At 41.0% G+C, this 124,817-nt stretch overlaps 5 protein-coding genes across 14 annotated transcripts; 1 reads left to right on the plus strand and 4 right to left on the minus strand.

Moving 5' to 3' along the window:
• Positions 1-50,455: 50,455 nt before the first annotated feature.
• On the minus strand, positions 50,456-52,631 carry LOC148653784 (heat shock transcription factor, Y-linked-like). The gene is made up of 2 exons (XM_088649164.1): positions 51,437-52,631; positions 50,456-51,243 (listed from the first exon to the last, which is right to left on the minus strand). The coding sequence occupies exons 1-2, from the start codon at positions 52,007-52,009 to the stop codon at positions 50,524-50,526; spliced, it is 1,293 nt and encodes a 430-aa protein (XP_088505290.1). The 5' UTR covers positions 52,010-52,631; the 3' UTR covers positions 50,456-50,523.
• Positions 52,632-52,779: 148 nt separating this feature from the next.
• Positions 52,780-54,283, minus strand: LOC148653785 (protein EOLA1). Its single transcript, XM_088649166.1, has 2 exons — positions 53,654-54,283; positions 52,780-53,503 (listed from the first exon to the last, which is right to left on the minus strand). The coding sequence occupies exons 1-2, from the start codon at positions 53,910-53,912 to the stop codon at positions 53,274-53,276; spliced, it is 489 nt and encodes a 162-aa protein (XP_088505292.1). The 5' UTR covers positions 53,913-54,283; the 3' UTR covers positions 52,780-53,273.
• Positions 54,284-55,689: 1,406 nt separating this feature from the next.
• On the minus strand, positions 55,690-68,737 carry tmem185a (transmembrane protein 185A). 3 transcript variants are annotated; one of them, XM_088649171.1, is made up of 8 exons: positions 68,606-68,737; positions 66,265-66,499; positions 65,135-65,311; positions 62,751-62,958; positions 62,243-62,326; positions 60,820-60,996; positions 60,071-60,194; positions 55,690-59,560 (listed from the first exon to the last, which is right to left on the minus strand). In XM_088649171.1, exons 2-8 carry the CDS (start codon positions 66,300-66,302, stop codon positions 59,316-59,318), a joined length of 1,053 nt encoding a protein of 350 aa, XP_088505297.1. In that variant the 5' UTR covers positions 66,303-66,499; positions 68,606-68,737; the 3' UTR covers positions 55,690-59,315. The 3 variants fall into 3 exon arrangements, with proteins under 3 accessions (XP_088505297.1, XP_088505298.1, XP_088505299.1); XM_088649172.1 differs by having other exon boundaries at positions 66,265-66,536; positions 68,606-68,734; XM_088649173.1 differs by lacking the exon at positions 66,265-66,499 and having other exon boundaries at positions 68,606-68,734.
• A 32-nt stretch (positions 68,738-68,769) lies between these two features.
• Positions 68,770-91,370, plus strand: mtmr1a (myotubularin related protein 1a). 4 transcript variants are annotated; one of them, XM_088649167.1, is made up of 18 exons: positions 68,770-69,074; positions 71,111-71,216; positions 72,772-72,795; positions 73,805-73,828; positions 77,109-77,174; positions 80,818-80,893; positions 81,440-81,534; positions 81,758-81,865; positions 82,189-82,290; positions 83,105-83,188; positions 83,894-84,043; positions 84,951-85,139; positions 85,399-85,584; positions 86,016-86,222; positions 86,663-86,755; positions 87,011-87,124; positions 87,270-87,446; positions 87,799-91,370. In XM_088649167.1, the coding sequence occupies exons 1-18, from the start codon at positions 68,944-68,946 to the stop codon at positions 87,961-87,963; spliced, it is 2,097 nt and encodes a 698-aa protein (XP_088505293.1). In that variant the 5' UTR covers positions 68,770-68,943; the 3' UTR covers positions 87,964-91,370. The 4 variants fall into 4 exon arrangements, with proteins under 4 accessions (XP_088505293.1, XP_088505294.1, XP_088505295.1 ...); XM_088649169.1 differs by lacking the exon at positions 77,109-77,174 and having other exon boundaries at positions 68,771-69,074; XM_088649168.1 differs by lacking the exons at positions 72,772-72,795; positions 73,805-73,828.
• A 1,056-nt stretch (positions 91,371-92,426) lies between these two features.
• On the minus strand, positions 92,427-120,548 carry cd99l2 (CD99 molecule-like 2). 5 transcript variants are annotated; one of them, XR_015941748.1, is made up of 13 exons: positions 120,285-120,548; positions 111,697-111,753; positions 111,102-111,143; positions 110,215-110,322; positions 108,624-108,737; positions 106,957-107,034; positions 104,043-104,102; positions 102,568-102,639; positions 101,695-101,736; positions 101,268-101,387; positions 101,127-101,171; positions 100,258-100,323; positions 99,626-99,699 (listed from the first exon to the last, which is right to left on the minus strand). XR_015941748.1 is itself a non-coding variant. In XM_088649175.1 (12 exons), exons 1-12 carry the CDS (start codon positions 120,340-120,342, stop codon positions 99,635-99,637), a joined length of 882 nt encoding a protein of 293 aa, XP_088505301.1. In that variant the 5' UTR covers positions 120,343-120,548; the 3' UTR covers positions 92,427-99,634. The 5 variants fall into 5 exon arrangements, 4 of the variants coding, with proteins under 4 accessions (XP_088505301.1, XP_088505303.1, XP_088505302.1 ...); XM_088649175.1 differs by lacking the exon at positions 101,127-101,171 and having other exon boundaries at positions 92,427-99,699; XM_088649177.1 differs by lacking the exons at positions 101,127-101,171; positions 108,624-108,737 and having other exon boundaries at positions 92,427-99,699.
• Between the last annotated feature and the right edge of the window lie 4,269 nt (positions 120,549-124,817).

Genomic DNA, 124,817 nt, shown 5'->3' on the forward strand with positions numbered 1-124,817 from the left:
TTTGCTGAAGTTCCCCTAATATGTGATTATCCACATCCCACCAAAGTCACAGAATTCACATTTTTCTTCTGTGTTGCTCATGTGTAGGTCAAAACATCCCTGCATTTGGAACATCCAAGATCAAAGTGACAGAGCTCCTGCGCTCATTCATGTTCGTTAATTCTCAGCGGACAGCAGACAGGAGTAAAATCCTGTGCTCAGCATGTTGGCTTGGTGTTTGATATCCTTGATCCTCTCCTGCCTGTAACAACTAGGAACACCACACAGAAGCACAGAAAACTGAAGCTTCAAAACATGGGAGTGAATTACCAATCCAATTATGAGCAGTTCTCCATTTGGAGAAAACAGAAAACTGAGTAGCTTTTCAAAGATGGAGCAGATGGCAGAATGTCCTTGCAGCACTGATATGCCCTGGCAAACACACAAAAACTCTCCCCAGCCGCTCTGACTCGCAGTCCTGCATGGGTTTGCAAGCAACATTTGTCTGCCATGTATGTGCTTGCATGTGGATCAGTAAAAGGCTGACTTTATAGTTATTTTCTGTGCCGTGGTAGCAGACAGGAATGCTTTTACTTAGCTGGTTCCATTCTTTACCTCTCTGCTTCTACTATACTTAGTACCACCATCCACAGTCTCCTCTGTATATTGTTCTTGTGTTTTATCTTGTGTATACTTCATAATTATTGTTATTGTCATTCTGTAAAGCTCTTTGAATAGCCACCTTTAAAAATGCTATATAAAATAAAGTTTACTATTATTGTTTATTATAATACTGAATATATTTTCGAACCTGGGAAGCTGGTCACACCAGTCGGAGATCTTTGACCCCGGTCTTGGAAATGTGTAATTGAACACCCCAGTCTTTAATCAGTGGTTCAAGACCACGTTCACACCCCTTTGCTAAGGAAAGAGGTTTGCAGAAGGGAACTGGGGCTGCAGAAAGGTGTGCTGTGGCAGGTTCTTGTCTTTTAGATGGAAAGAACGTGCGGATCAGACCCCTGTGAACTAAGTATTACCCCTAAGTTTCACAATGTTGGATCTGAAGCTGAAACAGACAGGTCTATGGCTACAGTAGTAGGACAGGGCCACTGCTTTCTAAGCCTTTTAGCAGTAGGTGGCCTGAGAAGCAGAAGCACTTACTCAGTTGCTGAGGAGCCTTCTTGGTCACCTGTGACCCCATGGAACTTCCTGTGTCGTCCTGTTAGAACGTCTGAGAGCCTCCTACCAGTAGTTCAGCACAGCTGGCTGGAGAGAGTGGCCTGGTATATTTGGAGGGACCTCGAAATATTTAGGCCTGGAACCAGCTGGAACTCTAGCAACAAAGGATTACTCCTAGAAGAGCTTCGTTAAATAAGCACTGCTTGCTTGGGCAAGCAGGGTTCCTAGACCAGGCCCCTAGAGAATGGGAGCAAGAGCAAGGCCATGACCATGGAGTTCATATGCTGTACTGTTACCACCTTCTAGCCTGATCTTGTCAGATCTCAGAAACTAAGCAAGGCAGCACCTGGTCGGTACCTGGATGGTAGATCTCTATGTAATATGACTCACATCCTGGGTAAAGTCAAAATTAACAGTCATAAATGTGCAACCTGAGGTATTAGAAATCTCCAGTTGGTTCTGCACTCTTCAGCAATGTGAAACTACATAATTTAATGAATATTCATGCCCATAATTCTTAGTGACAGCACACTCTTAAAACAAAAAAGGTGTTCCTTGAAAGATTCAACTTATTTGAAATTGATCATTAACAGAATATTAAATCCAAAACTGTATTGGGAAAATGAAACTTGCTTGCTATACTAAAACCCTTTTCTTCTCTACAGAGCTCACTGGGGTTTTTCACCCCTTACATTAAATTTAAAAAATCAGTTCTTTTCAAAAAAGAGTTTTTTTTCCTTCAGACTTGTCCCAAACATAATCAAACGGATTTCTAGGTTGCCCTTCTCAGGGACAGCCTGTTGTTAAATCATTTCAGTTCTTACTCTTATTAGCTGACTTGCACATTTTGTAAAATAACACATTTTTTAAAGATTTGGAAACTGTCAGTTTTAAAAAAACCTATCAAATCTCCCGGACTGTGGCTCTCTGGAAACAGGATGGACATTCTGATACAGGTTCCAATGTATTTTCATGACCAAATTAATCTTACAGTTTGTTATAGAGGCAAGACTTATTGATCTGTAAGTCTGTTCAGTTTGTATGCTCTCCTATGGCATGTGACATTAGATAGACGGTGCATGAATTTAAGAAAACAGCTAGCAGATAATATATCATTCAGCCAGTCTTACTGATTTGCTGGTTAGTTTCTTATTGATCCTAGAACTGTTCCTTGAAACACCCTACAGAATCAGCACTCACAACATATTTAAGCGATTTCTTCCACAATACTTCCCCATGTGGCATGAAGATGTATCTCTCTGCTTTGGTCCTGAAACTCTTTCCACATCTGGATTTATACCCTGGAGTCCTAATTTGACATGCTTGAGGTAGAAACAGAGGTTGGAAAACTCCAGAGACTCCCTCTGGGATTTTAAACACCTCAATATAATCTCCCTAAATCTATTTCCTCAGTCTGGTCCTGGAGACCTCCTGCATGTTTGGGTCTCATTCCAACCGGATTGCTGGTGGCTAATCAAACCCTTTCTTTGAACCAGTTGCTTGTTTAGATCCTTTTTTCTGTCCTCAGTATTACCCTTACAGCAGTGTGTGAGGTCCAGATCTTCTCATTTGTAGGTATATTGTTTCAAAGAACAGGTGTCTGGGGTTCATTGTTTAGCAGAGCAGTGTCTGACCACAGAGTGAGTCTCATGCATGTCTGCACATCATTATGTGCTCACCTCTTCTGTCTTGCACTACATCTTCTGATGGCTGTAGTGCATCAACATTTACATCAAGATGAAACCAGACTGAAGAGAGGTCAGTTTGTTAAAGGCATTTCTGAAACAACAGGCTAGTTTCACAGAGTACAAAGGGGCTTCCCAGTGTCTCCAGTGAATGCTAGGTTCTTTTTTTTTCCCCACTGAGCTCTCTGTTATTTAAACCATCTGAAATGTGTTTAATGTAGATAATCATTTTCAGCTCTTAAAGACCTAAGTGGCTTATAATAAAATGCAATAGTTAACTAGAACCTCTGGCAGTTTTAGAAATGAAAACAACAAAACCGCTGTAATTAAGAAAGCTGTCATTTCAATAAAGCACTGAATTAAGTAATGAAGAGCTCAGTTGGGGTGGCACAATGGCACAGTGGTTAATATTGCTCAGTCTCAGAGCAATGAGGGCCCGGGTTCAATTCTGGATGCTATTTATGTGGTGTTTGAGTGTTCTCCCCATGTTCATGTGAGTTTCCTCCCACAGCCCAAAGAGAAAATGGTAGGTTAATTGACTTCTTGGAAAAGTGGCCCTGTGTGTGAGTCTGTGTGACCTGCAATGGACTGGTGTCCCGTCCAGATTTTCCCCTACTTTGTGCCCATTGCTTGCCAGTATGGGCTGTCCTGTGCATTCTCATACAGCCATTTACTGATTGTAACAAACCTGTGTCCTCTCACCGAATCCTTGCACTGGTCAGGTGATGACAAATTTGTACTCTTTTTTTTTAAGCGTGTTTTAAATCTAACCATAACAATTGTTTGTCTTTGGTGCTACAATAGCAAGATCTTCTTGTGTTATGGTGGAGTAAATGTTCAAAGCTTATCCCACTTCCTTCATTTGGAATTACAGTATATACCATTTAAAAGGAGGCTATTATTAAAGGCTAATAAGCCTAATATTAAAGTCTGTTCAAGATAGAGAATTAATAATAATAATAATAATAATAATTGCTTACACTTATATAGCGCTTTTCTGGACACTCCACTCAAAGCGCTTTACAGGTAATGGGGACTCCCCTCCACCACCACCAATGTGCAGCATCCACCTGGATGATGCGACGGCAGCCATAGTGCGCCAGAACGCTCACCACACATCAGCTATCAGTGGGGAGGAGAGCAGAGTAATGTAGCCAATTCATAGAGGGGGATTATTAGGAGGCCATGATTAGTAAGGGCCAATTGGAAATTTTGGCCAGAACACCGGGGTTACACCCCTACTCTTTTCGAGAAGCGCCCTGGGATTTTTAATGACCACAGAGAGTCAGGACCTCGGTTTTACGTCTCATCCGAAGGACGGCGCCTGTTTACAGTATAGTGTCCCCGTCACTATACTGGGGCATTAGGACCCACATGGACTGCAGGGTGAGCGCCCCCCGCTGGCCCCACTAACACCTCTTCCAGCAGCAACCTTAGTTTTTCCCAGGAGGTCTCCCATCCAGGTACTGACCAGGCTCACACCTGCTTAGCTTCAGTGGGTTGCCAGTTGTGAGTTGCAGGGTGATATGGCTGCTGGCATATGTTAAGAGTTTCTTTTTCCAGTATTCAACTGATTGTTTCTTTTCAGATTATGTGCATGGCTAGTCAAAGAAATTATATAATTCATTAATTTTCTTAGGGCTACATGGATGTCTCTTTCCTTTTATAGTGCATTCATCCACTGCTGTTTATGCACATCTACAAACAGAGCAATGGTTCCTTAGCCCAATAACAGCAATGACTGGTATCATATTTATAGTTCTCTCTAAATTAGGGGAACAGTTGACCAGTTAAATAATACCCAACACAGAGATAGTTTCTGTGGTATAACAGGAACTAAACTGTGGTTATTTTAGGATTGCTAAGAATTGATTTAAGAGCAACTTGTGTTCTAATTTAGTGAATATCCAGTGTCACAAAGGTATCTGAACTCCCGAAGTAAACTAATTTAACTGGGTTTTTGGACACCTTCAACTAAAAGTTCCTTTCCTCCTTCTCTTCATCCCTGTTTCTACACTTCTCATCTGAGCCTGGGCTGTTCCTGATAGAATGAAGACTGAATGTGAGACCCAGGCCAATGGAGAATTGCTCTCCTGACATATAATGACATGTAATGTATTCCCTGTTAACTTTTAAGAGACTCCAGCCCACACAGTGCAGTTCAGTCTCCGAGTGGTACAACGTGGAAATGGTCCGATAATGGGAATTTTACAGTTTTCACAGTACTCCTTCCATGCCTTGTTGCAAACCTGAAATGATTCTCCTGCTGTGAAAATGAAGGGATTGTGAGGTACACTGATAAACAGTCTCTCAGGAGTTGATACTCACTTACAACTCCCTAGAAAACTATGACAATCCCCCCACTCCAAAACACAGCAGACGGGATGAAAATTAGGCAGCTTAGTCATAAAGCTTCTTTAGCATTCAGTTTGCTTCTAATAATGGTTTGATCCACTACCCTAAGCTGCAGAACACCAAAACTTTGGGTTTTATTTTCAGTGGGCACAATTGTGTTTTGTGCAATGGGCTTAATTTTGTTTTGTATACAAATTTACAGACATGGATAAAGACAAAGAAAGGTTTTGCCTTTCTTTAAGAACCCAGAAAAATGTTTATGCTATATTTTTATGCATAATTACACAAGCATTTTTAATCACTATATTGTTTTTTTTTTTACTGATACATTCTCCATTGAGAGTTGATAAACATCAAACTTCCCACACTAACCAGATCAGGACCCTGACGCAGGGGGTCTGAACCATCTCTGTTATCCAGGGGAGTGATGTCACAACATTCTTGATCACAGAAATGAGTAAGAGCTTTGAGAAAACACCTCAACTACAGCCAGGGAATGGCAGCTGGTGAAAATCTTCCAAATGGTGGTGGAGCACATCTGGTTTTGGGGAGTTCAAGGATGGTTTTGCATTTTTTTAGGGCTTTTTATTTTGTGTACCCTTCCACCCATTCATCAGAATCCATTTCCTAACCTTTTTGTCCAATACAGAGTCCCAGGGGAGAAGGGGTCTATTCCAATATGCAATGGGTACAAGACAGCATTCACCCCAGACAGGATGCCAGCCCTTCTCAGGGCAGACAAACATGCACACATTCACACCATGGCCAGTTTTCCCAAAAACATATTAACCTATCAGTATGGCCTTGGATTGTGGGGAAGAAACCTATGCAAACATCAAACCCACACAGACAGCAGTCTCTCAGATTCAAAACTGAACCCAGGGCCCCAGCGCTATCAGGTACCAATGCTAACCACCATACCACCCTGTTCCCTTGTGTCCAAACCACTGAATTAAACAAAGCAGCTTTTTGATTGTTTCCTGAATTATCAATACAAGTACAATTCAAGCAGCCAAAATAATGTTGCTTTCTTGTTGAAGACAAAACCTGCCCGATTACCAGACCACATTCTAGACAGTGCATATACAAGCCATGCGGGCAGTTAGTCTGTACCCAGAGCCATGAAACCTTTAAGTACAAATTGGTTTTATTCATAGGATTTCTTAAAATAACAGAGAAAAGTATCTGTCAGTCTCAAATGCAGGGGTGGGTTTAGGCGAGTAGGATGAATATAATCCACTGGGAGTATCTGCAGTTCCTAATCTGTGCTAACGTGGATATCAATCCTGTTTTCTGATCTGGAAAAAGAACTTTAAATTGTTCATTCCGAGCATGGTGAGGGTAGATTTAAAGCAATCTTTGAAGTGGGGAGGTCAGAACAGATGTTTAATTTAACACTCATTGCATATGACAATAAAATCAGAAGATAGCCTCTCTACCTCCCCACCCACACAGAATATCACTTTGTGTCAGTCTTTTTCATGTCTCACTGAAACGCAGCCTGACATTGGGTCAAATGCAAGGTTCATTTTCCTTTAGAAAGCACTACAGACTAGACTTGACGTATTTTACTTCAGGCTGCTTTAATGTTGCAGTTTGACACGGACATCAGCTCCTCATTATGCTCTAACCTCAACAAAGAAAAGTAGATAGTTTTATTTTCACTACAGCCTGCTGTTTAGTCTGAGGACACATTACCCTCTACTACAAAACAACCACTACAAGCAATTAAAAATTGGCACTGATGTCTCAATTACATGTGCTCCCCACGTTAGGGACATAAAAATGTGCTGAAGCATACAAAAGGAGCATCATGTTGAACCCCCAAATTAGAAAACCTTGTGCTCAACCATCTCAAAAGTCAATTGATCAGGAACCCTATTCATTTGTGACTGTCAGTTTACTCATACACAGCAATTACAGTATAACCAAGTGGTCTGGGGCTCCTGGGTGACTCAAAAGGTAAAAACATGTTTCAAGCACAGTTTGAGCTCTAGGATTAAGACATTACACCTGAGCCTGGGCCATGTGTGTGCATGTGGGGGGGGTCACCATCATGAGCACAAATTACACCAAAGCAACATCAGCAACAGTCCAGCAGATTACTTTCACAGCTGAAAGCTAGAGTAAGCTGCCCAATCATGTTCTGGTAAATTCCTCTCAAATGGCTGTAAGATCCACACATTAATAGGCTACTACCAACCAAGTGTTCAACAAGACACCCTCATTTGTGAATTTATAAAAGAACAAACCAGTGGGATTTAGTCCCACTGCCTTTAAAGAAATCAGGGGAAAGGCTAAAATGAGAACTACTTCCTAAAACATTTTAAGCAGCACAGGACCATAGTTTATCACAATACAATGTAGCTTACTGCACTTATGACATACTATAATCACCATATTACACTAAAAGGAAGTATTAGTAGGTTTTCTCCTAGGACAGAAATAAGGTAGAAGTGACTCTTAGCTCTCACCTATGAAAAGTGAGTATTGCTGCCTTGTCAAGTAACACCTCCCATTAGTTATGGATGAGCAGTCTCATCCCATTCCTCGGCAGCACAACTCATCCCCAAATCCAGGAAACAATTTACTAAACTCATCTACCCAGCACCTCTAAATCCCCTTGCTAAAAAAAACAGTTCTCCAGGCTCTCAGACCCGGAGTCAGTTCAGACCATTACTACTGAGCCCACACTACAGCATACAGTAACTAATACTCAACCCCTCTCCTTAGAACCTAGCTACAAGGACCAAGAAAGGCTTTTTCATCTGTGCTGGTTTTATAAACTTCTTAATTAGTCCAGAGGTGTGGCTAGTTCCAAAAAGAGCCTATCACATCAGTTTCTTTCCCTCATGTGGAATTTCACTTCTTTTCAGAATTAATTACTCATTCAGAGCAGCTGATTCTGTTTGGGCGGCTACCTCCTGCTGCTCTGTAATCAACACTTGACTGTCTCAGCTGTGTCTCATTTTGTAGTTTCTCTCAATTAGCAGCCGGTGAGCCTGACACGCGGGCTGTTTATAATCTTTAAAAGAAAGAAGAAATGCAGGAACAAAGTTATAGAGTAATAACAGTCTTGTGTGGCTCTACAGCCTAGCCAAAGTTAACTTTGTTACAGTCTTGCAGTATTGAATCAGTCGGTGGTTTGGGAAGCTCGCCTCACACTGACACCTCTTTTTTTAAAAACAACAAAAACAAATGAAACCCCACCTTCAGTTTTAACAAATCTTTCTCGTGGTGACTAGTCTAGTTCTTCCATTTGAGGCCTGTCTCGTTGTTAATCACCAGTGACTTCAAGTTTGATAAAGGTTGAAAAAATATTGAAAACTTCTTCTGTATCAAATATTAAACACTGAAGATCATTTTGGATTTTGCCTCATGCCTTTTTGATGTATCCCATAGGTGTTGTCTGGCCTTGTGCATGATATTAAACAGGCCTGACCTTGGCTGGAATGATACCACTGGAATCTTAACCCTCAGTCATCACTGCAAACACTTCAGTCCTGCTTAAATATTTGCACTCTCAGCCGGTGCAGCTCAGAATTCATTTCTTAAACTGTTCTGACGGCTGGTCTGTTCTTGTGGCTTTGGGAATATTTACGTTAAGGTAGAACTGATTTTTACATTTCCAATAAACAGTTTCAAGCACTGTGGGCTGGGACCTGTGAGGGGATCATGTAGGTTTACTCAGGAGTGTTACTGCGATTTAGCCACTGTGAAAGCATAAATCTGAAACAATTACCATCGTTATTCAACAAACATTTTTGGCTGCCTTGCACAAGGTGTACCTCCAACTGTTTTAAAGGAATGATTTTGTTTTTGTTTGAAGGAAAGTTAACTTTATTTTCACATAGGAAAAAGAAAAACTGTCAAGTAATAAATGAATAATAATGTTTCTAACAGTTCTACTGTAGTGACCCCAGTGAAATCTCTGGTGACAATCAAGTGTACAGAAAGGACAAGCCCTGCTCACATCATACAACACTGCTACAGTGTGGTCACCATCCAGCTTCAGGGAGAGTAGGAAACGGTACATTTACCCGCAGATAAACACAGGAGAGGGAGGTTAATACTGCCATTCCCTTTCCTTGGGATTTTGCTAGGGACAATGGCACTGCCATAATGGAAGATCATTGTCAGCAGGCAATTCTAGGGGGAGGAATCCCTCCGATAGTTCCTGATACAGTGATAAATGCCACATGATTAAAGGTGACCCCGATCAGCAAGGCAAGGGGGAAAAATCTAGCATTAAAAGAAAAAAGGCATTTTTCCGATACCACGAGCTCACTGAATCCAAAGATTTGCTTGGCTTGTTTCAGGAAAATTGAATGGCAGTGGTTATGAAACAATGGAATGTGATGCAGAAAAATACAAAGTTCTTGACTGAACACTTCCAGTGTCAGGATGGAAGAGAAGTGGAGAGAGAGTGCTGACGGGAAGGAGGATGAGCCGAGGTTCATTGTATATGGAAAGTTAGAAAGGAAGAAAACGTGAATTGTTTCAGTCATCTTTGTGTAGAATGTTATCGGTTTTTATTTGGGTTCAATTCAAAACTTTATTGCCATAACAATCAAACCATTTGGTTTGGTAAGCTCATACATGAAGCCCATAATAATCCACCCAGCACATTCACAAACCATCCTAAACACACACCACTAATAAAATAAATAACAGTGGGGCCTGATAGAATATCAATGAGCCATGCATAAATGTCAAAATTAAAGTGCAGAGATCATAAACTTCACACCTCTGGGTAGGTGCTGTTATGATGCCTGGTAGTGCTGGTCTTAATAGATATGGAACTATTTATGTCTTTTATCTTTTCACTTTTAAAACAATGGATTTGAAGGACCTCTTCCTTCTACCTCTGAGAAAGGTAATGGCAGTACCTTATTTGTTCTAAAACTGGACATACACCTGAACACTATGTCCAGTACAGACAGCTCTCCAAATCTAAAGAATAAAACAGTGCAAACATGTGTTGTTTGATTTGCCTCATTATACAAACACCAAAAAGGTCGCAAAGGAAAAAAGCATCAGCCAGACAGAAACCCAGCTGGATCAAGGCCTGGGTCTGTAGAATTCCTGCCGTTTCCCATGCCAAAACAGACCCTGTCATAATTGTATCAAGATCTTGTTGAGTTGGATTGATATCAGCTGAAGCAATGATGCAACTGATGATCTCACTGCTGAAGACTGCAGGTCTGGGCAATTAGTGTGCCTCTGCTGCTTGTGAAAGAGATTCTAACCTGTACTGTTACTGCTCTGCATGTGAATGATCGGGCTGAACTCCAGAACTGAATACCACCAACTGCACAGAATCAGGAAAAGTGACACAGAGAGAGGAAAAACAGGGTGAGTCTGCTTAATGAATATTGTCGGAAATGAGAAATCCCAGACACAAGTGTCTACAAATCACTATCCCCCTGCACTTGACTTCACTGGTTTGGCAGTTAGTGCTCACCATGCCTGCAAATAGTGTTTCCAGATGTGTTCTCACGAAAAGATCTGCTTCATTGGCTGTATGGTGTTTGTGCACCTTGGATCTACAGCCACCCTCGAAGTAGCACGGCTTCCTTTTCTGCACAAATGTCCCTAATCAGAACAGACGTATGATTCCTCCTGTTTAAAAGACAATTGTATTTCAGTCTACTTCCAGGGAAATATTGGAGAGCAAACGCAGACAGACAAGCTCCCTTTAAAAGCATTGATCAAAGTCAAATTATGCAAGCTATAATGTGACCCTTCAGTTGTGTTTTCTGTATTGATTTTTTATTTATTTTCCTAAGCTTTTATTCTGAGAGGCTACAGTATTACACCAGACCAGTCTTTCATTGCAACAGGCAGCTGTGTGCCAGGACTCCACCAGCTGTGATTACAAAGTGCATCTGCTACCCAAAAAGAACTTAATCACTGGCAAACCGGAACTGAGCCTGCTATTAAAATCCTTTGCCCTTTTAATCACCAGCTGTGTACAGTCATAGACAGACGTTGCACACCTTTTCGATAGGAGCTGGAAGAGGAGAATTGTGCAATGTGACTTCATTACAATGCAGCCAGTCAAGAGCTGAGATACTGGCTGAGAGCTCACTTCATTTTGTGATCCTCCTGCTTGTCTTCATCAGCCAGATTTCTGCAACTCTGAAATTAGTTTCTACAGAGACAAAGATGCCTCTTTCCACTTTTATTTTGCTCAGCGAATAATTGTGTTAATTTAAATAGTTTAAATTATGACAGCTTTCTAATAGCTCAATCGGTGGCTCCACTTGCTCAGAGTGCATGTTGAGGCCTGAGGTCTGGATATTGCCAATTGTTAGCCAACTGTAACGCCTGGGCACTAATGGCAGACCGTCTCTGGGGTGGCATGAACATTATTCAGCCAGGATTCTCTGCTCTTTTGACACAACAGCAACAGAGCTGTATGGCATTTGCAAGCTTGAAGAAGTGTCAATGAGAAGCACGCGATGACTAGAATCGCACTAACTCACCTGTGAGGCATTTTGGAGCTTACAGCATGTCTAGAGATGAACAGCTCTGACTGATGGGCCTGTCTGCAGGCCCTCATCCTCCCAGTGAGGCTCAATGGTTGTGGCTGGTGTAAAATTCTGCTCTTTAAACTCTGAAATGTCTTCACTGTTGGGTAAACGTGATTTGACGCTGCACTGATTTTTCGCAGTTGTCTGTGGCCAACTCTGTGGCCGGAGTTCAATATTTACATTTTGTCACTCGTGTCTGTTCAGTTTGTTAGCTGTCTCTTCAGTAATATTTCATTTAAATCTGAATGTAAAAGGGTTAGCAAATGTTTCACCTGACCAAAGGTTTAATTAAGAGACCCACAGAATTTCCACAACTTTAGGAATATTATACAGAAAATAAAAGCCTCACAGAGAGAGTTTTATCCTGAATTTAATTCATACACCCCCAAAATGCAAAAATATAAGAGTTAAATATATGTAATATTTATTTGGGCACATGACTGTGGCAAGTGTGTGAACACATAACCATCTATTATTTTCTCACACCTAAATACTGACTCATCTGAATTAATTCACTGCAGCCTAGTCCCTGAGCAACATATCTCAAGGTCTTGGCTCAAATTTTTGATATAGGCAAAAAAAAAGTTCCGGTAAGGAAAATGCACTAAAGATATTGAGGAGGAAATGTTTACAGGGGGAACTTGTTGTAATACTGATCGAAAAATGTTGGAGACAAAACACCCAAACTGATTAATTGAATCATGGGGTTGAATTGTGAGCGAAAATGAGTGATCTCCGGATAGCCATTGGATAGGCTGGGCCTCTTCGGAATGAAGGAAACCGATTGCCCTGCAGATCATCATAGCAGATCTCACGGGCAAGCAAGGGAATATATTTGCCAGTGTTGTAAGCTGTGACTGATTCAATCCTTATGCCCTTTAAAGAAATGAATGTCTGCTGGCAGAAAAATAAGGCTGGCAAATTAGAGACGTAAAATGAATGACTATTAATAATCCGGAGCTGAAAATGAAGAAAGCTTCCCCTGGTGCTGGAGTGATTTCCATAACCACCTACAGGGTGATGCATGGCACTGTCAGAGACAGCAGATGCCTAGCAGTGCATCTGGGCCTCCCACTCGGGGAGACTGACAGCTCAGGGCTCCTGCCTACTACGATTGAGCTGTGGAGTTCATAAGAAGAAAATATCGCCTGGCCCCTCTTTTCATCTCAGCCCTTATCCCCTCAGTTCTAACTGCTGTCTTCCTGTTGTTGCAACCGTCTTTCCTATGAGGTGTATCATGAAACGGAACTATAACTTCAGTTATAATAGAAATTCAGGAGGAAGGTTAGATGCTAATCTTGAGTACTTCCGCTCCCCTGCGCATGTAAGTCTCGCACTGGGGACTCTCTCGCATTCCCCCACTTCCCCATCTATACCTTCGCAGCTGACTCCCCAGCTCAGTTCTGGCAATAGTGAGGGGAGGTTTGGGCAGCCTATTCAGCCTTAAGCTACCATTCCCTTAACTGGGTGACCCTCGCCAAATACTCCGTTCATGTATACATCACCTTCATTAGGATCTAACCCAACTACTCCAGGTAATCTTTTCATAACTGCAGAAAATATACTCGCAAGACCTTCTGTTAGGTAACTGAGGGTGCTTCTGATTTTAGTTAACCGAATTGTGTGCATGTACTTAATAATCAGGGTGATCATTTTCACCCCCTGGCCTATAAGTGCACCAAGCATCAGTGGAACAGTGTCTGTGTGGGTCCTTGCAAGATGAGAACTCACTAATCAGAGCCATATGACGCTGTCTGCTTTCACTCATCTCTAGCCTCTTACTATATTCCTATGATCCCAACCAACACGTCTGTTTTGATGTCTCTGTGTTTCAGGCTGTATTTGGTGAAGTAGAAAACACATCTGCCTCAGGCACTACAGGGAGTGGAAATGGCTTTGACTAGCTGGGCCTGGGGGCAGTGCCTGGGTTAAATGCTTTCCTTTTCTCGACCAACAGTGCTGACTCCTGCTTCCTTTGAGCCCACCCAATTCTGAGTAATGAAGAGAACAGTCAGGGTGGTCTTGTAATGTTACTGGTCAATATTGGTGTTTGGAGACAGAGCAGATCAGTCGCTATTAAGTGTTTTAAGGGAACTCAGATTTCCTGAGTGAAGAATCCCTTAGTTAAAAATGTCCTCTCCTGGTTATTGGGTGCATGTTAGAATTTGAAGATAGGTTCCCATTTATTTTGTGGCACCTGAGATTTAAACACAGATTCTATTCTATTTAGTTCAGAAGGCACCTTAACTCTTCTCTTGACCTTTTTAAGAATTATTGAAGAGTTGAATACTTGGTAACAGTCTGGGGTTTTTCTGGGTGGACTAGACATAGGTTTCTTAAATGCCTTGTCTGTAAACTTGTAAATAGAGAAACTTGTGTTTTGAATGTTTATGTTGTATGTAGTGTAGTGTATATCACTGTCATTATTAATAAATATTTGTCTAACCAGGTGTGCCTGAATTATTGCTCTTTTCACCAAAGCTGTGCCAGAGAACAAAGAATTCATGTGCCTCTAACTATACCAACCACTCTGATATATTTGTGGTAAAATCATTAACAAGTTGGGGGTTTTGATCATTTATTTTACTTACTGATTTATCCACTCCGTCAATAACCTGCTTATTCTCTAATTCCTTAAGCCCCCAAGTACTTAATTAAATTAAAATCTAATTAATGAATTACTTTAAACCTACTGTACATCCTCTACCACAAGGCAGACAAAGAAACATAAACATACAGTAGTAAAAGCAGATTTAGGAGAAAGAGAATGTTTTTTACAGAAAAATAGGTGGGTGTAACAAGGTAGCAAGGTAACACCCCCCAGATTGTCTTACAGTCATTTAGCTGGATTAGAAAAAACTTTGGTTATAGAACTGCAGGTTCTCTTATAAGAGAGAGCCTAGTTTCTGTGGTTTCTGTTCTTAGTAAATGAAATAGGAATCCTGCTGCAGGATAGCAAAGCAGTAAAGTGAGAGTAGGGGTCCTGACTGTCACCCTCCCAGAAGCAAAAGATGCATAACTAAGGGAACTAATAAAATGTGACAATCAGACACCCTCTCAATGAGAAAGCAAGGTCCTGGTTAGCTTGCAGTCACCCTTGGAGCCTATCAAAGCCAAGGGGTGCAAGTCTTTTAATCATCAGATTGATTATTCCCGTTCCACAAACTGCAAGCTAGATGGCCTGTTCACTTGAGCGTGGCGCCATTCCGCCAAAATAGGGAACTTATTCATTGTCACTTTGTGACTCCAGAAAAGCAACGTTTCAGTTTTTCCAGGTATCAGCAGGAACAGTTTGCAATATTGACTTGGGCCAGCTCAACTTGACCTTCTCCTGCCTCAGCTCCCCCAGCTGTGAAATTGAGTGGAAGCAGAACCTCCTCACAGAACAGTGCATAAAGACAAAAAAACACGTTTTGGCTTATTTATCTAAAAAGGTGAACATCAGAATGATATCGGGGGGGGGGGGGGAGTAAATTTCACTTAACTTGCTCAGAAGTAGGGGATTTTTTGTGGGATGACAATGCTTCCTAATTGATCTCAATGTCCATCTATCCATTTTCTAATTCATCTTCCAATAAGCGTTGTGGCAGATCACATCTCGGCAAGCAATGGGCACAAGGTGGGATACAACCTGGATGAGATGCGAGTCCATCACAAGGCACACTCAAACATACACACTCACACCAGGGCCAATTTTCCCAGAAGCCAGTTTACCTACCCTTATGTCTTTGGACTGTGTGAAGAAACCGGAGCACCCGGATGAAATTCATGCAAACACAGGGAAAACATACAAACATATTTTATTTAAGGATGCTGTCAATAATAAACAGCGTTCTCAATGTAGCACAGTAGCAAGAATAAAATCTATTACTCTCAATATGTTTGTTTTCTTTCCAGGAAAACTGGGGGGCTAGTATACATGTAGGTATCAGGAGAGACAGTGTTAAATAAATAACAGAACTCCTACAAGTGAAGAATTACATGTTGCCTCTCATCAAAAGCATCATGCGTTTCACTTTGCCTGTCCAAAGCTTGTTTTGTGGGAAAACAGGGATTAGGGAAGAAGGTAACTAATCTGCCTCAGAGCTCAATTTCCAGCACGAGCTGCAGAAGGATGATTGTGAAAATGTCCTCCGTATGGTGAGTATGAGGGTGTCCCTGCTGTTCCATGGAGCTGGTAATGAAACACACCGACTGGCTGACCCTATCTGATTGTCTCCTGCGAATCTGGTCTCTAACAGCAGCAGAGCTCATTTTAGGAAAGAAAGCACAAGAATTGGCAAGCTGTGGCTTTGCAAGTTCATTCTGTGCAATCCTGAAGTTTACTGTAAAGATATGATTAGAGGTGGGAGAGGAGTGTAAGAATTTTCTGGGACCTGGCCAGGGGTCATTGTTGAAGTGCTAATCAGCAGGCAGTGAACAGTGATTGCTTGGCGTTGCTGATTAAATGATACCACTGCTCTCCATCACAAGGGCACTCTTCAGACCCAAAGTTACGGTCATTTGCTGTTAAAAGGAGGTCCATTGTTCTACAACAAAGGAGTGCCATTCGGGACCCATCAGGAAGTCTAAAAGGAATTCCAGTGGAAAATCTTTTTTGAACACAACCGTTTCGTTTCTCACAAAAAAACAACTCTTTGGAGTATCATTGCTTTGCTGTTGTGGATAGTGTTGAAAGCTCAATTTTGGAGTAATTGAACTCCATTTCACTTAGCAACTTTATTTTATTTTTGATTATTTAATGCCGGGAAAACATCAAATTACGTGAAACAAAGAAACCTCTTTTGGAACTGCTTTCAAAGGAGGTTGACACATTAAAATTTTGTTTCCTACTTTAAAATAAAAATACCTTAAGCAATACTTATTTGGAATAAGTGCAGAGTGTGAGTCCTGATCAAAGAGTTGACCTGCAAAAGAATAGTTACAAATGGGGGATTACAAAACTGGTAAAAATCAGGAATTGACCGAGCGGTTTAGTCAATCAGTGAAATGATTATTCATAACCCCCAACTTGTAGGTGATTTTCTAGCAATATACCAAAGCGGTTGGTATAATTGGAGGCATGTGAATTATTTGTTCTCTGGCACAGCTTTGTTGAGAGGAGTAACAAATCAGACATACTTGGTTAACAGATATTTATTACAATGACAAAACACACAAACTACACTACACACAACATACAACACACAAGTTACTTTATGTACAGCACTTACAAACAAGCCGTTTCTGAGGCCTAAAATTCTAAGGTCACCCAGAAAACCCCAGACTGCTACTAAGCATTAAACTCTTAATATGCCTACAGAGCCCACACAAGAGATGAGCTGCCTTCTAACTAAATACAAAGCAAACTGCAGTTAAATCTCCCTCTCTGCACCCCGGATGCCACAGAATAAATGGGAGCCTGTATCCCTATCCATAAAAATGTACCCTAAGCAGGAAAGATGTTTCTAACTGAGGTATCTTTTACTCAGGAAACCCAAGTTCCCTAAAAACACAGAAAAGCACGTTCTCTCTAACAAGGTTTAAATACTTAGCTCCAGTCATGTTTGATTTGGATGATCGAGAAGTAGTGGCTCTCACCTGGTGCAAGGTTCAAGTCCCAACTCCTCCAGTCCCTGCACTTTTCTCCCTGCTTCTCCTCATTTCTTCCTCCTCTCTTTTTCCTTCTCTTCATGTGATCTTATATTGTGTGTGTCTGTACTGCTCCTTGCCAATCATTAATCCACAACTTCCTAAGGTATACTAAGGTAGACTTTACAATTATTTCTGTTCAAGGGACCCCCATACCTCAGCAAACATCATCTCTCCTTTGAAGTTAAAAGTGTTTATCCTTCCAAGTGTCAGAAACGTATCTAAAATCTAAGAGACATTTCTCAGTCACCTAAAGCTGTAACAATATATTTTATATTTATTACATTCTAACATATTATTCCATCTAACAGTAGTTCAGAGTCAGTTTCAGAAAGAAAAACAAGTTTCTATTTTATTTAGATATTATTTACATAGAATCTCAACTACAATGCCATGTTAATTTAGATTGACACTGCTTGGAAATCAAAAATGTGATTTTCTTCACTTTCTTTTCTCTGGAGTTCTTCAGAGGAATCAGTGCTTTGTTCACTGTATACCACACTGTGGAAATATTACACACAGAACAGCACAGTAAAATGTTATTATATATTGTATAATATGTTTAAAAATGTTATTAGTAGCAGAATTCCAACATTAACGTGCTGCAGTCTTTGTGGAGTGCTAAGTCTCACCCCAGAGCTGATGGAGTTAACTGTCTGTGTATCCACACGGGTTATAGTTTAATACACATTTCCATTCATTGCCACTGGTGAGCTCATCAAAGTCAGCTGGGGTCAAGAAGAGACTTGAATGTCAGCTGTGGTTTTACTATGAGCTTAGAGAATGTGAGAATGTTAAACAGTGTTTACTGTAAGAGCATGCCTTGTTATCAAAGATTGTTGATTCATGATGACTATCTGCTTTTTTTGAAAGCTGACAGCTCTATGGAAAAAATTCACTCATCTTTTGCTCTGTAGTAACCTTTGTGGGTTGTAGATAAAATTTTACATGTACTGCAATGACAAAAAAGGAGAGGAGGCTGGCTCCCAAAAAGCTCAAGTACTACATATTTCTGGTTAGAGCCTTTGTCCAGGACTGCCTAAATACTGTCACATGACTGGCAGAGCATCACCAATGGAGCATGGGCATCAACTGGACTGTCTTTCTTGACCTCTCTTAAACAACAGCTCTTGGTATGTCTTGTGACTCTAGGCATGCAGTGACATCAGAGAGAGATGTCGCCTTCCTCCAATCAGCGATAACTCTCCAGTCAAGCACAGTAGAGCTCACAGCATGACAAAAGACAAATGGCTCTGAGAGATGGGTGTGGCAGAGGAGCATTGTCTTGTGACTCTAGGCATGCAGTGACATCAGAGAGAGATGTCGCCTTCCTCCAATCAGCGATAACTCTCCAGTCAAGCACAGTAGAGCTCACAGCATGACAAAAGACAAATGGCTCTGAGAGATAAGTGTGGCAGAGGAGCATGTCTGCAGGTCCTCATTCTCTCCCCACACAGTACTTAAGTATTGCTGGAGGTATTGCTGGAAAGCTGTGTCTTACTCAGCTTTCTTGTTAAGCTGAGTTGTTAAGAAAAAATCCTAACAACCCAAAGGGTTGGTTTAGCAATAATGTTGACTTTGACTATGTTTGGACAACAGCTAATCATGACCGCAATGTCTTTGACTGCTCAGGAGAGCAGACATCAAAATGAAACAATGAAAAGGGTCTGTGAGGAGTGAGGGAGATCAAAAGGCTTTGGACAAAGTACTTGGAGGACATACAATACTTAAAACGAGCATCATCGGTGCAGTTGTCATGCCCGACATCCGTCCCTAGAGGGCGCTCCACTGCTCCCATTATTGTCCTTGTGATTAAGTTCTCCAGGTGTACCCTTTTAGCGTTATTATTTAAAGACCAGCTCCTCCAGTCCTCGGGGCTCATCATTAGGGTAAGGATGTCGCGAGGCCCGCCTGGCACCAGGAAACCCTACGTCCGTCTCCTGAGGGCATAGGCCTCATCCCCGACACCTCTCGCTTCCTGAGACCGGGGTCTGGAGGATCTCGCCCTGTCACCTTTGGACCTCCATGTTTTGCCTGTCCGTGTGCTCCCCCCTCCCGGGGATTTTAACCTTGTCGCGTCCCAGGGTGGATTATTCTTTGATGGACTCTTGGACTGTGCCCTGACCTGCCTTTGGACCCATTTGGATTTGGATGTCGTTCTTTGTCTTCCCCGTTCACTGTCTCACGGATTGTCACTATTATTTTGTGCACTATTAAACCCCTGTGTGTTTCATTTTACCACGCCTTCTGCTTTCTCCAGCTCTTACCGCATCGCATAGGGTCTACTACAAGACCTGACAAGGATTTCAGTCCGTGTTTGTGACAGCAGTGCAACTGGCTGAAATATACTGAACAGACAACACCTGTTTGACAACAACTCCCCAAAACAAGGACTGCACCAGATAGATAAGAGAATTGGACATTAGTTTCCAAATGATTTCTTGACTAGTTTTGTACGTCATATTTTGAACACCAGCGTTTCACCAGGCAGGAATTTATTTTACTACTGAGGCGGTGTAGAGTAAACAGAATAAAATCAAAACTGCAAACTCCTTCAAGTAATGGCGTTAAATGAAATATGAAAACAAAATTTCTCTCCAGTTTAATAAGTTCAAAATAAACAAGAAAATTAAATTACGCACCAAAAAATAGAGTGATATAAAATGTGCTTTTATTTCAGGTAAACACTTGTGTCACAGCCAATGTTCAGCAAACAATTTGTTCAGAAAACATTGCGATTTACCCTTTCTTTTACAAATATCCTTACCCAATTGATAAATATGTGAATGTCCAAAGGCACAAATAAGCACTGTAATTTACGCCTGATCAGAATTTGTATCATATACATTCTTCAGTGTTATGCTGTTATAACAGTTGATTTCTCATATCATGTAACTCCCATCTCGTCCTGCTCAGCAGATTGAATATATGGTTCCTGCACAACCTTTTAATTATAGCTAATCTCTTTAAACCGCATGTGACACCCAGGCTGTATACTCCTTGCAGTTCATTCACTCAAGTCCAGAAAACCCAGTTGGTCTGCAGGCACAGATGCCTGCAGTGGATAGCATTGGCCTTGTCCAGCACCACATGTTGGTAGGGCAGCAGTAGAATGAATGAAAGTCAGTTATTAAGTCTTATGTGTCGTTCCTGAGCTTCTCATTGCAGCAGTGGGATCAGTCTGTTGGTTCCTTGATGGGTTTCACTGTTCCCTTTCGTTAGGAACTATTATTAATAACATTTATTATTAATTACTATTCATCTACTATGAACGAATAGATTTATGACAAGTCCAAAGACTTAAAGAGTCTTTCTTCAAGAGTGCTTTAAAAGAAGACACACTGGCCTAATGTTGTTTCTTACCTTCCTTCTGATTCTTTCTTTTTGAATGATATCTTTAGAAAGATGGGACTCCTGCACCGCAACTCTACCCAGTACAAGAGGATTTGGACTGGACCTGTATGGATGGCAAAAGTCTTCTATGGCTCATGGCCTGGTATCTCACACATTTCATTAGGTCTGCTTGAAGGTTAATTGCCAAAGGTCCCAAAGGGGAGCAATTTTATAAAGTTTATTTAAAAAAAGTCCCTTACTACTTCCTAATCTGAAGTGTTACTGCATTGTGTATGTTGTTAATTGCAAATTTGATTTCATTGTTTGCAAATAATAACACCCACTAACCTACTAGATGTGCACATTAATCAATGACACAGAGTATATCCATTGTTCTATGTACAGTGTTACCATGCCAGTGTAATGTCATTACTCATTGAATAAAGTTTGCACACTACTTAATAGGTTTTTTATTGGCAGAGAAAATGGTGGAGTGGGAACAGGGAATAACAAGGGGTTGGAAAGGAATGCCAGCATTCTGGCTTTTACACAGTGAAAAAGACAGATGCTCTCATTTACATAATGATTAATATACTGAGTCTTTCACTGTTATCTTAGTGTCCTTAAAGTACCACTTCTTAGTTCAGTTTTTAGATGAGCAAAGAAACTTCAAATCCCAATAGAGGAAGTTCACACTTCTCCCACGGGATGGACAGTGGATGGATAGTGGGACATTCACCAGAATAGTTTCAATAGTTTCTACTGGGCTAAAAGGCATCACCTCTGCATGGCTCGTCGTCTTCTCTTTTTAAAGAGTTCAGGTCCCTCTCCTGCTCAAACAGCCAGAGAGGACACTCAGGATGCACTGGCATCAAAAAGAGGCTCAGAAGGAAATCAAGTTGCAAGAAAGAAAGCACATTTAAGATTTTTGCAGTTCTGCAACACTATATAATAATACTAGCCATTGAACACCAGTGCAAAAGAGTTTTCATGAAACAAGAGCCCACAGACAAAAAGCTATGTTCCAATTTCAGCATAGACCAATCAACATCAAACCCTTACGAACTGACATCAATGCCGCCTTAAACGGTTCTTTTTCACATACTGTACACTACGATGGCCCTCCCATCTGCAAACACCACACACCTCTTCGTTTCTATTGTTATTTCAATAAATTCGCTGTCTCCTAAACTCGTTGAATGATGTTGAATGGAGAAGCACATTCTGAAAAGCAACAAAATGAGATGATAATGAACAAAATGAGCAATTTTAAATAACCACAAATAAGAGTTTGGCGTGACAAATCACAATGTAATAAATAACTAAGACATGCTGACTCTCCTGCAAATTAGGTATTTCAGTGGTTACTTATATTGACCTTGACATTTAATATATCTTCTCTACATTAATTGTGTTTATTATGTGACCCTGTTTGAAATTCTCTTGCAATCCAGAATTTAAACAGAGAACACTGAAGTTGTTTTTGTTTAGAGTGATATATATGTGTGTTATACTGAGACCATGAAGAATTACTGTACTGTGGCTGAATTCTGACATTCATTCTCAGCTGCCCTGTCTGTGACAGTGTTGCACCTATCCATTTGCCAGGTGTGCAACACTGTCTGAACATCCAGAAAAGCAGGGGATACTTTGCATTTAGATTTCAGCGTTGCTGAAAAACGGATTCCTATGACTTTTTCTTTGCACCATGTGGTGGGTCAATCACAGAAGCCTTTTTCAATTTCTGCTTTAGTGACTAATTGTGTGTGATCGAGAATTTCACCGTAAACAGTAATATGCTGCGCTCTTAAGGGATCAGCATTGTTGCCAAGAATACAGAGCTTTTCAGACAGGGCAGGTCTTTGCAGGACCTAAACAGACAGGATGAGTTTTAGTGAATGCTGATGCCTAAAAGGAGGATCTGTGACAAGAGGACCACCTTGGAGCCTTGTGACCTACTTGAAAATTATACAGCTTTCCTTTTGTCACCATGATAGAATGTAAAACATACCTTGCATTTTTCACTGGAATCATTCCCTTACAATAAGAATTGCTGTTGTCCCTCCATGGTGCAGCACAATTTCGTACGAGAACTGTTTCTGAGTGAGAACTCAACAACACCTTATTGTGCAAATTGAGACATTTCGGTTTTTTTGTGTTGTCAGCCTTACAGAGCTTCCCTTGCTTGAGGTTCCAACAGCAACCTATGGACCTGAACCTGTGCAGCCATACATATCAATGTAATACAAATGGTCAGACCTGAATCAGAGGAGCCTTATTCATAATTCTGCTGCAATTGGCTTGACCTGAACCAGTGGGAGGAGAGTTGTGCTTAAATGTGTGTCAGTGTCCTGTGTCAGTGGTTGCACTGTTTAGTTGGAGAACTGTTGGGAGACTTGTAGGAAAATTAGTTTGGTGTATGCTCAGCCATTTGGCACTACCCTTCCAAAAACCATTGGTGATTGGTTCCATCTTATTTGGAGGTTTTTAGTGTTCCATTTTTAAATTCATAATCATTGTAGGCATCCCACCAGTCCTCAGTTGTTAAAGACTCATCTTTAACTGCTGCACTGCGTGGGGAAGATGAAGAATTACAGATATACTCCTCTGACACATCTTTATTGTTTCAGAGAAGTGATTACAGGAGAGCCAGTACCGCTGTCCCAGCTAACCTACACGTAACCTGCCGGCAGCTTGATTTGCTCTTCAGCTGGAAACTGAGAGGGCTCTAACTGATGAACACCCCTCTTACCATGCTGTAGTTGTTTGTTGTCACTTGGAGACTCCTGGTTACAAGAAGGTAGTGAGATAACCATGACCATGCCTATGGTGACATTCGGGTACTAGGGCTCAGCTTGTACTTAGGAGCCCCATCATATATACGGTAATACTTCCAATCAGAATTAAAGCTTTTTATATCTCATTCAACTTCATCATTCAAGGCATTAGCTTGAGCAGATCTCTTGGTAGGAAATAACTTCTTAGAACAATAAAAAATAATGCAGATAAGAGAAGGTCATTTGGCCCATCTTGCTTATTTTGCTAGTTTAGTAGTAACTGAAGCCAAATTTTTTGCTTTCTTAAAAGGTTTCTTAAAAGTGGAAAGAATTCAGGCCTCGACACCTAGCAGAAAAACTTGACCAGGACACCCATAACTCTTTGTGTGTTTACAATTCTCAATGAATTGCATACGTTTTATCATTTTGTGAAAAGAAATGTTTACCTCCGTCAATAGGTTTCTGTTAAGTTCCCAGCCCGGGTTCTGTGTCCTTGATTCACTACTGAGTGTGAAATAGGTCCTTATGCGTCAGATCTTGTGACTGAGACCTTTATCTTAACCAGAAGATCACACAACCCTTTGGGATTGAGTGGGCTCCTGTTTGAAGACGAAATCTCCGAACATGAATGATTGTCATTAAGAAGATAAAAGGAGAGAAATAATGGACTGTTCCAGCTTTTTTTGTAAATTAAATGTCCAATTAAATGGTTTAAGCACTAAGTCCTGTAAATTCCCTAAGTGGACATCTACAGTATTTCCCATTTTAGATAAGCTTTGGAGAATGTGCTGACAGAATCATTACAGACCCATCCCCCCTGCATGTCATTTTAAGGCTGGATATCAGTCTGTTGAGCACAGCTCATGTTTTGAATGCTATCATTTTGTATCCTTGTTTTTAAGTCACAGTCATTAATATTCTGTAATATGTCCTATAGAATAATGCAGATCTTAAACGTTTGGATCTTGCTTTATCTACTGCAGTGAAGCAGTTCACACCCTTGTTAGAAAAACATCTCAAACGAGACAGGATAATTGACATGAGAATTTCTCAGATACAAAAATATCTACAAAGGGCAAGGTTTCATGGTTTCAATTTTTAAAAGCTTATCTTAACATTACTCCAATGAAAAGGAAAAAATAAAACATTACTCTTGTCATAGAGAATAAGAGGTACAGGCATTTTTACAAAAACAACTTAACAGACAAAATCTGAAAAAAAATGAATACATTTTACTCAAAATCCAATTACCAGCACTTTAATGCATCAAAATGTTACAGTAAATTGCAAATAAGGAATATGCATCCCTATGTGTGTATCCCAGAGGGATAATTGTTTATTCAGGAATGGGGCACAACAGTGTAGCTTCTGAGATTATATTACTTTTAGAATGGAAAAAATACCCTCATTCATAGCTACATTTTGTTCTGCTCTGAAGAGAGACAATTACACAGAAAGCTTTCATTTATCTAAGAGAACAAATGCTAGCCCTCACGAAATAACTGCTTTGCTAATCAAATTTCAGAAAAGCTGTAATCACAGGGGATGCTTCCCAATTTAACTGCAAGGCTGAATAAAACAGCAGAGTGTAGCTACACATCTAGCAACCTGCCCCTCTGTTGTAAAGTGTGTGTTAAATAACAGTTATTAGGAAAGGGAAGGAAACTTAGAACTTAGACCCAACACAGAGGTAGCAATTTGCTGATCACTCTATAGTCAGAGTTCCTTTAAAAGAGACTTACATCTTAAAGGACTCTCAGATACTAGTATACTAGAAGTAGATTTCTAGTCATATCTAGTCTTTATTAGATATGTTCTTTTTTGCATTTCTTATCAGCGCTAAAGTAACAATTCTAGCAAAATGGTCCGAAGTGGTGAAGGATTGTATCTTTGCAGTGGCTGCAGTCTGTGATTCTCTTCTAGAGGGATTTGGTATACTGTGGTATGTTAATTGGGGCAATTTAGAGTGAAATACAGCACACCATCCTGTGAGCACCAATCAAACACAGTATCTCCCTTCTGATTTACTCTCATTCATACTGCATCCAACCAATATGCCACTTTCCCATTGATTTAAGGTTCTTTGAATGTGTAAAAAGCATTCTGTGCCTTGCAGCTGTTTTACTCATCTGGGTTTTTCACACCACTAGATAAGTGTTCCTCTAATTACAATTCACCCATCTTCAATTTGATATGGTCTTTAGTGGAGAGAGTGGGCTGGAAAACGCAAATAAAGTATCGGTATTTTCAAACTACCTATAGTGTTGGCTGAAGACTGTATTAACACTTGGCTCCATCTAGAAGACTTCACCTTGCCTGCCTCACCACTGTATGTAGGACAAAATAGAAGTTGTGTAGCACTCCCTTCTCCCAGGTGGCATCAGTATCGGTTTTTAAGCCCAGTTAGTGCTTTGACGTTGGCCTTGTGCCTTAAGGACAGCTCCTGCTTGATGCACCAATGTAAATCAATTAGGCAATGCAATGCAAACCAGGACAAGACAAAGAGTCCAGGGTGCCCTTTATCCTAGAATGCTCCCACCATAATGTGCTTGGCACCCGACTATGTTGATATGTTCCAGTGTCAGCAGTGCCAGGAAATAACTGATCATGTGCAGACAAAAATGTGACAGTGACTTTAAATTGCCATATTACATTGTTATAATCAGCAGGTGGGAACTGATTCATTCGTTATTTTATACTGTATGTAACCGCAACCCTGTGGTCCAGATACGATCTTTGAAAAGACTGGGTAACATGGTAAATGCACATGCAAAGCAATACTGTATTTTCTAGCAAGTCTGTAAACAGGAGAATTCAATTCACCTTTTGACCTCGATATCATTTTGAACACACAACGTTTAAATCCAGTTCCATTTGCAGAAATAATAAAGAAACAAGTGCAAAACCAAGTACTGAGATCAAAATAATTAGCTGGCATTATGCAAACATATATTTTGCTTGCATAATTTGTTTGCAGAACCAGGCTTTGAATAATTCAATTTTCTTCATTTTGCAGTTAAACACCCTACTTTTTTACATAAAGTTTAATTGCACTTGCTGGAGTTAGAATCCTAAAAAGAAATTCCTTTCTCTGACTTAAAGCATGTGCAAAATAGTGCTCATATAGTGAAATTGTGTTCATATAATACTTTTTTTCTAACGGTAAGACGAAAAGACATGATTTGGTGTATAATGATGCATTTAATAGAGTGGCCTTATCTGATTTATTAGTACCTATCACTGCTAAACACAGATAGAAACTAAGCAGCAACCAAGCATTCAGGAGGCTGAGTTAAGGTTAAGAAGAATGAGTCAATACAGAGCACTTAACTGCAGCTCCCTGCTTACTGCGCGCAGAGAGGTTCATCACGTGTGTGATTTCACAACCCCAGCAAGCTCAAAACCCCTGCAGCCTGTCTCCCTCAAGGCTGCGCAAAGTGTAATTGGACTTAACAAAAGGTTTTTTTCAACCGAATAGTCTGGCTCACATTACTTCAAGTTGAAGCCCTAATCCGCAATTTCAGCTTCCACCACTTGCCGTGTGCAGCTGTGTCATCCCCTTTTCAAATAACAAGAAAAATGTGTATTTCCTCTTCTAGCTGGCACCAAAATAGTTGTGGTAAAGTCCATGTGCTGTGGTACCGTAAGCCATATAGCCTCACGGTCCATCAGGAAATTTTGTTTCAAAAGTGATCGATTTTAACAGGCCAAACATTTCTAATCTACAATTAGTGAAGGAAGTGTGGGTGTGATTTGTGATGCCTCTAAATTTTCTGACAAACTATGATCTACCGTACCCCTGCCTTACAATTTATAAATTGTTATGACCAGCTCTGGACACAGCTAGCGCACTTGCACAGTGGAACTCATTGCCCTGTGGCATGCTCGCTTTCAAATGTACCGTTTTGTGATCCTACATCTCTTTTACTCTGGTTGTCCAGAAAGTTTTTGTAAGATGCTGCGTCGATTCTTTTTACTGTACCCCACCCATTATTGTTAGACCATTTTGTGTGAGACTTTCTCACAGTTACACACAATATAATTATCCGTTCTTAGAATTCTGTTTATAATTTTCTGCAATGACATACTGTACAAAGCCATTTCTGTGTGCATTAGAAGCTGCCTTGGATAAAAGTATCAGTCAAAAGTGATAGTAAGATCATTTTAAGTTAGTCACAATCTCTGAAGGTGTCAGCGGGATTTTTTCTTCTTCTAAATGATCGGTAATAAATTCATCAGATCCCACTGATACTGACTTCAAAAAGAATCCTTTAGAAAACTGGCAGGAAGGTGATAGTGGACAGTTTTGCTTTCCTCTTGACTACTAAATATACTGTATATGTCAATTGTGTAGACCAGGCAATGAGTCAGGGAAGTAATGCAGTTACACTTTCTAATGGAACTCAGCACACTATGTGAAGCTACTTGGCTCTTCCTTCACAATCTGATGTAAAGTACAGTCTTGAGCAACAATACACTATCTGCCCCTACTCATTTCCTGTCATTCATCTATGAGTCTATGTAGTTGCTTTTTAAGGATTATTTTAAGGTTATGCACATGCTCAGCATTTTACACTTCTTGGCTCCATCTTGTCTGTCTGATCTGATCATGTACTTCTGCCTGTGTCCTGAATTCACATTTCTATTTACGTTGGACTCTCCCTCCAGCGCTCTTCAGCCCCCTCCTAGATTACTCCTAGAGTCTGCCTGTAAATCCCACACTGACATGAGATGAGATGAACTTTTGTCTGTAGTAAGGGTGAAGAGAGAAGATGTTGGCGCAAATGTTTTGCGGCACAATGTAGTTTAAATGCTCTGAAAGAGCCTACAATGTGTTTCTCACATTATGAAATGCTTGGAGGTTAGCTAGATTACTTGCAAGTGTGGACATTGCATCTGTCATCCCTGCCAGCCGAATTTACTGTTCCTGTCACTTCTTAAATGAAAGTATATATAGAACTCCCTGGAATTCTCCCGCCTTCAAGAAGAACAGTATATTAGTCCTATTCTGTCAGCGTCCTGTTGAGAATAATGATCAATGCCTTTGCTGCAACTGAAAAATGGAATCTTTCACATTTTAATTCTGGGGGACAATTAAGACACACACACACACACACACACACACACACACACACACACACACACACACACACACACACACACACACACACACACACACACGGTCACAGAATCACACACAAAAAAGGCAATTTTCCCTGTGGTTCTGACCGGTATCTGGCACTGATCTGGGTGGGTTTCTACTTAGAGTAATAAGCTGGAGCTTGTGTGTTCTCTCTGCATGTGTGAGTTTCTTCTTGGTGCTCTGGTTTCCTCCCACAGTTCAAATATATGCAGGCAAGTTAAGTGGCTTCTGGGAATGTTTGTGTGTACCCTAGAACAGTGGTATCCCATCCAGGGATTACCTTGCCTTGCTCCCGTTGCTTGCTGGGATAGGCTCTGGCTCCCCTGTTACCCTGAATTGGATAAAGCCGTTAGAAAGTGGATGTCTGGAAGATGGAACTCAATCATACTAATCGAGATCCCTTGTTCAGAATGAAAATCAATGCATACCCAGGCACAAATGGGGTGTCACAGCTGGAAATAGTTTGAGAAACTTTAGCAATGTGAGCAGCTGTGAATGTTTTCAAGCTGTTCGTTTAGGATCAACCGGACTGCAGCAAAGTCAGGCTGTGTCTCAATGCTTATAGCAGAGGAATGAATTCCCTTCATTAGAATAAGGTCTGTGTATTCAAAGACCTTGCACAACTGCCCAACTTTTTCGCACCTCTGTCTGGGTGATGAATTTCTTGCATTAAACTTTGCAAGTCAGTGAAATTCAAAACAGGAGTGTGAGCCCTCTAAAAGCTTCCTGCTTTGAATTTCATTCAAAGAAATAACCTTTTATTTGCAAAACAGGCTTATGAAAAAGCTCTTAGCATTTTTGCTAGAGGGTATTGCAATGACTGATTATATGACCCAAACTGTAGTTTCCAATTTCCCAATTTTCTGTCAGAAGGAATCCTTTGCTAACTCAAACGTTACATGTTGCACTTAATGATTTTCTAAAGAAAGGAGGCGTCCTATGGAATTTTGTGGTTAGTGTAGAGGAAAATGTAACCAAGATTTTGCCACGTACAATTTCATGCCTTTTCTCAAATCCTCCCAACGTCAAAGGCGATCAACCAACTATGTCCCACTGGATGAATAGTGCTGTTCACAGTGGGCTAGAAACACATCCCAACATCAGCTTTATCAGAAAGATTACAGAGCCCAATCTGCCCTGTTCATTAACGTTATACCTTAAGTCTACGATCTGCAAGAAGATATCTTCCAAAATGCAGGAATATTACAAAGTTCATGGATTGCACAAATTGAGTGTTGAAAAATTTAAATGTCTTGGTGGTGGTGGAGGGGAGTCCAGATTACCCATAAAACGCTTTGAGTGGAGTATCCAGAAAAGCGCTATATAAGTGGTAAGCAATTATTATTATTACTGTGTAACTGGAAGGTAAGTACATACTCTTTTTGCCATGAAGTTGGAGTAGGGAGCTCTATTAGCATGTATGGGCTGCGGAGAAACAAGTAGAGGTTATTTCCACGCTGAGCAGTACAAAGGAAGCACACCTTCAGCCAAACACCTGAAGAAGGCTCACCACCCAAGTCGCTGTTTCTTTTTTCAGTTTTTCCACATGGCATTAACCTTCACTTGTTCCTCTTATGGGCGTGCACCGTTTCAACAGGCACACAGAATCGCATTGTGTTTCTTTGCAGCGAGGAGTTAACCCTGATTCAGATTCGCATCAGGAAGTATAAAAAATGCCTCCTGGCCACCTTTTTTAGTAGCAGCGCAGTGTTCTGTGCCAAGCGCGGTTCATAGAATAACGAACAAAAACAGCAAGTGCTGACGGATGGACTTTCTTCTGCCATTTCTCCCCCTTGCGTGTTTTACACAACTGGCACACATCCTACCGACGGGTAATTAATTACTCCATTGTCTCCCCGATGGCCGCTTCTCATTGCACTTCCTGCTTAGATAACACAAAGACTCTTTGACAGCAAAAGCCCATTTCGGTGCCTTTTTTCTTTTCTTACAACAGGGAAAATGAGGGGGAAAAAAACTCACTCAGGAAGCAGGACTTGTACCTCAGGCAACTACTGTATTTTCAATTAGGCAAAGCCAGAGCTGGCTCTTACAGCAACACGAAATGTCATCTCCGAAATTTTTGTGCCGTATTGCAAGCGATCTCACGACCGGTTGCAGGTTACCCAGCCTTCAGTGACAAAGGCTAGATGTCTCGAAAGCAGGATTGTGATTTTTCTATAACCTGATCTGCCACCAAGACATCTTGAATAGTTCCATACACCACGACCCTCACTAATCAAGCACTGCTGTGCACCTGGTGATTCTGACAAGAGTGTGATTAAGAAACGTGGCTCAATATGTTAAATGAATGCAAGGGGAATTAAATGCTGTGCCGTGTAATACTTTACACGGCACAGATCCTTTCAAAGCTTAAGCACCACGTCAATTCAGAAGGACCACTCCCTATTCCCACACTTGAGAGCCACTTGACAAGTCCAAGCATTCTTAATTAGGTTTGCATGTGGAAATACAGCACTTCACTTAAGCAGACATGGGGGAAGGCAACAGATCAGGCCTTGCAACCATACAGTATATATGTGTAAGTCAAACAGAGCACTGAAAATGTTACATAACTTGCGTACTGGTTCTTTTTGACATACATATACACCAGTAGTTTGTAAGCATATGTTAATTATTGAATTATTTTTGAGTTATATTAATTTACTATTGAGTTATATTGAGAGTGAAAAAATATCCAAACCCAAGCACACATACTGTACCACTGTATAAATACACACGGATAACACATACATGGACTATGTATACACATTTAATTTTTTCATGTCTTTTCTTTGTCCTTGTTTAAAGCAGGACATGTTATGGTCTGCTTTTCACTAAAAAGCTTGTTAAGATTTTTTCCCGATTTGACCTTTGCCTTTGAAGTAAAACAATAAACATTTCTATGTTTTGGAATGAACCAAGCTTGGTTTTCACTATGGGATAACCTACGTGGATATCTCTATTGGTTGGATCTCTAGACAGCTAATTTTGTAATCAAGGTGAATATTCATGGAAGTCAACGAGGAGAATAAATAGAACTTTCAAAATAGAAAGTTGAAAACTCTTTTGTTTCAAAAAAGGAAGGCAGAAGTCTGAAAACAAATTCAGTCAGAGTTCCGATTTCTGGGTCTTCAGAGCCACTGGGGGTGCATTACATAGAACCTTTGTTGAAGCAAAACCCAACATTCCAGACCTGGAGCAGTTTCTGGAAATGAGAGATTACTAACTGGAACACTGCCAACCTAGTGCTTGTGTAATATCCAAACTTCTATGCAAAAAAGGAATGCAGTAATTAAATCTAATCTTTCAGGTAGTACTAAAAACAAAGAAATCTAAAAAAATAAATGCAAATTACCCCAAGGGTTTTAAATTAATCTAAGCTGTAACTTGAGTGTTAGGAAAAAAGCTTTGATTTTCCAAGAGAACATTAAAAAAAATTAATTCAGTGCTATTAATGCAAATTTCACATGCATGTTTCAGGACCACGATTTCACTACAGAAAGGTAAGAAAGAGATATTAGAATTTTAAAAAACTGCTGGTCATTGTCAATTTCATAACGTGTACTGATGCACAGTGAAACTGCAAAAATATAAATTTTGCATCAATAGGTCATTGGTCACATCCATCAATTTCCTAATCATTCTGTCAGGTACAGAGTTGCAGGGGAGCTGGAGCAACAGGCACAAGATAGAATACACCTTGAACAGAGTGACAGTCCATCACAGGGCATATTAACTCCTTAACATTCTCTTTTTAACAATGTGTCATATTAAAAGCTGATCATGATTCTCTGGTCTGTACTTTTGTTCCCATTTTCCCTTGTTTTGCAAGTCATGTTTAAAACGTCTGAGTGAATCCATTAGACCTGAGTGTTGTGCTCATTTTGTGCATCAGTATATTCATTTCCTTGAGCATGCTCATCATCAAAACTTTAACATTTGAAGTGCAATCGTTTTTTTTCTCCATTACTATTTTAAACCAAGGCAAAGGCACAATCAGAAAAGCTACAAAAGGCTACCTCTTATACAAAAGAAATCCCTCCAGTGAAAACCTACTTAAAGGGCAAACAATCTTCTTGAAAAGCAGTCTCTTAATTATACCGTGAGCATTAGATATAGTGTCGGTAATGGTTCTCTTCAGTTACTATAACAAACACATAATACTACAAGGACACAGACAGGGTGCACTGCCCAGGAGTACTCTGTGTCCTAACAAATGCTCATCAATCTCATGCACTGTACAATTGTGTGACATGACACAACAGAGAAGGTCATTATTCTCCAGGAGATGCTAGAAGCTCCTGCACAACGTAGATTATAGATAAGGGTTACATGGCTTCCCAGAGCTAAGAGCACAGGTAAGAAACACATTGTGCCACCCACCTGCCCTGAGGAAAGCAATAAATTCTCCTAGTAAATTCTAAAAAAGAGAATACGTATTCAGTGAGGAAAAGAAAATATACTGTACAGTATACTATATGTACTGTGACTGAAAAAGAAAAATAAGTCTACATGTTGTATGCAAGTTTCAAGTGATCAAAAACCATTTTCTATTTCAAGACATTTTTAGAAGAAAGCCCCCACCTTCAGTTGTTTAGAAAGAAACTACAGTCTAGTAAACTTGGTGCTGACTGTATACACTACTAATAAGAAATATGAAAACTACTTATCCTACTCTAAATATTACACTATGTATAGTATATATTGGTCCTCTCTTCAGGCTTAGTGTGGCTAGGCTTTTGAGTGATTCTCAGAGACTTCAGAAAATGAGAATATTAAAGAGACAAGCAGAGATGGGAATGGCTCTCATTCTCTCTCCTTTTAATAATAATAATAATAATAATAATAATAATAATAATAATAATTCCTTACACTTATATAGCACTCTGGACACTCCTCTCAAAGTGCTTTATAGGTAATAGTGACTCCCCTCCACCACCAATGTGTAGCCCCCACCTGGATGATCCAACAGCAGCCATAGTGCACCAGAACGCTCACCACACATCAGCTATCAGTGGCGAGGAGAACAGAGTGATGATGCCAGTTTATATATGGAGATTATTAGGAAGCCATGATTGGTAAGGGCCAATGGGAAATTTGGCCAGGACACCAGGGTTACACCCCTACTCTTTTGGAGAAATGCCCTGGGATTTTTAATGACCACAGAAGTCAGGACCCAGGTTTAACTTCTCATCCGAAGGACGGCATCTTTTTACAGTAAACAGTAGCATCCCTGTCAGTATAAAGGGACATTAGGACCCACACTAGACTGCAGGGTGAATGCCCCCTGCTGGCCCCACTAACACCTCTTCCAGCAGCAACCTTAGTTTTTCCCAGGAGGTCTCCCATCCAGGTACTGACTAGGCTCACACCTGCAGAGCTTCAGTGGATTGCCAGTTGTGAGCTGCAGGGTGATATGGCTGCTGGCCTTTGCCTGATATGGCTTTTGCCTTCGGGTATACCCTATTGGTCTCGAGTACAGCAGTGTGGCCCCAAGTCCAGCAGATTTTGGGTATTGTAGGCCCCTTTAAAATCATGATCCTAATAACGATGCAAGATATGGTTAAAGTTCCGTTGGTCTGATGAGGCCTTAACCTCTGAGATCTTTTCCTCAGATCTGAAGCTGCTGCCGTACTGTGGCCCTCAATAGGCAGGGCTGTGGAGCCAGGCTCCCTCCCTTCTTGTGAGAGTGGAAGAAGTTTCATTTGTATTACAGCAAACATCTGTGTGTGCTTGCAGTCTCCGAAAAGGGGATTGGTGTCTTTCTTCAATTTCATTCTAAAAGCTTAAAAGCCCTCTCCTCCTGCCTGCTGTCACATTTGTCTGACGTCCTCATACCCAGTGACAAGCAGGGGGCCAGACTGGACAATAGCAACAGATCTGTTCACATCTGGTTCCTGTTGAGCAGTTAATTCTGTGATCTTGGTATTTTTCATCATGTTTATTACTTTCATACGACTGAATCAAAGCCAGAACTCGCTGCATACTAAAACCTTTTAATTGGAGTTTTACCCTCTAATATTCCTTGTGTCCAGTTAAGAGTTAGGGTTAGCCATATCATAAAATATCACTTTATTAGCCCCATTATTATTCCTTGCATTAGGAATTCATCTTTTCGCATTCCCCAGCTTGTTCTCCATGAGACACACAGGCACACAGACGGGGAAAGAGAAGCTTGGGGTCAGAGTGCAGGGTCAACCATTTATATGGCACCCCTTGAGTAGTTGGGGTTAAGGGCCTTGCTCAGGGGCCCAACGGAGTAGGATTCCTCTGCCAACTGCGAAATTCAAACCAGCAACCTTCCAGCCACAGGCGCAGATCCTTAGCCACAGAGCCACCGCTCTGCCCGTTATCTGGACCAGTGCAGGTGAGAAGGCCAAAGTGAGTGACCAAAATGATGTATAATTTTTATTACCTTGTTAATAGAATACATATTGCTGTACGAATGTTCAGAGAAAAGCAACACGACACATTCTTGGGCTTAAAGGAATGTCTCCACTCTGACAGCCTTAAAGAACTGAACCTTTTCATTCTCAAACAGAGAAAGCTAAGAGGGCACCTGATCCAGGTTTTCAAAATCCCCCAAGTCACTCAGAAGTCACCGTATTGGACTTTTTCACAATCATCAGCAAAACATGAACCAGTGGGCACAATTGGAAGCTGGTTGGGAGTGTATTTAAAACATGAACAGGAATTCTTTAGCCAAATGGTTGTGGGTGTATGGAACAAACTACCCAACCATGTTGTTGAAGCTAATTCTTTGACTTCCTTCAAGAAACAACTGGATGAGATCATTAGATCAATTAACTACTAACTACTAACTACTAAATGGGTCGAATGGACAGGACTCGTTTGTAACTTTTCCTATGTTCTTATAAGAGAACAAGTGAGAGATAACACTGACACAGGAAAAGTGCAAGAAAGGTTTGCTTTAAAAGTCAAGGTGTGGTGGGAAATGCTGATCATGCCCCTGTCTTTTGTGTTTTTGTTCCAATTTCAGTTTTTAACTTGAATTTGAATAGAGTATTACCACAACTGTTTTAAATACATCTTAATCAATAAAGCAGAGTTGCCTTTGTTGTTACTAGTAGTTTGTTTTTGAACATGATAAAACATCTCATCTAGTTATTTTGCCCAGAGAGTGTTGGTCGCCTGAACTGAAAAAAAATCAGTATAGTTCTCATATTTTCCTCTTTATTTAATGGACAGGATCCAGGCCAGTGTTCTCCTAGACGAATCAATAATAGACAGTCATTCCCTGAGGCTAAACCGAACATTAACAAAACAAGAAGGAGCAAGGCGAGTTAGGGTTTTTTTGGGGGGCTTCCTACAGTTTTTGAACTGCAGCTTTTGTGTCATATTTGAAGTCTGAAAAACAAAGGACGCAAAGTGTTATTGACATCTCAACATAACTACAAGGGTTTACTGGAGAAAATCCCTATTCATCACAGCAATATAATTTGCAGGTTAGGTAGGTTTTCATACCAAAGAGGATCTCTCTGCCTAAAAAGAAAGCCGACAGTTGCTATAAAGTACACACATATAATCCTCCTTCTTCTCAATGATGAGCATTAGGGTTATAAACATGTTTGATTCTCTGTTGCCCACTACAGCTTTCAGTGATCCACCTCTTTACAGTTTGGTCTTATTAGCAGGAGAGTAGATCTCCAAAAGCATCATGTCTGGTGCCTTCTGGATTAAAGCTGAGAGCTACAAATGTTCTGGTGCACTTAGCCCATAATCAATAGGCAGTCTGGAGAGTTACATACACAGGACAAAGGGACTAGTCTGGGTTACTGTGCTCCATTCCCCTCTGGGCTTGGCCTTTATCAGGGCAAGACTGTGCTTTTGTGTTGCCTTTCATCCCCCTTTGGATACCCAGTCAGCATGTTCCGAGAAGCTGATTCCTCAAAGTACGTTCAGTGCTGGAGGCTCACTTTTTAACCATTAAAAGGGCCTGAACTCTAGTTCAGAAAGGTACTGAAGGGGGCATTTCTGCCCTAATGTACAAGCTTGCTCTGCTTTTCAGTAAGTGTAAACATGGCAATCTGGCTAGAGGACATTTAAAGAAGTAATTTAGGGCTTATGGAGGAGTCAAGGTCATTCTGTCACGATTATAGCCCCCCCTCCTTAAGGGTGCTCCAGCCCTTTCACTTTAGACTTAATTCTGTGCACCTGATCCCTTTTCCCAGTCCACCTTAAAAGCCAGGCGCTGACGCTCATCCTGGCTCTGCATCTGGTTTCTGCACCGTGCGAGTCCGGGACCTGGAAGCGCCTGGTCCCGTTAAGGTTTTAACCTCTGTTCCTGTTCCTTGTCCGCCGGTTCCGACCTGGTTTGTGTTTTTAATTCCTTGTTTGGAAGGATCACCTGGCTATGGACTTATTCTTGTGTTTTTGGATTCCCTCTATGGATTACTTTTGGATTGTTTGCCTCGGCCACACCTCCCCCGTGCACCAGCGCACTTTGGACACGCCCCCCTGTTTTCAGCCCCGTATTCCTGCATGACGTTTTCCTAGTGTTTCCCCACTTCTTCGGATTGTGTCGTCCGCATAGAGTCCGGAAAGAACTGTTCGTTACACATTCAAATGTTTCAGGGTTAGGCATGAAAGACCAATTATTCAAAATAGCACTAAAAACATTTAATCAATCTTTGAAAGACAAACTCCATACTTGCAATACTTTTTGTGCTCAATGTATCAGCTTAGACTTCTCAAAGCAATTTCTTTTATATATTTCATGTCAACACTGCCCCTGAAAGTGAGATATGGGGTCCATGAATCATATGCTTTAAAAAGGTAATGAAATGTTCTTTCACAGTGATCTCCTCTATAACTCTTTACTCTCAGTCTTTATTAGCCACCAAGCACTGCATATGCTCTTTATTAATCACCATGTGCTTTACTATTCAATCAGAATCATTTTATTTGTGCAAGGAATTTGATCTGGTATCTCGGTGCAAAAATAAAGAAGCAATGAATAATTCATGGACACTTTACACACTTGCACAGGTCCACAATTATAAACAGTCAGAATTCTGTATTCACGTGTTCTAGTTAAGCAGAGTGACAGCTACGGGGACTAAACGATTCAAACCCATCATCCTGCTTAATTGATCGCTTCACAAATCACCAGCATATTCACTCTGTCTCAATACATGCCACCCTAACACTCAGCTTCAACTCCAGTCTTCATACATCTTTGTAAAGACTGAACCTCTTATCACTATGCCAGCCAATCCTGTTTGGCCAGGGACACCTCCACATCTTCATTCAATCACTTGCACCCCTGACGCAGCAGGAGTCAGTTTGTTGGTCTCTCCCCCTCTCAGATCACCCAACTCCCTGCTGATGTTATGGCTCAGGGAGTATTCAGAACTTAATCAGTTCCTCGGCATCATACTTCAACCCCATTTGATCTAGGCAAGCCCACCAGTCCAGCTTAAGATGTATTTTTTCAAGCATCCCTTACTTACTGAGTCCCACAGGCCTGTTAACTAGTCCAGTCTGATGCTAATAAGACCATTCCTCTAGAGCTCTCACTCTCCCTCCTTCAGCATGAAGTCCTTTACCTCCTAGCTATTCCAATAAGCCTCTTTGTTAGCCCAGAGGACTGGCTAGTTCCACACAGAGCCAGGCTGTCCTGAGAGCTCCTTTTCCTTACATGGAATTTCACACCCTCGGAGTGCTAATTACTCAGTCAGACCAGGTGTCCCTCATTCTACGGGTTTTTCCAATGAATTAACTGGTGGCTCTCCCTCAAAGCCTACTCGTTAGGATTGTTTAAATCCTTCTTTTTTTCCAGCAACATGTTCTTGCGGCACAATGCAAATTTTCTTTTCCGCAACTATTGCTGCTTCAGGAAAACATAATTTATATGGAGTGCATTGACCACTGTTTTAATCATTGGCGATGCACTCTCAGATACACACCTGAACATGCCCAAAAAGGCATTGGACTCTCAAGGGTGCAGATGCCCCTCCATAATTTATTGCAAAATATCTACCACAGCACATTTTTTTCACCAGATATTTTCAATTCTCTTATATGACTTATATGGAAGAACGGCACTTTACAGAAAGTTTACAGAACACATACACTAAAAGTGAGAAAAGTCAGATGTCTGTCAGGTGTTCATTGGAAAAGGCTCTTAAATGCAGGCCCTGCATTTGAGAGCCTTTTCAAAATTAAAAGCAGATGCATCTTGCTCTGAAAGTGAGGTGAAATGTCTCGACAGATATATTAATCCTCCATAACACTGCAGAATGTGCTGCATAAGCTGGAAAGCAAATTATACGGCAATAATGAAGGAGCCGAGGGACCAGTTTTGTAGAACCGTATGTCAGGCAGTTAATAATAAAGCAGGCTGCCAGACATAATCGGGTTTAAACTGACAAAAGCAATATTTGCTTGGTCAGTCGCTGATGGCCTCTTGATTCTTAGATTCTCTTTTTAAAAAGAAGCATTTCAGACCTGTTTTTTTTTTGTTGGCTGTTTTTCATTTTCTGTTCTAGGAGCAGAAAAGGACAAGACCAGTTAGATAAACATGACTGGGATCTCTAGCGCTATGAAGCTTTGTAAATACATATACATATGTAAAATAGTTTGAAGGTCTGGTCCTAAGGCAGAACTACAGTGTCCATGAAATACAGCAGAAATCAATCAGACTGAAGGTGCTGTAATGCTTATTTCTCCTCCCATGGTTCTGTGCGGTAGACATGCAGATGTGATCTTCCCAGAAGCAGTTCTGCCTGTGGGCCATTACAAATGACATACACATTTCTTAAGTGAATATTTTTAATCAAAACTTAATTTATGCTGACATTTAGCATATTTCACCCACAAGAGTGCTCAGTCTGGGCATTCAAGGTTTGATTAAAAAGATTCACATTTGTAATTTAACAAAACGGGACATGACTGGAAGGAAGTGAATAGTTTTGCAAAGCACTTTAAACTACCCATCAAAAAAATGAACCACCACTTAGGTGTCTAAGTCTAAGCAATATGTAATTGGAAATTGGAATGTTAAAAATACTCAAGACGAATACATTTGCTGTATTTTATGTTAGACACTATTATATTATTTTTGTAGCGGTTGTAAATTTTAATGCAGATGGGCCCTTCTTTGCACTGAAATTCTTTAGGTACTGCACTACAGTCCCGTACAGATAGAGTCACTGTCCAGTCCCAAAGGCTAACTTTTGTTTTTTTCTCCACTGCCCTGACTCTGCCCAGCTTGTTTTTCAACTTTGTTTCAACTGAAAAAACAGCTCTGCTAGACAGATGCCATTGTACTCAGGGATACAGTGGTCTCTGACGGCAGAGCCTCAGCTGGTGAGATATGCCAGGCTATCTGGGGCAAGGGCAAGGAATACAAGAGGACAAAACTGAATAGAACTCTTCTGCCCTTAGATGCACTGCCGTTGTCTCCACGCTGTCTTCACAGTTTATTACAGCTTGCTGCAGTGCCAAATGTAAGAGACTTTCAGTATTCATTGAACACTGTATTTGTTAACCTCATTCAAAGTCCCTCTTGTTTCATTACATGATATTTTGTCATCATAATTTGATTTATTTCAGCATAATGTCTGATTAACAATATATTTTTTATGTATTCAAGTTGGCAAATGTATTAGAACATTTCTAGATTTAGTTTTTTATTGACCATTGCAGACATAAATGTATGATGATCATAGGTTGTTTTTTCCATCCAAACTCACAAGAACACAAGAAATTCATTGAAAGATAAAACCACAGCTATGCCATTCAGTCTCTTTAATGGTAATGTTTAGTATTCCAGCTTTTGGCATCAGTAACAGGATCTTTTTTGGCGTTGTGGCTGTGCACTTTCTCAGACACCCTTGCTGAAATCTCATTGTCTTGAAGTTTTAATTAGAAGTCTTTTAGGTTTACCATTTGTGAATATCCGTTCCCTGTCGCTGCATTAAAAAAAGCTATGTGCATGACATATTAAAACCATTATTAAAAACGGAGGAGCTATAATTGGCCTGGTTTGATAATGTCTCAGTAACCTGTAGTTTGGATATGCTCGACATTCCAAGCTGCAGGAAGGATGAGGATGGCAGTGGTAACTGATGAGCGCAGTGCTCTGTGGTGCACACATATACCACAGAATGCATGATTCTCAGCATTGAGTGGGCAGGTGTCTCTTCTTGGGCTCATCTTTGCTGACACAAGGAGTGCCTTTGCCTCTAGCGCTTCAAGCACAAATGCTGCTCACTAATGAAGCTCCTTCACAGGGGGCACACAGAGAGAACTGCAGCCCCCCTGTGGCTAGGGAAGTATGGCACGCTTTGATAAGGAACAGGAAATCATTTGATTCACTAATCCATTCACAGGACCTCAAATCACAAAGAAGAGAAGCATGAGGACCGGTATGCACGTACAGTTGCTTTTCTGCAAATCTCTTTTCTTTTTCCAGATTGTCCTCTCCAGTCCTCTGTTAATATTGTATTTGTGCCCCTGGGTGGACTATAGAAAGGGATTATGGCTGACGGAAAACAGCCTGTCAGACTCACACACAACATGGCTTCAAGCCCAACCATTCAGGTTCATATCATGTTCGGACCCGGAGTTCCCGAAAACCGCTTCCAATCTGCACTGAAACTGGTTATAGGTAATCCAGCACTTGTATTTAGCTGGGTACTTCTCTGGAGCAACGATCAGTGGGCGTGCAGCTGCAGCAGCATGGACCGGTACAGTGACAGTCAGTGGAGGGGGAATCGCCGGGGATGGAGGAGACACAGAGAATTGAGAAACGTGGCCTATGAGTTTTTGCATGGAGGCTTGGAGGTTGGGTGAGCGCCTGTGCACGTTGTTGGAGAATCGAAAAAATAGGTTGGTTGTCCGTGGGATCCATTGTGCAGGCTCGGTATTATGTTATGACTATATGTCGATAAACGAGCTGGACCTTATGTGGCGTGTGTTAGAATCCGGGAAAGCAAACTAGTCCAAGAAGCGTAATTCCGAAAGGGCAGAATCCAAAGGTCGAAGGGAGAGGTCTAAATCTGGGATAATCGTTCAAGGTAAAGCGCGTGGTGAGAGTGAACCAAGCAAGCAGCTAACTGACAAGCCAGGGACTCAAATACTGAGAGAGGAAGTGTGGGAACTAGGAGTTTAAATTGTGGAGGAAAGGGACGTGATTGGAAAATGAGGTAACGAGTGCAATTAATGTGGACAGGTGCGGTACGTGGTCGTACCGGGATCCAGCATCTCAAACTGCAGGGGAAGAATTGTGAACAACTGTTATGTTGTTTATCTGGGAATCTTTAGTGCAGAAAGATGGCGCCACTGTGAGACCTACCCTTGTGTAGTTCACCTACCCTTTTATAACAGCTAGTGTTGAAAAGAAAGGGAGTTGATCGGATGGATGCTTTCAAAACCAAAATGTAATTATTTCTACTTGAAAGGCTTCCTTCCAAGCTGCTGTAGGCTGTCAAAGGTGAGAGACTATTTCTTAGGTAATCAGATTCCTCCTATTTGACAGTATATTTTTTATCCATACCTAGTTGATATTATTTATACTGTACATTCTCAGACGATACATCAGGAAAATAATGGTACTTAGCATATTGGAAACCAGGGTGTGGGGGAGGGATCTTTCAGGCAATATCTTTAGTAAAAGCCAGCTGACTTCTCAATCGAACAGTAGCAGCGTTTTCAAAATGTCTTTTAATTGCTAAGAATTTATCCGATACATTTCAGCAGACAAACCGCCAACAGTCTGCTACATACAGCAGGTTCCCTTTTACTAAATGCTAAATTACTATTACTAAATGTTAAATGCTATTACTGCATTTAAATAGAAAATAAAATATTTCCACAATATGAGAAAGGTACCTTACCCGGAATTCAGCTCCTTCAGGGTCAGCTAGCTGCCTGACAGATTTCTGTTTGTCACTGAACTGTCCACCACTGTCTGTAGTACTGAAACTATTTATTTCGAGTACTCTCACAGCGCAGGTAAGAGAGCCGAGGACAGGCTCCACTAAAAAGGGAGATTTTGGACCATTTTGCAGTCAGACAGACACAGTCATGGAGACTCAGAGGCAAGCAAATATTTACATTCGTGGCTAGAAGACAAGACACAGAAAGTACACAGGGGCAGAAGGAGAGATTAAGACGCCGTGTTAAAATAAGCTTCCTCTAGACAACACAGAACGGTTCAGTATTCCCAGAGCACGGTCTGTGGTCTTCACATCAGACCTCTGAATAAGCAGCAGCTGCTAGTCCAGCTTCACATGCGAGGACCCAGTGTAACCTACATAATACAGTGCCTCCTAATTTTTGTGTATGGTGCTGTGTCATATTCATATCACGTGTATGTCAGAGTGGTTCACTTTAATGTAGCAGGGCTACTGCTGTATGTGTATAACTTTTACAGTGACCACAAGCTTCAGAATCCATGTAATTTGATAGGTTCAGGCTCATGCCTTGCATCGTGTCTGCTCTCCTGTCTCCTCCTCATGACTAGCTTCACATCTTATACCCCAGTTTTCTTATAGTCTCCAGCCCTTTAACTCCAAGACTGAGAATAATAATTTATGATGTCTGTAGTTCACAGTGTCCTCACTCCTGGCATTAACTTTAAAAGTACATCCAGTATAAGTAAGACATCCAAAGCACCTGGGAGATTTTCACACACAGGTAGCTGTTAATTAAAAGCTTTGATTGGCAATGTCGATGATGTCTGTCATGAACAGGAAAGTGCTAATTGCTTGCTAAGGTTTATTTTCCTTATTTTGCTAAATGGAAAAATATAAATCACTGTGATTTACACTTACACTACTAAACTCGCAATTTTGCACTCTAGGAATAGAGCAAATCTAGAGCAAATTAACATGCAGGCCCATTTTGAGTGCATATTGAAGTTCAATTTGCCTGTTAGCACAATTTAATTTGTATAGGGTATTATGTACAGAAGACTAAAATACATTTTGTCGAAAACTTGTTAATGTTTGTACTTAATGAGGCACTGTACTTGGAGCAGCTCTTTACAAAGTCAGCACGCAGGTATATATTGTTAGAAAGTAAAATTGAAGGGGTATAGGGCCGGTATTCAGCGTGTTCCTTAAATGTTTAATAAAGTTTCTTTAAATACTGCAATTGTGTCTGAAGTCCATCACCCAAGCAGCACAGCACATTTCAAAATAATTTCATGGCTATTATTATTATTATTATTATTATTATTATTATTATTATTATTATTATTATTATTATATGATTATGTAGAGCTTAGTAAGTATTTCCTTTTTTTCCAAAAAAACTTTTGAAATAAAATGAATCTGGGATATTTAATATTTTATTCAAAATCACTATGATAGCAGTTACAGGAATCACTGTCCAGCATGATTAATAAACAGCCAGACAACCAGGTTTTCCAAAGCTTTGCTCCAGTCTCCTTTCTCCCCCTCTCAGGGGACGTCAGTATTGTATTAATTAAAGCTGTGCAGGGTACAAGACATTTCCAGAAGTTTCTGTTCTACTTTAGAATTTTGGGATAAGACAGGTTGCAGTTTCTTTTTTCCACACTGCATATTTTCATTAAAAGTTAATTCCAGCTTTTGTATAAAATGTAAACCTGTCTCCCACCATTGTATGAAGTAAAGTATATTAAACATTACATTTCTGGAGTAAGCTCAAGACATATGTCATTTCCCTTTATATCCCCTTATCTGACTCCCTAACACACTGGTTAAGATGAGTTTTTAAAAGGCATGTGTAATACAGTTTTGGGGAAAAAATGTATTTTGTTTTTTCACAAATCTTTAAGGATTACATTATGCAAAAATGGTATCTGAAGAATTAAAGAGGCTTTTGCCAAACAATGCAAGAGGTCCGTGCACTGCGGCTAACCTGTAATAAAATTTAAGATGAATTCTTTTTCATTTTTATTTTGCCATTCTGCACTCTATCAGACCCCTATTCTTATTTCGTTGATTTAATTATTTAAAGCACTGTTGATTTAAAGTGGCATTAACCTGGATCAAGGTACAGAAGAGCAACACTTGGTCATATTAACACTTGAAAGACAGGGGTTTTCTATCATTGTGCATTTCATCTGGGGCTTAGCCAGAACCTGTATTGCTCATGTTCATGTATTGCTCATTGCTCATGTTCGAAAGTGTCCTACAAAAGGAAAATATTTTTAAAATACTTATTAGTATTACAACATAGGTATTAGTATTGTTGTTAAATAGAAACACTCCACAATATAAACCTTTATGTGAAATAAGTGCTTGTCACAACCCCTTTGGTTGTTACCTGACCCCGATCTTAAGGTTGAATAATTGTGGTAGTATCACGAAATATAATAACAATGAAAAGACTAAAAGATTTGCAGTAAGAACAAGTCTTAAGAGACCAGGACAATTCTATTCTGACAGCTGTAATGCCCTTTCTCAAACTGCAAAACCCATTTTCAGGCATGCAATATACTACATATCTGAGCCATCTACAAGCACAACCGCAGCTCTGTTGATTGAAGGTTTAAGCAATAATGTGACTAAGGGATTATTATTAAAGCCTGTGTCTGCACTGTATAATGGATTGCACTGCTATGCCTTGTCCTCAGAGGCCCTGTTCTTGCAAATACAGGCTTGATCCAAAGCAATGTCTTTTTCTACAGAGTAATGTTCAGTCGTTCTTTTCTGACAAAATTCTGATGCTGTTTCTGACAAAATTACAACAGATAAATATAACATTTAATAACTATGAAATATACATTTATGTGTATGTACAGCCTTTAAGATCAAGAATGTTAACACTCAAATTAGCTGTGAGAGTAGACATTCTTTTCTTTCATGTATGACTGTTTATTTTATGAGGCTGAAGACAATTTCAGGTGTGTGTAATCAGGAAGGTAAGGTAAGTTTCCAGGCTGTATAGTATGCTCACTGCAGCCATGCTGCACCAGCAACCCCACTACACAGCAAAACGGGTAAAGCAGTGAGTCATTACTTCACAAATTTACAAAATGATGGTGGAATCTGGTCAGGACACTGGGGTTAAACCTCTACTTTTATGAACAGAGCCCAGGCCCAGCCTTGATCGGGATCTAAGAAGCTAAGAGCAGTAGATAAGTAGATACCTTAGGGATGTCAGTACTATGTAAAAATGGGAAACATCAGTGGCTAAATTCTATTAATTGTTAGTTGTATTTACAATGCATGCAGCAAAAGACTAAATAAACTATATGCATTAAATATTGAACACTGGATAAATTAACTCTGAATTTAATATTCAGAACCAACTGTTTAACATTATGAGAGTTTGCTGCTGCATCATACATGTACAATTAGCACAGAAGAAATGAACATTTAACATTTCCTCCAATACACTGCATATAGCTCCTCCTGGATAAACTACCAACAGCAATATAATCAAGACAGACTGAATATCCTTATCTTCACTGTACCCCCTGCTTCTGTGCTCTTTCCCTTTTGTATTTGTAGGTTTGTGTATCTGGCTCTGTAGGCCTATGAAACTTCTGGTACCGTCTCACTTACGGAGACACACTTACGAAAAGTATCATTCAAATTAACACATATGAAATTATCTAAAAAGTTATTACATTTAATAAAACTAGCACACTTCCAGGATATTGAAAAATATCCATCCAACTATCCATTTTCTAACTGCTACATCTAATTCAGTTTTGCTGGAGCCTATCCAACAACAATGGACACATGGTGAGAGTATTGAAAAACGTATCTCCTTCATTTTCTTAAAGGAATCTAACATAATATACAGTATATGAGATTCCTGAGGCTCTCTCTGTGTGGAGTTTGTATGTTCACATGGGTTTCTGGGTCTCTGGTTTCCTCCCACAGTCTAAAGACATGCTGGTAGGTTTAATGGCCTCTGGGAAAATTGGCCTTAGTGTCAGCATGTGTGTCTGTGGTTGTGTGTGTGCTCTGTGATGGACTGGCATCCCTCCCAGGAGGTGTCCTGCCTTGCTTGCTGGGATAGGCTCTGGCTAACCCATGACCCTGTATTAGAAGTAAAAAAAATGGTGGGATGCATGGAGGACAGAATTCTCCATTATCATTAAGACCCATTATTTTTTAGTACACCTCCCCCCAAAAACTTGACCAGTTATTCTCTTTCTCTGGTTATGATTTTAAGATCAGAGTCACATATCACCCGATTCATATTCTAGATTCCATATTGCTATTCAGAGGCTACACTCTAGCCACCACCTCAGCATTTTAAAATCATGTTTTAGTAAGAAAGCCAGGAATAAAATATTCATGTCACATAACTTTCAATGAGTAACAAAACTAATCTGTGGATTACAACACTTTCCCTCTATGCTGATGAAAGGGATGTGATGTCCTGAAGCTACATGTGATCAGACAGCAAAGAATACAGAATCTGCTGTAAGTATGATTAAAAGAATAACTCCAACAGATATCCGAGTAATGCAAGATAAAACAAGGAAATACATACTTTAGAAACTAATATCTGAGGAAGCAGCAGAAGGAAAATGGAAAGTGGTATAAGGGAGAAATACTTTGATGTGGGCTTACCAGGTAAGTAATTGGTATCGTTCTCCATGTAAAAACATGTCCCGGAATTATCCTTTGTGACCAATGTTGATATACTGTACAAAAGAAACAAAGTCATAGAAGAACTGATGCCAAATAATTCTGCAACGTCTTTCTGGTGACAGATGGCATATGTCAGTAAACAAAAAGACTTAAAAAATGTTAACTTTTAAAACTGTGCTCAAGGTAGGACTTCACTGTTTATGTCTAAATAACACATTTAATTGTTAAACTGTTACAACAGTATTGGTATAGGTGTAATACCATGAAGAAATAATAACAATACACAGATAAAACCAAACAAATCTGGTTAGCAAATGATATTGGTCGAAAAACTTTTTTCTGTTCTAGTGCCTCTCAACATAAAAGATGCACCTTTAAGAAAGCTTTAAAAATGTGCACAGTTCCAGATTCTCTGAAGGATTTGGAACAATACCACACTTAAGGATTCGCACACAAGAAGGCTCTATCACCCCATATGTGTGCAGTCTGGTCTTCAACAGTGTAAAAAGCCCTGAATCAGCCAATCTCAATTTAAGAGATACAGTAGACTATACTCATGCAATATATCCTTCAGGTTACCTGGGGACAGAGCATTCAGTGCTTTATAACTGAACAGGAGAATCCATTGCAAATCCCCTCTGAATGTCACAGGGAGCCACTGCTGTTTACACAGCACAGAAGTAAAATGCTGACACAGAGTACTTGGAGTTTGCACATAAACTGCTCAGTTCTGGAAATACTGAAGCATGTTTCACAGTACTGTAGAAGGGACCCTGGTACAGTACATAAGTCAGGACAGTAGTCTTATCTTGGTGAAATAAAGATATGTACCTTATTTCAGAATGAGGCAGGAAGAAAAACCTTCACTTCTGACTTCACTCAAGTTGATGCTAATTTCTTTTCTTTCATGTTTCCTGCAGTAATCCTACAGCCAAAATACAGTAAGAGGTCTGCATCACCCTTAAAGTATTTGTTTCTAAACACTTGGAAAAATATCGCTAGGATTTGTCAAGTTAAGTTGGACAAATATAAATAGAAAAGTAGTGTAGAAAACACTGGAAGTGAATATACAAACACTATATACTACTCAAGGATCACAACTGTCTGTTCCTGATTGAATTGAGCCAAATAACACACTAATTGATCAAACACGTTCCAAGTCTTTACAAATTGATTATTTTACAGTGTCCTATCGTGGACTCTCCATGACCCCAGTTTTAATTACTCTAAAAAAACAGAAATGTTTTCCTGACATCTTAAATGGAACACGCAACATGACATTACTGATGAGAAACGCAGTCAGGAATGCGCCGTTATTCCGTTTGCAGTGCAGGTCAGCCGATCAATTAAACACTTTTCTTGAAGAGATTCAATCACAGAGATTACCTGGATCTTTTTGTTCATTTACACGTGGCTTCACGTTTCATTTTAAAAAAAGTGGTATCGTTACATTTCGGCAGAAGGTGATTAGCAAAATAAAATGTATCCCCTTATTAGACTATCAAACAGGCAAATCTCGGAAATGTCGTTTGAAAAACGGCAGCCTTGCTGGGTTTTTTTCTGGCTGAGTAAAGCTGGTGTAAAATGTGCTTAATTATATTTCTCCCTTTATTGCAAATTCAATGTTCTCTGATTATTAATGGCATACTTTAACGTAAATTATGCAGTATTGATTGCCCTGTCAAGCACAGCACACTCCAGTAAAGAGCATGAGGCATCATAGTGACCTCTTACCAATAATAATTTGCTTAGGAAAACAGAGGGAGAGTGGAGATCTAAAATAAAACGGAGGGTTGATACTGTACCTTTCATCGAAACGGGCCCATTTATTAGCCAGTTCAGCTGAGTTTTGCACTTTTAAATAAACTCATGAACTAAATAATGTCTGATGCACTGTAGCTCATAATGTAAGTGAAGGAAAAAGGCAAAACCGAATGCGAAATAAAACTTGATCAAATCAATACAACACACTGGGCTGTATTTAAAAAAAAACATTCCCACCAGGCGATGCTATCTTTTTTTCCTGTCTCGATTAAATCGTGGACTCATAATATTTGCAGAATCAGCTCTTAACATTATACCTCAGTATAGGTTTATATCTCAGCAGGCAGTTTTGGTTCTTGAACTGATTTGGAATTTCTAGGAATTGATTATTTTAAATAAAATCTGCGGCAAAGCCCAGCATGCTTGATAATCCTTGGTGAGGTAAGAGCTCCAGGGATCGCTCATGAAACAGAAAGCACCCTTAAGTGTCACCGGCTTCACTCCATTCTTATTTTATTACTCGTTATCCATAGACACCGAGCTTTTATTTCGTGAAACATAAAATATCGAATTACTTTTTTGTTGTCGTCACGCGTTACACCCCAGATTAACATCTTTATTTCCCTAAACGGGAAAGTGTGTGGCAAAATTATTTAAAAGCCTGATTTGTTCAACACAGTTCGCTGCAAGATTTAGGTTCAACGAGTGGATGCATCTGGCACATTTTTTTTTAAATACGTTTCTAAAGCCCACTGTATCGGTGACAAGCCTCCATGTGATTAACAGCGATTGAGGAAGAGATCTACAGTGAGCCACTTGCTGGTCTAATTGGGTTTCACCTCTGCCTTCACCCGATGTTAAATAAGGAAAAAAACCTAAGTTATTGCTCCTGCTACTGGCCCTTCTTTACATAAAGAGTAAGTGAGAAAGTTTCGTCGAAACATTTTAATATTCAAAAATCCATTTTTTTCTAAAGCAGAAATGCATGTTGTAGTTTAATTCTGAAGTTCGGTATAATAATATATGCGATATATGAAAATTGCTACCTGCATTGCATTTAACCATGTTTTAGTTCACGTAATAACATTCACACCTATGAAAAGACATCACACAAACGGGCATCGCAGCATCTAAAGCAATCGTGATTCCCTCGGACAATAAACTTATAATTCCGTTTCTATGGTTACAGCTGTCAAAGCCACGATGCTGCCTATTGTGACTTTTCATATCACTGGGAAAGCCATTTGGAGACAAATTCTAATTTCCAGTGAAGGCCTGGAGACTCATTTATACAGCAGGACATTTACTGACATTACTACTCTGAGCGCAATACCTCACTCAAACATACCATCCCCACTCCAGTCCCAGGTGTGACCCTGCGGTCTTGAATAGTAACAATAAACGCCTCAGTCCCATAACTGAATATACGTAACGTCTATATCGAAAAAAAGCCGTTTTGAATTATTTTAAAGGTGAATTATAAAAGGAAATAATGAAACGGGAATTTAAATGAAGAGCTTTTATTATCAATCTGAATAGGTTTATATAGAGTGAGCATCTCGCTGGGGTCCTTCACTGGGCCTGCCGGGAGGCAGGAGTGCCGTCGGGGTTTCGGGCGCAGTTGCAGCTGGCGCAGTGGTGGTGCGGAGGCGTGGGGGCCCGCGGCGTGCAGGACCGTGCGGACATGGAGAAGGCAGAGGCAGCCGCCATCATGGGCATCGAGAACCACGGGTTGCAAAGGGGCAGCCAGCTGGCCAGGTATGCCTGCGCTATCGCGATATCCGGGTAGGCCGGTGGGAACGAAGGGAAGGGCGTCAGCTGGCCGAAGCCGGAGGCTGGGACTGGGGGCATCCAGTGATAAATGGAGGCGGTCGTGGCTGGTGCGCTGCTGGGCTCTAGGGGCAAACTGTCAGTGCGGACAGGCTGGCCGACCGGCAGGGACGAGGACTGGGGCAGATGAAGGGCTCTGGTACCAACAGCTTTGGCTAATTGCGCATCTGCACTGACCGCCGCTTTGGGGGCGCTGTTGGATCCCTGACTTGCGGAAAGTGCAGGGGGTGGACAGGGCACCCCGACAGTGACCCCTTTGTTTTCCGGTGGCTTTTCGGCGCTTGTGGTCGTCCCCTCTTTCTGGCCTGCCGACGTTGCCCCTGTCGATTGCCCTGCTGCGTTGGCGTCCGCGTCCTCGCCGAAACTAGCCGACAGCGCATTTTTAATTCCGATTCGCCGCTTCATTCTTGCGAGGAGGTCTGGGAACCCTCTTCGGAAATTAGGGTTGTAGTAAAACTGAAACTGAAATAAAAAACAATCCGAATTAAGAAGTGTGCAGGCAAGTGAATACAAGAAATAAAAGACTATAATGGGCAATTAACTTGTTAAGGTTCGCAAGTCTCTACACCAAAAGTTGAACTTCGCAATACTTTTACGCGATTACGTTTGATCATCAAATAGCTGGAGAGCATAACACAGCCTCCAGCTACTTTACCTTCGACAGCATCACTGCCTCCTTCTCCTGAGCCAGGAAATCTGCCAGGGAAGCCGACCTGTGAGGGTCGAGACGAACTTTGGTGAAGCCGTAGAGGTTAAGCTGACGGATAAAACTTTTAACGCAGTCGGTTTCGAAGATCCGTTGGCAGCCTTTCCTTTCCAAAACCTCCGTTTTAAACAGCTCCTCGTCGAGGACCACGTAGTTTCCATCCTGGTCCCACTTGATGGATTTAAATCTGTCGCTGTCGACGATCTGCCACAATTTGCGGGGGAAAGGGAGGGCGGCCAGCTGCCCTCGCTCCTCGCACGGCTCCAGCCGCGGCTTCTTCAGCACGGATTCGTGGGTCAGCAGCTGCAGAGCGTTCTCTTCCAGCACCGACCGCATCAGCTCCAGGTCGCCAGCCCCCGACTGGTCGCAGATGGGCGCCACGCATTGGAAGACCGGTGGCTTAATAGCTTTTCCGTTATTTGAATCTTTCTCGGTCCTAACCGAAGAAGTGCTGGGTGTCAATTTAGATAAGCCCGAATCGACCTCCATTGTGTTATCTTCAAGTTTTATGCTTGCTGCCATGTTACATATAACATCTCCAGAAACAGATGGGGTTCCCGGCCTTAGCCAGACTGAAATGAAGTTAAAAGTTATCCAGATAATATGTTTATTTTTTACCAGACATCACAAAGAAATGATCCAGGCGTAAGGCTAGGTCATAATGCTGACATCACAATAGTAAAAGCGTCATCAGTTGACAAATGCAAACGCATAGTAGTAAAATATGGTATTGTAAGAACATAAATACAAAAAAACAAAATTAAGAAAAAAGCTCACCACACATGCTTAGAAAAGTGAAATTTTATGAAAGCTTTCATAAAAAAGGTTTAATGTGTCACGGTAAATCTGTCAACATGCTGAAAATTGCACATGCAAAGATGAGGAGACATTAGAATACTACTTTATACGGAGACAATATATGTGACCCAAGCACAAGCCCAGATTGGAGCAGGCACAAACACTGGATAAGGCAGTTTAAGCTGGTGTGCCATGCAGGGCCTGACATACACAGTCAGAGAGAAGACTGACAGACACACTCCCAGTGTTTCCACTGGGAGGAAACTGGAAAATGTCCACCATTCTTTGCATGCCCAGTTTGAAAAATAAAACAGGGAAATAGCTATGACTTCCATTACACAGCCTTGCAATTAACCTATTGTTTAATGAACTCCATAAGAGTTTCCTATATAACCAACACCAGACACTAGAGGACTACCGGCCTATTACCTTTTTAATCAGATGCATTAAAATTAAAGACTGAAACATGGTGTTTTTTTTATTTATTCAGTAACATCTGTAGAAGAAACATAAAGCCCGAAAATCTTGAAATTGATGTACTTTACAAGAATTATCATGTTGACTGGCACATTTGTTCCTAAAAAAAACAAAGCACAAACACTCAAAAGATTCCTTTCTGGTTGTCCTGGAAAAAAAAAATATGAACACCTATTTTGTGTATGGTTTTTGTGTGCATGATATGTCGGTAACTGTACCACAGATCTGCAGTGTTCTGTAGTGAATTAAGCCTAGATCCTGCTGCAAAACAAAAAATCCTGAGGTGAAAATTTGGAGTTTATTTTAAACTTGCACTGGCACAAAGAAAAATCAGAGAGACTATGCTGCCAACATCTCACTGACTTTTAAAAAATGGCATAAGTTTGTCCTGACCCTGGCTTCCCCAGGCAAGAACTACATTGAGCCACCACCCAGTTAAACACAAACTCCTGAAAGCAGACTCCGGTGCGTCCTGAAAATATTTTTAAAATGATGTGAGGAAGCAGAGGGTCTAGGGCCCAGGAGTGGGAGGGGCAGGGAGTAGACGGATTGGGATTTCTACTGTCCACAGATCCTTGTGTCCCCGCGAGAACAGCGGCTCCTTCAGCCAGCGAGGGCTGGACAGCACTGTCAGATATTTCCCCTGCAGGCCGGGCAGCACAGCTCTCCTCTGGAGGTCCTGCAGGTTGTCAGTGGCCAGGCTCTCCGGACACTGCCAGGTCTCGCCTACATCCACCAGGCCTTGACAAGAGACAAGAAGTGGACGTTACACACAGACACCACTCATTGGGAAAGGCAAGATTCACTGCAATTTACTGATTTCAGCCTGGTTTTCTTTGGCTTTGATAGGAAAACATTGATGATATATCGTTTTCGGGAGGAAAATCATACCTGCTATAACTCCTCGTCCAAATCTTTCACCAGCGTCAAGAAGTTCCTCCACTTGAGCCGGATTTATGCTCAGAGCGTCCGTTAGTAATTCTCTCCACTCGGACCCTTCCCAATCCCTCTGGGCAATGTGAATACCCAGTGTGCAGTTTTTCAGTTCAGACAGCAGGGGTCTCCATCGTGTCTCAATCGTTTTAATTCCGTTCAGTATGAAGCCTGCGTAGGGCTGTCTAAAAGACAGGCAGTTGACTTGCATCGTCATCTTCAACCGGCTAATTTAAAGCTCTTATGTCGTCATCAAAAACGTACTTTTCCATTTTAGTTCACGCCAGTAATACGATTTGGATTTTTTTAAATTATTTACACATATCTCTCATTAAAAAAAAAAGTTTTAGAGTAAATATTCTTGAACGATAAAGCCTCACAAAAAGAAAAGTTTTAATCCAGCCGCAGATTGTTCCTTTATTATGTCGACAATCGCTTGTTCCAAAAGTTTTGTGGCAAACGGACTTTTAAGTTTTACTTCACAAACCATACGCCCGCAACTCGGAAAGAAAAAGGATAATGCAGCAAAACCAGCACCGTAGAAATCATGAAATTGTGTAAGGTTATCGCTGGCTTAACGCAGAGGATTCAAGATGGTATTCAAGCATAGGTTAAGTATAAACTTGTGCCTGTATCGCCCTCGTGTGGGTGAAAGACAGGTTGATATATTTGTGAATTTTACGATACGTGATGTATTAGAATACCGCTGTTGGATGGCATTTGAAGACGATACTATTATTAGAAGTGAAAGAAATGACGTTTGACATCTTACACTTAAATGCGTATAAAATATTTTATCTTATAAAGAATCGCAGGGGAGTTAATTTGCTCCCAAAGGTAATTGCTTTTATAATACACTCAGCCTATCTTGGCAAGCAATGGGCACAAGGCAGGATACACCCTGGCTGGGATGCCTTTCCCTCACAGGACAAACACACAAATAGAGAATGGCTCAGCCAAGGGTCAATTTTCCCAGATGTCGGATAAGGAAATGAACCTGGAGGAAGTCCACGTAAGCACAGAGAGAACATACAGTACAAACTCCACACAGACAGTGTAGTACCACAGGTCCAGAATTGAACCCAGGGCCCCAATCCTGTGAGGCAGCAATGCTAGACACTGCTCCACCTTGTGACCCGTAATGCACTTTTCATTCTAAAGAAACTTCACATGTAATAGGAGACATCACATCACCCATCACTGCAGTGCAGCCCTGACCTGGGTGAAGGAAACAAAAATGTGAAGCTCGAGATCACGGGAAGGTGCTTTACAATGTTGACAACATATAAAGACATGAAAGTAAGGCAAGAGCTCTTTAACCCATCACCACGTCTGAAGCATCTTCATCTGTGGAAGATTCAGCAACATGGGCTTTCCAACTATGTATTTACATCAAACTCTGCTCCCATTTGACTGCTGGGCATATGGTATTGTATGGGGTGCTGCACTCAGACTACACTTTGGGTCTATGACCCTGGCCTTATGGACCTGTACTCCTGCTGCTTTTTATAGCCTAGAAAGTACGGCAATGCCTCTTAATCAGGCAACCGATTGATCCAATGCCATCTTTCAGAGCTCAGCTGAAAAGAAAACCAGGAAATGTTGGAACTCTGCACGATAGCATTGCAGATGCAGATGAATTAATAATAATAATAATAATAAACTTTATTTTATATAGCGCCTTTAAAGGTGGCTTCTCAAAGCGCTTTACAGAATGACAACAATAAATACAATTACACTAGATAAAACACAATTACAATATATAGAGGAGACCGTGGAAGGTGGTACTAAGAAAAGCAGGGGCGTGAAGAATGGAACCAGTTAAGTAAAGGCTTTTCTAAAGAAGAGGGTTTTGAGTCTGGATTTGAAGGAGTTTAGAGAAGGTGACTCTCTGATATCCTTGGGGAGAGAGTTCCAGAGCTTGGGGACATAAGAGGAGAAGGCCCTGTCACCCTTCGTATGCAGACTAGGTTACAGAATTTATGCAGATTAGGTTAGGAATATGGTATTTTTATTAGTTACAACTTCAAAAAAATGTACAGATTAAGGATGTAATATTTACAATACATACTTTAAAGATTGCCATTAGAACACAGATTTACACTTACAGAGTATACATTAAAGAACCACCAGATCAGTAAAACACAAAAATTGGTCCAACCCAATAAAAGAAACAGTACACACTTTGCACCTCCTCTCAGGCCAGCTGAGAGTCTTCACCATAATATCACATAATATAATAGTCCTCGCCATAATATACATCATTCACAACTGATCCACCATTCTGGGTAACAAAAAATAATCCTATTGTGCTGCTGAACAATCCTTCTGTTGAGAAACATTCTGTCAAGTAGGAAAAGGACTTAACAGCAATCCTACTGGACGGAACAATACAGGTTTTATAAAACTTGGGAACTTTAGACATCAAAAAGCATTGCGGTTAGTTACATTTGTCCCACGGAAGGATTAAAGACATTTTACCAATCTGTGGAAGCAAGGAGTGATTTTGAACAGAAATAAGCTTCAGTGTAACAGAGTTCGACAACCTTCATAAAATTCTGTACTCGTTAAAAAAATACCTGTGTGATACAAGAAACCTCAAAACTTTAAAAAGGACGGCACTAGAAGGAGGCTGCCAGTTTGTGCTTGTATAAGGTTTAGAAGGAGTGGATAGCTGTGACAACTGTACAGCTGGAGAGAGGCTTCAGTGTATCAACAAAGATACAGAATATGGGGACTTGTGAGTAGCTAAGCCATTAAAGAAGCTTCAAGCGCTGGCAGCAGATTCGATCCCAGAAGTCATGTCATTAGATGCCAGGCCAGGGTTCCTTGTGCCCTCCAGAGTGTCTGTAGGTCACTGAAACACCAGAGCTGGACGAATACCTCCTCCTTGATATTAACCCACCTGTGTATTGCAGAGGAGCCCATTACAAGCTAACAGATAAACTACTAGGTGGGTGAGAGGGAGGCTGTCTTCACCTCATCATAACCCTAGTGTGGCAACAGGGGCCGCTGGAAATTAAGACACAATTAGCCAGCCCAAATTGCACGAAGGTATTTGTCTCTTTTTCTCAAAGAATGTTTTGAGGGCTTCACAACCAGTAAAGGTGGACCACAGACAGCACCACCGGAGACAGCTGACAAGTCCAGACTGCAGATGAAAATAAACGTCATTTCCAAATTTGGATGAGACTTACATGATGCCACTATTTAAAATAAAAGGACTGGCTCATATTCAGTAGGGATGTAAAGTTTGGTAAATAATACATTATTTCAGGGAACTTACAATAGAGTTAGTCTGACCTGTAAACCGTAAGGCAGCTGCTTATAGTTCACAGACCTCTTTCTCAAAGATGGACAAATTAATTCTAGATGGTTAAACAAAAAAGCTCTCAGAAAAATAAACATTTGTTTCTGTTTTCGTTATAGATTTTCTCATATGAATGGAATTGCTGCTCATTATACTACACATCTATCGTGTTTCACTGCATCATTACTACCAAGCTAAACTTAAAGAATGGACTGCCATTCTATCTCACTTCCTTTTATTTAAAGAGCAATTTTCATGCTAAGGGATTCTAATGTGCTTTAACAAGACAGGATCCATTTTATTCATCACTGAAGTTCAGCTCCACCTGAACAGCCATTTTGCACCAGAAGCCGGATTACACAGTAGACTAGGTGGAGAAGTGAGAAACTGCTTCATCAGTTGAATTTTGCAGGAGCTTTAGGAAGGTCAGATTGTATAAACAGAGAATTTATGTACCAGCAGCCTCATGGAACACTAGCTTAGGTTAAAGGAAGAAATTGCCTCACCAGTTTTATTTAAGCCTGTATTTAACCAGATAGGTCTAAAGAGAACAAATTCTCTCTGCAGTAATTTACATGGCACACGTTACTCAACATTCCAAGAACAGCACTACACCAGAGACTTAAAAACCACTAGTAGCTGAGCTGCTACTAGCTGAATTAAAGGGGAACTCCTGGGTGTCCAGATTGTGTGATTCCATGGTGGAATTTTGCCATTGCACGAGGGTCAACACATCTAGTCTTACAAACAGTACCATAGCTTTTTGACAGACCACAGTTTAACCTCTCTTCCAAGGGACAGCACCTTCTATAGTACAATGTACCCAACTTAGCACTGGTTTGGAAATTCTGGTGCATAAGGAAGAGTGTGGCCTACCGGTCCACCAACACCACTTGGAGCTGCAACCTGGGTTTCCTGAGAGGTCTCCCATCCCTGACCAGGCATAGTCCTGCTTAGCTTCTGGAATCTGACCAGATAAGGTGGCAATGAATCTGTCCACAGAGTCTCTAGTGAAGCTTTAAGGAACACTTAACAAAAGTTTGGTTTCCTTGAAAAGTGCTACTGTGTATGTGGAAATGGAGATAGTTTTGCTCAACCATGTAACCAAAAACTAGCAAATATTTTTCCAACTTCACATTTCTAAGTTTTCATATTAAACTAATTCAACAATTTATAAGTTCCAAATACAATTATTTTTGTAAATGTTTAGTTTTGGACCTTTTAAACCTTGATATAAAGCAAATGTTAAATAAGCTGTTTATTTACATTTCTGAAAATTGCCCTATTTGTTCTCATGTAGGTCCTCCAGTTTAACAACCTTATTAGTGACGTCTGCACAGGTTGGACTCTTTTACAGCGAGGATTATAGTTACACTATTTTCTGAGGCTACTGACTGATAAAGATTTAACAAGACAAACACAAAAATGTGAAGTAATGTTAACAGAAGGGAGTTAACAAAACCAAACCCAGCTGATTCTCACTTTTTTGAAGCTTAAAACTTCAACACTGTAAAAAAAAGTTGGAAGCTCTAAATCAAGGTCTCCTATTAAAGTTGAAAAGAGTGAATCACTGAATCATGAAACATTAGCTCTTCAATATTTTCACAAAGCAAAAAGGGGAAACAATGAAAACATCTTATCGCACAGAAATGTATACAGATGTCTGTGCAGGCAGATGCCAAACTATGAACATGTGAACTTTACATATGAAAGTTTACTTGTAGAAACTATTTTGGGTGTATAGAACTTGAGGAATAGGTTTTAATTCAAATGCTACACTAACATTTGAGAATTTCCATGTACAACCTATAAAAAATTAGAACAACCTAAAGTGGGCAGTGGGCAGAGGTAATTAAAGAAGCTCTACCACAGTCTCCTCTGATGAGACCTGGAATAACATGACTTCTCCTTTGTTCTTTCATGAGCTCTCCGAAAATTCATCTAGGCTCCATTTGGGATGGAGTCTATCATTTGGGATTTGAAGTTGTCACACACTCTCACAACTGATAACAGACAAGAAGTAAAAATGTTCTTACATAAATATTGGCTAACCAGTGACTTAACACACAGACATGCCACTTTCTTGCTATCCCACTGGCAATTGAGGACTTTCCATCACTTACTGTAGCTGTTAATATAAAAGAGGATTAAAATACCCAAGCTTTACGTCTTCATTTTACGAACACCGAGACCATCAGACTTGTAGGGCTCCAGCAGCTCACAGCTAAGTAAATTTTGAGATGAATAATCCCACAGCCAGGCAGGCTCCATTTGATCATCCCATCACGAGATTCCAAACCCGTGTGCTCATTAGTCCGGCATGTCGATGCAAAGTTTGGGAGGTGGCACAAAATATTTGCCCGGGCTCTGGGTGATAACCACACCAGTCTTTTTGCGGAACATGGGTGCAATTTTGGGAGGTTCTGGTGTTGGAGTCTCCTCTGATTCTTCCGTGTCCTCATGATGGAGGTCGTAGGAGATATTTCCATATTCCCTAAGGAAGGGAAAGATCTCCAGGAGGAACTGGCAAAAATCCTTACGGATCCCAAACCACCCTACGAACAAAATGTCACGGTTAATGAAAATGTTCATCAATAAAAAGCTTACTCACTGAGCAACCAAAAGAACGTTTTTCAGCACATAAAACATACTCATTTATTAAATGTGTTAGCATACATATCACATTTAGACTAATCCAAAAATAAATAATGTACAGTGCATTTATTTTTCACTTCTCAATCAATATGAAACTCTCCAATACCAGGTCACATAAATCAGTCTTTCAAGAATTATTCTAATAGATTTTTAATAAAAAACATTGCTTTTCCTAAATTTAATAAAAATGGATGCTAGCAATGACTGTTGAGCTTACATAAGCAGCAAGTTAAAGACCTGGAAAAAAATCATTAGTAATAAAGAATATCAGTAATGCACTGAGTAATCTAGTTTCTTCCTAGGAATTGTTTCGCCCTACCAAATGCAATTAAAGATAGAAGTATTAAGCGAAGGCAATACATTCATTACTATAAATAACATCAGCCCTTTAATTTCCCTTGGGTACTTACAGTGATTTCCCCCTTTCTGGCCAAATGTTGTAGCCATCAAAGTAATGAGAGACAGCCACAATGGAACAAACACTGGAACATAACTGAAACTGTTGTGGCCATCCAATCTATGAACCAAAAGAATCTGGAAAAAAAAAATTGTTCTGAATACATGCACACTTTGAGAATCAAAACATGTCAACCCTCAAAGTCACACTTTAGGCATACCAGATAGGTTTATTGAAATTTTGACTAAATGAGTTCACCTCTGCTTGGCAAGTTTCTCAGATTATTATATAGAGCTTTCTCTAAATAAATTCTTTATTTAATCAAGAGAGATTGGGGGAATTTCTCTGTTATTTATTAGAGTATTCTGGGAATCCTAGAAATTTCACTATTGCAGGTGTACACGAAAGATTTGTCAAGGTGTGTACAACGTCATTAAGAGAACCATTCAGTGTGTTTTTTTTTTCTACAAACCCCTTTAAATCTGTAGGCACATTAGTATTTCACTGGATTTTTTTACAGCAGTGACAGGATCACGAGTCAATTAAACTATAAGACTGTAGATCCTGAATTTCAAATACGCCGCCTTTATATTGGATGTCCAATATATAAGGGGGGTAGTCTTCATCAGAAGCCGCCATGTTTTCATTATTTAACACAGCAAAGCTCTTACAGCAGCTCTTGTTTTCTATAGACATGAATTTAAGGCTGTCACAATTTTATTTTAATTCACTTGTATGTGTAACAGGATTCCAACGGCCTACCTCAAACGTTAGTAATGGCACAACAATAGTCATCCAACTGATCGCCATGGTAATGTGAGTTCTTCTCTGTTCTGCTATGACATCCATGGAGCGCAGGAACAATACAGACCAAACAATATAGTACAGAACCACAAGACAAAGGAATGACATCAGAATCCAGAGAGGGACACAGACAACCTAGGAACAGACATACAATACAGTTACTTAAGAGTCGTTCTTTGATGCTTTGATGTTGAAAGGACCCTAAAAACACACACAGCCCTTATTTTCATCAGCTGGCTCAGACTTCAGATAAATCTTACTGCAATCACAGTATGACAAGCCAGTATGAGACCTGGTCCTGTCTTTCCACATAAAAAAAAGAATATTAGACCGGTGCATTTTTATTCAGAAAACTGTAAAATGAAAACTAGCTTTTATTTCTCTATTCAGTTTTAGTCCTTAATAAAAAAAAACTAAGATATATTATCACAGTCCTTAGTATTTCTTGGATCCTTTCATGCAGTTTTACCCTAAAGCAAGAATGATATAACATGCAGTTAACAGAGAAACACAACTGTATAGGTTTTATTTTCAGATGTATAGCCTTCAAGAAACAAACGTAATATCAGATTTATACTTCAAAATTTAAAAATATCCCCTTGGTTATGAACAAACCCAATGGCACATAAGTCTGTTTCAGAGACAATACATGAAGTAAGCTCGTGCAGGAGGTTTGATCATTTTAAAACTGTAAACCAAAGAAATATTTACCTGTGGTCAAACAGTGTACCATGCAGTAGACAGTTTAACCTTGAGAAATAAGGGCCAGACTACACAGAAATATTTAATATGTTTTATCCCTTTCCTTCAAATGTAGTGACATTCTATTTAACAGTTAATTGAACTTAATTACCTTTCACTATAGCTGATGTGTAAAACTGACTGCATTCCTTCCTAGAAATACTGTCAGGCAGGAGGCTAATGGCTTAATGGACTGATGGACTCCATCCCTGAAAAGCTGAACATAGGCAGCCCTTCTGTGAAGTGTAATAATGCTTATTCTATATTGTAGAATGGAGACAACACTTTTTGTAGTTGCAATAAAAAAGAATCCAAGTGAAAAGCAAGTCAAATTGCCAAGAGGGAGGAAACTGACTAACTAAATTAATCTTTACACCCAGCAGAGTCAGTAATGGAACTAAAAACAATACTAAACAATACAGCTTAAGTCCCCCAATAAACCTGATTAATAGACAATGTATATCTGTATTATCAATTAATTTCCAGTTCAGGATCTGACAGCATAGTTGGAAGCTAGGAACAAATATAATGGAAATCACTATTCAGTGTTCTTTTAAAATATACCAAGAGGAACACTCATCTCAGCTATAAAAATGTATTTCGTAGCAGGTGAAAGGCACAGCTGCAGGATATCTCTTACCAGCCAAGGCCAATTGATGATCTTGTCCAGCCTCAGTGCGATAAATATAAACTGAAGAATATTAACTGAGCACAGGATTTCCAGCTGAAGGCAGAAACAGAGAGAGAGAAACATTAAAACATAATATTAAATAACGCCTATTAATGTAATATGTTTGTGAGTCAACATCTTAGAACTGCAACAACACTCCAGGCGTCATGTATGGTTTTTTTCTGCCACAGAGCAAGTGATTACTATTGACATTTCGAGGGCATGGCTGTTTTCATTCATTTTCCTTATGCGTCCAAAACTCTCGTTACTTATTTTAGGAAAAGTAATCTGGATTCTCCTCCACACATCCAGATATGCAATCAAGACAATACTGACTGGCCATGGTCATTTTTATAACGGCACATTAAGACACCTGTCCTTCTAGGTCTGTCTGAATCAAGGATCAGATTAAACCAAGCAGTATAGATCTTTTTACAAACACAAAGGAACAGCCCAGACGCTAGTGACCACTACTGACCTCCAGCGAGCGGTCATGCCGGAAGCCCCAGACACAGGCCGCTACCGACACTGGCGACACGAAGAACAGTGGCATGAAGACCAACAGCCAGAAGTGAGTCCCTCTCTCAATGCGGTCGCACACCAGCACCTCGAACATCAGCAGCAGCAGGTGAATGCCCACTGCGATCAGCATGGCCTTGAACTCCACGCAGGTCTCCCCTTCAGCCCTGCCCGCCGGGAGAGAGAAAGGAAAGCGTCACAGGTGACATTCAGGTGAAACGGAGAGGAAGCAAAACCCCAAAAGGAGGCAGAATGAGGCTAATGAACTCCAGTGGGTGGCAGATTATGCTGTTCTTGGTCATCAAGCTCATTCTTACCAACCATTCTTCAAGATCATAAAGCTGATTTTATGTAGCTAATCTTCATTTAAAATCAACCACTGTCAAGGTTTATTCCTGGACTCCTCTCTGGCTATGAAATCCTTTAAATATCCAAGAGACATTCACAGCTCAGCTGTGAGGATATGACGTGGTGCCATTTGTTTGTGAAATAGCTCCTTGAAAAGCATCAGCATTAAAACCCACTATAAAATCTGAGCAAAAGCTTTGCAAAAAGTCCAACTCCCAGACAAGTCTTGGTCATAGTAAAGTAAACGCAAACCCCGGATTCCAAATGAGATCTCTGGACTTCTGAGGTTTTGCAGACAAAATCATGTTACTCAACCTGCTGATGCTGATCATTGCGAGCATGCATGATGAACGCCCCTTGTGACTCATCATGGCCTCAGCTACCACAGCTGAAGTTATGTCTTGGCTACCAAAAGATTGGAGTGCAACAAAACAGATGATCAGAAGCACTGTCCACTGCAGAGAAATCCTGAGCTCAGCAACAACATGGATCCTAGGCCACATTCTCCACCTTCCTGTTAATACGTCTTCATCGTATGCTGAAGCTGTACCGTACAGCTTCTACATAAGTAAATACAAATTGCATTTGGCTTTGAATGTATACTTCTGTTCCCGAGTTCCTAAAACAGGATGTGGAAGGGTAGGACTGAGCAGTCAATACAAGTTCTGCATGAGTACCTTCAGGAATTTTCTACTGTCTTCAATTTTAATACAGAATTGATTCAGCAAACAAAGTGTCTACATTGTTTCCATAGTCAAGCCAAGTTGCCTACCAACTTGCCTGATGATTACTGTAATTTTCAGTACTTGAATTTCATACCTCTGAACAAACATGTACTTATTAGAGAAAAAAAAAGCAAACTCTTACTGCTATTAAGTAAAGCCTAGTTAAGTAGCAACTACACTGTTTGTCAGACTTCCTTGTTTATGGTATTGATCTGCCTTTGCCGTTTCTCAGAAACAGCTGACGTGCAAGGTCTGGTAATTTGCTGCATCCTACAACACAACCTGATATAACCATCTTCTCAAGCCATGACAGGCACATTGGCAACATGAGGTCCAGTGCAGCCAACAAGGTGCAGTCACCTGACCTGTGAGATCACGAGCGCAAGGCTTCACCAGGGCCCAACTTCACTCATTGCAGAGGCTGTAGCTGATACTTTAATCACCTCTAGCCAGGAGCTATAGATCATTCCTGTTGTTCTTTTTCAACATTCTGGAGGCTTGGTTTGATTAAAAAATACATAAATCTAGGAATCACCCACAGCTAGGCAGAGCCTTAGTAATGTTACACACCCTAATCTGTGCTAGAACTCCAGCAGTAACATTCTGATAACATGATGCCCCCCTTCTCCTTGCATTATTTATATATAGTGTTAGACAACTTGTGTTTATTCATTATTTAGGTGATGCTTTTATCCAAGGCACCTTACACCCTAAATCACTGAATAACAACCTTTTACAATCATTAGACAGAGAATTCAACATAAAACACTGTATGCAAAATTAGTGCATTTTCATTACATACAACTCCTTTAAGAACTGCAATGCTATATATTTGCATACTTTTCATTAACACGTCAAAAGGTACTTAAGATTAAGTGCTGCATGTAATTAAACTATTAGGAACAACATGAACACTGCCACCAAAATAATCCACTTCCCTGGCATTTCTGCACATAATAACACCACTGTTGTGTACAGATCAAATAATACTACTATAATAATATTTTCAAAAACTAGGAGGCCAACAGCACAGGCCTATATCTACATTAAACGGGTCTGGGCAACTCTGTTGAAAAAAACCACAAAAACACTTACCACATCTGAAAGAAACTGGACGCAGAACAGCAACATGCTTTCTCAAGACCCCAAAAGGGGCAAAAGCAGAAATGTCCCCTCACTTAATGTCAGTCTGGAAGGTTGATGGTACATTTGTTAACTAAGGCAGCTACAATTCCATTCAGAAAGGCAGAGCATGCAGCTGCTAGCTCACCTGTACTGTGGGTTTCGGGCCCACACTCCTGTGCCCACCGACGCACCAATGATGACCATGAGCTTCCAGAGCCATATGGGTGCAAAGACGGCCCAGTAGCTCCACTGGATGATTCCATCGAGCCGGAGGGAGAGCAACACGGAGAACAGCAGCAGGCAGGAGTAGATGAGGAATTTGCTGAAAAGCACAGGGATAGCTAATTCAGACTTTTGTGCCATGAACAAGTGGCGACAAACCATCACAGCGCCATTTAACAACCGGCATATTCTTAACGTCACTGTTTTTCTGCCACCATTCTGAATTAAATAAGACTACGTGCAAAATTCAAACTGCTTGTGAAACTGGTGAAATGAGGACCACACTAGAAATCACGAGTTTTCGATTCTGTCTGTGGCTTATGAGAAATTCATCTGTGGTAGCGATAATTCTCGCTAAAAATATTGTTGAAAAAAACATTTTCATTCTCTTGTTTTAGCTTGCTACCTAGTACGAAATAAGTGTTATGCGGCGCCAAACGTGTTAAGCGACACAAAATCTGGTTGCATCGGATAAGCAATTGCTTCTGCAAATTTAAAGACCCACTGTAATTTTTAGTAGGCGTTTGTGTTTCCGTGCGGACGGCTTCGAAACAGGAAGAGCACTTCCACAAGTAGCAACCACAATATCCAAAACAATACGATATTCTACCAATCTGTTCAGCAGCATTAACGATCGTCACCGAGGCCCATATACTCAAAAAAAAAAGAACGGTCGCAAACAGAAAAGCAGATAAATTGCTGGATTCACTACAAAATAGTTGGCCTATGTGCTCCATGTTTTGATCTCCACTATTCCCGACTTTGAAGCCGCATTCTTCGGGTTGCAACATCAACTTTAGTCCGGGGCTTTCGGGCATGACTCCTCCGCTGAAGTACTTTATAATCTTTCAATGAAAACAAACTCTCGCTAGATAGCACAATCAACCCGGAAAAACAAAACCACATCATGAATTTACATTTACATGCTTAAAAATACAGGTTAAAACAAGTGAAAGCTGTTTTAGTTTAACACGAGGCCTGTTACCCCATCAGTAACTATAACGCCATGTTTAGAGGTTTGCATGAACAAGAACAGCGTTCAATTCTCTTTACCTGGGATTAAAATCTTGGAAGAGTCCCCTCAGATTCATGGTGGAGACTTTCTTGCTCTAAATCATCGTTTTCTTGTGAGTCTCACCCAGAAGGCTTCCGCCCTGCTCTCTCAGTCCCCTCCCCGGCGCAGCAGAGAGAGAGAGGCGGGCAGGCAACAGCGACACCTGCGCGCCCTGCTGGAGAGGTGCGCTCCGCCCGTCTTCGAACACCCCAAAACACAGGTCGGCACTGTTTTCTGCAAAACGGGGGGACCCCATTTTGATCAACCGCTTCTGATAAAAGGGGGCAGTAGCTCCAGATTAAAGCAAATAAAGATGGCAACTGCAAAAAACTGCCGAATTAATTTATTAAAATGAGACCCGACCCGCCGGCTCAAGGTTCTGTCTACACATTTGTTAATAAAGCCACTGGAGTCAGCGTTAAAAACGACCCCCCTCCCAGACTATAATATTAACCGTAAAATAGTTGGGTAAAGTTCCCGTTACCCATCTTTTACAACTAGAATCCATTCAAGGGGCCCTTTATTCTATACTGAGCACCTAAACAAAATTATTAGTCTATGTACAGTTATAAGAAACAAAAGTGTAAATATATGTATATTTCTAATATGACCATGGTACACTCAGATGACTTTAAATGTTTCAGAAGGACCAGCCTGTTCCTAGTGGGCATTTACTGTAGATCATGAGGCGGTTTAATCTGTTGAAGGTTAATTAGAAAGATGTCAAGATGTCAGAGGTGTCCCTACCATCTGATATCCGAGATCAAATAAAAAACAAACAAACCTTGAAGCACTATCTGGCCCTAAACAGACTGTGACCACAGCCTGGTGTGAGTCTCATACCTGTCTGGTCTGACACACAGAAACCACTTTGCTGAGGAAGGTCAGACACTTAGGTGTAATATACTTCCTACCCGGAATGTGGCTGTCTGTCACAGCCTGAGTGTGCAGGGGCTGAGAGACCGAGAAACCGAGACACCGAGATGAACTGAATTGATATAATGGGTTGATGTTCAGTTCAGTTTTTCTGATTCACCGGTCTCGTTTGTTCCTGTTATTTTTCTCTTTGCGTATTACTTTTAAGATCAATCTATATATATATAATTTTAGTATTTGTATTACGGTTTTGTTATTGCTTTGGCAGCATCTTGACTACTTGACATGACAATAAAACTCCTTTCAATTTGACTTCGGGTACTGTGAGCCGCCGTAAGGTGGAGCTGTTTGATAAGAGAGTTTAACATTGTGGAAAGCACAGTCTATACCTGCACTTTCATACTGGACGCTCGCAGATACCCTTCATGCAAGAGCTACCTCTTCTACTTTGTAGTGGTTTTACTAGAGACACACTTGTAACAAGTGGCTTTTACAAGAACATGCAGCGTTATTTAACACTCCAGTCAAACCCAAAGGAACACAGAGCTCTCGAAGACCATGTCCTAGTTGAACTAATATCTCACACTGAAACGCATTTTGTGACTGTGAGGTTAATACCTTGAACCTTGTCGAAATCACCCTGGGGGGTTCAAGGGAACGTTTCCGCAGGTCTTTCCTCCCGGTGGTTGTCAGGGTGTATAACGCTGCCCTAGGCTAGAGCTGTTAGCCCTTCATTTGCTCGTCTATGGACAGCATGTTGCTCCATTATACTTTTGGGACAATCAATCTGTATAAACCTATGCACATTTTGCACATATTCTATTGTTTTTACAGCGACTATGATCATCATATTTTGCACACACCTATGTATTTATTTTGTATAATGTTTCGTCTATTCTTATCTTATTGCTTGTCTTGGGCTGGGCTGCTGTAACACATCAATTTCCCTTCGGGATCAATAAAGTCTTATCTATCTATGGATCGCATTCTGCTACAGGGAAGCAAAATATGACATGAAGTGTCAGTCAAAAATAAAAAATTAAACAGCGCCAAATACACCACCCCACTCCGGTATGATTATGAAACCTACAGTGACATGGTACTGTACTCATTTGATGGCAAGATACCAGCCTTTCCTTTACGTGTAATGTGTTCTCATAGGAAGTGTGTTACAGAACTTACCGATACAGAATCATGCTATCGTTAAGGGTTTGATTTGATGGTAGTAACGGATTCGTGCAAATCACATGAAAAAGGAATTACATGCTTTCATTTTAAGATCCTCTTCAAATATATTTTCAGTTCTGACACACTCCACAGGGGTCCACGCTATTCCCATATTGTTTACATAGGAATACACCTGATTACTATTCACGCTGTGCAACCTCACCAAGTTGCTTTGGGGATTACACCCGCACTCTCGACCATCTGAGAACAGAATAATTCTTTTCAGCTCCCACCCACCTTTCTCTGACTCGGCGGAAGAGCGCTTTCTTTTTCAACCCAGTCTGGAAGAGAGGAGGACCTGCTGCCCGGCGCCCCTGTCCGGGCGGAGAGGGGCGGCTGTGGCCCTGCGAGCCAGGGACGAGCGCGCAGTTGCATCCTGGGTAATCGCAGTGACATGAGGATATGGCTGCTTCCTGGATTCGGCGCTAGCGGTTCGCTGTCACTGGAACAAAACAAACACAGGAAATCTTTGCGTAGCTTGCCCGGAAAAAAATAAAAGACGCCCATATCCGTCCATTGCACTAGGAAAGCGTAGCCTGCATTAGGAAAATAGGAAGGAAGGAAACTGGCAAAGGATGGAAAAGGTTCCAGGCGGAGGCAGTTACGGAGCGGAGAGCCCTGCTCCCCCGGCACTGCCCTCTAGGAAGCCTGCTCGTCCGCTCGTGGGACCCGGTCCCAGACAGCCCAGCGAGGAGACTCTGGACAGGTAAATACACAGCACTCGGCAGCGCTTTGCTTTATCCTATAAGGGCAGCAAGACGGCCGTTGAGCTTAAAAATTAAGAATTGGATACACAATGGCTTGGAGACCGTGTCTGTTCGGTGCACGGCTGCAGGGTGAGAAATATTTTCTCCGTCTCCTATACCGGGTGTGTCGGGCTCGTCGACTCTGTCTTTTGCAATCAAGGATCGACAGTAAGTGATGCCTTACTGCTCCAGTTGATAATCTGGAACAAGGGAAAGTACGAGTGTCTGCTGTCAGCAGTCCAGCCACTGATAATAGAATATACGGGACTAAAGCGCGATTCATGCCAAGGCTGTATTTCCTAATGAAGCCATCCCAAATCATCATTTTCTTTATTAATTATGTCAATGCGTCGATGTTTTGTGGAAACATGACAAGCACGTAAGGATTTTCGGATCTAAGATCTAGGAGTTAAGGATCGCCCTTTCACAGTGATTTGACTTTTGTGAAGTACTTGATAAGTTCCTGTAATGTTCAAAACCCATGTACTGTATTTCAACTGGGGCTGTAAATAGTTTCTCCTGAATTCATGTTCATATGCAAAAAATGTTTGATACATTTAGACAACTAACAAAAGTGGGTGAAAGTGTGTTAACAGAGAATGTGCTTTGCTGCCTACAGTATGTGTTGAGATCTCAATAGGAGACCTCTGAAACATAAAACAGATTGTTGCTGTAAGTGGTGTTGGTAGACCAGTAGGAGGTGCTGTTCTCTATGTTGTAGAATTTACCATCCAGTGTCCCAGTATGGTGACAGGAGACACTACTTAAGGAAGTGCTATGCTTTAAATGAGACATCGAACTGACAACTTTACTATTTGTTCCTTAGTCTTCGCCTCATTCAATCTGGCATTGGAGTGGGTCCCCTCTTATACGTAAAACTCTTTGGGGTCCTTCAGGATGTTTGTTCTGAAGCTAGTATTTCTTAGAGGGTTAATATTTGCAGCCAATTCTTAGTACTGTAAGTAGAAATCCTTGCTCCATAACATCTGCCCTTTTGATTATTTTTAGTAAAGATCATGTTACATTTACAAGGTAGTGATATTTCTGTGTGGACTTGTGGATAGCAACACTCTAACAACAGATAACACTCTAAATATCAATCTGACTTGTTTGAGTAGCACTTTGGTTCAGATAATTTGTGTTAGGAAGTTGTGAAATGAAGACTCTTGTATGCATTTAGGTCCATAGCAGTGCCAGACTGCAAAGTACTGAATATTGAATATGAGTTAAATGCTTAAAAGAATACAGTACTGGCAGTCATTGAATGTTGCAATACCAGCGTAGGAATCTCTCAACTTCAAATACAACTACACTAAAGTTAAAGAATTGTCATAAGTGGTGTGTTTTGAGGCCAAATGAATAAAATCAACAGAGAAGGAAAAGGCACCTTTGCTTGTTTAAGATGGATGAATAGATGGAATAATTCAGTCTAGGATAGACTGAATACCTGTCACAGTCCTTGCACTCCTGTTTATGCCGAGAGGATACGTCACAAAAAGTACTGGGAAGGGGAGAGAGTTGGGTTGTGATTTCTTCACAGCAGCTACCTGTGGGGCCTGCTAGGTGCCTGCAGGCCAGTGTGGGGGTCAGTAGGCGTCCATTCACTGCCTGGAACCTCTGTTCTGCTCTGTCTGCTTGGGAAAACCACTTGATTGCATCAGGGCCTGGCTGCAGCTGAGAGTCAGCCGGGATGAAAGTCGGTGGTTTGAAGTTGGCCCTTTCACTCTGGCCGAAGATTATTTGCAGGTCAGAGGCCAGGAAAATCAAGACCTCCAGACATCCGTGTGTGCCATTTTCTTACACAATTAGATAATAGGACTGAAACATCTGCAGCTGGCAGCTAGAAACCAACATGAATGATTCTGTTTTAATGGGAGTCTTGTAAGATCCTGGCTCTTTTTACATAGTAAGCTAGAAATGTTTACCATATAATATCTCACCTTATAATCTCTCCCATGACACTTACTGTGATAATAAAAAACATCTCTCATTGCAGCCCCACAGGATCCCATGTGGAATGGTGTAAACAGCTGATCGCTGCCACAATCTCCAGTCAGATCTCCGGTGTCGTGCCCTCTGACCCCGTCTCCCGGGATTACAAGGTATGAGCTGCCCATCAGACCAGTGCACTGGGGTGTGTGACAGCCAGATTCTTAATGTAATTGATGGGACTGATTGGATCTTGCATAGTTCATCGTTTATGGTCACGCCAGGGTATATGCCATATTGGAGAAAACCTGTTTGTAGATTTGATAGACATGTGTTTAATGTTTGTCCCTCATACACTGTCACTCCTTGAATTATGTGAAGTTGAGTATTATATGATTCACTTGCTTAATAAAGTAAAATGTGCTTCCCGATTACGTTACATGTTGTTAATCTCATTATTGTTGTTGATCTGGAAATTTCAGAATTGAATTTGGATAATTAGGGATTTGTAGATTCATAACACCTGTTTCCTTTAACCCTAAATGACTCCTTCTGGAATCTTGAAAGTTAACGGTTTTATTCTGTTCATTCATTCTTTTATTCTTTATTTCCTTTACCCTTTCTTCCTCCAGAGTGGATGCAAGGCATGTCTTACCTGTACCAACAGCTTTGCATGACAGTTTTCTTTTCCATTTTTTATCATTCATTGCTGATGATATCCTAAGATATAAAAATAAGGGAGGTGTGATGGCACAGTAGATACCACTGCAGCCTATGAGCTGCTGTGTTCTGTGTTCGGTTCCAGCCGGGGCTGCCTTCTGTGGGGAGTTTGCATGTTCCACCTGTGTCCCACATGGGTAATCAGTGTCTGTATATTATGTCTTGGTGGGAGTGTGCCGAGTGATGCACTGCAGTTCCATTCAGAGTGTAGCTCTGCCTTCCAGGATAGGCTGACTTTCTGCAATGATTTGTGATGGTGGATAGATGGCTGGAGTAGCAAAGCACTCAAATAAGAAAACAAGCTTTCGTTTTGCGTTTGCAGAGCAAATACAGATGCAAAACAGTGGTTCTCTGGCGTTTAGACTTAATGATGAACATAACCGTGAGAAATATACTACTGTATTTAAAAAAATAGAATTGTATTTTTTAGGAAAATAAACAAACGGTGAAGATGTGTTGGGGTTCAAAGTTTTTCCTCTTTAATCATTAATTTCACATGTGTTTTGGGCATTAAGTAATGAGAAACGCTCAGGTGATGTTTTGAGAGAACTATCTGGCTGACATTTAGTTACTTTGGACTTAACCAGTTTAACTTGCCTCATGCTGAAGAACACTGGGTAATAGATTTAGTACTTTTGGGTTTTAATGGGTAGTAGATTTAGGTTTTTCACTGGACTGATGATGGCTGTATAAAAATCTAAAGAAAATGCAAATGAGCAAGATGATTTGGTGCCCATTTCTTTGGTGTAATTGCTCTTGATCCTCAAAGAACCTGGAAAAATCTGCAACTATAGTATAAATAGCAGACATAATGAGACATATTAAGACGTTTGGGTTTTTTTGCCGAATCAGAAGTGTTGCCTTCAGTGCCCTCTCTAAGCTGTAGCATTGGAAAAAGAGGCTAGGGATGACAGCCTTGCTTGGGATTTAAGATCTCCTCGACTGCTTTGTTCTGGGCTCTGCAGTCTTATCAGGAAGGTTCATAACTGCTGTGTTTCTGACTAACAGGTTGGAAGGATGCCGGACTTGCGGGTAAGACTGACGCAGTGTGTGCAGAGCCTTCCTGTCTCATGCTAGTGCTAAATGAAAGATGCGGTGTCTGTGTGTCTTCTCTTTTCCTGTCGCAGAGCAGCTGTGTGACAGAATGAAACTCATGTACCTCATCTGCAGGCAGAGAAATGTAGGCTTGCGGGCTTGTGCTTCCTTGTCACCGTACGTCAGCACTGCGACACCTTAAAGGGCAGTGAAATTTAGCCAATACACTTCCAAGAATGGTGGCAATCTGGGTGGCAGTGTTCATGGCTGCCACTGGTCACACTGCTTGTGAATTTCTCTCCTACTGTAAGTAGGGGTGATTCTAAATTCATCAGGGCATATCTCTCTGCTTACTGTTACTCTGATTCTGTGCACTTTTGAAACATGTATGCAGTGCCTGGCAAATTCGGCTCATTTAGATTTTGTTTATAAAGGGCTTCTACAAACAGGTCAAATACTATTTAGGGTATTCCTAAACTTTACCGCTACATTTTGGATTTCTTAACCATAGGTTAGAAAAGATAAATACAAAATATAATTGGTCAGATTGCACGCTACAATTATAATATTAAGAAGTGGCTTTTTTGTTAATGATACAAGACCTACTGTTTTAAAACCACATCTCTTTGTTCTTGATTCTTGTAAACACTCTAACTTTGCAAAACCCATCCAAAAGGGAGGCTCCTGCTCCTACTGTTTTAGGGTGTGTCAGTAAAAATAGTATTCTGTTATTGAGAGTTGCTATCCAAGACCCTGGGTTTGGAACAGCAGGTCATGTATTTGTGTCTAAAATTAAAACAGCAAGAAGCATCAGTCTGTCCCATTGCAGCATTTACAAGTCTGCTTTACTTTTCAAAGAAGCTTTTATGTAATTTAGCTGCTGAGCCTTTATTTCTGGCTTTTTCTTTGTCTGAAATATTGTTTTTATTTGAACTGAATCGAATGACAATATAAACTACAGTTTCTCAAGTTTTATTGTGTGCTTTCTTCTGTTTGTAACAAACAGGTTTCCAAGAGGCCTGATCTGAGGGTAAGACTGAGGATTAACTGCATCAGGCTGCTTTCTGTCTGTCTCTCAGGCTGATCTTAAATGTTTTTACTTAATTATTAGGAATTTGGTTGTTTATGTTTTTAGCTCAGGCGGATCCTGAATGGCTGAAGTAAGTTTCTCCAGGCTTTTGTTCCCCCTAAGCTCTTAATGACCTACCTCAACCCATTACTGGCTTAATTGGACCAATTGGCAATTTCCCCAGCTCTACAGCTGCTGGTGTGTGAAAGAACCCTTGAAAACCTGTAGACACACTGGCTCTCCAGGATGAGGTTCAGACACTCCTGCTGTAGTGCATGTATTAGTATTCTTGGGCTTTATTATCACCTTGATTTGCTTTACTTAAATGCCCCTCCACTCAAAATACATTACTGATTCATGCCCCCCCCAAAAATAGCCGTGCACTAGGGTTTGAAATTGATCCTGGCCATCATAGGGCTATTGGTTTTTTCATACTACCTTCTTGAGGTTCTGACCAGTGATGTGGATCGTGGTCATGCAGGAAACCAGAAGCACCTGGCTCAAGCCTTTCTTTCGCTCTTATTCCGGGTTCAGGCCGTTCATGTCTAGACTGTAAGGCTCAGTTGGACTGTGAATGAGTGCCTTCAGTTGTTGAGCCACTAATGATTCGCAGATGGTTATGTTTGTGATGCATGTAATCCTAGTTTGCAGTATTGTTCAGTATCACGACTACAACTAAGGCCAATTCTGTCAAAAGAATAGGGGAAGATTGGGCTGATGAGCTTTTAGAACTCTACATCCTGTTCACACTGTTCTTACTGGTCATCAGAGTTTTTGGACAGGGTTCCTAATATTTTGGACACTGAGTACATGCATGAAGAGCTGGCCCTGCTTTGACAGTATGAGTCTTCACAGATTGCTCTTCCTCCAATGGGTAGTGGAATAGTCCCTTCAGAGTTGTAATGGGAGAGTGGCACAATGCTGTCTTTTCCTGAAAATTGAACATATCTTTTTTCAGAATGCCCACTGGAGAGGTAAGATTGTCATACTATCTATTCCATTTAGTTTTCTCTACTGGAATAGCATGGATACTTTGGAGCTTTTGCTGCATGTTTCGATTTAAGGGTTAATTAGAGTGAGCAGATACAGCAGAGGCTTGGCTGCAGTTTCTGTCTTTCACTACGTGCAGTATTTAACGTCCGACATCTGGCTGTACCAGAGGAAAGGCCCTTGACAGCCTGATACATTGGTCTGCATCAACTGCAAAATGTGTAGCTGGTCAGTCCAGTGAACATTAGAAAGATTGTATGAACCTGAGTCTAATTATTTTTAGCAAGAAAGTGGATCAATTTGGATTTCAAGGTGCTGTCTTTTAAACACAGATAATCATTACCATTAAGTATTGTTTCAGTGTTTTTTGCTCATGTGAATAGAGCTTAGGATTTGAAAACTTCTGTTGCAAAGGGGGCCCTATTGAATTTCTGAACTACATAGTTTATTTCCTTGTTTATTTGAGTTTCACTTATGAACAAGACCCAAGAGTATTGTGATAATCTTGATACCATTTGTGTGAAAGTGGATTTGTTTCACAGTAAAAAACACATTTTTTAAATAGATGTTATTGTGTGTGGGGAGTAGGACTATTTTGGCAGATTTCCCAGGATTTTGCAAATGCTGTTAAGTGCTTTATCATTTTTGTAATTGTATTAAGATGTAGACAGTTATTGTTTGTTGTGATTTACCTCTTTTATTGAAAGTGAAGCAGGGATTAGGGGTAAATTATGTATCACCAAATTCTACAGCACGTTGTTTTGACATCTTATCTAAAGAAAGATACAGACCCTCCATATGACACAGGGTGATAGGAGACTGATAGATCTGGCAGTTATGGAACCCAATACCTTCCATAACTAGGTAAGATTCTTTTGTGGTACTGATTTACTGTCATTCTTCTTTACATAAATGCAGCCAAGAGGTCTGATAATAGTCTGTAATAATTCTGCTTTTCTTCCAGTCAAAACGAGTAATTGCCAACAACCTAGTGAAAACTCACAAACATAACCGGTTTTCCAGACAAAAGCATGGTTTGAAATAATTCTGAAATTATAAGGTTGATCTCGTGGCCAATCTGGTAATTAAAACACTATGTAAACTGACCTCATTGCCTCTGAAAACTCAGTCCCACAAGGAGGGAAATGAAAGGCAGTTTGGTTGGTTCTGAACATCGTGATGGTTTTATAAATCCGAACAGTATCTTGGCACTGTTGCCACTAATCATGTGATTTTGAATACTTTGAACATTTGGTGTTAAATAATTTGTAAATGGACAAACAAAACTTGTAAAGTGCGTACTGCAGTAGATATTGTAGAGAAAGCAGTAATTGTAACATTGAGTGCTGATGAACAGATGGCCGTGTGTTTTTCACAAGGTTTTACATAAAGCTGTTTACAAAAGTTTCATCACAGCATTATGTGGGCTATACACATCATAACATTGCATGCTGTTGTATACACCAAGTACTGCAATATACAGAGTAGTTATAAAAAGTCTCTTAATCATATCCAGATGTCACTGTGTCTCTTCAACTGGGAATATTTGCACTGTCATTCTCTTAGTCCTTAGTCCTATCTGTGTACCATGTCAATATCAGGCAAATTGGATGCATGGTTACAGTGCTTTTCAAAGCTAATTACAATACTTTATTAACCCACTGTCAGTCAAAATACACTCTCTTTGATTTAAGTGTTGAGATTTGGTTTTCAGTATTGAAGCACATTTAACAGATTTCTCTCTTTTTGCATAGGGTGGTTTTCTCCCTGTACGTGTCACTCCCTGTCACCTGCAGTCTCACTTCTGTATAAGTGAGAAAGCACCGGTAGAGATTATTGCTATTTGGACAGCTGCTGATGTCTGGAACCAGTTGTTCTCATCCAGACCATTTGGAATCTGGGCTACTATTGCAGTTACACTGGATATATTTGACTACACATGGAATTGTACTAGGAATATTTTATAGCAGCAGTCATATCAATAAGAATATTTTATCTGAAAGACTACTCTATGTGTCTCAATAATCAGCATTCTTTTTTGCTTCTCAAAGGGAATATTATTAACTCAGCTAACTGCTTTTTCTGATGGGCTTTCAGGCTGCACAGTGATGTCTAACCCTGGCTTCTCTCTTCAGTGCACAGTACGACTCTCCTTGGGTCCGCTGGGTTTCTGGGGTGGTGTCTGACCTTTGAACTCTCTCTTTACCGGCGTTGTCTCTCTCTGTCTCCCCCCTCTGCGCTCCCTGGCCAGGAGCCTGCGGACGGAGCCAACGGCTGTCACTCGGACACAGACTCTGAGTTCGCTCCTCACTCTTCGGCAAGTCTCTGCTTCCTTCTTCACATTTCCTGCACAGCTGCACAAACCGCTTCAGTGGGTTTTACAGTACAGAACAAGATTAAATGTCCTCATTCCAAACCCCTCTATAGCAGTAACACAAATCATCACCACCCTCGTGTTTATCGGTAATTCCAGCCATAAATAGGCTGAAATTCAATTTTGTTTCCCCAGGTGCACCTAATGTAGTCTTCTTAACTCTCAGCACTAAGTTTCCATCTGATTTTAAGCTTTGGATAATCTTCCCCTCTTGCAGCACAGAGCGGTTTCTGGGTTGCAGGTGAAAGGGTTGATTTAGTTCTTCTAATTTAAGAATAGAACTGATTTATACTGTTCCATCTAAGGCTAAGCTGAAATTTAACAGCCTTCTATAATCTTACATTTTAATAGGAGAAATTCATAGTTTTCAGAAAAGCTTAATAAGCTTTAAATTTAGCATTAGTTAAAATTAATGTATCTTCTTAAAAAAACCCGGTACAGACATTGGCTTCTGTAATAAATAAGTAAAACGGAATAAATTTAAGCATTTGGTCGAGACTTTTTGCTAGAATTACCGAGTCCTACACCCTCCTGTCACCCCTCAAAATGACGAGGTAAGAGGTTTGTGCAGGTGGGTTCAAGTTCAGAATCAGGCCAGGCCGACAAAGCTTTTGCTCCAGCTAGCAGTATAATTCAACAACAGCAGTGCCTCCGCTGTTCTTACTGACTTTTTCTTACCTGCACAGCGGCGGCTGTTAAAAATCAACATTTTTAAACTGGCGGCATTTTATTACTTTGGACAACTGATTAAAGATGGACGATTTTGCCCATTTTACCACATATACCAGTATTTAGAAAAGGGAAAGTATGGCACAGGTATGGCAGCATAATGCCAAAATATTCTGAAGAAAATAATTTAATTCTGCACTGTACTCCAAGAGCAGTACTTTGTTCCCACTAAATGCTAGTAGGACCAGATTTTACCATTTTCCAACTTTTGTATAGTCTCTAAAGCCCATGTAAATCTTTGACATTCATACTTGTGAGTAGAAATATGTGGTACTTGGACTGATTTCTCCATTTTCTGCACTGATGTGAACCGGATCTTCAAAATCTTTGCAAGCCTGGCCTTCCAAGCTTTAATACTAACCCTTAATGCCAACTTACATGCATGCTTATCCAGTAAAAGAATTAATAATGTTCTTTGTTGTGGCATGGTGCTTCAGGGTTTTCTGTGTGTATGAATGAGGTAGTGGTAGAGAAACGCTGAGAGCATTCTAACAAAAGTTGGGGTAATTTTTTAGTCAGAAAAACTGATGCTGGGAAACGTGCTGAATGATTTTGACTTCCTTTTAATTAAATACTTTTTCCAATATGATTAAGTGGGATGTGTATGTGTTCATACCTCTGGACCTTTCAGTAGTGCATTAGAAGTGCTATGAATTAGGTATATCAGGTTTTCGGCATGGAATCATTCAAAACATATATCATGTCAGTGCACAATAAGATCTACAGATACAGCGAGGATGATAATGCCCTCCATTGGGAATATTGCTCTTCACTAAAACCACATAAACCTGAAGGAAGTGCAAGATGCACATACATGTCTTTTTCCCTGGTCATATTCAGCTGTGTCATGCTGATGAGCTCTATTGGGGACAAAAAACTATGCCTGGCTGCTGATTTTAACTTCATACAGAAAAAGAAGTCTGCTTAGATGTTTTCTGCTTTCTAGAAGTGTGAAATTGACAGAACTAAGTGTTGTTCACCCCCCCCCCCCAATTCTCTATTATTTTCTTGAGTGTCATAAATATTATTTGTGCTTGACCATTACATCTCTTAATTGAATAATCATTCTGTCAAGTGAGTATCTGATAGGGTGATTCAACTTATTTAACACAGTGTAAACCAATAATTTTAGAAAAGATGTCCTTGTCAAATATACATTTAGTTTAACAATCCTAAACTTATTACACTTTAATCATCCACCATCTCTGCATCTTTATTTTGCATTAGTTTTAATAAACAATTAATTGTGCATGTTAAAGGTTTGGGGAAAATATTTATATTTTTCAGAATTGTACTACACCCTTGCAAAACCTTCACTTGTTTTGTTTTGAACTTTTGCATTGCTGCAGGAATGTAATTGTAACACTGGATATTTTCATTTTCAGATCTTGAGCTGTCTGTAGGTAGTTGATGTGCACTGGCTTTAAAGTAGCCCCACACCCAAAAAAAAATAAGTCACAGGATTTTAAATTTGGAGAGTACGTTAAAACCAATCCCAGCCATTAGATATTTTTTTCTGTGCAATGATTTGCAATCACCCAACCTGTTAAACTCTATTAAAAGCTGTAGTGGACGAGACTAAATAAAATAGCTGGCATTTACTGTTGCACACATTAAACGTTCTGTGAATTTTGAAAAATTATCAAATCTTTTCTGAAGGCTCTGTATAAAAACTCCTTTATGTATAGTATGTAGTATTGCTTTCAAAATGCAGCAATTAGATAAATGATCCTGATTATGGCAAAATATACAGTACCAGTGATGTATTGAAATTTTAGATCCACTTCGTTATCATCCAAAAACACAATATAGAGGATTTCGTGAATCTGGTAGTTATGTTCAGCTGCTTTCCCACAGTTCATTAGGGATAAGACGGTATCGTTTCAAAGTGCAGTTTCTTTCAGCGCCTCCAGTGTGGCTATTAAGACACTGCAAGTACATTGCATACCATATTCGGAACCCAGTGTGCATTGTGCGTTCCTACAGGGTTTGCCAAATGTAACAGCTAGGGTCCCTGTTAGAGGCAGATTAAGATTTAACTGACAGTTTTTGCTAATTGATATTATAGGGGAAATTAACATAATTAGTTCCAGCTAAGTGGTTTTTAATAAAACCTGTTTTTCAAAACCTGTCGGCCAGTGCTGCAGAACTTGACTCTGGGATGGGATGGTGTTATTAAGATAAAGAAGTGCCATGGGCAGTGATGCAGTTCCAATTTTCATTCATATTGTATATGTCCATGCAGATTAAATGTATCCTCTACTCAGTAGAATTATGGGACCTTAGTTTTCTGTTGTAGGCAGTTAAGTGTGTACTCTATATAGGCAGGGACCTTTTTGAAATACGTACAGTGTATGGTATGCGCTGGTGGGCAAAAAGCTAAAAGCACTTTTCCCATTTTTTATTCAGCAATTTTGAAAATAAGCTTCAAGCAGAAAATTGAAATCAAGTGAGGGTCAATGATAAAGAATTTCACTGCAGCATAATACAGAAAACAGGTTCCCCCAGGGCCGCTATTGAAAGCCTGGGGGATAGTCCATCATGGCACTTAGCAAGTGAAATTTAAGACAACCACATGAATCCTCTGCTGGCTTATAGGACAAGCCAGGGTAACGTGAGAAATGTGAAAATCTGCTGAAAGATCAGTCTCCTGGTGTAGTCTGGGCTTTAGGATCGGGCTGTTTTTTAATGTGGGTAAGTGACGTAAGTGCCCTTTGAGACAGTGGTGGTGTCCAGTTTGCATGCACTGGCACACACCTGCGGTGAAGCTGTGTGTATGTGCACTGGCCGCAGTTCCAGCACACTGCGAGGTACAGAGCAATGATTCCACTTAACTGTGGGTTTGGATCAATGCCAGGCTCTGAGGGACGGCAACAAACTGGCACAGATGGAGGAGGCACCGCGGATTCCAGGAGAGTCCATCAAAGCCATTGGTGAGTGCCCGCCTCTCAGCTCACCGTCGGGACTGTAACGTAGTTTTTGTATTTTCAGTCGTATTAAAGCTGTTCTACCCAAACTTACAAGGCAGATATGAATGTGATGGTCAAGAGAAAACGCAGAAGCAGAGCTTTGCTAGGGTCACTGGAAAGAGAGCGTTCTGTGTTTTTGGCCGACTGGATCAGTGACTGTAAGCTGTCCTCTTAGAGCACTACAGGACTGTGAACTGAAGCTGAACTTTTTAAGAAAGTGAAATTCAGAAAGTTTAGTTTTTGATCAGTTTTGTTCAACTGATTCAGCTCTTTCATTACCTACAATTAGCTTTAATTTTGTTATAAATATGTCAGTGTAAAAATATCAGTACCATCAGAACTTAATACCATTAAGATAAACTCTACAGTTGCCACAGTCCTAATGTCAGAAGATGAAATAGGAATTGGTTTTAAAGAATTGCAATGAAATCTGCACACTGGAGCAGGTTTCGAGACTAACACGGACCCTGTGGTAGTTTCAGCATAAACGAGGTTCTCTTGTTTCTGCAGCTAAAGATGTGATGTACATCTGTCCGTTCACTGGTGCTGTAAGTGGTACCCTCACTGTCACAGACTACAAGCTGTACTTCAAGAGCATGGAGCGGGTAAGGACCTTTTATGGCCTCTCTGTTGGTTATGCTCTGCCTAGTCCATGGCATGTTTCTGCATTTGAACTAATTCAAGTTACTAAATCAATTGTACTGCAGTTTATTTTCATTGGCTGTAGGTGTTGGTGAACCTAGTTAAAGCAGGCAGAGCAGTGAGTCTTTCTTAAGAGATTATCGCTGTACACTTCTGCTGTTGTGTTCTCTGTCGGAATAACGACAGGAGCCACCTTTTGTATTGGATGTCAATCTGGGAGTGATCAGCCGGCTGGAGACCATTGGAGTGCAGAGTCATGGAGAGAACTCCTGTGGCATGGAGATAGTGTGTAAGGTAAAAAAGTCTTAGGATTTTTTATTTTTTATTTCATGGTGTCTGCATTTTTTACAGCAAATAACAAGATTCTATACAAAGTTTTGCTAGTAGTAGACTATGAAACTTTCAGAGTGATACTGCTTCATATTACCATCTAAAACATGAAGGTCTCCAGAACAGTGGAGACCAGCAGGGCACATGTACTGTGTGAGTAGTAGTGTTGAAATAGTTGTTTCAGTGAATTGTGTAACACTCTTTTCAGTACAGTAAAATATATTTTCTGTGCATTTCATTTCATTTGTGCATTTCATTTCATTGTGCATTGTTTATTTTGATGACAGGATATGAGAAACCCCAGGTTCGCATACAAGAAGGAAGAGCAAAGCAAGCTGGAGATTTTCGAAACCCTCACAAAACATGCTTTCCCCCTGTCTCAGGATTTGGTGAGCCAGCAGGCTTTGCTTTTTGATCAGTAATACAGCTTACTGAGATTCACTTATTCAGAAAGCATTCTATAATGATTAGATGTAAGGCCTGCTTATGTATCACATTATAGGTGAACAAAGTCATTGCTATGTCTTGTAATGATGGGCTACAAGCATATTTGAAAACTTAGCTCTTGGTGCTATCTCAAATTTGCTAATTCACTTTAAACTGTATTTTAACTATCGTTTACTAGGATGTTTGATTATTCAGTACACTGAGAAGAAGTGTCTCTAAATTTAGTTTATAAACTATTTTTTCACCAGATGATAAATAGTAAATTGATTTGTTTTAGATGTAATGCCCCAATACTTTTGTTCCTGACAATACGAGTTCTAAGTGTAAATAACAGGAATAATTTCTGACCATCTAAGGTGCACATCCCTGATGCCTGTAAATATTACTTAAAGTCAACATTGATATAGGCATAGGCCATTTAAATAGTGACTTTTTTCTTGAACCATAGAGTTAAATTAACTTAATTTTTATATTATGCATTTCTTTAATATTCTAATACAGTATTTGATATATGTGAATAGAGTATTCTGTCCTCATACCTTTTAACATTAAATACATCAAAATCGGAGAGTTTCAAGTTACTGTAATCAAATTATCCATGTAATTAAATTAGAATTTTAAGTGATTAGCTTTATTTTTCCTGTCTCTAATCTGCGATGCTTGCGCCCAGTGATTTTGGAACTGTACACAAACCCGAATCGTGTTAGAACTCTTGTAGCAGGACTGTCAGTCACATCCTTTTGTGGTGTTTTTCAGCCACTGTTCGCATTCCTTTACAAAGAGATGTTTCCTGTTGATGGCTGGAAAGTATATGACCCTATAGCTGAGTACAAAAGACAGGTAAAGACAGAATGACTTTTCGCATGAATACAATTCCAGTTTGACTTAAAACAGTATAACCTTAGCGAAGGTCAGCTGAGGGTTCTACTCTCAGGATTTCCGAAACAAATCTGGAGCTCAGATGCATCAGTGTTAAAAATGTTTGTTACAAGAAATTCCTTCCATTGTCAGATGCGTATTCTTTTTGAGGGTTACAGCCCCCCTGGAGTCCATCCAAGAAGCACAGGGGCACACAAGCAGAGTCAGGTCTACACCCTAGTCCTCCCCAGGATTTGCGCACACAAACACACACAGGCACAATACAGAGATGCCAATTAATGTGGGAGGAAAGGGGAGTACCAGAGAAACCTAATTCGAACATAGGGAAAATGTGGGGAATTTATCCTGGGTTGTCTGTCTTTGAAATTATTTTTGAATTAAATGTTTTCACTGAAAATTGTTTACCTCGTTCACGATCTCATCATCCAGTCAAGCAGTTCAGCCCCAGGGTTTCGACTGATCGCTCAAGAAAATTAGAGGCAGCGAGCTCATCTGCACCCCTATAAGCATATCGGGGCTCAAAAAATCAATTAACCTAGTATGAATTACTTTGTTCACACACCAAAATATATGTCAGAATGTACTTAGCCTAATTATAATGAGTTAATTCATCCTCTGTGGAGCCTTGATGGCAGTTGTCCTATGTTTCACCTTCCTCTCTTTCAGGGGCTGCCCAATGAAAGCTGGACGATCAGTAAAATCAACAGTGGTTATGAAGTGTGTGACACGTACCCCGCGCTCCTTGTGATTCCCACCAGCATTCAAGATGAGGATCTGAAAAGAGTGGCTGCTTTCAGAACCAAACAGCGCATCCCTGTGAGCTCACGTGAACAATTGTACTATGTGTTCCGTCACTATGGCCAGTCAAGCCAAAGCATTCTTGCTGTCTGTCCCTAAATTGCCAGTTTGCTCACATACAGCATGATTCCTGACTTTCTCCCTCTCCTGAAGGGAGGTGCAGTGTTACTAGCAGTAAATGTTTTGTGCCATTCCCAGAGTTGTTTTGATCAAGAAAACTTACATTTCATCCTAGACCCCAGGATCCTGTGTTTGGTGTTGGTCACACAGGGATAAAGAGACACTAATGAACATAGTCCATGTTTTTCTAAATTTGAGGCAACCAGAGCACCCCTTGAAAACAGGGGGAGATCATGCAAACTCTGCACTGAAGTCCCTATCCACAATCGAACCCAGGACCCAGGAGGTGTGAGGCAGCAAAGCTTTGCCCACTTTGCCCACTGTGCTGCCTACATGCAATGGAAGATGTAAATATGTACATACAAGAACACGACTAAAAGATTCAAAATAAACTTCAAGAGTTTCAGCTTGCTGAATGTTAAATTGTGTGGAATTCCAGGAAATGGGAGCATGCTGACCAAAATACTCCCAGCTTTTTTCAGGCAGGTACAACCAGAATATCTTGAGTCTGCAGGTCTGAAAAAGCGCACAGAGGGAAATAAAGATGAAAGAGCATCGAGCATGAGGAGCTTTCAATGTTTTGTCAATACGGCCACTTTAAAGTCAATTGCTGACACATAGGTCGTCAGTGTGATGATTTTGCTGTTGGTAATGTTTACAATGCCTCGTGTGAGAAAGTCTTGATCAGAAGTTTGCAGCCTTCTGACTTTAGTTTAAGCTGTGTAGATGAAGGTTCATGTCAGTCTTGCTCCGCGATTTTCAGCCATTCAGAAGTTACCAGATGTGTCTGATGTTGTGGCAATAGGCTTTATCCTGGATCCATCCTGAAAGCCAGGCTACAATCGTGCGATGCAGCCAGCCGATGGTGGGGCCGACAGACAAGCGATGCAAAGAGGATGAGAAGTTCTTACAGACGATAATGGACGCCAATGCCCAGTCACATAAGCTCACCATCTTCGACGCCAGACAGAGCAGCGTGGCGGTAACAAACAAGGTTCGTTTGGGATGTCCTGAACATGAACGTTAATACAGTAGTGTGGAATAGTTTTGTGAATTTTCATTGTTGCAGATGTATTCATCTCTCTTCTTAAAACCTCTTGACTTCGATTTACATTTTGCTGATTAGTTTTACTGTTTCGCACAGAAAAAAACAAACGCAAACACGTTGAAAGAAGTTCTTTCCCACCCTACAGTAAAATGTCTGTGTGGTTCATTGCGCCACAAACTAATACTTCATTTTCTTTTTTCCGCAGACGAAGGATGGCGGGTTTGAGAGTGAGAGTTTCTACCCGAATGCTGAGCTGACCTTTTTGGACATCCCCAACATTCATGTAATGAGGGAATCTCTCCGCAAACTGAAGGAGGTTGTGTACCCCGTGATCGATGAAGCCAAGTGGCTGTCCAATGTGGACTCCACACACTGGCTGGAGTACATTCGGGTAAGACAGCTAGACTGAAGCTAAAGGAACGAGAATGAGAAATGCCATAATCTTTTTTTTTAACTAAATTGTGGCGTACACACTTCTCGAAACATTTTAGACTTCACTTCCAGACAGATCAAAGTTATGGAAAATGCAAAGACAATGAAATGTCCTGGAAGGGTGAAAAGCAATGTCACATTCACAGAAACAGAAAGATTGAGGTATTAATGAGGCTACTTTGTGCACTAACAGTCACAAAGTGCAATTATTGGAGGTAACCTGGAGGATGGTGAGTGAGCGCTGAATGTAAAAATGACAAGGAAAAGCCTTGGAACGTAATCCATCAGGGATTGAGGGCACCTTGAGTATTACTAACACAAAGTAAGACTGCAGTCGGATGAAAGGTCACTTTCTAAATACATGGCTTCACCCCTCTTCTTGCCATCTAGCTGCTCCTGGCGGGAGCAGTGCGGATCGCGGACAGGATCGAATCGGGGAAGACGTCAGTGGTGGTGCACTGTAGCGATGGGTGGGACCGCACTGCCCAGCTCACCTCCCTGGCCATGCTGATGCTGGACAGCTACTACAGGACCATCAGAGGCTTCGAAGTGCTCATTGAGAAGGAGTGGGTCAGCTTTGGGCACAGGTTTGCCGCGGTGAGTCCCGGATGAGCTGGTAATTAAGAAACATTGCATTGCAGGATGGTGATACACCTCCAGCATGCCCTCATCTGAGCTCTCATTGAGACAGCAGGATTAGCCACAGCTCACACTTACTCCTAATTCTAAAGAACTGTTTCTAATACAGTTGTACAGTCCTGGTTCTATAAAGCCCTGGTGTGTCAATGAACTTTCATTCCAACTGAGCACCTAATGAGCTAAACTTGTTTGTAACTGTCTTAACGGGGCCGGTTTAACAACTTCTTCCCCAGATGTTCAGGTGCTTCTGCTTTAAAGAGATTTTTTGAAAACCGCCAGAAACACCATCCCTGTAGGACCTAGATTGGACACTCTTGATTCTGGTCTGTTGTTTTATTGAGGTTACGTACGTGTTAGGATCCTACTGTATGTGTAAGTCTCTGTAACTCCCTCCACAGCGTGTGGGCCATGGGGACGAGAATCATGCCAACTCCGAGAGGTCCCCTCTCTTTGTGCAGTTTATCGATTGTGTCTGGCAGATGATGAGACAGGTAAGAGGGGCACTGAGGTGAGAAACTTGCTTGCAGAGTACGAAAACCCAGCAACAGGTGTTTTAGATGAAAAGCTCTGAACAATTCTTTAATGATTGAAAGAAATTGGAATCTCAGAAGAGAGTCCTATTATTATATCAGAAGCTAACAACAGCAAATGTTGAGGGGTCTGATTTTTCCAGTGTCTCCTTTTAGTATTGAACCTTTCTTTTAACATAATGTTCTGCATCCTAAACAGGCTGTTTTCATTTACAGTTTCCAACTGCCTTTGAATTCAATGAGCTGTTCCTCATCACGATCTTGGACCACCTCTACAGCTGCCTCTTTGGAACCTTTCTGTACAACAGTGAACTGGAAAGACAGAGCAAGGTGCCTTTTGGATGATTTATTATTTATAATTATTATAATTTATAATAAAATTGGATGGGGGACAGAAGGTGCAAAACTACAAAGAACAGTTTAGCCAGCTAATGCACAACTTACAAAAATTCCATTCCTCTCCTTTTTCTCTTAGGAAGTGCACACAAAGACTGTGTCGCTGTGGTCATACATCAACAGCCAGTTGGAAGACTTCACCAATCCCTTCTATGTGAATTATGAGAACCACATCTTGTACCCAGTGGCCAGCCTGAGGCACTTGGAGCTTTGGGTGAATTATTATGTCAGGTGGAATCCTCGCATGAGGCCTCAGGTAATTCATTGGCTCATTCATCTGGAATATTAATCCCTATAAATAAAATGACCTGATTTTCCATAGAAATGAAGCGTTAGGCTAGCAACAGGTACAATAGGTGTCAGTGCGCAGTATATGAGTCATGTTAGAAGAATTTCTGTTCTAAAACATGGCAGACAATAGAAAATTATAGAAATTGTTAAAAATGATAGGAAACCGTTCTCTGTCTTCCAGGCTAAATAGTTCTAAATAGTAGGCTAAATAGTTTGAATAGTTCAAATAATCTTTGTGCCTTCAGTCTTTGAATCTTGCTCATTAATCAATGAACCATACAATAGTGGCTGATGTCCTAATTTTCTCCTTTGACAAGATGCCAGTGCACCAGAATCTGAAGGAGCTGCTGGTGATCCGTGCGGAGCTCCAGAAGAAGGTGGAGGAGCTGCAGAGAGAGGCCACCGCCCACTCCATCTCCTCCTCCTCGGACCGGGGGTCCTCTCCCTCCCATTCCAGCACCCCACTCCACACCACTGTCTGAGCAGACCCCTCCCCCGCCACTGCAGCCTGATCTCCCACCCTGTGTCACTCACACTCTCCTCTGGAAGGAAGAGATTTCACTCACACCGCTGCCAGTGCACAAGGGAAGGGTTTACCAGACAAACAGGTACACAACGGCCCAATCCAGTTTATATTGTAGAAACTGCATCCTCTTACATAAGCACACCAGGTCCTGCACTTCTTTGGAGAGACTAATAGATCTGAACGTCTTCATCAGCACAAACCTAGCTTTCAGCAGGTAGAATCTGAAGAGGTTCAAACTGCTGTGCAATAGGAATTGTCTCCTCATGGAAATGGTTGGAATAGGGTCTCCATCTCTCCTGCAAATAGTTCTAGCTAGAGCTGTACTTCATACCCACCCTGGTGTTATAATTAATTTCCTGTGTACTGCCATTTGTCTGTCTGTTATTAACACTGATCACTTGTCAGTTCCAGTGTCTATGCTAATGACACCATATCCCTGAGCAAAACAAATAAGGAGTTCCTTCCAGGGTGAGAGCATTCATGTAACTCATAATTCCTTACATTGATATGGCGCTTTTTATCCCAAAGGAATCTGAAGCGCTTTACATACAGTATAGACCCACTTCTATCCAACACCGTGGAGCACCCACCTGGGAGACTCATGTCAGCCATTCTCTCAGAAGCCCCACTACACAATAGAGCAATGGGAGGAGTGGGAAACTGCTCCATCTGGGAACTATAGGGATGCTTAGAGAAGAATTTAGACAGGACACCCCTGTTCTTTCGGAAAGTGCCATAGGATCTTTAATGACCATGTCTCATCTGAACGACAGCATCGCCTGCAGCACAATGTCCCCAGCACAATACTGAGGCATTGCTATGGACATGCTGGTCCAGTGGGAAAAATGTCACCTACTGGTCCACCAACATCAGGTCTGTCATCAACTGAGCAGCCCAACGTTGCTTGAGTCCTGATATCTGATGAAGTTGGGCCAGAAGGTGATTGCAGCTTCCTGTTGATAGATAGAGGACAGACTAGGTATTTTGAGAAAACAAATACCTCTTGCATAGAAAGGTTTATGGTCAGGCTCCCCAGAACCCAGTTGTAAGTAATTAATTCTGTGCTGGGCAAGTGATGTGTAAGAGTTTGTATACAAGAGCATTGATCTCTACCTTCTTAAGAGATTTTGAAATGGTTGACCTAATACTGTATATAAAGATAAATATATATATTTTAATGTTTTGCAATAAATATTTATTGTAATGTTGTTCAATTAGCTTCCCAACTCTAGAAAAGGCCCAATCTGTTGCAGTGAAATATTTGGTCCTATTGCATGTTGTACACTAGCAGGTTTAAATTGCACAGCCCTCAAGAGAACATTTGTTTTCACGTTCTGCACACAGGACAATTTCTGCAGCACTTCACACGAAAGAGCAGACGAAGATAAAACACAATTATTAAATCCTAGTTAAAAGATTTATCACACAGAAATGTTTTTAGTCCTGATTTAGCATCTCATGCTTCTGAATGTCAGCCCTGACTATCTCGGGATAATGAGCTACCTCCCATCTCCCCGTGGGAGGCTCACAGACAGTGAAATATGAGGATAGCTCAGATACCTTGATTAATGTGTTTGCTCTAATAATTTTATTTTGTCCTATTCAGTAACCACTCTATTTGTTCAGAATTGCAGCTGAAAATGGGGATAACATTGTTTTTCCTATGCAGCCAAAAACTTTACTATTTTATGGTCCTTTCTACACGCAGACACAATGTGCTCCTACTGTACGTGAGACCTGTAGTATGGACAGTATGTATTTTTTAACTGACTTCTTTCTTTATTGATGATGACTTTGGAAAACAATGTGTATTTAACCTCTATGACACTCAACCCCTGAAAATTCACCACGCTGACCAGAAGAAAACTACTGTAAATCAGTTCTTTCTAACAAATCCCATGTGAAGAAATCACAGTTACCACTGACAATTCAAAAATGTCTATTGAAGCAAAATTAGTAGCAGTCAATTCATTTTCACCAAACAATAAAATTAGACTTTGTGCTTTACAATTAAATGGTACAGACAAATTGGTTTTACAATTATCTGCTCTCGGGTCTTCAGGAGTTTAATAACTCGGCAGCCCCCTGTAATCAAAAGGACCATCACAGTGTCTCTTTGCATCTCAATAAAAACAGTCCTAAATGCCTTCTAACATAGGTTAGCATGTAACATTCTGTTGCATGATTCTTGCAAGGCTATTCACTTGCCTTTAGGGATAGTATAGGATAATATATTTTCATTTTCTACGGAGTAGAAAAGTTTATTTGACCTGAGCTATTAAACTATCAAATGAGTAAGATGAGCCAGATGGCTTCACCTCATTTTCAGCCTTTTTATGATGCAATGGGCAGTTGTATCAGTGTGCAAAGCTGCATATGAACAAGTAAATATTAATCCTACTCTGAAAAAAAGATGGTTTGTTGTTTCTATGTTTTGATTATTGTAGTTTGTATAATTCAGTCGTCTTGAAGATTATAAGGATCTTAATTGAATCCCTGTGGATAATGGGGTACTCTCAGCAGTGCCCTACAGCTATCTAAAATACATTTAAGGAAACTATTGTGACGATAGGAAACACAATATAATAGACATGTCTATGATAACACAATATCACACAAAAAAGTTTGTGGGAGCATAAATCAGCTTGTTAAAGCTGGGTTCCTTCATGAAACAGCTGAGTGAGATCTGTACATCAATTTCCTACTACCTGTCAAACAGACTAGCTGGGCAAATGAATTGCCTACTCTCCTTTTAAAACCTTATATTTTTGTAGAAAAAAATGTTCAAAGGCATTGTATATGCAACCAGTGAGTGTTGGAACCAGTCATCTGTGATACCTGTTACAAAGAACCAATTTAGCCAATATCACAAAAAAAAGTTTAAAGTATGTGCATTATACTTTGGCAAAGGTTTTTTTAAGCAGGATGTTTGGCACCGTTGTTTGATAAATGCAGATTAAATTTTGCTCTGTGACCTGAAACTGACAGTTTCACTTCACTGTATGCCAGTATTTGCTAAAAAGCTCCATCTCTGAAAGAGAGAATATTTCTAATATATCATAACTTAGTGCTTTTTTATTATCCATTTATAATTGAATTGTTAAAATTGACTTCACACAAAGTTCCTTAAGCACATTTAACTCAAAAATGAAAATTATGAAAGCATATATTCTGACAGGCGTTATTTTTTTAATTTACAGTATTTCATGGTTATAATGCAATAATTGCAGCTGAGCATACTGCACCTTAGTGTTTCATGCCTTCATTAAGTCTGTTGTGAGTGATGTGTCTTTTGACTTTAGAGATGTGCCATATCTTTGGAGAAACTTAAAACATTCCATTATAATAAATCTTGAACCATGATAGTATGTCCTGCTATTTCTTTCATACAGAACACTACATTCTTGTTAAACATTCTTGGGAACCAGCACAAAGCTCATCAATTGTAATGCCTCTGAAACAGGCTCTTTTGCAGAAGTCTGCTTGCTGTTGTGTACACAAACGCTTAGAATTTGGAATGGGTTCTTGTGTTAATTTACGTATTCTTCATTTTGAGAATTTAGACTTACAGCACACAGGACATCTCCTCCTTCCTCTCTGTCCTGTTCCACACCTCACTTTGGCTTCAGGTTATCTGTGTGGATTACCTGATTTTATTATTGTACAAAATATATTGAATACCACTACAACTGAAAATAACACAATTCTAAAAACTGGTCGGTGAAAAATCGGTGAAATATATTTCACTTTACACGTCAGCAAAGAGAAAGTTTCAGACAGACTCTTCTTCTTCTTTTTCACAGCCTTAGTCCCAGACTGTCCTGGTGTCAGCTGCTTTGGTTGCTCTTCTCCACTTGTCTCTGTCGAGCACATCTTCCTCACTCACTTCACATACCTCCATATCTTTTCTCACACAATCTATCCATCTCTTTCTAGGCCTGCCTCTTCTTCTGTTACCTTCCACCTCAAATTCCATTACCCTCTTTGTTACTTCCTCAACGTCCCTCCTCATGATATGTCCATACCACCGTAACCTCGCCTCTCGCATCTTCTCAGCCACATCCACCACCCTACATCGTCTACGGATTTCTTCATTTCTGATCTTATCCTTCATTGAAATCTGTAGAATCCATCTCAACATCCTCATTTCAGTTCTTCTCATCAAGTTCTCTTCCCTCTTTCCAACTTTCCAGACAGACTCTGCACCCCTCTAATATTACTAAGGCCTTTAAATAGACAAATCCCTTTGCTTAAATGTTACATTTTTAGATTCCTGGAAAAATTACATTTTAATTCAAACAATTATTTAGTAAATGTCAACAGCAGACTGGACTGTTTGAGGTGAGGGTATGTCGTAGTGCTTTGATATGTAATTTTACCCTGAGTATCTGTAGGCAATGATCAACAACAGTACAGATGTCTGTTTTATTAGGTTTATTGTATCCACAGCATTCCCCCAAAACTTTTGAACACGAATGCATCATTAAAACAACATTCAAAGCAGTAGAAAGAGTACAGCCAATCAGTAAAGTTATGATGTCAACAAGTGTTCCTTGTAAACCTAATGGTTCGGAAGTGCTAGCAAGCATTCATCTGTGAAATCGCAGCCACCCCTGATAATTGTGAGATAATAGCGATTGCATGCTATTGTTACATACACTTCTAAAGCTCACTGTCAGGTCTGGTGAAAACACTTAAGATACACGTCTGTTTTTAGATTAAATTATTTGTTAAATATCTGGCCACTCAATTTGGAATTGCCAATTGTATCTTTAGGTCTCTGCTCACAGAAGAATACCTGTTTTAACACCTCTGATCCACCCTGGACAGACTCCTCCCAACCCCGCCACTACAAGCTCTACAGCAAGGTACAGAAGAGTTAGCACCACCATTCCTTGGGGACATCAACAGGAATCTCTGTTTCCCTTGTTTCAAGGGAAGTCTAGCTGACCAATGACAGCCCTGCCCTGTGCAGTGCAGAGCCAACTGCATGCCCCTTTTCGGGGAATCCTGGCCACATGGACAACTTCCAGGGCCTGGGATCACAGAGCCCACCCCAGATGCTGAGAGGGTAGCCCCTCTACTGTAACTTTTTTAACAATGTAATTGTTGCAATGAAACTTCAATTTTTGATTCAGCAATAGAAAAAAAACTGAGCCTCTTTACTGTAGCACAAAGAAGAATTAGAAACACACACCAGGACACAGCTGGAAACCACACAGAAGTGCATTTATAAGTGAGAACAGGAGGCACTTCTTTTTCCAAAAGATAGTAGGAGTATGGAACAAGTTACCCAGCCATGCTGTTGAAGCCAGTACCCTGACGTCTTTGAAGATACTGATGGATAAAATAATTGAATTATTTAACTACTAACTACCAAACAGGTTAGATGGGCCAAATGGTTTCCTCTCATTTGCAAACTGTGTTCTTTTGAAAGAATGGAGGCACAGTGCAGAAACCCAGCTATGCATAACTGTAACCTACTATACCAAATGGCATCAGTGTAAGACACTGATCTCAAAAAATCTTTTACCAACATTTAAATCTAGCTACACTGTAATCTTCCCTTCTTAAGAATTAATGCCAAATATGAAATAAGACAATCAGATCTAAACAACCTGTACATTAAAATAAGACTACAATGCAATTTATAAAATTGATCAACTGCAGGCGGCATCCATCATTATCTAACCTCTTCAACAAATACAGGGTTGTAGAGGAACCGGAATCTATCCCAGCAAGCAATGGGTGCAAGGTGGGATACACCCTGGAAGGAACGCCAGTCTATCACAGCAGGGCCAATAGTCCCAGAAGCCAATTAACCTCCAGTATGTTGTTGGACTGTGGGAGGAAACCGAAATACCCAAAAGAAACCCATGTGAACATGAGAAGAACATTCAACTGCATGCAGATAGCACCCCAGCTCTGGAATTGAAACCATAATGATAATCATACTGCCACCCTGCCTTTGTGTGCTACATGTGTTGCGAATTATAACAATAAACTGGACAAACCAAATCTTCCAAGATTGTTTGCTCAATTGGAAGTCTCCCACAGGACGGGAAAAAAGCTTCCCTCCGCAAACAACTAGCAAAGCAGCCTCCCTACCCCACAAGAAAAGAGCTGCAGCTACAGGTCAGAGCACCAGGGGGCAGTATGGATCTGTGAGTCACCCCCACTCCGTTCAGGCACTAGACAAGCCGTCAGAAAAAGCAGCAGAGAAAGAGAACATTCTCCACAGCTTAATAACGTTTTATTTAATTTCAAGAGAAGCACATTTCTCCCAGTCTGACTGGTAGATCGGGAGACAGGACACGCTCCAGGGTGTGAGGGGAGAATGAAAAATAAACCACGTCACGCACTTCTCAAAACGCACAAGTCTCAACTGTTCCCACAAGAAACACATCATTGCGACCTGCAGTCTCAAGAGCACATCGCAATGTTGGAGGTTCTAGCTGACAGAACATCTCAAAATAGAGCATTAAAAGAGCCAACATCTGTAGAATTAACTTTAATGACATAATAAAATTTTATAGTACCTTCTAGAATAAGATAATTAGGTGGCAGGATTTCCTGATTTAGTTCAGATAATACATAAATTAACATGCAGTTTCATGTGCATTTATGTTCCCATTTTCAACTTATTGTCCCTTATCAACTAATCACCCACATCCACTGGAGATACTGAATTAAAGAGAGCAGGCCACACAGGTTGCAGTGAAAGTCAAGATATGATGCATCCCTTCATAGTCAACTTGCAACAGAAAATTCAAGCTAAATCCCTGCTCTCAGATCAGCTGGGGTCTAGTATGTTTTATCACTCTGCAGCACGATTGTAGAAAACTGTCAACAGTGAGCAGCAGGTGGGTTTATTTTAATTTTGGGCTCTGTTTCGCCACTCCGGTCCACGGAATCACTCCTCTTAATATTATTCCAACAGCTGCCTCTGAGGGACCATGCTAATTGCCAGTCTGACATTCTCCACCTCCACAACACTTTCCCACTGGTCAGTAATTCCTGAGGTACGGAGTGCGCTGCAATTCCTTTAATTTCAAAAGGTGCACACATTGACTGCTTACATTTCTCTGTTTGTACAAGGGGCAACAGTGCCACTCATTAGCTGAGCTGACATTCAGCAGCCTTTGTCACTCCCACACAAGGGTAGGCATGCAGTACAAGCAGAGGCACTGAACAACAATGCGTGAGCCGTCTAAAGTCACTTTAGCTTGCTTTGCGGTAATCACTGGTGACTGCATTTCAATTTCTCCCAAGCCTCCGACACAAAAACAAACATGCTGAATCACGCTGCTGCAGTCGATAAATATCCCCCAGGAGAAGATGGGTAGAGAGAGTTTCTATGAAGAAAGAAACTCGGCAGCACAGATGATCAAAACAGCTTCTCATCTTGCTTCGGTTGATTTATACCAGGTTTTGCTGTATCCTGTTCACACAGGTCTGCAGGTGTGGGTCAGAACTGCCCATCCCAGGGCCTGAAGGGCCCACTCAGCCTCAGGTGCTGGTTTAAAAAGACGTATAAATACCTCACAGACACAAAGGACCCCCAGGACCAGGATTGGACACCCCTGGTTTAAATGAACAAACACTGTTCTACTGGCCTTGTATTTGAGACCTAAATACAAAGCCAGCATTTGTCAGAAGCCATATCACCCTGCAACTCAGAACTGACAACCCACTGAAGCTAAGCAGGTATCAGTACCTGGATGGGAGACCTCCTCGTAAAAACTAAGGTTGCTGCTGGAAGAGGTGTAAGTGGAGCCAGTAGGGGGCGCCCACCCTGTGGTTTGTGTGGATCCTAGTGCCCCAGTATAGTGATGGGGACACTGTACTCTAAAAAGCCTCTGTCCTACAGAAGAGCCAGAAAACTGAGTTCCTGACTCTCTGTGGTCTTTAAAAATTCCAGGGCGTTTCTCGAAAAAAGTAGGGCTGTTACCCTGGCGTCCTGGCCAAATTTCCCATTGGCCTTTACCAATGATGGCCTCCTAATAATCCCATCTATTAATTGGCTTCAACAGTCTGTTCTCTTTCCCTCTGATAGCTGATGTGTGGTGAGCGTACTGGCGCACTATTGCTGCCATCACATCATCCAGGTAGGTGCTACACATTGGTAGTGGAGAAGGGGAGTCCCCATTACCTGTAAAGCGTTTTGAGTGGAGTGTCTGGAAAAGCACTATGTAAATGTATGGAATTATTATTAAGATACATTCAGGCTCATCTGACCTCACTCTCACTTTTCAGGTTTGAAAGTGCTTTTGCTTCTATTCAATCTTGCAACCTCATGTATATCCAATGAGAGGTGCTATTTAAAATTAATCGATAAAGAAAACAAGTTCTTTAGCCCTCTAGGATTGAAAAAGCTCTGTGGGTTATATTTCTAACCCTTCTTTTATAACCTACATCTCACAGTGTTGAATTGATTGTATAAAAACTCAGAGCTTATTAATAGAAAATGTACATCTGAAAGCATGCCTAGGAATAACAGCCCTTTTGTTATAAATAACTAGGGGCTGAACTGTGACAGGTTTTAAAGCCTGACAGCTCAAGAACCAGAAGGCAAGCTGTTAAGCAAGCATATTCAACAGGACAGACGAGCATAAAGGAGACTGTTTAACATTTAAACAGTCAAAGAAACAAAGAGGACTTCCACAGAGAGACTGTGTCAAGTACCAGGGATACAAGAAGTGAAGACGAGGGCTCCCACCTCCTGCCCTCAAGATCTTGAATCCAGCAATTTGTCTAGGTCTCTTTGAATTATCAGCAGAGAAAGCTGATAAACCTTCAGTTAAACGCTTCTGCCATTTGTTCATTACTCGAAAACCCCACTGAAATCCAGAGCCCAAGGGCCAGGGACCATATCTGGAATTCTGCTTCTTATCGTTGACAGGAAAGAACTTCCTGACGTGTTGCCATGCCGCCCATGAAGTGCCCCACTGATGGGCGAGATCACTTCCTGACTCCTCAGAAGGGTCAAGGGTCATGGATGGCCAATGCATATTCACCACGTGGATAGCGGTGTAGGAAAAATCGGCAGTGTGAAACGGAGTGTGGTGTTAAATACTCCCAACCGGGGTCTGTTGAGATTTAAGATTTTGTGACCCTAAATCATGTTTCAAGACAAGCACCACCTCACACAGTGGGGACTTTGCTTAGTGGTAATTGGCTTTAGGTCATGCGACTTCACATTGATAGGAAAATGTTCCAACTGCTGTTTTGGAGCAGTTAAACTGGACGTTACAATAGCAAGTACCCCACATACACACGGCCATGTAGACAAGTCTGTGTATGGAGCAGTGGAGAAGGCTCTGGTGACCTGTGACAAGGATCAATAGTCTAGTAACAACATTGTTGAATTGTCTTAGAGGTAGTGGGGGGGTTGAAAAAGCCATTTTTCATTTCTCAAGTTTGAAATACTTCAAACTTCAAATAAACCTGCTTGTTTAAATCCAGTTTTAGAGATGTGAAGACGCTGCTACTTGGCGATTCACCTCGTGGGGGGGAGACAAATCGCGCAAGGTAAAAACTGACACTGCACTGTCTTTCTTCCACTCACTGAAAAGGAAATGGCTTCAGTGCCATAATCATCAGAAATTTCAATGAATAAAACAATACATTCCACAGATTCAGTACACTGACAATCTTCAATCTACAGAGCCTGCTGAGGAACCTATCCAGGCCATGCAGTAAGAAGGTGCACAGCCCTGATTATCCACAAACAACATCTCCCATCTCCAGCACAACAGCAATTAACCTGCTTGTATAAAAGCTTGGTAGGCAGGATTGTACTGCAGTCAGGGGAGAGACTTCAAATACATAGGACTCCACGATATTAATTAACCAATATACTAGGACAAACAAGATAATCCATTAGCGCTAAAACTACATTACAATTCAGCACCCAACAACGCGATCTAGAAACAGTAATTTACACTACAACAGTTACAGTACATTAAATCACGGTCCTACATAGAAAAAAGTTAGTGTGAGAAAAAAAGCACTTTGACAAAGTTGTAGAGCTGAAGGCTAGTGACTTGGACACTGTAAGAAGCAGAAAACTTTTTAGAAAATCACTGCCCAAGTCAAGATGTAGTATTTGGGAAATGCACTATGCCTTTATGCACAAAATATGGGACTGGATGAACTGCTTTGAATAAACTTCCGTTTAGCTATGAGAATCAACTCAACTCCTCTGACAGCCCTACATTTTGTTTTGGGTCTAGTGCTAAAAGTCACATGGATCCCAAAGTGCCCCTGTTCCCCCAGGGAGCACTGAAGTACAGGAAGCCACCCTTGAAAAGCACTTGCACTGATGTGCCGAATTAGGAGGAAGACAGAAGGTCATTAATACACTAAAACAAACATAAAATAATTGATGGAAGCAGGAGTACCAAATGACCAAAAATGGTCATAGTTTCATACAGTCAAAATGCCAGTGTAAATTATATACAGTAATGTGCTAGTAAAAAGGTTAGGAGTATCTCCTAAATCCATTTACTGTGGCACCCCAGATCTCTCGACAGTCAAAATTCTCCTTCACAGTTCATTTGCGTCAATTTGCACACTAGAACCAGATTCTACTGGCCATGTTTTGGAACAAAGCAGTCTTTCCAGTTCAAGTCGTGGGTTTTTGAAAAGGCAGTTTTCAGTACTATCATGAGGCACTAATGCAAAAAATGTGCAGTGTAACAGGTATTTCAATTAAATTACAAAGCACATACAGCTGCACTCACTAAAGGCTTTGCTTTCTTTCAACAGTAACCCCTACAGATACCTCAAATCAGATTAAAGAAAATCATTCAGATAAAGAGGAGATGGTTTCCGAAGAAATACAGAGAGCTAAATTGAGGAAGTTAAGACTGAAATTCCTTATTATGTGTGCTGAGAGGAATTAAAAACACAACAAATGTGTACTGGATACAATAGCATTTGCTGCATTTTCAATGTCTCTCCACATATTTCTGTTCATCCAAACAACCTTCGCTATGAGACAAAAATGAAATAAAAGGTCTTCCAATCTAAAAGGTCACTCAGACTGACTTGTCTGTGTGGAGACTGCCATAACTGGACATGTCTAAACGGCTTTAAGTCAAGAGAGTCCAGGATGGGGTCGGGGGTCTTTCCTCGAGGTGTTAATTGTGGGTGGGAAAGAGAAATCTGCTGTTGAAAATAAATCAACTTTCAAGTGTTCCTTACATCAACAAATAGCTGTTCTCATCAAGCTTGCCTCAGGCATCGTGTCCCCCTGGATAACAAACTGAGGCCTTGCAGGGTCTTCACTTCACTTTCACTGGCAGAAATCGGAAAAGGGGAAAGCAAAGGTCTGAGGCATACACCTTAACGTCTTCTGCAAGGAAGCGTTGTATCCAACCTGAAAGAATAATGAACCAAGAATAGAATTCTTCAGAATGTCCCGGATCTCGAGGTGACCCCTTCAGTCCTTTCTCTGGAAAGTGTTAGACCGTAACAGGCTTTTGGGTCTGTCTTCCACCTAATTAAAAGCTGTGTAGAGCGACATTAAGGAGCTGACACCACAAGTACAACCAAGGGAGTAGACGGCTTTTCAAACTACGTTCTCAGAGGAAGTGTCCTGGAAGAGCCTTTCCTGGCCACAGCTAGACCTTGTTGGAGTCCTGAGTGGGCGGCTCTGAGGAAGGAGACTGGAGGAGGGTCTGCTGGGCTGAAAAAAAATGAAACAAGAAGTCATAACCCTGGGAGATAGGTGTACCCTGGGAAAGTCTCCACTAAACTCAATATTCTCTTTGATAAAAGACGTCCATTTTTAAAACCAGGTATTTTCCTCTAGCAATTTATTTGCTCGTCCCTAACATCTGGGATTGCCAATAGTTAGAAAATTATGATTAAATTGATTATTAAAATATATTTATCTAATTTTGCCATCACTGTACAGTAATCAACTCATGGTCAATGCTTACACCCAGCACAGAAGGGATAAGGGCAACAGATATTACAAGTCAGAAAAATGCACAGCGATGATTCACTTCTCTCTCAGCGATAACTCTGCGAGCCAGAGGGAGCCCAGCAGAGCAACTTCAAACCCACCCGATAGACTGTCTGTTGCTCTGCCACATTCTCGGGAATTCTGGGGAATCCCCATTACTGCTGGCTACAGTCACCAAGCGTGATCTGACTTCATTGCCGATACAATCCTTGTGGCCTTGAAGACACTTGTTTGTATGGTCACTCCATGAAAAAGAATCCGAACGAGAGACTTTACCTTGAGGCTCCTGAGCGACGACAGCTTCCAACGTGTCTCCTTTCACATACTCGGCATTTAGACCCTCTGCAGTAAAAGAAAAGCACTCGAGGTTAATACCCAAACATCCAGGTCAGGTCTCCTTAACCGTGCATCCAGAGTGTGACAGAGGAACCCCCGAGAGCAGAAGTCTTACTCCACCAGCTTGGAACCAGAAACAACTGCCCATAGCAGGCACACCAGACCCCAAAGTCAATACCTAACACCACAGCAGGATGCCCGAATTAAAACGAAGTTTGACTGCAACAGATAAGCATGCTTCTTATCCACTTTCCCACACCCTTGACCAGAGCTCAACATCTGGTTAAATCACCTCTAGAACTAAGATTTCAAAGAGGCAGGAGCAGAAGAATTGTGGATATAAATCATCACACACAGGCTGGAGGCAGATTATAAGGAGACTACACACTAGTACTCAACATCCCGAAAAATACTGATAAAATCTATTATTTTCAAATACTCCGAAGAACCTGACACACAGATCTCAAATGAAAGGATGCTATTCAGCCAATGTTGCTCATTTGGGCAAGTACTTAATGTTTCCCATAACCCCCAGCACACACATCCCGCTTCAAACTTACAACACAAAAGAGAAACAAAAAAAGAGATTAACAGCACCTTCTTAAACCAAGTCAGAGAAATGATATTTCATACCGAATAAAGCTCCTTATTTCCCCACCAAAGAAAAGAAATCTACCGAAATCTAAAAATGGACAAATGCAGACACTTTAGTAGTTGAAAAATCAGTTCCCCAGAGGACAGGAGAGCTGCCAGGTAATGAAAGCTGATGAAATCAAAGTGGAGCTGAAAGATGCTTGTGAATGACTGACCTAAGCCGTATCAACTGCTGCAGTGCAGGTCACTCCTTTCAAAACCTGAGGAAGATATTTGCAGCATTTCTGAGCCCATTTCTTTTAAAAGCAATTCTGAGTCTCCCGCATTCCCGAAATGTAGGAACGCCTTGCCGTTACCTTGTATGCTGAAGCAAAACTTCTTCTGCTGGTAGGAGATGTAGCTGGAGACGGCTCCGATCAGCGCCATAGCGAGGGCACTGGCGATACCTGCGATGGTTCCGGTCTCGGCCGTGCTGTCTGCGGACAAAAAGCAGCTGGAATGATTAAGAGTATCGGATTATGCGATTCCCGCAGAGGGGATTACAACTACCGCCCTTCTGAGTGGTAAATCTACACTGTGGAAAGTTCTGATGAATGCTTGGTTCACAAATTCATAAAGATTCACAAATTGTATGAAAGCCTAGACATTTTCTAAGGGGCTCACCAACTGCTGTAAAGCCGAGACATCAGCCTGTAATCTCCGGATAACCAGACCTTTTCCTGGTCACCTGATTTCATAAACCTCTCGGTGACGTCTGCACTTGAAGATTGCACTCACACCTACCGTAGTTGGTATCATCAGATGAGGCTGATCCTCTACCACGGTCTATGAAAGAAAGAAAGAAAATTATTTTTGAAATCTACAGAAAAAAAGTGGTGTGCATTTTGTTCAGGTGTACTGTGACATTAGGAAAGAGTCAAGAGCCATTCGCTGATAGTGAAACATAGGAAGAGCACGTGTCTATTGCTGTTCTTAATAACTATGCTAACGCTAACAATGAGCATCACACACGGTTCAGCACGTTTGTTGGAACTGCCGTCAGCTCACATAATCTTGAGGGACATTAAAATGACAGGATCTGATCAATTCATTGAAATCATAGGCTAATTACAATATTTTTTTTTAAAAATCAGTTAATCATTTTTTACCATCACCCCCTGTATAATAAAAAAATATATATTTAAAAAAATAAGAACTACTTTGAAGAGTCATTACCTTTGGCACTATGGTAACAGAACTCCAGAGAAAGGCTAAGATTTGCTTTCATTAATTAGACAAAATGTGGTAATGCAAGGCTGCAGCAGTGATAGTACAATCAAAATTAAAACAGCTCTTACAATATATTATACCGAACAGATAACCTCACCCCCTAATGTCTGCATGCTGGCTTTAAACAGGAACCACAGTTGGGTTAAACAAAAGCCTAAACTTTAAAAGGCGAGCGTTTGTTAAATTCTGTGCATCTGAAATGATCAGAGAGCAAGGACAAAGGCCACCATCATTCATATGCTAGATGTGGAAAAAGTCAGTTGCTCTATGTGACTGAACAGAGCCTTGCCTGAGTGATGGAAAACAATACAATAGCAGCACACACGGACTACAGAGACATCTACCGAAGACAAGCACACACCTCCTAAAGAATCGAAAGACGGCTACCTGGTTTTTTATCTGGGGAGTAGCCACCACCCTTGGAAATGTCCTCCAGGTCTTCATCTGTGAATGTCCCACCTGCAGGCACAGAAAGTGTCAGGAGGGGACAGGAGCCCACCTGGATCGCACAAGCATTCCGCTCTGGTACCCTCCCAGGCACACAGGGCACATGCAAGAGGGGCAAGAGCATCAGCCAGAAGGATAATAATAATTGCTTACACTTATATAGCGCTTTTCTGTACACTCCACTCAAAGCACTTTACAGGTAATGGGGATCCCTCCAATACCACCAATGTGCAGCATCCACCTGGATGATACACCTGCCAGAGCTCTGCGCACATAGTGACTGACACCCAGCTCCAGGGACAAGCCTAGTGTTCGATGCTATTGCTACGTCAGCAATGAATGGCGATAATGATAAGTGTATGAGAACAATAACTGTGCTTAATGCCCTTAGTTTATAGAAAATGGTATGTTTCTGATATAGCGGGCCTGTATGTTTCCATGTCACGACCACCTGTGTGTGTCTAGCTTACTCTTCAAACATTTATTATAATAATAATAATAAACTTAATAAGCTGGATTAAACATGTGCGAAGAAGAAGAAGAAGAAGAAGCAGTGTGCACAATTGCTGCAGGCATTCGAAAAGGAGAAGACACCCATGAAGCAAAAGATTTGGGACAGATCGTAGCAGTGAATATTACCAGTATTAGCTGAAATCACCATGCTGTTCTATCAGAACCCATAATACCATCTTCAAGGATGTATTTCAACTATTATACCCATTTTTGCATCTCAACAAATACAAACAAGCAGTACTGATCTTCAGTCTTTTGGATCAGCACTAAAAGTATGTCAATTGGAATGATTTTTCCAAATTAGAAATAAGGGGCCGGGACACCCATCTTCAGATATACTTTCTGCAAGACCTAATTCTGTGAGGTGTAGCAGTTGAACCATATCTTTGATTACATTTATTTAGACTACAATGAAAAAGAAACCTGTTTCTATTAACCTCTATGGAAGGTGTGTTTGCCACCCTGTGACATTTTAAGAGAATTACAAAAAAAGAGTAATCCCACTGTTCAATATCTCTGAAAAGTCTGCTTTTTAAACATCTTAACCAGCTAGAAAACATTACAGAAACTAAAGAGACCGATGAAAACTGCAAGCAGTAATAAGATCAGGAAGATTTTGACTTTCAGCAGAAAGAAATCCAAAACCCACAGCAAAAATACACAGCATGCATTATCACCCCATACCAGCACCTAATCTCTGAATTTAGCATTGTTTCTTGATTTAAGGAGAAGTCTAACCATTTGTCCTATGGCCCAGCTGAAGATTCTTGTTATTGGTTAGTTGTGTGAAGCAGCCTGCACTCTGACCTCACTGAGCAGGGTCAGAGGTCAGGGGTCAGGAGAGACAGGAAGTTGAGGAAAAAGTGCCACCATTAGCAGGGAAGGTCAGGCCGACACCTTACCCTTCTTGTCTCCTCCAGTAGGGCCGTCATCACCTCGGGAGCCGGGAATTACTCCTTTATCTGACAGGTAGACAACATGGTTGTCACGTTCCACAGAACAGTGGTATTTCTGTCAGCCTGGAGTGCTCTTTTACTATCCAAGCACAGATCAACTGGGAAACCAACAACCTCTAAAGTTTTACTGCTGCCCAACATGGAGAGTGGACTGTTGCAGAAAAGGGTTTGTTCGCAGTACCATGGATTCAATTGGGAGATATTTCACTAGGCCACAGTCCCCGCTGAAGGATAAAATAACGACTACATCTCACACCCAGCCAGTGTGCAGTTTTGTGCAGTTTTGTTATTAACTGAATGAAATCTTCCTAGCAGGGCAAGTGTGAGCCAGCTGGCAAATCAGTGATTAGCTGTCTATTAAAAGACCTCAAAATACAGATGAATATAAAAATGTACACAATATTGTTTCTATGGAGTCCATCGTTTGATATGATAGGAGGCTCTGCTTACAAAACACGTCCCTCACATTCTGAATTAACTTCTTTTATCTTCTTCTTTTTCTTCCTGGTGAATAAGCAGAACAATTGGAATGTGAATAACCCACCAAGAACTCAGGAGTGAAGGGTCCAGACAGAAGTCTGACGAGTAATCTAGTAATAGACATACACACACACATTGAGCAGGATACTGTCTTATCGAGAGGATTGTTTTTCCTGCTTTCCTCATCTGTAGGTTGGAGAAGACATCACTGCTTTCCAGCAGGTGGCGATGTGTAACCTGAGACATTCAGCCAGTCTCCTCTCCCAACAGCCCTTACTTAATTAGTCAGATAAGCCCACAGAGCATTGAGAACTTTGGCCCTTCAGTTTCTAGTTTAAATATTCAAATTTATCCTTTCCCGTGAACAAGCCCTAAAAACCACTGATCATCAGCTTTGATGTTTGATGGGCCTGTTAAATATTTCTATGGTGTTTAAATTCTCTGCGTTTTTCAGAAGTAATGGAGAATCGTCGTTCGAGCTTTACGTCCAAATCCAAACCGTGAGTCAGGACTGTCACCTGCTTCTTTTTCAGTTCTCAGATTCTCCCCTCCAGGCATCAAGGTGACCTTATCAGTCCTGACAACCACTAGCCATGAAGAGCAACAGAGAGAGAATGTCCTGTGACTCACTGAGGACATTAAAACAACAGTATCATTCTGTAAGGAGCCAGCTAAAACCCACACATTCAGGCCAAATTCCCGGCAAAGCACTTTTTTCAAAGATATTTATCTACTATTCCTAACAGATGACCATGGCACAAATTTTCTTTGAAAATTTTCCCTGACACAGAGTTTCTTAGTGATCACAGATATCAGTGGGCAGACAGATACCCCCTCAGTCCCTCAACAAGATGAGGGTTTGTCAGGATATTGGCAGGTTTTGTTTAACCTGTCATTTTGGGATCTTGACAGACATTCTCCAGCTCTTTCCTGTATTCAACAAAACAAAATGATGAATCACTTCAACTTTAAAAATAAAATTGTAACCAGCTTTTGTTTTCGGTTGCAAACATACTCTTCAGGCAAGAAACTAAAAAAAAAACTGTGGAAAAGCGTAGAAACACATTTGGTCTCTGCTCCTGCTACAGGCAAGAACTGAGACGAATTCATTCTGTATGGAACTCCGCAGGTTAAAGACAACAGCGGAAAATAAGACCACTTCATTATGCTTCAATGTCAGGAAGAATTTTAGTATTAACCTTTTTTAAAGTGTATAAGATAGTGACTAGTTGGCTTTGAAAAATGCTTTTTACCCAGCAACAATATGAAAGAACAATTGTAAACATATTATTTGACTTTTTTACATTGATATTACAAACCTGCAGAATGTCTAGCTCATTTCAAACCTTTTATTTATATACTTCCTTTTGTCTATATGCAAGGTAGAACTGCTTCTTAAGAAGAATGTGGTCAATTACAAAGAAATGTTTGTAGAGAGAAAAACAACTCCTAATATGAAAAACTTAGAATGAGCTTTCCTGTGTGAATTTGCTGTTTAAAACTCATTGCATTTATCATCTCGGTGGAGAGGTTACTCACAGATCTGTATGAGAGGCTGCTCTCAGATCTGCATGATTATATCCTCCCCATGCACATGAATAAAGGGACTCTGCTTGACAACACCTAGCCTGAGTAAAGACTTTTCTTCGACAAATGCAAAATACAACCAGGACATGTACGGATAAATATATGCATCTTATGAGTATCTAAAGAAAATCATCAATATTTACGACTGCAGAAACAATTATCGGTCGGCACCCTGTAGGGGAAATTAGAGAACATCTCTCCTTGGATAAATGAGAGCTCCATTAATCAAGAAGAAGCATCAGTGACTGGGGGGTTTGTGTGTCGCTCGAGGTGGAGATCAGGCTGAACCCTGAACTCTGCAGTCACCAAGGGGTCCCCCAGGAACCCCACCTCACCAACACAGCAGGCCGCGGCAGGAGCCGAGTCACCCCTGCAGAGCACACTCACTCTGCCACAGCGGATCGGACGAGGCTGGAGAGGAGAGGAACTACTGGATCCAAAACCGGAGAGTTACAGGAAGGGTCTGGCGATTCCAAATGTGTCATTAAAAAAAACCAACAGTTGTCAAATGACTGATGACCATTCATTGCTCTGGATTACTTTTAAAATATGCAAATAACACGGAAGAGTCTCTTAGGCAGCAGCATGGCGGTGGAGGTTAGAGCTCTGCATTGTGCGCTGGAAGGTCGTGGGTTTAAATCCTGGATCACTGCCCCTGGACAAGGATGGAACTTCCCTCAAGCTTGGTATGCACATAATGCATTTCCACATAGTAATCCAAGTTCTGTGGCACAGCCACTGCCTGGGAATGAATGTATTTCAGCTCATTCAAGCAAGGTTACACAAAACCTACCTCCATTTTTGTTCTGGTCTTTCCCGCCGATATCATTGTTCTCATCCAAGGCATCAGCGAGGTTGAGATCGTCAGAAGCTGCAATGGAAAATTTTTGTTTTTGTTTTACAGTGTGTTAGGAACACCAGGGATGAGATGAAAAACATGGGCTGATGCACTCTGGACAGCAGTTTTCACCATTTCTGGGACAACAACACAGAACCCTTAAGGATCCTGGCCCATCCAGTGGGATCTTCATACAAGAGGTGACTTGAGAAATAAAACCAGATCAGAGGGTCTGGATTAAATCAAACATGAAGCCGCCACCAACAGCAGCATCTGATGGCTGATTTCCACTCCGTAGAACGTCTGCACCAAACAGAAACACTGAATCTATCATGCTCTGGATTCGTCCTTTGTCATTCTTATGTGGGCCAGAGTGGACTGTATCCAAGACGCAGGCTAGAAGCATTTCCTCCAGGAAAGCTGAAATAGCAGAGGCCAGGTCCCTGCACTGATGCACACTCAGGGCGTTTGGGCTTCCAAAAGATTGCATTATTGCAGAGCTGTTCCAGATGTCGCTTACAACTACACGATCAAAATAAGAAGCACAACTAACAGGAGGAAAATACCTGCTATGCATGCCTTTTGTAAAAACAGGTTTTTAGCTGTCCAAATAATCATGACCAGTGATTCTGAATGTTTCAGGAAAATACTTCTTGAAAAGATGTCTACAGGAAAATGGAATGGCATAAAACAGGGGTGTTAAACTGATTCCATCAAGGACAGCCTGGTTTTCCACTCTCCTTTCCAGACTCAATGAACCTTTATCTATCCCCAACTCTCACAGACCAAACTGGGAATGGCCATAGAGAAATATGGGTCAGACCACATCACCTATAGTCTTCAAGGTCACTAAACTACTGAGAGTCTCATCCTCCAGCTACAGTGAAGATGCAGATCAAAATGTGATAACATGAAGAGCATATTCAACCATTTCTCCTGGCTTTAACAGGGTTGGAATCTCAAGATTGTCTTAGAGAAAGGTGGAAGTCCACCTTGTCTTCTCCACACCAGCCACACGCTGCTTGTGACCGAGTCTATTCTTTTCAGTTCTTTATATTTTGACTAATGAAGGTGAAACTACTGCAAATAATTTCTATGTTCTCTAAGTCTTTAAAGCCAGAGCAGTGATAACACGCTTTGCAAGCAGGACAGAAGAATTACTTTTGTTCTTCTCATCAAATAATTAACACCAACAGTTAAGAAGGGAAGGCCTTGAGAGGAGTAAAAGCCATGAATCCCAGGTCAGAGATCCCAGTTACAGGCAGAGAAACTAATGATAGAGGATGAAAAAACACCCAACAGTGACCGACAATCCATAATATGTATAAACAGTGAAATATCTCAATAAACTCAGGAAGGCTTTTTGTATTTGAACTGGAAAAGACAATAAAAAATAAAAACTACTGGCAACAAAAAACAGATACCTTGAATCGAGCATTAGGTAAAAGAGTATGAAGTGCACAAAACCAAAGGGAAAAGAGGAAAAATCTTAAGTTTAAAGCACAAATAATAAACATGTTCGAGATACAGCACCATGTAAATGAAGTACTTTAAAAAGAGGCAGGGATTTTACATGCACGCATTCCAGAAACACGACACTGAGTAAAGTGACAAGTACAGACCAGCCTTCCCCTTAGACGGTGGTCTGGGAGTTCGGGGTTGTTTGGTGGCACTGTGGGGGCCTGGTCTCAGACCTGGACGCACAATGGGGTCACCGTACCCTTTCCGATTCAGATCTGTTAGCAACATAGCGTGAACTACATTTAAAATTCAGTGAGGTATCAGAAAGAGGTCTTTTGACAAGTTTAACTGCACACATGTAAAGTTCATATAAATGGGAGCTTAAATCTGGGGACTTCTGTCATAACGTCCACATCATAGATAACCCTGGTACATCCACTCTGTTGAGGAGCAGATTCTACTTTACTCGACAGGCTCTTAATCGGAAAACTGGCTCTGCTGCAACTGTAGGTTATGTTAAACAGTTAAGGATTAGCTGGAACACAATGCAATGAAATGAGCTGCCTACTGTACCTCTCCCTACAAGTCCCTGTAAATGTATTAACAATAAACAGTAAATCAAGATGTTTCCTTTAACTCCATGCAAAGAGCTTTCTGTAGATCATCTCTTAGGGTCTTTTAAGGTTCTTCTGTGAATTTATGGAGTTGTGGTTCCAGAGTCATTAAGTAGTACTGCTATACAAATCCTGGATGGATTTCAGGGCTGTGCAAGATAATGGCATAAGGGAACTCCCAGGGAATGCTTGTACAGAGATCAGGTTCAGACAAGTAGTCCAATTACCTTCAGTTTCAATGCAGGCTGTCAGTGGCTAACTGTAACCAGACTTCTTCCGAGCGCCAGCAAATCACTGCACCTGGGCAGGCCCTAGACAGCAAGGGGAATTTCCTGGGCTTGTTGTGCCACAACCTCATCCAACCTGTCACTCATCCAACTCACGATACCCCTCAGGACTCACAGCACAAGGACTGCGGACACCTCTTACCGGCACACGCCCCACAGCAGACAGAAAGAAGGCTCAAGGGAAGTGCTCTGCAGTGTTGACGATACACAGTATGTGTTCGGATTTGAATTGGCTCCAAACTGGCTGCGGCTTAAATCAATTGCCCGATTTGGAAAAGGCTTTTTGGATGTCTATTAAGAAGTAAGATGTTCAACATCCTTAGGACGGGGAGAAGATCCCCACCCCAAATCTCGCAGTTCTGACTCACGTGGTCAACTTCTACTGTTACATTCCAAAGTTAATTCAAGAATTTGTTTTTCAATTTGTGTACGGTACCCAGCCTGAATTGCTCAATGCCTGTTCTACTAGTGCGGATTCCTGATCCTTTTCATCCAAATTCAGCTAACCTAGGTTAGGTGGGTGCTTGTTCCTTCTGCCCAATCTTCAGGTTCTGGCACAGTTCAAGGAGAAAATCTGATTCAGAAACCCATCCCTTCACACCCACACAATAGACACTTTTTCCCCCCAAGTTAGAACAGCCTTTGTGTCAGCAACGACGCATAACAATTACAGCAACAGATTCAGCAGTAGGAGTGTTTTGAAAGGTTTCTTAAATGACAAACTGTTTTTTTTACTTCCGTTACTGAATTTCTATTTAAAATATCTATCTTTCTTTACCCAGTGAGCTCCAGCCATGTCATATTTCAAAAGACCGCTCATTACCCAAGATGCAATGGGAAGGAGTATTTACCTTGCTTTGGTTTGGGCTTCGGGGGTGCTTTGGTGGTGGTGGTGGTGGTCACTTTCGGAGCCTTTGTTGTGGTCTTTTTAGCAGGGAAGTCGAAGTCGAAATCAAAGTCTTGACACCAACATCAAACAGGAAATGACAAGCAGAAGACATCTTAGTTGCATACACTATTGTTACATTGAACACAAAATGAGGAATCCTCCTGACTGAATTAGTCATGGTGTGCAGGCACACACATTCTCATTAACATATGAACATACAGAATTTCCCACACTATCCGCCAGAGGTGGCAGGCATTCTATAGGCTCACAGGATCCATTTTTCCAAATCCAAAACAGGTTTTAACTTGTCCTTTTATTTCATCCAAGATAATGAAACAGAATTGTTTCCAGTCTGGATAAAAAACTTAAAAGGGCAGCACATCCACAAATTATCTGAAATAAGAAGACATGTACAGGGCTTGACAGAAAAGTACAGAAAATTATATTTCCATTGGCAGAACCTGAATATTTTAGCAAATCTACTGTGCCTTTGAAAACTACCAGCTTCAAGCACATCTGCTGCCTGCGGTATGATAAGAAATATTAAATCAGGGAGTTCTTGTATTTCTGAAGCCGAAATGTTTTTTTTCATATTTTCCCTTTCAGTCCCAAAGCTGCTCAATTAAAAAGATGCCAACACTGCAACATTGTGGCTGCAGGAAATATTTCTTGGACAGCCCTGCTGAAGTGTGGGAAATATCTGTGTACTGCAGGGCTTATCAGACCAGTGCATCCCGAGCAATAACACTATGCAATGGGATGAAGTCATCTGAACTGATTAGGCGGCGATTTGTGGCTACAGCACTTGTAAGACCTGTCAAAAAAGAGCATTCTCATATCCCTACTCACCAGGAGAACCTCCAGGCACCTTAGGGTTTGGCTTGACTGTCGCTGTAAAACAGAATTGAACAAATAAGTATGATATTGAAGGGTTAAATTCTTTCTCCATACACAATGGGCATAAGAGCACAAACTGTAAGATTAAGTGTAGCTAAACTAGGAGCTTGCAGACAGAAAACAGCTAATTCTAACAATTTTAGGAATCGTTCTAGTGCTTAAACACAACCACACGTGCTCTCAGAAGCACTATACCAGTTCAGTCACATATACATTTTTATGATCAGTCACTGTGAAATGTGCTTAACCAATGACTAACAAATATAACTTAAGTTTTGCTTTTTAAGACTTCCTTAAGTAAGCGTTTAAGGAGCCAGCTGTAACTCTTCTTGTCAGAACTAGTATCTTGACTGCTTCTTCTCCTCAGCCGAGTATTCAACGAACTCCTCTTCTGCTCGACAAAAAAGGTCTCCAGTGAATTTTCGCTCTCCACTGTAATGTCAGTTATAACCTGTGTACTTTAAAAGGTGTTTAGATTTTTTTTTTCCTGCATAAAAGTTGTTCTATGATTGCGATTGGCAAAGATATGAAAAAACACAGAACGCACGTGGCTTCGTAGGCTTGTCATCCAAGGCGTCTGCTAGGTCAAAATCTTGGGCTGACCCTGGAAGAGAAAGGAATAGAGGCACCTGAGTCATGTCGTCTTCTGGGTTGAAACAGCACAGTGCTCTGACTCACCCCAGCCAGGCCATTTGAAGCGATGATTGATTCCTTTGATTGCATGGAGACCAATAACATTTATATCCCAGCGCTGTGGGAATTCTGCACAGTTTTAAGGCTTCCACCAAAGACTTGAGTTCACCTTTTAACCCTACAGACACCATTTCACAATCAACTTTATTTCCGCGGCATCTACACAGAGCAACAGGGCTCTGCTCCTTGGCGCTATAAAAAAGTACCCACACAACAGTACCCTATATTAATACCGAAGAGAACAGTCTGGTTGAACTTGTAATGCACTTATGCTGTGTTCAGTTTGACTCTGCTTATGAGTTACAGAACTTCTCAGAGGATTTGGTCTCCTCGTGATTTAATCAAGCAAGACAGGCATACTGCCCAACTATAGGGAGTGTGTGTTTTCCACCTCCTCTCTGAATGCAAATGAACTGTGATGCTGCAGTGACTGAGCCAAACCTGTCCTGCACTGCTTCTTAATCCTGGAACAGACTCAGAAATATAGTCACATATGAACACTACCTCATGACTTGAGCCACAACTATAGGAAACCAGAGGACCACACATCGGGAATCCACAACATGGATCTAAAAATTGGTCAGAATATAAGTACTTCTTGAGTGAAATTCCACGATTGTGAAGGGGGGGGGAGAGGTGTGATTCATCCCCTTTTCCGACAAATTAATAATAATAATAATAATAATTAATAATTGCTTACACTTATATAGCGCTTTTCTGGACACTCCACTCAAAGCGCTTTACAGGTAATGGGGACTCCCCTCCACCACCACCAATGTGCAGCATCCACCTGGATGATGCGACGGCAGCCATAGTGCGCCAGAACGCTCACCACACATCAGCTATCAGTGGGGAGGAGAGCAGAGTAATGTAGCCAATTCATAGAGGGGGATTATTAGGAGGCCATGATTAGTAAGGGCCAATTGGAAATTTGGCCAGGACACCGGGGTTACACCCCTACTCTTTTCGAGAAGCGCCCTGGGATTTTTAATGACCACAGAGAGTCAGGACCTCGGTTTTACGTCTCATCCGAAGGACGGCGCCTGTCCTTCGGATTCATTTATCTCTTGATCACTCTGCAAGTGTAATTCCCCATTGTCATAATAGAATGAGAGTTTAACATTTGGTAAAGAAACCAGCACTGTAAATGAAAGAGTTGTGTTTTAATCTGTGAAATTCTAACCTTATCTGTGAAAAGAAATAATACATATCTGGGTTAAAACTTTCAAAGTATATCTTTTATTCTACACTGTAGAATTCTACACTAGTTTAATCATGTATGAGGCTACCTTTTAACTTCAACTGTCTTTTTCAGTCACTAAGTTAACAGTTATTACATATTCAGATTGTAAAATGTTCCAGCAAATATGCAATTCAAGAAGCTTTAGAATTTATTGCACATCTGATGAGATTCAAACATTTTGCAGTACTTATAAACGGACTGTACCAGCCACAACCATTGTAAATATTCAAAGAATTGTGTTGGAAAAGCATACATGGCTGGTTTAATAAACATTTTAAGCAAAGGACAATAGTTTTATATTGACAAAATTGTTACTGCAGAATTTGATAGCTGTAATTTAACATACAAAAAAGAAGCAGAAAGTCCACAATAATTATTACTGTATGTCTGAAACAGAAACACTAAGGAGCAGAAACACAAACATCACCTGCTCCTGATGGATTCTCCCATGGGTAGACATGAGCTTTCAAACAACTTACAAACAGCACAAACAACGGCACACAAAAAGATTTAGTGTGTAAACTGAATAATGAGGGGAGACAGCTACAGTATGGGCAGATTCCTTAAACCCGTTTTGTCTCATCAGCCTTGAAGACAAACTAATCAGTCACACTATCAAGCAGAACAGTGCCAGAAAACCATCTGGACCGAGATTAGAATATAGATGAGATGAAAACATAAACTAAGCTAACAATGACTTAATGCCCCATCTCCGTTTTCATCTCATTAATGTTAATGACATGGGGCTTTTGAGAGGGGGGGTTGGGGGGGGGGGCGGGTCTCTGGGGCGTCCCAAGCACATGAGTGGGCAGAAAACAACTGCTGCCAAGTCTCTGCTTTCAATCTCTCCCTTTAATTGATTATGCAAGTGGCACCTGAGCCACCAGCCTGGATCACATACAGCAACACAGGACATGTTCAGGAGGGCTCAGATCCAGAATTCTCACGCACTCCTCACTGGGGCGATATAACATTTCAGCAGCTAATCCAAAGCCTCAAGAACTACGGCCTCCCTTTATCAACTCCTGAGTCCTCATTAAGCATTCATTACATTAACATCTGGTACTCATGTATGACAGGCGAGTTTTTAAGGTGTGTTCTGGGGTACCATTTCAGCTTCTCGCCAAAACATTGGTTGCCCTTTTATCCAAATTCTGACCACCACTGCTCTCGCACATCAGGCTCGTTCTGAACCACAAGGATCTCAACCCTTGGAAAACGGCCCCAGTTTTGCGACCTTGAAAAACAAGGGTCATATTATTATAGACACTTGTAATACCAGAGGTTTAGAAATGACCATGATAAGACACCCATCTTTTTGATCTCGAGTTATCTCTTAAAATTTCTCATTAAGATCCTATGGCACTGTTCACTGGAGTCCAGGGTATGAACTCCCGTGTTATGAAGTTAATTAGACTGGTGAAATAATTTCCCACTCCTCCACATGACCTGCGATGTAGTGGGGTTGATGATGCACACTGACTGTCACATGTCACCAGGTGTCAAGTGAGTGGAACCTCTTGTATATGAGGCACTTTGAAATTCTTTGGGATGAAACGTGCTATATAAATACAAGTATTTCTTAATATTTAACACTTGAACATTACAAGAGCTCTTCTGCTTCATAAAATGAATACACAGACAGGCCTCAGGCTTCACCTGCTATCTGCAGGTGACTAAAATGCAATTGTGTCAAGTGCCGAGAAATGGGTGTTTTATGGGTTATTGTGAAACCAGCTATACTGAGGCTCACCAGGAGCGGGATTTGTGGCTTTCTGTGCTCTGCTATTAGCAGTGTGAGTAGGAAAACCCCATCCAGCTGAAGTAACAAACTACAAGACCACACCTGGAAGGAAGATGCGTGTCTTACTTAGGTACCATTCTCCAGGACAGGCACAGCTGCGCTCTTAAATATAGGTCAACAAGATTATCTTTGCTAAGAACAAGGCGGCACCACATGGCGGTAGACTAATTCCAAACCAACTGCTGGCACAATCAAGGTCTCAGGGGTCTTCCACACTTCCACACCAGCTGACATACATGTACAGTAGAAAAAAAAGTCTGAAAGGTTTGAGAGTTGGCGAACTAGCTATCAACTAATCCATTACACAGGCTGACCACAGCTCAGGTCAGAAACACACAATGGCTATAACAGTTCACAGTCATCAAAAACATTGTTACAGAATTATTCTCAAGCACAGAGCACAATACGTTTACACCTAATAAATGCTATTTCACATACGTTTGTTTTTCTACACAAAGTATGCAAATAAAACATTTCTAACAGCCCTGGCAATGTCTGGTTTAGCCAGAAAGAGTTAAATATATGTATGAAATCCAAAGGCCCCTTTCCCCATCTTTCGCAACACAGCAGAAGCAGCAGACAGGCATCCAGCTTGTGGTTAAGGGTGAGATAAAATTAGATACATACCGTCTGCCAAACTAGCTGCACACACTAACTCTAAGCAAGAAGCATAAAACTGAAGAGATTAAAAGAAGAGCAGTTTTAATATCCTGGCATGTTTACCAGCTTGGCTACTGAATGTCCAGAGCATCTTTTGTCATTTATTGCCGTGAACCTAACTGGCTGTCAGTAGTCAAGAACATCTTTCTAACATTGTTTCCTGAACCAGAATTGACAAAAGCACTGTAATAGAGGTGGCCACAAACGCACATTTGCTAATACACTTTCTTGAATTACATACAGTTTCAGTCCACATACTTAATCAAAACAATGATACCTAACAGCCTATGACAGGACAGAGTGCTCCACATTTGGGTAAAGAGGCCAGTCCTTCATGAGCCCAGTATCAGGAGCCTCTACACGAAAAGCACTCCATTATACAACTAAAGAGACATTTTTCCTCATGTTCAATTCCAGAAACTTACAGGTCAAGCCATTTGAAAAGTACCGCTCAACAGGACTCAATGACATACTGCTGTCTCCTGCGGCAGCAACATCACTGTGAAGAACAGAACATTTGAAAAGGCACCAACCACAATACCATAGCTGATCAAGTCACTGAACAAAATCAAAGTACACCAATGTTAAGTGATGGGAGGCAATGCATCAATCTAGCAATACACTTTGCGCTTGGATGGCTAGATAATCAAAACTGCAGATGCCCTGGTCTCCTTTGTTCCCCTGTTAAGGCCAGCAGCAATGTCAGCATTATCACCATGCAGCCTGAGCTCATGGGACCTCAGTGAGTCCGGGCCTGGTCAGTGGGGACAGGAGACTTCTCAGGTTGCCCTTCCTGACCTTTTTGAGTGTCCAGACCCCTGTGTGATTTCCAGATGTTCCGAGGACCACCCCACATTCCCAGGTGCTTCTACACACGTTGATATATGGAAATCTAACATCATAAAGTCAATCTGCTCTCACTGAACGTTTGTAATGTAAGTGTTAAATGTTACAAAATGTTAAACTATGTGTAAGGCTTATTCAATACTACCCCATATGTTTTTTGTAAAACACAAATATGCCTGTGCATGAACAAGTGTAACTTAATGAGACGGATTCGCAGACTTTGATTCTTTTGAATTTGATTATTTTCTTTTTAAAGGGTTCAGGTTGGAGTGACGACAGCTTTGTCATTAAATCCGATTTTTGCATCATGTTGTTCTTTTCCCACCGACCCTCTGCAGCAGCTTCCCAGACCACCAAGGATCCACAGCCCACTGGCTTGGAGCCGCTGCTCTGTGGAAAACCAAAAGTGATGTTGGTGGACCAGTAGGAGGCGCCTAATTTTCCTGACCAAACTTTTCAGAGCAATGTCCCACTGTAATGAAAGTATAGATGATGGAGTACACTGCTGTACGAGGAGCCATGAATGAACAAATAATCTTTCATTTTCCACCTGATCTTCCCTGGACTGATGGCACAGAATGGTTAAAATGTGTCACCCAGAAGGGCAGATGTAGGGGGTCTTCTACTGTATGTAAAACGCATTGTGACCCTTTGGAGTGAAAAACATATAAACGAAAGAAGTTGTTTTTGTCAATAAAACTAGTAAGCCATGAGAGCTTCATATGGACAAAGCTTACCTGCCAGTGTGACTCAACCACTGTGGGCTGAGGACAAACCTGTAATTTGAATTATTATCTGAGGTCATTGGTTTGGTTTAGCGTCATGTGCCAAACTTTGACAAACACCAGTATAAGACGGGAACCCATACTGCGACTTTTCAGAACGGCAATCTACACCTAAGACAACACTAGTGTTTTTGTAGCTAGAAAAAATAAAAGACTGATAATAATCATTAATAAACCAGCAACTACATTGCAAAAACTGTATGGATAGAGAATGAGCACTCCTGTTTGCTCAGCTTTTAGCTGCATACTAAAAGCTGGGGTGGAGAAGTGGCACTGTGGCTAAGGATCTGCACCTGTGGCTGGAAGGTTGCTGGTTCAAGAATCCTACTCTGTTGGGCCCCTGAGCAAGGCCCTTAACCCCAACTGTTCAAGGGGTGCCATATAAATGGCTGACCCTGTGCTCTGATCCCAAGCTTCTCTTTCCCTGTCTGTGTGCCTCATGGGGAGTAAGCTGGATGATGCAAAAAGACAAATTTCTAATAAAAGAAATTGTATATGGCTAATAAAATGATCTTATCTTATACTGATCAGTGTATCTCATCCAACTGCTGTAAGAATGGTAACAGTGACTCAGCCCATCACTCAGCTGCGATTAGCAGCTCCTTCCAGACACTCACAAGTCTTTACCCAAAAGACATGCCCCCTAATATTTATACACAGTGTTGATCCCATAATGAAGGAGCTGGAGCTCACAAAACCGATTATTCATACAGTCTTGGAATAAGAGAAAACAAACCTTGTATGATCATTTAAGGGCACGGGAAGAATGCCCAGCATGGTCATTTCAGAACATTCACAACATAGAAGAGAAAAACCTGAAATTATTGATGGGCAACACGCTGGCACAGTGATTTAATTCCAGGTCAGGGGTTCTGCATGGAGTTTGTATGTTCTCCCAGTGGGTTTCCTCCAGGCACTCTGGTTTCCCCCCACAGTTAAAAAAAACTACTGGGAGGTTAGCTGTCCCTATGTCCCTGTCCCTGTTTGAATATGTGTCTGTCCTGCGATGGACTGGGTCCAGGTCATATCCAGTGTGTACCCCGCCTGGTGCCTGTTGCGTGCTGGGAAAAGTTTCCAAGTTTCCCGTGACCCTGTACTGGATGAAGAGGTTAGAAAAGGGACAGATGGACTGAATAAAAAGAACAGCAGAGGAAAGGTGCAGCACAGAAAGGTAAGGCTGTTTGCTAACAACGCACGTGTGCAGAACACACACAGGACATTAGGAAATCCACCTGTGAACAGAGAAAATGGGATTGATGTCACACACCAGAGAGATGAGGCTGCTCATGTTCTTTGTGAATGGTCTTGTCTTAATCATGCTCCAATCCAAAGTGAAGACATGTTGCAGTACCCTAAAAATAGCTATGTAAACACTTTATATATTTTTCACACTAAAACTAAATTAATAATTATAGTCCGTTCTTCAAAGCAAAGGCCCTGGAGAAAACCGTTATTACTTTTTATCTTCATTTATCCAGGTGTTATCTAATGTTCTGGAGTGGCGGAAGTTCTGCCACTATCGACTGTTTAGCATCAACCTGCATCATATTGTAGCGCCCTCATCAGGCAGTGATGGGGCTGGTGATGTCGGCCTTAGGAGAGAATGCTGGGATAGTTGGGAATTATCAGGGCCATTGTTAACTCTCTGTACGCAGGGGGGGAGGACAGGGGTTTGTGTACATGTTATGCGAGTGTATGTATGTGACTGTCCCATGTTTCCCCATCCTGGTCTCAGGTTCTCACTCTGAAATGCCTGTGCTCTGTTAGTCGGGACGCCCACCTTCACGGGATGTTGAAGCGGTTTATTTCATATCGGTTGGGGAGAGTAGTGTTTTGAAGCTTGGGGGAACTTAGTCAATTTGTCTAATACAAAAGCGCTTCCGCTCCCCCCCTTCCGCGTACATATTGCCCATGCTACAACGTGGTAAGGGCTACACAACAGGCAAGTCTCACACAAACTTAGTTTTGTTCAGAAAACAGGCGTTCTGAAGAAGAGAAGCGACAGTTTCCTCGTTATAAGAGATGTGCTTGTTGTCTGAAGTGTCATTGTGGGTTTGAATGAACGTTTTATCTCTTAAGAAGCATTCCAGGATCCCTGAAAGCACGGTGCACTCCATTCGAAAGAAGGGTAAATGTACTTATGAGGCCCAAAATGCTTATACTGTACTTGGAAATAATGTCAGTTAAGTTTTGAACATTTACGTGTTGTGATTTAGCTCTTTCGAATGCCCATGTGCGCAGCTCCAACAGTGAAGAGAAATGATCGAACTTAACAAATGAAAAGCCTGTCATAGCCCCAGATCGAGTATAGTATTATCTTATCATATAAAACATAGTTTTATGTAAACGCGTTGATAAAACGCGAAAAAAAAGCTTTATTTTAACTTAGAGATTAAAAAAGGCATAATGTAATTTGCCCAACACAGGGGAACAACACTTGGTAAACGCTCATTTAAACTGGCAATTATTTTTCAACGTTTTGTATGTCTTTACCTGTATACTTTTTTGCGTGAATTGAAGAAACGTAGGAGCTCCAGCGCTGTACGTGAATACATTGTGAATTGAATAACATATATGGATTTAAGAATTGCACCCCAGACCACAAATCTTTCGCGCTTGCGCAATCCAGCTCGACCATCCCTGCCAAGCGACACAGTCCCATATGAAAACAAAGTGTTTCATAAAAAATCCAACAAAAAAATGCAGAATCTACATCAATTACACCTACACTTGATAAGAAGGCGTTATCCGAGTTAGACGGATTATGGTTTCATTAATATGCCAATAAGTCATAAAATAAGACCAAGCACACTACGCAGTATGTAAAGAATATACAAAGGTTATGTGCTAAAGTAATGCAACCTTTTTATTTTCTGTACAATGCAATGGTACTACAGCAACTTACAATATGCCAAGTTCTGATTTGTTACATAGTCAACAATTAAACTAGTAAAAATTATATATATAACTGTTAGAAAACTGGAAATGTGTCCCAAAACATAACATTATGGCGTGGTGATGCACAGAAAACAAGCATTTCACAGCAGTTTAGGAAATCGGGCATGCCAGCCAGCGTTTTACCATAAAGAGGGGAAACCGCTTACCTTTCAGACAAAGAAGATAAAATGTTACTACCAGGATCCAAGCAGTATATTTAGCCATTGCTGGGGGAAAAAAAAAGGATGATCCTATCCACACGAAACGACTCTAGTTCTTTAGTATCTTAATTCTTTCTTCTCCTTTGCGTAGACTTAAAAAATCTCAAAAGCAATGCGACAGCTGCACCGACTCGCCAGTCTGCAGCACAGAACATGACACGCAGGGCAGAGTCTGTAACGTCAAAGCGCGCAACAAAGACGCAGGGCGGATCCTCCTACTTTAAGCACAACTAAGGCGCACACACGCAATGGAGGTAGTAAGATATACACGCAGGCACTTTCCTGCTGCCATTACCTTACGTTTCCGTATCAGGACATATAGCTAAAACTGTTGTGCGGGTGTTTTCTCCAATTTCAGAGGGGCTGTGCTTACAAAACTCTGACCGGACTGGCTGCTGGGACAGACATGTCCCAGCTCAAACCTGCCTTGTGAGGTACTGTATATGCCGTCTGGGATAACTGTCTTGACGATAAGATCACTTTATTGGCCATATACAATTTTTTGGATTAGGAATTTCTTTTCACATACCCCAGCTTGCTCTCCATGAGACACACAGACAGGGAGAGAGAAGCTTGGGGCCAGAGCACAAGGTCAGCCATTTATATGGCAACCCCTGGAGCCAAACAAAGAGCTAAACAAAGAGCTGGGTTTGACTACAGGAAGACTTGCAGGGATTGAATCCTATGAGCACTCCGCAGAACATCCCTGCTAAGTCTGCACCTATACAGTATATCCACTACAGAAAAAAAAAAACAGTATAGGGACTGCCCTGAGTCAATATATGCATTTTATATACAGCGTATGCTATACAGTACATGGGATTTGTCCCAGTATACTCAAATTTGTATTTCAAGAAATACAAAACAGTCCAATTAATCTACATCAGACTCGAACGAGCTTCCTGACAGCTTACAAAAACTTTCATAGTGGGCAATGCTGAAAATCAAATTTTCAGGCAAATTACATCACAAGAATGTCTGTCATCCCCCATCTTTCAAGCAGTTCAGATGTGTAATAATAGTATCACAGCCCTTTGCAGGGGTGTCTTACTACTACATACTGCTAAAAACATCAATTACAGTAAAAGTTTCAGAACATTCAATCGCTACAATAGAGTACTCCCCATTTCTAGTATTTTTTTCTTAACAACTGATCTCAGTAGAAGAACATCAAACAAAGTGTCAGAATATATGCCGTATTTGCAGCAGGATCTCTGAGCAGTCTTTTTCCTCAACTGCTTTGGAAACATCAAAGCCAGATCAACACACTGAGCCACACTTTAATGGCAGAGCCAACCAGTCTTGTTTGAATTGTTGGTGAAGTTCAGACAGTAATGTTTCTCCTGGGTATAATATTGCTGCTTAGTTGGTTCAGGTTTCTTGCAGCAAAGGTGAACTGAGTGATCTCTTGTTTAATACATCTCTTGTGTTCTTAAACAAAAGGGTCTCAAACCCCCCTTCCTGAAAAGCCCCAATTCAGCATGTTTTATAGGCCCACAGCTCACAGCTGGTAATTCCCTGAAGCTCAGCAGGTGTGAGCCTGGTCAGTACCTGGATAAGAGACTACCTGGGAGAAACTAAGGTTGCTGCTGGAAGAGGTGTCAATGGGGCCAGTGGGGGACACTCACCCTGTGGTCTGTGTGGGTCCTAATGCCGCAGTATAGTGATGGGGACACTATACTGTAAAAGGGTGCCATCCTTTAGATGAGATGTAAAACTGAGGTCCTGGCTCTCTGTGCTCATTTAAAATTCCCAGGGATTCTCTCGAAAATAGCAGGGGTATTACCCTGGCATCCCGGCCAAATTTCCCATTGGCATTTGTCAATCAAGGCCTCCTAATTACCCCCATCGGTGAACTGGCTTTATCACTCTGTTCTCCTCCCCACTGTGTGGTGAGTGTACTGGTGCACTATGGCTGCTGTCACATCACTGCATGGTGGTTGAGGGGTGTCCCCTTTAGCTGTAAAGTGCTTCGGGTGGAGTGTCTGGAAAAGCACTATGTAAGTGTAAAACCTGTGACACATTAAGCAGGTATTGCAAATTAAATGTATTTTAGATAATCCATCTCCATCCAACTGCTTCTTTAAATTCAGGGTTGTGGGGCAGCTAGAAGCTAGCAAGCAATGGGGGAGACACACACTTTATTGATGATTAAAATAGTTTTAAAACCAAACCAATATCATTTAGACTCATTTAATAAAACCACAGACTCTATCCATCTTTTTTTGCGGATAAGCACAAGGAACCTATTCTTGATTATTCTTACAGTACAAAAACTATCACTCACATTTAGGGCCAAATATCACTTACACCAGGGCCTATTTTGCCAGAAGCCAATTAAGCTACTAGCGTGTTATTGGACTGGGAGGAAACCCACGCAAACTTGGGGAGAACATGCAAACTCCACACAGAGAGCACTCCAGAAATTGAACCTAGGGCCCTGCACTGCGAGGCTGCAATGCTAACCACTGCATCATAGTGCAACCTCAATTTAGACATAATGTGGGACCAAATTCTGAGATCCCTTCAGAATCCATCATTCATAGTACTTCTCAAGTGATCTTATCTTATCTTATCTGTTAATTGAACAGAACACTTGCATATGTGATCAATATGACACAGATGTTGTCAATATATAGACACTGTAGGACTAACTGGCTTAGGTCACTCCAAGACCAAGGATGGGCTCCTGTCTTCAAAGCTTTGCCTCTGTTCATTATTATTATTAGCACATTTTATTAGGTGCAATGGGAAAGATGCATGTCTGATTAGTGGCTTTGTAGCTTTCCATCACTCCCTCGGCTCAACAGGACCTCCTTCACTTTGAATCACACTGTGTAAGAACTCCTTGAATCATCAGTAGTAACTTCAGCTTTCTCCCATTTCACAAAACAGGTGATGGTTTCAAATTTCATATCAAATCCAGTGTTTCAAGATGAACTTTTTTCATTTGCAAAACTAACATCCAATGAATGAATCAAGGGGTATACTCTACAGTAGGAACCTATATAAGGTAAACTACAAACAATTACTAGAGGCTTAAGAACAAGTGTATACTACAGATTAATTGAGACAGTGTCACCAACCACTTGCTTTTTAGTGATATCAAGAAAGAACTGAAATTCAATGTTAACAAGTACATAGTTATCTAGGCAGGATGTTTGAACAAGCGTATTTAAATCCCCTTTGTGACTTGCGAGTTGCAGAATTAATGTAAAGGAATTTGACTTAAATGTAGAACAAAACGGGGATGCAATTAAAATGGAAAAAATAATGTTCCAGTTTATAACAAAAAAAATGTGGATTTCAAAGTGAGGGAAGATGAATTCTAAATTCACCATGCTTTCGTAGAACCCTATGTTGAAAACTGTAATAGCGATAGTGCAAGGCGCAAAGCATTTTCTCCGCCAAAGGCTATGCGGAGATCACCAGCTTGTTGGTGTGTTCACCACTGGAAACAAACAGTATACTTAATCCTTACATTTTTACACCAGGTTACAGAAGCTCTCCTGTGGGATCGTCCCGTTCAATTGGTATAGCCTGGACAAACGTGTCTGTTCACCCGTCTCTTGGATCCGAACGCCACGCATCGTCTGTGGTTCCAGCTCATACCACAAATGGTATCGGGGAGGACTCAGTTCCGGCGGGTAGGTCACGACACAACGGTAATTTTTTTTTTATCTTTCAGGAAAGTCTTGTGTTACACGAGGGACACAGGAATGCTGTCCAGAAAGAGTGCAGGAATCGCAGCAGGTCAGGAGAACAGCGGGGCACCTGTGTACACTGATGAGGACATGATCAGTGTAGCGACATGCAGTCGGGTTGTTATTAATCACTACAAGCCATAGTTGTGTAGCGACCTGCTACACACACCACACACTTCTGACCTCCTCATCGATGTCGGCGAGGTGTCGTGACTCGTGTATTCCCAGATTGTGCAACTCTTTGACTCGATCACCGCATTTGAAACTGCAGTCAGTGAACACTGCAGAAATGCGCGTTCCAAAACATCAGTGGTTGGCACGTAGTGTACGTGATTTCCCAGGGCATATAGGTTTTGTCTTTGAGCTTTAGGTTTTCTACAGGTTTGTCCTTAGATAAATTACTTCATCACCTGTGCCCAATCAACACTCTCTGGCTAGTGAGGTATTTAAGTGGTTATGCAACAATTAAAGTCACTTGAGTGGATACTGGTCAGTTGTGAATGATCAGTTAACCAAAAAGATGCGAACCATTAAATCAATATCTAAAATTCACTTATTTTATTTTTCTGAGAAGACCCAGGCGTGAATGTGAAAGTGTTTTATGTGCAGTGTAATGTTGTAACGCGTGTAAATTTGCGGCACCGTTTTCTCTAGTAAATAGAAATTCATCAACTGTTCGCATTATTCAGATTAATATTTTTACATGCAACTTAACGCGTTTATTATGTGCAATTGTTCGGTTTAGTGAGTGAAAATGCCGTGAAACCGTGATGTA

This window comes from Lepisosteus platostomus, chromosome 10 (assembly GCF_059453375.1).
Source record: "Lepisosteus platostomus isolate fLepPlt1 chromosome 10, fLepPlt1.hap1, whole genome shotgun sequence".
NCBI lineage: Eukaryota > Metazoa > Chordata > Actinopteri > Semionotiformes > Lepisosteidae > Lepisosteus > Lepisosteus platostomus.

Coding starts and splice junctions, on each gene's coding strand:
- LOC148653784 (XM_088649164.1), bottom strand. CDS start 52,009: ATGGCAGCAAGCATAAAACTTGAAGATAACACAATGGAGGTCGATTCG. Junction 51,244..51,436: donor AGGCAGTGATGCTGTCGAAG/GTAAAGTAGCTG, acceptor TTTTTATTTCAG/TTTCAGTTTTACTACAACCC.
- LOC148653785 (XM_088649166.1), bottom strand. CDS start 53,912: ATGACGATGCAAGTCAACTGCCTGTCTTTTAGACAGCCCTACGCAGGC. Junction 53,504..53,653: donor TGGACGAGGAGTTATAGCAG/GTATGATTTTCC, acceptor TCTCTTGTCAAG/GCCTGGTGGATGTAGGCGAG.
- tmem185a (XM_088649171.1), bottom strand. CDS start 66,302: ATGAATCTGAGGGGACTCTTCCAAGATTTTAATCCCAG. Junction 60,195..60,819: donor TGCCATTACTAACGTTTGAG/GTAGGCCGTTGG, acceptor TTTTTTTTCCAG/ATTCTTTTGGTTCATAGATT. Junction 59,561..60,070: donor CCAGAAAGGGGGAAATCACT/GTAAGTACCCAA, acceptor TTTTGTTCGTAG/GGTGGTTTGGGATCCGTAAG.
- mtmr1a (XM_088649167.1), top strand. CDS start 68,944: ATGGAAAAGGTTCCAGGCGGAGGCAGTTACGGAGCGGAGAGCCCTGCT. Junction 72,796..73,804: donor GAAGGATGCCGGACTTGCGG/GTAAGACTGACG, acceptor TGTAACAAACAG/GTTTCCAAGAGGCCTGATCT. Junction 84,044..84,950: donor GAACCAAACAGCGCATCCCT/GTGAGCTCACGT, acceptor TTGTGGCAATAG/GCTTTATCCTGGATCCATCC.
- cd99l2 (XM_088649175.1), bottom strand. CDS start 120,342: ATGGCTAAATATACTGCTTGGATCCTGGTAGTAACATTTTATCTTCTT. Junction 111,754..120,284: donor TTATCTTCTTTGTCTGAAAG/GTAAGCGGTTTC, acceptor TTTCTCTTCCAG/GGTCAGCCCAAGATTTTGAC. Junction 104,103..106,956: donor AGACCAGAACAAAAATGGAG/GTAGGTTTTGTG, acceptor TCTACCTGTCAG/ATAAAGGAGTAATTCCCGGC.